Source organism: Selaginella moellendorffii, unplaced genomic scaffold, assembly GCF_000143415.4.
Source record: "Selaginella moellendorffii unplaced genomic scaffold, v1.0 SELMOscaffold_5, whole genome shotgun sequence".
NCBI classification, from domain to species: Eukaryota; Viridiplantae; Streptophyta; class Lycopodiopsida; order Selaginellales; family Selaginellaceae; genus Selaginella; species Selaginella moellendorffii.
Genome location: NW_003314266.1, coordinates 2,209,007 through 2,338,152, shown reverse-complemented (window position 1 = coordinate 2,338,152; position 129,146 = coordinate 2,209,007). Strand labels below are relative to the sequence as shown.

General features: G+C 45.8%; 25 protein-coding genes and 1 long non-coding RNA gene across 39 annotated transcripts in view; 16 read left to right on the top strand and 10 right to left on the bottom strand.

Annotated features, from left to right (window-relative positions):
* LOC9659051 (pullulanase 1, chloroplastic) overlaps window positions 1–1,825 on the top strand; it is a 4,899-nt gene extending 3,074 nt beyond the window's left edge. For all 4 annotated transcript variants that reach the window (XM_002965192.2, XM_024669620.1, XM_024669621.1 and 1 more), the window contains 12 exons: window positions 33–123; window positions 186–257; window positions 305–361; window positions 409–477; window positions 529–585; window positions 636–710; window positions 758–846; window positions 893–970; window positions 1,030–1,168; window positions 1,220–1,329; window positions 1,391–1,490; window positions 1,553–1,825. In XM_002965192.2, the coding sequence (XP_002965238.2) occupies window positions 33–123; window positions 186–257; window positions 305–361; window positions 409–477; window positions 529–585; window positions 636–710; window positions 758–846; window positions 893–970; window positions 1,030–1,168; window positions 1,220–1,329; window positions 1,391–1,490; window positions 1,553–1,657 (1,042 nt within the window). In that variant the 3' untranslated portion in view covers window positions 1,658–1,825. The remainder of the gene's footprint in view (window positions 1–32; window positions 124–185; window positions 258–304; window positions 362–408; window positions 478–528; window positions 586–635; window positions 711–757; window positions 847–892; window positions 971–1,029; window positions 1,169–1,219; window positions 1,330–1,390; window positions 1,491–1,552) is intronic.
* Window positions 1,826–2,959: 1,134 nt separating this feature from the next.
* Window positions 2,960–5,422, bottom strand: LOC9660242. The gene is made up of 8 exons (XM_002964848.2): window positions 4,817–5,422; window positions 4,632–4,771; window positions 4,480–4,579; window positions 4,321–4,419; window positions 3,921–4,268; window positions 3,769–3,861; window positions 3,505–3,711; window positions 2,960–3,428 (listed from the first exon to the last, which is right to left on the bottom strand). The coding sequence occupies exons 1-8, from the start codon at window positions 5,192–5,194 to the stop codon at window positions 3,099–3,101; spliced, it is 1,695 nt and encodes a 564-aa protein (XP_002964894.1). The 5' UTR covers window positions 5,195–5,422; the 3' UTR covers window positions 2,960–3,098.
* Window positions 5,423–5,842: 420 nt separating this feature from the next.
* On the top strand, window positions 5,843–7,288 carry LOC112344720 (pentatricopeptide repeat-containing protein At4g02750-like). The gene has a single exon (XM_024670040.1). The coding sequence runs from the start codon at window positions 5,843–5,845 to the stop codon at window positions 7,286–7,288; it is 1,446 nt and encodes a 481-aa protein (XP_024525808.1).
* A 41-nt stretch (window positions 7,289–7,329) lies between these two features.
* LOC9660240 (NADH dehydrogenase [ubiquinone] 1 alpha subcomplex subunit 13-B) lies at window positions 7,330–8,270 on the top strand. The gene is made up of 3 exons (XM_002965190.2): window positions 7,330–7,541; window positions 7,771–7,842; window positions 7,903–8,270. The coding sequence occupies exons 1-3, from the start codon at window positions 7,330–7,332 to the stop codon at window positions 8,051–8,053; spliced, it is 435 nt and encodes a 144-aa protein (XP_002965236.1). The 3' UTR covers window positions 8,054–8,270.
* Window positions 8,271–8,861: 591 nt separating this feature from the next.
* On the top strand, window positions 8,862–13,522 carry LOC9659050 (probably inactive leucine-rich repeat receptor-like protein kinase At2g25790). The gene is made up of 3 exons (XM_002965189.2): window positions 8,862–10,305; window positions 10,372–13,015; window positions 13,080–13,522. Exons 2-3 carry the CDS (start codon window positions 10,405–10,407, stop codon window positions 13,433–13,435), a joined length of 2,967 nt encoding a protein of 988 aa, XP_002965235.2. The 5' UTR covers window positions 8,862–10,305; window positions 10,372–10,404; the 3' UTR covers window positions 13,436–13,522.
* Window positions 13,523–31,223: 17,701 nt separating this feature from the next.
* On the top strand, window positions 31,224–33,824 carry LOC9660237 (transcription factor AS1). The gene is made up of 3 exons (XM_002965187.2): window positions 31,224–32,405; window positions 32,461–33,641; window positions 33,697–33,824. Exons 2-3 carry the CDS (start codon window positions 32,466–32,468, stop codon window positions 33,718–33,720), a joined length of 1,200 nt encoding a protein of 399 aa, XP_002965233.1. The 5' UTR covers window positions 31,224–32,405; window positions 32,461–32,465; the 3' UTR covers window positions 33,721–33,824.
* Window positions 33,825–33,903: 79 nt separating this feature from the next.
* Window positions 33,904–36,399, top strand: LOC112344719 (pentatricopeptide repeat-containing protein At4g02750-like). Its single transcript, XM_024670039.1, has 3 exons — window positions 33,904–34,566; window positions 34,711–35,891; window positions 36,165–36,399. Exons 1-3 carry the CDS (start codon window positions 33,904–33,906, stop codon window positions 36,397–36,399), a joined length of 2,079 nt encoding a protein of 692 aa, XP_024525807.1.
* LOC9659047 (glucan endo-1,3-beta-D-glucosidase) lies at window positions 36,154–38,301 on the top strand. Of its 2 annotated transcripts, XM_002965185.2 has the most exons (3): window positions 36,154–36,644; window positions 36,710–38,080; window positions 38,152–38,301. In XM_002965185.2, the coding sequence occupies exons 1-3, from the start codon at window positions 36,419–36,421 to the stop codon at window positions 38,184–38,186; spliced, it is 1,632 nt and encodes a 543-aa protein (XP_002965231.1). In that variant the 5' UTR covers window positions 36,154–36,418; the 3' UTR covers window positions 38,187–38,301. The 2 variants fall into 2 exon arrangements, with proteins under 2 accessions (XP_002965231.1, XP_024525186.1); XM_024669418.1 differs by having other exon boundaries at window positions 36,710–38,301.
* Window positions 38,302–40,000: 1,699 nt separating this feature from the next.
* LOC9660235 (pentatricopeptide repeat-containing protein At4g02750) lies at window positions 40,001–42,238 on the bottom strand. Its single transcript, XM_002964844.2, has one exon. It carries the CDS (start codon window positions 42,236–42,238, stop codon window positions 40,001–40,003), a length of 2,238 nt encoding a protein of 745 aa, XP_002964890.2.
* Window positions 42,239–42,315: 77 nt separating this feature from the next.
* On the top strand, window positions 42,316–44,808 carry LOC112344718 (pentatricopeptide repeat-containing protein At4g02750-like). Its single transcript, XM_024670038.1, has 3 exons — window positions 42,316–43,068; window positions 43,237–44,446; window positions 44,591–44,808. The coding sequence occupies exons 1-3, from the start codon at window positions 42,316–42,318 to the stop codon at window positions 44,806–44,808; spliced, it is 2,181 nt and encodes a 726-aa protein (XP_024525806.1).
* LOC9659046 (squamosa promoter-binding-like protein 14) lies at window positions 44,511–46,741 on the top strand. Its single transcript, XM_002965183.2, has 3 exons — window positions 44,511–45,634; window positions 45,721–45,866; window positions 45,923–46,741. Exons 1-3 carry the CDS (start codon window positions 45,339–45,341, stop codon window positions 46,546–46,548), a joined length of 1,068 nt encoding a protein of 355 aa, XP_002965229.2. The 5' UTR covers window positions 44,511–45,338; the 3' UTR covers window positions 46,549–46,741.
* A 424-nt stretch (window positions 46,742–47,165) lies between these two features.
* LOC9660233 lies at window positions 47,166–49,068 on the bottom strand. Its single transcript, XM_002964843.2, has 8 exons — window positions 48,633–49,068; window positions 48,398–48,556; window positions 48,290–48,343; window positions 48,096–48,227; window positions 47,990–48,046; window positions 47,803–47,922; window positions 47,639–47,733; window positions 47,166–47,589 (listed from the first exon to the last, which is right to left on the bottom strand). Exons 1-6 carry the CDS (start codon window positions 49,059–49,061, stop codon window positions 47,827–47,829), a joined length of 927 nt encoding a protein of 308 aa, XP_002964889.2. The 5' UTR covers window positions 49,062–49,068; the 3' UTR covers window positions 47,166–47,589; window positions 47,639–47,733; window positions 47,803–47,826.
* A 79-nt stretch (window positions 49,069–49,147) lies between these two features.
* On the top strand, window positions 49,148–50,353 carry LOC9659045 (probable protein phosphatase 2C 6). Its single transcript, XM_002965182.2, has 2 exons — window positions 49,148–50,037; window positions 50,224–50,353. Exons 1-2 carry the CDS (start codon window positions 49,148–49,150, stop codon window positions 50,351–50,353), a joined length of 1,020 nt encoding a protein of 339 aa, XP_002965228.2.
* A 5,467-nt stretch (window positions 50,354–55,820) lies between these two features.
* LOC112344717 (pentatricopeptide repeat-containing protein At2g35030, mitochondrial-like) lies at window positions 55,821–58,012 on the bottom strand. Its single transcript, XM_024670037.1, has 2 exons — window positions 57,751–58,012; window positions 55,821–57,505 (listed from the first exon to the last, which is right to left on the bottom strand). The coding sequence occupies exons 1-2, from the start codon at window positions 58,010–58,012 to the stop codon at window positions 55,821–55,823; spliced, it is 1,947 nt and encodes a 648-aa protein (XP_024525805.1).
* Window positions 58,013–63,926: 5,914 nt separating this feature from the next.
* Window positions 63,927–65,780, bottom strand: LOC9659044 (magnesium transporter MRS2-4). Its single transcript, XM_024670036.1, has 4 exons — window positions 65,492–65,780; window positions 64,996–65,438; window positions 64,667–64,933; window positions 63,927–64,613 (listed from the first exon to the last, which is right to left on the bottom strand). The coding sequence occupies exons 1-4, from the start codon at window positions 65,778–65,780 to the stop codon at window positions 64,341–64,343; spliced, it is 1,272 nt and encodes a 423-aa protein (XP_024525804.1). The 3' UTR covers window positions 63,927–64,340.
* A 256-nt stretch (window positions 65,781–66,036) lies between these two features.
* Window positions 66,037–68,141, bottom strand: LOC9660232 (COP9 signalosome complex subunit 4). Its single transcript, XM_002964841.2, has 14 exons — window positions 67,976–68,141; window positions 67,764–67,915; window positions 67,588–67,691; window positions 67,459–67,519; window positions 67,321–67,413; window positions 67,159–67,259; window positions 66,997–67,105; window positions 66,894–66,938; window positions 66,768–66,836; window positions 66,619–66,710; window positions 66,528–66,570; window positions 66,419–66,478; window positions 66,304–66,363; window positions 66,037–66,250 (listed from the first exon to the last, which is right to left on the bottom strand). Exons 1-14 carry the CDS (start codon window positions 68,112–68,114, stop codon window positions 66,176–66,178), a joined length of 1,203 nt encoding a protein of 400 aa, XP_002964887.1. The 5' UTR covers window positions 68,115–68,141; the 3' UTR covers window positions 66,037–66,175.
* Window positions 68,142–68,741: 600 nt separating this feature from the next.
* On the top strand, window positions 68,742–72,373 carry LOC9659043 (plasma membrane ATPase). 4 transcript variants are annotated; one of them, XM_024669504.1, is made up of 19 exons: window positions 68,742–68,826; window positions 68,881–69,014; window positions 69,066–69,200; window positions 69,261–69,440; window positions 69,500–69,706; window positions 69,757–69,876; window positions 69,930–70,049; window positions 70,107–70,226; window positions 70,278–70,382; window positions 70,433–70,577; window positions 70,629–70,787; window positions 70,834–71,072; window positions 71,128–71,160; window positions 71,223–71,304; window positions 71,355–71,515; window positions 71,575–71,748; window positions 71,800–71,982; window positions 72,035–72,219; window positions 72,277–72,373. In XM_024669504.1, the coding sequence occupies exons 1-19, from the start codon at window positions 68,757–68,759 to the stop codon at window positions 72,371–72,373; spliced, it is 2,649 nt and encodes an 882-aa protein (XP_024525272.1). In that variant the 5' UTR covers window positions 68,742–68,756. The 4 variants fall into 4 exon arrangements, with proteins under 4 accessions (XP_024525272.1, XP_024525273.1, XP_024525271.1 ...); XM_024669505.1 differs by having other exon boundaries at window positions 70,278–70,386; window positions 70,437–70,577; XM_024669503.1 differs by having other exon boundaries at window positions 68,742–68,828; window positions 68,877–69,014.
* A 12-nt stretch (window positions 72,374–72,385) lies between these two features.
* On the top strand, window positions 72,386–73,283 carry LOC112344565 (EG45-like domain containing protein). Its single transcript, XM_024669501.1, has 3 exons — window positions 72,386–72,648; window positions 72,702–72,987; window positions 73,043–73,283. Exons 1-3 carry the CDS (start codon window positions 72,549–72,551, stop codon window positions 73,113–73,115), a joined length of 459 nt encoding a protein of 152 aa, XP_024525269.1. The 5' UTR covers window positions 72,386–72,548; the 3' UTR covers window positions 73,116–73,283.
* LOC112344566 lies at window positions 72,646–72,919 on the bottom strand. The gene is made up of 2 exons (XR_002991740.1): window positions 72,806–72,919; window positions 72,646–72,755 (listed from the first exon to the last, which is right to left on the bottom strand). It is a non-coding gene; the product is annotated as an uncharacterized LOC112344566 (long non-coding RNA).
* On the bottom strand, window positions 73,121–73,946 carry LOC9660231 (glucosamine 6-phosphate N-acetyltransferase). Of its 2 annotated transcripts, XM_002964840.2 has the most exons (7): window positions 73,839–73,946; window positions 73,717–73,779; window positions 73,613–73,669; window positions 73,480–73,553; window positions 73,368–73,429; window positions 73,271–73,319; window positions 73,121–73,214 (listed from the first exon to the last, which is right to left on the bottom strand). In XM_002964840.2, exons 1-7 carry the CDS (start codon window positions 73,885–73,887, stop codon window positions 73,125–73,127), a joined length of 444 nt encoding a protein of 147 aa, XP_002964886.2. In that variant the 5' UTR covers window positions 73,888–73,946; the 3' UTR covers window positions 73,121–73,124. The 2 variants fall into 2 exon arrangements, with proteins under 2 accessions (XP_002964886.2, XP_024525267.1); XM_024669499.1 differs by having other exon boundaries at window positions 73,271–73,429.
* A 346-nt stretch (window positions 73,947–74,292) lies between these two features.
* LOC9660230 lies at window positions 74,293–76,507 on the top strand. The gene is made up of 3 exons (XM_002965180.2): window positions 74,293–75,335; window positions 75,451–75,590; window positions 75,649–76,507. Exons 1-3 carry the CDS (start codon window positions 74,359–74,361, stop codon window positions 76,218–76,220), a joined length of 1,689 nt encoding a protein of 562 aa, XP_002965226.2. The 5' UTR covers window positions 74,293–74,358; the 3' UTR covers window positions 76,221–76,507.
* A 15,417-nt stretch (window positions 76,508–91,924) lies between these two features.
* Window positions 91,925–93,062, top strand: LOC9660229 (CASP-like protein 5A2). The gene is made up of 3 exons (XM_002965179.2): window positions 91,925–92,340; window positions 92,435–92,567; window positions 92,653–93,062. Exons 1-3 carry the CDS (start codon window positions 92,129–92,131, stop codon window positions 92,839–92,841), a joined length of 534 nt encoding a protein of 177 aa, XP_002965225.2. The 5' UTR covers window positions 91,925–92,128; the 3' UTR covers window positions 92,842–93,062.
* A 525-nt stretch (window positions 93,063–93,587) lies between these two features.
* On the top strand, window positions 93,588–97,366 carry LOC9660228 (homeobox-leucine zipper protein HOX32). Of its 2 annotated transcripts, none has more exons than XR_002991790.1 (18): window positions 93,588–93,899; window positions 93,981–94,179; window positions 94,232–94,326; window positions 94,414–94,504; window positions 94,561–94,656; window positions 94,726–94,839; window positions 94,894–94,977; window positions 95,042–95,197; window positions 95,269–95,346; window positions 95,406–95,512; window positions 95,584–95,767; window positions 95,871–96,020; window positions 96,078–96,158; window positions 96,216–96,350; window positions 96,404–96,693; window positions 96,767–96,885; window positions 96,948–97,085; window positions 97,148–97,366. XR_002991790.1 is itself a non-coding variant. In XM_024669812.1 (18 exons), the coding sequence occupies exons 1-18, from the start codon at window positions 93,724–93,726 to the stop codon at window positions 97,286–97,288; spliced, it is 2,421 nt and encodes an 806-aa protein (XP_024525580.1). In that variant the 5' UTR covers window positions 93,588–93,723; the 3' UTR covers window positions 97,289–97,363. The 2 variants fall into 2 exon arrangements, 1 of the variants encoding a protein (XP_024525580.1); XM_024669812.1 differs by having other exon boundaries at window positions 96,780–96,885; window positions 97,148–97,363.
* A 75-nt stretch (window positions 97,367–97,441) lies between these two features.
* Window positions 97,442–98,374, top strand: LOC9659042 (mitochondrial import receptor subunit TOM34). Of its 2 annotated transcripts, none has more exons than XM_002965177.2 (3): window positions 97,442–97,660; window positions 97,738–97,926; window positions 98,013–98,374. In XM_002965177.2, exons 1-3 carry the CDS (start codon window positions 97,496–97,498, stop codon window positions 98,316–98,318), a joined length of 660 nt encoding a protein of 219 aa, XP_002965223.2. In that variant the 5' UTR covers window positions 97,442–97,495; the 3' UTR covers window positions 98,319–98,374. The 2 variants fall into 2 exon arrangements, with proteins under 2 accessions (XP_002965223.2, XP_024525581.1); XM_024669813.1 differs by having other exon boundaries at window positions 97,977–98,374.
* A 3,124-nt stretch (window positions 98,375–101,498) lies between these two features.
* Window positions 101,499–102,669, bottom strand: LOC9659040. Its single transcript, XM_024669772.1, has 3 exons — window positions 102,463–102,669; window positions 102,233–102,379; window positions 101,499–102,141 (listed from the first exon to the last, which is right to left on the bottom strand). Exons 2-3 carry the CDS (start codon window positions 102,331–102,333, stop codon window positions 101,649–101,651), a joined length of 594 nt encoding a protein of 197 aa, XP_024525540.1. The 5' UTR covers window positions 102,334–102,379; window positions 102,463–102,669; the 3' UTR covers window positions 101,499–101,648.
* Window positions 102,670–115,696: 13,027 nt separating this feature from the next.
* Window positions 115,697–117,723, bottom strand: LOC9659037 (ycf49-like protein). 4 transcript variants are annotated; one of them, XM_024669762.1, is made up of 7 exons: window positions 117,419–117,723; window positions 117,252–117,330; window positions 117,111–117,179; window positions 116,269–117,036; window positions 116,009–116,216; window positions 115,857–115,950; window positions 115,715–115,782 (listed from the first exon to the last, which is right to left on the bottom strand). In XM_024669762.1, the coding sequence occupies exons 1-4, from the start codon at window positions 117,685–117,687 to the stop codon at window positions 116,932–116,934; spliced, it is 522 nt and encodes a 173-aa protein (XP_024525530.1). In that variant the 5' UTR covers window positions 117,688–117,723; the 3' UTR covers window positions 115,715–115,782; window positions 115,857–115,950; window positions 116,009–116,216; window positions 116,269–116,931. The 4 variants fall into 4 exon arrangements, with proteins under 4 accessions (XP_024525529.1, XP_024525531.1, XP_024525528.1 ...); XM_024669761.1 differs by lacking the exons at window positions 117,111–117,179; window positions 117,252–117,330; window positions 117,419–117,723 and having other exon boundaries at window positions 115,697–115,782; window positions 116,269–116,340; window positions 116,409–116,536; window positions 116,628–116,936; XM_024669763.1 differs by lacking the exons at window positions 117,111–117,179; window positions 117,252–117,330; window positions 117,419–117,723 and having other exon boundaries at window positions 115,697–115,782; window positions 116,009–116,197; window positions 116,269–116,340; window positions 116,409–116,536; window positions 116,628–116,936.
* Window positions 117,724–129,146: the final 11,423 nt, after the last annotated feature.

Genomic DNA, 129,146 nt, shown 5'->3' with positions numbered 1-129,146 from the left:
TGAAGTGTGTTCTTACAATATCAGAGTTGCAGTTTTAACGATCGAATGCGAGATTCGGCTATTGGTGGATCTCCTTTCGGTGATCCTCTCGAGCAAGGAATATTCACAGGCCTTTCTTTGCAGGTGCCTCTTTGTGTTTTTTTTTTTTTTTTGGTTTCTTTCTGACCTGAATTTGCATTTTCTAGCCAAACAGTTTACCTCAAGGCGATGAAGAGAACATGGCCAAGAATTTGGCTCGCGGCAAAGATAGGATAATCGTAAGCTTGCTCAAAATGGACTTCAAAGAGCTCATGTTTTCTTACAGCTTGGATTGGCCGGAAATTTAAGAGACTACGTTTTCGTGGATTTTGAGGGTAGAGAGGTAACTGTTTTTGTCTCGTGGAAAAGAAACCAAGATCTCTTTCACAGGTTAAAGGGTGTGAGGTTTTGACGCACGATGGTAAACCCGTTGCCTACGCTGCATCTCCAACTGAAATAGTATGCTTGATAAATGTATTTCTGTCTGCCTACTGATTTTGCATTTTGTAGATTAACTATGTCTCTGCTCATGACAATGAAACTCTCTTTGACATCATCATGATGAAGGTTTGTGTTTGTGTAAAGGCTTCCTTTTGTACTTATCGTCTTTTTCATAGGTGGCGGAAAGTGTGAGCTTGGAGGATCGCTGTCGTGTCAATCATCTCGCTTCGAGCATAGTTGCATTGTCACAGGTAGATAGCTTTTGATTTATGTTATTTCGCTTAACCATGTAAATCAGGCAATTCCTTTCTTCCATGCTGGAGAGGATATGCTTCGCTCGAAGTCACTTGATCGCGATTCTTACAATTCGGGAGACTGGTTCAATAGGTCTGACGCAGTGAAGCAAAGTTCAGCTCTCATTTGGCATTTCCAGGCTTGATTTTTCGTATGAAACAAACAACTGGGGAGTCGGATTGCCACCGAAAAGCAAAAACGGAGAAAAATGGCTAATGTAAGCTCGCCCTCGCTGCTTTACTCGTCTCATAGGCTGACACAAGCTTTCTTTCTCAGCATGAGAAAGCTTCTAGGTAACGAGTCATTGAGACCGAGCAAGGATCACATTCTCGCGGCCGTAGCAAACTTCCAAGATCTGCTGAAGATCAGATTCTCGTCCCCACTCTTTCGACTGAAAACCGTCAACGCCATCCAGGTAAGCACGCTGCAGTTTCCAAACACTCAATTACTATCGGGGTTCTTTCAGGCTAGACTGCAGTTCCACAACACCGGCCCTGCGGCAATTCCCGGGATTATAGTCATGAGCATTCATGATGGCGATGAAGGAGAGCCTGGACTCCTCCAGATCGACTCCAAGTATACTCTCTCTCTTTCTCTCTGAGGAGCTTTGGGATCTCTCTAACTTATTCTCTGGCAGCTTTCGGATCATCGTCGTGGTAATCAATGCTCGTCCAGACGAGGGAATCCTCAAAGTTGGCCTCTTGAGAGGCTTCAAACTAGAACTCCACCCCGTCCAGGTATCGCACTGCCTATATTCTTCGTGGAAAGAAAGGAACTAACTCTGGCATCCTCCAAACAGGCCGCTTCCCAAGACGAGCTCGTCAAGGCCTCCAGTTGCGATGATGGAACCTTCGCTATTCCCAAACGAACAACCGCGGTTTTTGTCGAGAAGCGATGCTGCTGATTGACTTCGTCCTCTTTATTTTCCAGACAAGAACCACTTTCCAGGAAAAACGAAAAAAAAAAAAAAACAAAAACAAAAATAAAAACCTTCTGTGGTAAATGCTGCTATTTCGGAACTTCGAAGCCAGATTCCTTGGTCATCTCCTAATTGTTAAGACTGAAAGAAACATCCGTACCCCACATCGTACCAAAACACAAAATGCCCTTTAGAGGCAAATGTTCCGAGAGGTGTGTCATTTTTCTCGAAGGCGAAGTGCATACATATCTTTATCACCCAAGCAAATCCAAGCTTTTTATTCCATTTAGTGCCTGATCGCCATAGAGTTGAGCTCCATCTTCACTGCCAATGTTGGATCTTCACTGCCAATGCCAACAACTAAGAAGAATCACTTCCTAATCTTCTTGGTGGAATTGCTTTTTCCAAGTTAATATTGATAGTTTCAAATGTATTGATGGATGAGAAAGGCCATGCAAAGTCTACAGGTGCTAGATCCCTCTTTATAAACCCTCTTCGGCAGTGTCTCATATCAAGGACAGTTCTTCATCGTTTCTCTCATTCCATGGTGGCAACAATGTTTCCTCTTGGGGGTCCATTCGTCCAAAAGAAAGTCTTAGTTCCAAATCTCTGCTTTACCCGCGGAGCTCCAGTTGAGTAGGAAATTTAAAGTCACAACAAAGAGCTAACAATCGTCTTCCTCACTGGACGATGAGTTGTAGTCGTACGTATCGGTACCACATTGGAGGCCTGCTGCAACCGCAGAAAGAAACAAAAGTTGTGAAGGAGAACTCTGGGAAAGAGAAGCGAAAGCGAAGTGTTTTTCAAAGGACTCCGAGTCGTGGAACCTGCTCATGATTCGGCAGACGTTTGAGCCTTGGCGCTTGGGCTTGACAATCACATTACTTGCCGCTGGATCAATAGGCTTGTGGAGCCTTGGAACACCACAGCGGTAGTTCTTCCCTCCCTTCGCCTTGCTTGTGCCATGTCTTGCATCGTTATTGCATCGAGGCAAGCTTTCCTTCCTTCTCTTCTTCTCTCACGCGAGCGCCATACCCTCTCCGAAGTACTTGCGCTGTACGCCTGCTCATTCGCCTAACCTTTGAGCTCTTCGATTTTCATATTGGTAAACATCGTATTGACTTAAGTTGACTTTGTCACTAAAGCTACTCTTTGACGTTTGAGTCCTGGCACTGCTCCGGCAAAAACTATCTTGAGATGTGGGCGTTTCTGGGAACGTCTCCGTTGATGTAGGACGCAACATGCAGAGAGAAATACTATATCCTATACTTTGTCCTCAACCCAAAATACTTAAGAAATCGCAAGCTTGAGATTCCAAAATGCCTCAGGGACGCTCTCCTAAGTTTTTGGGAAGTTGTCTAATGCTCGGAACGACGATCCTTGCTTGACAAGGAGAAGGAACAAAAAAGAAGAAAGTAGAGCTCTCTTACAGTCCCTTGAAGGCCTCGGCTTGCAGCCTTTCGAGCGGATCTTCGCCGTTGACGACCCCGTCCCGCAACGGCGGCTGCTGATGCTGATGCTGATGGTTGAGATGTAAACGCAAATGGTTGCGCCCGTCCTCGATGGCGGTGGCGGAGGAAGGGACGTCCAGTGGAAGAAAATAAGGATAAGCGGTGCTTAACACGGGGGGCTGGTCCATCCCCCCAGTCCTGTTCAAGAAGCGCCGTATCAAGCCCCGCAAAAATGGAGCCATGGTGTCCGGCTCGTGTTCATGGTAGTACATGAGCCCGCCCATGCACAAACAAAACAGTGCTACCTGTTTCAAGTAGAGAGAAATACAAGTCAAGTTTGTGAGAATCCAAGGAAACACTAGAAGAGAGAGAGAGGCTTACTTCGGCGTGTTTGATGTTAGGTAGCAAGTGCCTGTTTATCAAAATATACCACAGCGAATCCGCCGCTCGGGGAAGAACATAAAGCGCTAGCTCAGAGCGCCGGCCTTTCTTCTCCAGCATTGCCGACAGAGACGCGATGGCTCCCGCGAACCAGTAGATGAATCTAAAGTCTTTGGTCACGGCTTTTCGCTGTAGACAAATGATTCCCTGGGACCAAAAGCCAGAGCTAAGTTACTATCACCTGTGATGCCAGAGACAGCATACCTGGTAGATGCCAACAAATGCGGACAAGAAGTAAGTAGATCGCACTGCGCTCTTGAGCGCGTTCCAGAATGTGTGCATCGGTGCCTGCATGAACTGCAAGAGCAAGTGGAATGAACAAACGAGATGGAAAGAGAAGCAAAGAAAAAAGTTACCTTTTGGACGTTCAAGACCACGAACGGCACGAACGTGAGAGAGAGATACAGCGGGAAAGTCTTCTTGAATGTCGCGCGCATTGCTCTCATGTTGTGCTGGAAGCAAAAAGGAGATTCCGGGTGGACGCACGAGCAAGGTATGATGGGAGCATTACGCTGCAAACCCGTGAGAGCTTGACCTGTGCGTCTTTCCACAAAGGCTGAAAGAGCCGCTATGTCGATTGGACCACCTCGGCAACTCTCGCGCACCGCTTTTAGAACTGGCCTAGCAATGGGGCCAGTCTTTATGATAAACTCGAGGTAGGATTCCGGTAAAGTTTCTGGCCTCATCACGTACGCGTACATGATCTGAAAGATTTCAAAATGAGACTGGAAACTAGCGTGAGATTGGAACTTATACCTGCGCGGTAGCCAGGGAGAACAGCAGAGTATCGCCATGCTTCCAGTGGCTTCCCCAAAAATGGAACTTGTCCTTCGCCTTTGCCGAGTTGTATGTGCACTGCAAGCGTCTTATCTCAGGAAAACTTCGAAGGAACCAAATCATGAAACCTGCTAGTACCTGTGCAACTCTTGCGAGCAAATACAGAGCAAAAGTCCGCCTTTTTGCAGGATCATCCAGCGAGAGCACAGACAGCCCAGCAAAAGCTCCAGCTATAAAACTGTGGGGAACGTAAGGCTAGATAACACAAGAGAGAAAAGGCGGACGCTTACACGTTCAGCGGAGTATCCTTGTTTCGAAATCTCCGTAGAAGGCATCGAATGCCATGGAAAGCTCCAGCGAAGCCACCGAAGAGCAAACCAGTCCGGCATGCTTCCTCCCTCACAATAAGATTTTTCTCCGACAATAGCAACTGCGTATTTCCATCAACACGGAAGAAAACGAAGACGTCACTTACTTGTAAATCGAGAAATGTGTAATGGGGTCTCCTCTTCGCAAGCTTGAAAGCCCTGAGCAGCACGCCAATCCCAACTCTCACACCATACGCCAGAAGAAAGCTCTGGCAAAGGCTCCCAATCGCATTCGCGATGCAAGAGTCTCCATGGTGACAAAGAGCATGCCTCCCATCATACAGTGACCCCTCCGGATCTTTCCCATGGCTCCTGTTCAGCGCCTTGATCGCCTCTCTTAGCCGGGCCTCCGCCTCGCGCAACCGCCTCTCGGCCTCGGCCTTCTCGATCGAAGCCCTCGCAGCTCGCTCCTTGGAGTTCAATGCCGTGACCACAATCGGCGCCAAGGGCTTCTCCAGGAAATCCCCGTGATGATGCGATGCCATGGCGCCCGATCCAAAACCCAGCGGCCAGCGGAAGAACTCATGAATTTCGCATCTCAGGAGCCAACAATCCCTCGATCCTGTCCTCCGCTCGATCCCGACACGAATCGATCGAAATGCCCGCTGCCCGGCTACATGCACCTAGAAATCCATCGCGAAGATCGCGAAGCACACCTGGATCCCTGCGAATATCACGAAATCGTGACGATCATCGCGCATTGCCCTAAAACGAGAATTTCAAAAACCCTATCCGGCCTTTGCGCCGAGTGTCGCTTTCATCTCGCCTGTTGGCACATGACACGTGGTCGGCCGGCGGCTTTTTCCAAGTGACTTGGCACGATTATAGACGTATGGTCAATCGAACGGCCAATGGCTGCTCCCTCCACAAATTCTTCCGAGAGTTTTTCTAGGGCAACATCTTGTTCTTCCAACACGCGAATCAAAGAAGAGATTGAGATCGCAACTTTGATCAAAGAATGCGGGAGGCTTAGAGATTTGTCGAGAGGGCGGGCTATTCACGCACAAGTCGCCGACTGCTGCTCCACATTCCTTTCGAATCTCTTGATCGAGATGTATGGGAAGTGTGGCAGAGTGAAAGAGGCGGTAGCGATCTTCCAAGGGATCCATAAACCCAATGTCTTCTCAGCCAACATGATGATCAAGACATATGCCGAGAATGGGCATTTGGAGCTCGCTCGAGGGGTGTTCGATTCCACTGAGGAAAAAGACCTCGTGTCGTGGAACACTATCCTTGCAGCCTATGTCAGTGCTAAAGATCTTGGGGAATCTAAGAAATTGTTTGATTTCATTCCTTGCAGAAACGTTCTCACCTGGACTGCTCTGCTCCAAGCATATGCCGATGACGGGAATCATTCCAAAGCTATAAAGCTTTTTGAGAATATGCCGGAAACGACTGTGGTATCGTGGACTGTGATGCTGGCAGCATTCACAAGCGCTGGGGATATTCTAGGTGCTTGGAGGATCTTTCAAGAAATGCCCGAAAGAAATACTGTGAGCTGGACGGTCATGATGCAGGCAAATGCTACTCTTGGGCATCTTGAGGAATCGAAGAGAATCTTTCTCAGCATGCCGGAGTGGAATGTGGTCGCATGCACGGCCATGATCCACTTACATATAGAGGCTGGGAATCTCCAGAATGCCCAAGGAATCTTTTACAACTCGATGGCTGAGTGGAACGTAGTATCGTCTAATGTCCTCATTGCTGGCTATGGAAACCAGGGGGATATCCACCAGTCAAAAAGCCTATTCGACAACGCCATGGAGCGAGATGTGATCACTTGGACAAGCCTTCTGGTTGCCCACGCCCAGAATGGGCATCTGGAAGATGCGAAATGCATATTCGACTCCATGCCAGAGTGGGACACCACTGCCTACAACGCAATGCTAGCGGCGTTTGCAAGCAACGGGAATCTACAAGATGCCAGGAATATCTTTGATTCAATGCCTCACAAAGACGTGGTGACGTGGACATCACTGTGCGTCGCATATGCCCAGGCAGGGCATCTATGGGATTCCATGGCCCTGTTTGGGAATATGCCAGACCGCAACGAGGTATCATGGAATGCGGTCCTCGCGGCATTGTCACGGGGAGGGAATCTTCGGGAGGCAAGGAATTTCTTCGAGAAGATGCCACGCTCGTGCTTCGTCCAAGCAGTGACATGGAACTCCATGCTCGCGGCATATTCCCAGTCTGGGAATCTCGTCGGCGACCTGGCCACATTCCACGCGATGCTACTCGAGGGTTCCAATCCGGACGAACTCTCCTTCATCCCATTGCTCAGCGTGCTCGCCCACACGGGGAAGATCGAGCAGAGCTGCCGCTCCTTCGCGTCCCTCACCAGCGATCACAACCTCGCCCCGACGCGCGAGCACTTCAGCTGCGCGATCGACATCCTGGGCCGATCCGGGCAGCTCCAGGAGGCCGAGAATCTCCTCAGGGGAATGCCATTCCGCCCCGATCCAGTGGCGTGGGCGACGATCCTCGGCGCGGGAGCTGTGCAGAGCGATTCCCCGGCCAGCGCGCGAGCGGCCAGAAATCTCTTTGATATCTCGCCCAAATGCCATGCCCCAATTTAGGGTTCTTCTTCGTTTAGGGTTCTTGGCGAGGTTCAAGCGCGATGGCGGAGACGGTGGTGCGCGGCCAGAAGGGCATGAGCTCCGTGAAGGAGCTGCCCGTTCTCCAGGACAGGCTCCCACACAAGCTCCCGCCCGTGAGGTATGGCGCTAGAATCCCTAACACAGGCCCCAGCGGCCTCACCGTGATGGCCGTGGTGGGATTCATGACGTTTTGGGGACTGTACAAGGTCGGGCAATTCAACAGATATCGCAGGTATGCATCCTTACCCGCATTCTTTCCTCTAGCTCCTTTTCTCCTCTTGGGTTTGATCTCTCGCTACGCAGTTTTTGCAATTTTCTCCTCTTAGTTTCTCGTTTCTTCTCTGGTTTTGACCTGAAATTGCTCTCTTGCTACGCAGTCTTTGCAATCTAGCTTGTTTTCTCCTCTTTAGTTTTTCGTTTCTTCTCTGGTTTTGATCTCAAATTCCTGTCTCGCTACGCAGTCTTTGCAAACTCGAGAAGAAAGCCTGCCGCTTCGCAATCACACCCTACATTCTCGCCGAGCAGGACATAAGGTAAGATTTGCCGAGCTACAATTATGCTTCGATTCTAATTCCAAGCTTCGGTTCTTGCAGCTATGTGAATGCTCGTAAGAAGCAGCTGGAAGAGGAAGCCCGGATCATGGCCAACGTTCCCGGCTGGGTGGTCGGAGAGAGCGTCTATCACACCAAGAGATGGATGTCCCCGATGAGCGATATCTTCCAAAACCGAGAGTGGCGACTGTAAACAAATCAATCCATCCAAGCCAAGCTTGTATGTAGACTCGGTCCTTTTATTTCGCACCACCTGTAATAAGCTCACTATAAGTAGGAGGGAGTGGATTTTGGTTCTAGTCAACGACGCTGACTAGGATTTAGTCCAGTCAATTTCGTTTACTAGGGTTCGTCAATTGCGTTGACTGGTCACTTTAATACATTTTCGCTCCGAGCGTTGTTCGTTGGTTTGTTCTTATCGCTATGCCACTCCAAAAGAGAAAAGATCTCTTGGATTGACCTTCTAGATGCCCGTGACTTTCGTCGCGATATGTATGACAAGAAAAGATAATTTGCCTCTTCTTCCGTTGCTTGACGGCATTTCTAGATTTTTGGTCTCGAGGTCAAAATGGCGGAAAGTCGCCGCTTTATAATCCGGTCCCATGTTCGAACCCTGTGCTCTGTAGCCGCCTGCCAGGTGTCGCACGCTCGATTCCTGCCAGGCCAAAAAAAAAACCACAAGTAGCGGCGACCATTATTATCATTATCAGCACGCATTTTGTTTTAACGCGCCACTAGTCGCCATCGAAATAACATGACCGATGTGAAGTTTTTACCACAGTACTGTCAGTGTAGATTCTTTACCGAGGTGACTTTTTTCCACCCCGGGACAACGCCCACCGTCGGATGCGAGCCCTATCGCCCAAGTGTGTGGTCAGTACGGCCCCGCCGCCGTGACAGCTGGGACCGTTATCTACGGCGCGCCTGGTTCGAATTCCAGCGGCCCAGATTTGCCCACCCGACGTGCGAATATTCCTGCGAATCGTTTCCCATCGGTTTTGTCAAGTGTGGTGTGCCTTTCAAACGGAGTTTTTGGATCGATCTCTTTCTCTCGATCGAGTTCTCTGGGCTGCGAAAGTTCCACTGGACCGGATCATCATGATTGGTCACACAGGATCACCCAGATGAGTGGAGCGGAGCATTTCTCCGGAATGCGGGCAATAGTTTTGGTCTCCTCTTCTTTTTTTTTTTTTTTTCTTTCCAAAAATCTCTGCAGCGGCGAGTGCGACTGCGTAGCGGCAGCAAGCGGCGCAGCCTTTGAGAAATCCATCCCCTCCACCGCATCTTCGTGTCTCAAAAGAATCATAGCTTTTTCCACTCTCTCTCGCTTGGCTCTTTTTCGAGCTCTGTGAGCGCATCGCAGAAGAGAGTCATCCCCATCATTGCTTTATCGCTTCCATTGTCTGGCTTCTCTCTTGATCTCCATCGCTCTAGCAGGTCAAAATTGTGATGATCAGAGCAAGGGGGTCCCTGCGCAATAGTGAGAGTGAGAGCGGTCGAGCTAGCCTTGCAGAGAGCAATCAATTCCATTTGCGTCCAAAGCTTTTCCTTTTCTCGCTTTCCTCTTTTTCGCTGAGCTCATACAAACAGGAATCGGTGTTTTCAAATCCAACGCATTCATGTTTCGTGGGCCACGCCGACCAGCACCACGCCCACAAAGGTCCAACGCTATAAAGCATTTGCCCCTCTGCGGCATCTGCTGCAAGCCACAAGATCCAGCGATTTCCTCCTTGTGGGCTCGATAATTTGCTGGAAACTTCTGCAACCCATTTCTCCGCTGCGCTCTCTGAGCAATCTCACGTCCTCGTTTCCTGCATCGGCAGCGGGAACCGCGAGATCCGATTCGATCTCCGCTGCCGGGCTTTTTGCTCGATCCTCTGCCAAATCCAAGCGCGATTTATAGCCTTGTCCCGTGTAGGACTTTCTCGATTGTGTTCTTGTGTTGCAGGTTTTGAGGCATCCATCCCATCCATCCCAGCACAGCACAGCGCAAAACAAATGCCCGGAAACGCGTCGAGTTGGGCACTTGTCAATTCCCCTCCTCCATCTCGGAAATAATTTGGAGAGCGCCAGCCAGCATCAAAACACCCAGTTTCCTTTCGTTTTCGCTATCGTTTGCTTCCTCTTGAATTGAACCAACATCTCGTCCTGGAATCGCTCGTCCTTTTGCTATTGCTCTCATCGATTTCTTCTTCTTTTTTCGGGTCTTTTTCCCTCATTTTTTTCCTCCATCTCTCTTGCCCTTCGTGCAACAGCCTGGATCGAGCTCCACGCAGACAGACCACCCACAAAAAGAGAGAGAACTTCGCAAAGAACTACGAAGAGCCAGGGGTTTGGAGCTTTTCTTTTATACGCTCGCTACGAAGGGAGCGTATCTTCCTCTGTCTTGGCCAGGAGAAGCAGCGCGAGATCTCGTGTTCCTCGTACAATCGCAAAGAAAAAGGAGTACGTAGAAAAAAAAGGGAAAAAAAGCGTTTTTTTCTCATGGATTGACAAGCTTCTCTTCTACAGTTGGTTCTTCTTCCCTGCATTCTCGAGGAAAGGATGGAGTTTCGAAAGAGTAGAGCGATGGTTCTTGCCGGCATTGCTCTCGTGATTCTCGTCCAATTCTCCGCGGCGGCGGCGGCGGCGAATCCAGACGTGGATACGCTGCTCCGGATCAAGAGCTACATCCTCGACCCGCTCAACAAGCTCGAGAGCTGGAAGATCGAGTCCTCCCAGGCATCCGCAGCGCCCTGCTCTTGGCTGGGGATCACTTGCGACCCGCGGAGAAAAGCCCAAGATCGCAGCAACTCTTCCTCGACGTCGCCCGGCACCAGCGTGATCATCGCCATCGACCTCAGCAGCAGCAATCTCTCGGGCACAATCTCCCCGGAGATTGGATCGCTGGGCGCTCTCCAGAGCCTCAATCTCGCCCACAACAATTTCACGGGCCCAATCCCGCCATCGCTCGCGCAATGCTCGTCGCTCAAGCACCTCAACCTCAGTGACAATGCGCTCTCGGAGAAGATCCCAGCCGTCCTCTTCACGGGGCTCACGCAGCTGGAGACCGTCGATTTCTGGATAAATTCCCTCACGGGAACGATCCCCCGGGAGGTGGGATATTCCCCGCGGCTAGAGCATCTTGATCTTGGCGGGAACTACCTCGAGGGTTCGATTCCCGCGGAGCTCTTTAATCTCTCCTCGCTGCGCTACCTTACCCTAGCGGGCAATTCCCTCGTCGGCTCCATCCCGGAGGAGATCTCCAAGCTCCAGCGCCTGGAATGGATCTATCTCGGCTACAATCAGCTCAATGGATCCATCCCGCGCGGCATTGGATCGCTGCGCGACTCGCTGCTCCACCTCGATCTCGTCTTCAACGATCTCTCGGGGCCGATTCCAGGGGATTCCATCGCCAATCTCTCCAGGCTCGAGTACCTCTTCCTCTACACGAATCGCCTCTCGGGCGAGATCCCGGCGTCGCTCGGCCGCCTCCGCCGCCTCATCTCGCTGGATCTCAGCAACAACACGCTCTCCGGCGCCATCCCGGGATCGCTGGCCGACATTCCAACGCTGGAGATCGTCAATCTCTTCCAGAACAACCTCTCGGGGCCAGTGCCGGTGAGTTTCTCCGCCATGCCCAGGCTGCGCACCCTAGCGCTGTGGAGGAATGGGCTATCCGGGACTGTTGATCCGCGGCTGGGCACCGCCTCGAATCTAACGGCTGTGGACCTGTCCACCAATGCGCTCTCGGGCTTGATCCCTCCGGCGCTCTGTGCCAATGGCGGCCTCTTCAAGCTCATCCTCTTCGACAATGCGTTTGAGGGGCCGATCCCCGACGGTATCGCGCGCTGTGCCAGCCTCAAGAGGGTCAGGATCCAGAACAACCGCCTCACTGGGAACGTTCCCGGATCGCTAGCGCTGCTAGAGGAGCTCTACTTCCTCGACATGTCCAACAATCGCTTGTCCGGGAGCATTGCCGGGCTGAATTGGAGCTGCCCATCGCTGCAAATCCTCTCGCTCCAGCAGAACTCGATCGAGGGAGAGATCCCCGCCTCGATCTTCCAGCTTCCAGCGCTGGTGGAGCTCCAGCTCGGCGCCAACGAGTTCCGTGGAGAGATCCCGGCCACGATCGGCGAAGCCCAGCTCCTCACCGAGCTGGATCTCAGCGGCAACCATCTCTCCGGCGGGATCCCATCGCAGATCGGGCATTGCTCCAGGCTTGTGTCCATCGATCTCAGCGAAAACATGTTCACTGGATTCATCCCGGCTTCGCTCGGACATATCTCCACGCTGAGCACGCTGGATCTCTCGAGAAATCTCTTGGAGGGCGGGATCCCTGCGACGCTGGCATCGATGCAATCGCTGGAGTTCCTCAACATCTCCGAGAACAGGCTCTCTGGAGCGTTTCCTTCCTCCGGAGCTCTCTCGGCCATCGTCAACTCGAGCAGCCTGGCGGGAAACGAGCTATGCAGTACGACACGTCAGCTCGGCTTGCCGACTTGTCGGTCGCTAACGAGTGCCACGTACGCGCTGAGCTGGATCCTTGGTGTTGGTCTGTGCCTGTGCGTGGCGGCCGCGCTGGCATACCTCGTCCTCCTCTTTCTCAATCGCCGGAGGCGTCACGTACGTCCCCAGCTCGAGGAAGATCTCAAGGCTTGGCATCTGGTTCTGTTCCACAAGCTGCGATTGAACGGCGAAGAGATAGTTTCGAGCTCCAGTTCTTCATCGTCTGACGTCTTCGCGGCCAGCGATCAAGGTGGCAACGTTTTCAGCGTGAAGAGGTTTCTCAGGAGCAGTGGTCTGGGCTCGGACTCCGAGCTGATGCGGCGGATGGAAGCGGTGTCGAGGCTCCGGCACGAGAATGTGGCAAAGGTTCTGGGGATTTGCACGGGGAAGGAGTCGGCTATGGTTCTCTTCCAGCATTTGCCGCAAGGTAGCCTTGCTTCGGTTCTCTTCCCCGGGGAGAAACCAGACGCTGGCGCTCTGGGATGGAACGAGAGGTATGACATTTGCCTTGGAACAGCGAGGGGGCTCGCATTTCTTCACAGCAGGCCGGAGCGGATCCTCCACGGGAGCCTCTCGCCTCACTCGGTGTTCCTCGACGTCAGCTCAAGGCCAAAGCTTCTTGTGGAATTTGCAACCTTGGAAGGCCACTGCTGCTACTTAGCTCCAGGTAACAAAGAACTGCCAGAGTTCTTTTCGTTCTCGGACTAAAATGTTTATTTCGTCACTTGCAGAACTGAGCCATAGTAAGATCTTGACCGAGAAGACGGACGTCTACGCATTTGGGATCACTGTTCTAGAGCTCCTCACTGGGAAGCAAGCCAGCAAGAACAAAAGTGGCGGCAGAATCGCGGATTGGATCGAACGCTGCATTGTCGAGAAAGGTTGGCAGGCTGGAGACCAGATTCTGGACGTGAGCACGGCGGGACACTCTCCTCTGGTGGATGCGGAGATGATGCGTGTGGTGAAGATCGCGCTGTGCTGCACAAAGCCATCGCCGGCCGAGAGACCTGCAATGGCGCAAGTTGTCAAGCTTCTGGAAAATGCCAGGCAAAGTTTGCCGAGGTTGGTGCAAATGATGGAAGTTTAGAGCAAGCTTCTTAAATAGAATAGGATTTGAGCCTATGAATCATAAAATGCTTCTGGTAATTTCTTTAGCTTTAAACTGTTTAACATATACCTGTCTTCACAAGCCACCCATACTGAAAGGGAATGGATGAACTACAACCAGATAAACTAAATTACAACATCAAACAAATTAAATAATTAAGATATTTAATAACATATTGTGAGTGCATTGAATATGGAAATAGAATATAGAAATGTGTGTATTAATTAGCTCAATAATTTTAATTTATATATAGAAGCAAATAGTTTATATTAAAACCAATCTAATGCTACTAAAATCCCATTACATTAGTATTATAGAAAATAATTAAGATTTTTGCATGAATGAGCCAGGATTTGATCTGGAAAAACAACAAGAGGAAGCATCAGTGGATTGTAGATGGTGTTAATTGTTCTTAATCCATTTGTACGAAGCATTTCAACCATTACATATGCATAATTTCTCAAAGATCTACTTGTAAACTCGTCAAGTACATCTTGTATTACTACTTCTCCTAAGTCATGAACAAACAATAAATAACTCGAAAGTGTTTTTCCATTACAATAAATCTACTTTAAAGATGTAGTGGAGAGCATAACAACTAAAGGTTGAATTTCCTCTTTAAACCATACATTTTTAATGCCACTATACTCTAACAAGATACACTTAATATTTCACTTTATCTCCGGATCCACTTTCACTAACCATGGCATCCCAAGAATGAGATCCACACGATAAATATTTACGAAATAAAAAGTCTTCACAATTGTGGTTTTGCCAACCAACACTTCCAACCCCTCTACACAAGTATCTAAATGCTGAGTAAAGGTAGTTGCACCTTCCACCATATATAAAAGAACTCCTCGTGTCACCAAACTATACTTCGCAACAAATTTTGCAAAAGTAAAGTTGTCATTGCTCCCACTATCTAATAAAATTTACATTGGACCACCACAAAACACGCCCTTCAGCATTAAAACTGATTCTCGAGCTTCATTTTGTTCCACACAAAAAGAATAGTCAATCTTTTACTGATAGTAAGTTAGAAGCTAAAAAGTTGCAAACTTTTCAGTGTGAGAAACCATTTCGGTCGGAGGAAGAAGTTTTCGATTATTGCTCATTAACTCAACTGTGCCTTACTGCTTGTTCTTCAACTGTGGATAATCAGCTTTATAATGTTTGAACTTGCTACAATGATGACAACTTTATTTCTAATTCTTCACAAAAAACTTCTGCTTCTTTGACCCCTTTGCATCTAAAGTAGCCATCACTGACTTTAACTTGTGATGCTTGTTCCCATCCTTGTGTCCACAGTGATCATCGCGATGACTCTCGACAAAAGGACTTCTCAAACACTTGCGAGATTCATTGTTAAGTTGACGAGCCACATCAAAGAGCTCTTCCAAACTCTTTGTAGGCTGAGAATGACACAAGTGTTGCCGCATACTCTCACTATGAAGGCCATCAATGAAGTAGGATTTGTTCTTATCTAAATCCTTCGTTAAAACACTTTTAATCAAGGGAGTAAACTTCTCAATATAGTCCCCGAGCATCATTTTCCTTTGTTGAAAATGTAAAAGTTCTGTATAAGCATTCTCCACATCATAGTGAGGGGCAAAACGTAAACGAAAAAGCAACTTCAAACCCATCCATGGTAGACACTAATGGTTTTTTATCCACAACACGAGACTCCTTAAGCTAATTCCACCACCAAAGACCCACAAAACCATTAAAATAGCCACTAAAGCCTTTGCATCTTAAGTTCCTTTAATAGCCAAGAACTTCTTCACATTTGCTAGCCAAGCAAACCACTCATCCACACCACCATCACCGGAAAAGGTTAATATATTGAGTCGATCTACCAAGGAAAGCTTATTTAGAGCACCACCACGTTTAGCCTTGAGTGTCTTAACACGCTCATGCATGGTATCCATCATGTCATACATCTCATTTTACATCTTTTACTAATTTTGATTAAGGGTTTACAGCTTATGAACAATATTTTGAATGGTTCAAACCTTCGTACCTCCATCGGCACTATCATTAGCAATAGAATTCTAGTGTTCAACTTGGTTAGCTATTGCAACCAACCTCTCTAATACTAATGTTATGATCTGGCACAAAAAGACAAAGATTTAGTCTTCCTAAATTATACTATGCCTTCTCTAAAGTTCCTCACCACCCAACCACCCCCGAGCTACCTCAAAAGCTCTATTACAATAGGTAGGTTAAATTCTTGACTCTATACCCTTGAGCCTCTTTTTGACTGACATTAACCACGTGGTCAAAGCTAGCACCTAACACTCAACCATGTTGTGATGCTCCATAAAGTTGGTGATCCTTAGCTGCCAACCAACTACAAATGTATTATGGTGAATAGCATATTTTCCAAGATGTATGCCAAGCAACAGCTTTTTGCATGGGTAGAGACTAGACATGGAGGAAGACTAGCTTTTGCCCACAATGTAGCTATATTGACCACCTCTTAATGAGTTGTGGCTTGCCCACTTTGGCCATTGGCAACTATTAAATTGACTATGAGAATATGGTTGATAATTGCTAAATTCTGGAAAACCTAGTTAGCAGCTCTCATATTGAAATAACACTATTCCACATATCTGTTAATGGTTTTACTCACAATTAAAGAGAATGATTCAAAAGATGATTTATGAAGGTTTAATTATAGAAAGAAAGGGTCATAAATAATAATGCAGCCCTTTTCCAATCAATTAAAAATCTTATGATGCTTATCTTTGAATTTGTTATACTTAAGACTTTAGAAAACATCATAACAATCCCCATGGAAAAAGGAAATGCAAGAACTTGACTAGAAGCTATATTCTATGATTGAGAAAAATTCTAATTTGAATTCCTTTCTATATGGAGTGAGAATTTTGCAAAGAAAGAGAAATAAAAGAGAGTGTGTGATTGAGAGGCTCAATAATTTAGAAGTTGGAAAATATTATTCTCTAGGGATGGTAGTGGATATACCTAGAATATATTTGGATATTCTAGGATATTTTACCATTTAACTGTTGTTATTCATTTAGATTAATCTTATCTTCATTCCTAAACACTTTCTAGTATAATATTTTTTATTTTTTTAAGCAAACTTATGGGGGTGGTAGTGAATATACTTAAAATATGCTTGGATATTCTAAACGGTTGTTATTCATTTAGATTAATCCTATATATACAATTTATAAATATGTTTATAATTTATAAAATATTTAAAACACTTCCTAGTATATTCTACTTTATTCTGCCATCTAATGGTTAATATTAAATAAGATTAATTTTATGTTTATAAATTATAAACATGTCTATAATTATAAACTTCTATTTGATCAACTAGAGTAGTAAATAGAAATAACACTACTATTAAAGAAACCAAGAGATGCACAGCAAATTATTTATTCTACCATCTAATGGCAATAATATTAATTTTTATTTAAATATGTTTATAATTATTGATCAATTAGATTATTCAATGACACTACAATTAAACAAACCAAGCGCTATTGCATGCAACCTGCAACAAATTATTTTAGAATATATGCTCGCCTGGACACAAGTGTAAAACTCTAAATTAGAGAAATCACAGAATATTTTACGAATCAAATTACACTTTTCACGACCTAAAAAGCAAGACCTCTAAGACCGTGCGCAATGCAAGGTTTCCCTCTTCCTCCAAATCATTTTCCTCAATATCCTTGTCCTCTTGTGGCACCTGTAAGAAAATAAAGAGTCTGTGTAAAACACTTTCAAGAGGAGAGTTTCTTACCGCCTGAGACTGATCAACTGCTGACAGTGAACGCACCTGGTTCACAGTAACCTTGGCATAAAGATTATTACTATCCTTGGCAAACAAAAACTTCTGGATGAGCTGCAGGATGTTGAGACACTCGTCGAAGCTCTGGTATGGAGCGCTGAGCTTGTCGACCACCATGCGAAACAGAAAGTTCTCACTGCGGTTGAGCCTCTCCAGGACGATCCTCTTAACAGCGGGCGAGTACGCAATGGCTAGCTCGATCCAGGGCACTGGAACTAGGAGGTGCCGAAACCAGTTCTTGGGGATCTTCCCCATCTACACAAAGACACAAGAACAAGCTCCCGACATGAAATCCAGAAACGCTTACCTTCCAGGAGGTACCCGAATTTACAACATGGCAGGCGCTGACCGAGAAAGTCCCGGAATCCAAGTCGACCATGTAGATGTACTCCGTGAAGAGATCGTGCTGCGGCGGCTCCATCACCGGATATTGATTCGACACAAACACGCCCAGCTCGAGCAAGCGAAACCAAAGTCGCTCGTAGCACTTGATGTCCCGGCACAGAAATGCCCACCCTTTTCCTCCTCCTATTTTCCCCTCCTCGTTCCGGATGAAGTCCCGGAACTGGACGGGGTCCTCGAGGATGGCAGCCATCCTCGCCATCACAGCAGCATCCACGCTATTGTAGGCATACTGCCCTCGCCCCATATCTTCCAGGTATGATCGTTTGCGCCGGTCATCAGCAAGCACGTAGTCGCGGGCTGCGTCGATGATCTCGTCCGAAGGTTGATGCTCGCTTCTCTCTTTTCCTTGGCACTGTCTACCACACACTTGAAGAGTTAGACTCGACGGCCAAGACACACACAGATTACCTGGATGAAGACGTCCTTGTTGAGCAGGCGCCACAAGTCTTCTGGGCAAGAGAGAGCGTGAGGGAGACGTGTGATCACGTGGACGAAGACGGCTTTGTCGAGCAGCCGCCTCCACTCTTCCGGATCTGGATGATCCGCGAGCAGCGCTACGAGACGCTCGCCAACGTCCTCAAGCTGGCCACGGTAGAGAAGGTAGTAGATGCCGTTGAAGCGGAAGGAGATCATGACGCACCTTTCTATAAACCTAATCGTGTCATGGATCAAAGATGGTTTTTGCAGTTGCTCTGTTTTTAGGGTTCTTTGTTTTAGGGTTATCAATCTAACGAGGGATTTGGTTGCACAGAGCTTCTTCTAGCTCAATCTCTTCTCATGCACCATTTTTATTGGAGATGGCGTGGATCTTTCGAGAGTTTTGGTACGCGGATCGAGGCAAAGCAGCGCTTGGCTCTTGGAAGTTTGGCAGTGGTCGAGTCTGTTTTCCACGCGTGTATCCATCCGTGAACTCCATGAATTCTAGATACAAAAGCTTCAGAAATCACCACAGGAACACCGGCCATTCCCAAAGACATGAGACCGGCTCACGTCACCACCCTCTTCCAGCACGACCGTGGCGCTGTGATAGTCCTTGCAAACTGGCGTGCGCATCCAATCGCCGCCACCTTTTCCTCGTCCCAGATATCGTGGCTCAGTCCACGGCCACGAACTTCTTGCTGCTCCTCGCAGCTCTGCCCGGGTTTCTTGCACGCTTTCGCCTGCCTTCTCATGGATTCCACCTTCAAACTCTCGGCCAGCATTCCTGCCGCGGAGTAAATCCCCGCCATGAGAACGCACGCCACCGCATCGTCCGGAGACTCCGGAGACTCCATGAGCTGAAAGTAAGTTCTTCCTTTCTCGGCGAGCCCCGCATGGCTGCAAGCCGTGAGAATGAAGAGGAAGGTGTGGAGGAACTCGAGCCTTGCGCATGGCGTGGAAGGTTTCCAGCACTCGACCGACCGCCCCCGGCCAAGTTACCAGATCTTTCACCGGAGCTGTATCAAACACCACTCTCGCCCATGCTTCCGGACTTGACTGGCTGATGAGAAGGCCGGCTCAAGCTCCAGCCCCGCCTTTCGGATGATCGCCCTGCCGATATCCACTGCCGCAACGCTCCCACAAGCTCTCAGCACGGAGCTGTACGTGATCAGAGCGTTTGGAGCGATGCCACTGTTCTTCATGACTTGAAAGAGCTGGAGGGCTGTCTCGCCATCGCCACCTCCGGCGTATCCGAGGATCAGCGCGGTCCAAGACACCACATTCTGTCGAAAACCTGAAACCCTGGATCAAATCATCCCTGTAGCCTGCTCTGCCGTGAAATTGTAAGCTCCCTGGAACAATGTAGGCTCCCTCGATTAAGATCGCTGTTCACACCATAGGTTGTCTTCAAATTGTGAACGATTGACTGATTGGAAACAGTAAGCCTTAGAAGGAAATTTTCTATTCTTCTTCCCACATAGCTCTCCCTCTCTCTTTTTATAGTGCCGCTTTGTAGTTTTTTTGCCCTAGCTTCGCCACAGCTGCTCGCACGAAGTTACACAGACACCTAGCTTAGAATGCCGATCCCACTGGTGAGCGTCGGCCATGCTCCCACATTTGATGTACAAGTCGATCAAGGTGTTAGAAGCGATCACGTCCAGCTGGTGATGTCCGGGCTGCTTTCGCTCGCTCGAGTGCGACGCTCCTCGCCACCTTGCCTTTGACGAGCCGGCCCTTCTCCTGGATCGCGAGAGCGATGCAAGCTTTGAAAACGGCAACGTAGGCTCGAGAACTTCTCGTCACACATCCGGAAGAAGCAGCGCAGGCCCGCCATTGCCGAGCTGCGCGTAGCCGGAGATCACACACGTCCAGGAGACCACATCTCTGTTGAGATTAGATGCTCAGGTAGATGCTTAGCTAGGCAGTTAGGATGATGTGGCATTAGGCAGTTGCCACAGCCCGTGTATATATAGCTTCATATATACAATATGAGCAGTCGTTGCCAGCAGTTGCTAGTCGCTGCCTTTTGTATCATGGTATCGGAGCACAGATCTTGAGGACCTGTGAAGGATGCTTCCAGATGCCAACGGCGGAAGCAGAGTAGCTTAGAGCGCAGCAACAAAGCAATGGCAGAGCCATACCAGCAGCGAGGAGTGGCAGATAGTGACTCAGAAGCCCTGGAGCGGCAGAAGATGCTGATATGCTCCAAGAGAGGAGCAGCAGAGCAGCCAAGAAGCCCAGGAGCAGCAGAGCAGTGACTCAGCAGGCCGAGAAGCAGAACGGCCAAGATGCTCGAAGAGATGAGCAGCAGCAGCCAAGTGAGCAGCGGCAGATAGCAGCGGCAGAGTTGGCTGAGAAGCCCAGCAGCGGCAAAAGAGCTCCAAGAGAGGAGCAGCAACAGCCAAAGCAGCGATGGCAAAGCAGCCAAGAGTGGCAGAGGCACCAAGCCCTAGAGCAACAACAAGATAGTTACTTTGAGTGGGAGTCAGTGTCAGTTATATGCATGCTGAGCATCTTATGTCCAGGCTTTGTCTCAGTTTGTAGACACGCCTGAGTGGGAGTGTTGAGATTAGATGCTCAGGTAGATGCTTAGCTAGGCAGTTAGGATGATGTGGCATTAGGCAGTTGCCACAGCCCGTGTATATATAGCTTCATATATACAATATGAGCAGTCGTTGCCAGCAGTTGCTAGTCGCTGCCTTTTGTATCAATCTCGAGTTCAAAGCTAGCGTAGATGTCCAAAAGGCTGTTTGCCACAAAGAGATCCAGCTCGACCTTGCTCCTGGAAGCCTGTTTGTGGTTCTCTTGTCCCTTTTCGAGCCAGCCGAAGGCCCGGCAAGCCTTGATCTTCATGACGAAGGTCTGAGCCACCGGTGCCACCGTCTCGTCTCGCTGCATTCTCTCGAAGAGCTCCAGAGGTTCCTCGCCATGGCCGCACTGGACATACCCCGAGATGATCGCGTTCCAGGAGATGGAGTCTCTTGTCAAAGATGGATTGAGCAGGAGCTTTTCACTGGTGGCAGAAAAGCTCTAGTCTACGTTAAACACAGGACGAAACCAAAGCCAGGCCCGGAGACTACGTAGCAGTCTTTAACAAAGCACTCCACGACGCTACAGCGGAGGTGACAAACGCTGCCAGTACGAGTGGCCTTCTTCCGACCTTGCGACTTCGCCGGAAGCTTGGTATAAGGATCAAGACACTCCTCGCGCAGGCTGGAACAGCTTTGCGACTTTGCAGCCAGTTTTCTACGTGCTGGAGCTCTCCCTTTCCTCGTCTTGAACCGCGTTTGCTCTAGCTCTCTCACCATTGTCGGCTGAGGCAATCCTCGACTGCGTGAGAGCTCAATACAAGTCTCTACTGGCTCCGCTGGAAGTGTACCTGAGCAAGCTCGGCTACGAAGAACTAACCGTGTGCAGTCCGGTCCCGGATCCTGGCGAACTGGCGTCGGGTGTTCTGGAGCATTTTCTAGGGACTACGAAAAGAGTCTCGCGTTTGCGTCTCGGCTCAAAGGTGGCGGCGTCCCTGAGTCGATCCAGGAAAAGGTTGTGAGTTTTGTGGAGAGATACAACCAACCAGCAGTACACCAAGGAGACCGAGACTGCCCGTGATACTGCAACTTCGAACAGAAAACGTTATGCTCCTGAAGGCACGAGCTCGAGTACCTGAAAAGCGGAGATGAGCTCGAGCTTTTGAGTCTACTCCCGAAGGCCAGGGAGCCAGAGGCACGCTAGTGGCAAGGCTGGACCAAAGACTGGATGAAAACAGCAGCGACTGGACTGGAAGAAATTCCTCGGCCGTGGACGGAGGACACGAAGCTGCTCGTGCTCACGCGAGAGGGGATCGGCTTGGAAGTTTTGGAAGTGACGAGCCCGAGGTCTTCCAGCTACAAGAGGTAGGTGCCACAGCGCCCAGACGCTCGTCTCTGGGAAGCTCACAAGCTACTTTGGTGTTGTTTGTAATAACTACTCGATATGCTTGCAACTTTGTAAATGTATTCATTTCTTTTCAAGGAAACCACAGGGCTTTGTGTAGATCATCTCGTTTTGCCACTGCCAAAGCGTAAACTTCCATCTAAGCTGGCCCTGGAACGTTGTTCTATGGCACCGTTGCAAAAACGAAAAAAAGTTAGAGAAACACTAAAGAGAACATAAACCTGGAAGGTTGAAGCGTGTTGTCCAGTTCGTTGAACAAACAGCTCATTGTTAAACTTCAACTTCCATTTCGTTGAACATCAAACATCCTAGTTAGACAAACAGGATATGAGTTGACTCTCAGGCGTCTTTTTTTGTAAATTCACGCTATGCACATTCCTTTGCCTTCGGAGTTTTCATGATCGTTGATTTCATTGAGGTTGCCTTCAGCTGGATTGAAGTTCTGAAGATTGCAGGTGCCAAACGTTGTTTCCCAGCTGGCAGGTCTTGCATTGAGCCCAGCAACAACATAACTCAAAGTGCTGATAATCTCTCCAAAACGTTGACACAAAATCTCTCCAATCTCGTAGCATTTTTCTTCTTGGACACAGCGTTCTTATCGTGGTTGAGCAGCACCAACACGTCACTTGTGTTTTTCAAAAAAATGACAAGAAATTAGAACAAATTGAAAGACACACAAACCTGACAACATGAAGGTAAGTATCATCAACTTTCAAAGATCGTTAGTTTTGTTATTCACAAGTTTCCCTTCACATTGAGAGTTCCTTAGACCGTTGTTTTGCACTTAGCCTGTTTGAGTTGTTTGATCGAGCATATCATTTTAGCACTCTTCTTCTTGGGGCATGCTGTGACATGGCGTTTTCAGTTCTTATCATCATTGAGCAGCACCAACATGTCACTTGGCTTCTTAATGACAAGAAATTAGAACAGACGCGAACCTGGCAACGGTATCGTTGATCGTTAGTATTCACACAGCGTTGTCCACATTGGCGACTTTCCCTCTTGAGAGTTCCTGGCCTGTTGTTTTGCACTTGCTTGTTTGAGTTGTTTCAACATATCATCTTAGCTTGACTGTGTCACTGTCTCCCTTTTGCATTGCAATCGAAAAGAAATAGCACACCTGGCGTCTTCAAACGTGAGAGTTTCAACACGAAGTCTCGATCGCCTCTAGCCTTTCTTTTATCGTTGATCATATCGTTGCAAGCAGCTTCGCTTTCTTGTCCCCAGAAAATCTGTGTCTTACTCGACGCAAGGAAAAGCCCTATCTAAACGAACTTATCTTGCGAGGGTGGAGAGAGGCGAAGCGACCTGGAGCTCATCAATGGGCAGAGTGGAAGGGTCGCGACCCCAGGCATCCATGAACCCTAAACTTGAGCTAACTATTTCTACTTTATAAAGGCAGGACATTAGTAAAAACTCTTTAAAGAAACACACCATGAAATGCATAGACGAGATGACGAGATCTTTATCTACGTACACGGCTTGCCACTCGGACGTTCAGGTTCTCGTCAGTGCCGAACAGATGCTGCAGGTCTTCCAGGAGTTGCGTGTATCCCTGAAACTTGGACAAGTCCAAAGCTCGTCCCACTGCACCGTGTTTGTGAACCTTTGAAAAGTAGAAGAGATTCAAAGTCGGGCGCTTCAAATAGAGAATGAGATCTTACTTTGGTGCACGTCCTGCTTGGTTGCTGTTGTTGCTGCTGCTGGTTCCAGTTCTGGCCAGGAAAACACTTCCTGAAGCCGGAAGCTTCCAACTCGAGATCCTTGTCGACGTTGTCTTTGGCGGTGCTGGCCAAAGCTGTCTTTGGTTTCAACGAGAAACCAAATAGTTTGCACTCGCGGGATTTCACTTACTGAGAGAGGACACATGAGAAGCTTAAGAAAAGAGTTGTCTGTTATATGTTGAGGCTGCAAGTAGACTGGGCAACTTAATGCTGCCTGCTGATAAGTGAAGCCTAAGCTGCTGCTGGTGCATATCGCCTTTATGATGAGATGGTAGCCCCTCCTTTCCGGGGCTTGGCAATCTTGGAGTTACTTCAGCCCCAGAATAGAGAGCTGTAGGAGACTTCAGGAGAAAGTTTTCCCTCTTGTCAGCCTCGTACTTGTGAGATGTCTGGAAATTACGGTTGGCCTGTAGGATCTGACGAAGATGATTGTTGTATGACTTTCGACTGACTAGACCAACCGTGAATTAAAAGTGCATGTAGAGAGTATCGAAACGTACTTATGTCTGTGAGCATTGTTGGCCTGAATCTCTTCGTTGAAACCGGGGACATTGGGAGCAATAAATGGCTCTATCTCCCATGGTAACACCCTCTCCTGTCTTTCGCTAGCCCCAACCGACCTTATATAAGAAAGGCAAAAGCTAAAAAATGCCACTTGGAAAACTTCTTACCTTTAGGAAGCGCCAGGTCATCTAATAGTTCCCATATATCTGACACTACCGAGTGAGTGTGGTGGAAACCAGCAAGTTTTTGGAATCAGTCACTGCCGGAGGAGACAAGGTCCGTGCCTGGAGCTCTCTGGAGCTGGCGCAAAACCTCAGCAAAGGGAGGTGATGGAGAGGTTGGGTGTCTCACCTATTCGGGATAGGAAATCACAAATGTACTCTGGAATGCCAGCCGCTGCTGGCGCTACACCCGGGGCCTGCCGGGCGTCTCTCTTATTGACTAATAAGAACTGAACAGACACGACGGGTCAACTTGACCTAAGAGGGAATCACGAATATTCCCTCAATACTCCGAGTTGAGATCTTTCTCGAATTAGCTTCTTGCTTTTGCTGAGGAGCAAGCAGTCGTCCACGTACAAAGTCAACAGCACCAGGAGAGCTCCCACTTGCTTAATGTACACATTAGTGTCTGCAGAGAGACTCTCGAAGCCAAAGGGCAAGAAGAAACGAGTTCATCTTTGCGTACCAGGCACGAGGCGATTGCTTCAGGCCATAGAGGGCCTTCTTGAGCTTGCACACCAAGTGCTCTCGTCCTTTGGCAATAAATCCGGCTGGTTGCTCAATGTAGACTTCCTCCTCCAAGTCGCCATTCAGGAACGCCGTCGTCACATCCATGTACTCAACGGGCATGTCTTCGTGAGCTGCTAAGTTGTAGAGAAGTCGAATTGATGCGAGCTTCACCACTGGTGAAAAGGTCTCATAGAAGTCGACTCCTTTGACTTGTGAGAATCCTCTCGCAACAAATCTGACTTTGTAGCGCTTGTCTCCATCAGGTCCTGTCTTGAGCCGCAAGAGGGACTTGGTCTTGATCACCTTCCTCCCAGGTGGCAGCTCCACAAGATCCCAGGTCTTGTTCTCCATCAATGAGCTGTACTCAGCTTGACGAGCAGTGCGCCACTGATCCGCATCAGGTCTGGCAAGAGCTTCTTCCATGGTCTTCGGAACAAGTGCATCTCGGCCATGGCTGAAGAGGAGGAGAAGCTGGTTCTCGCCTTGCTCCCCTATGCTAGAGTTGGCAAAATAAAAGACTCGATCATAAGAGGTCTCAGGAATTGGCACTGTCACTGATCGGTCTCTAGCAGCCTTGGTTTCTTGCCAAGAAGCCCGCTTAGCTGCTTGTATGTCCAGCTGCTCCCTGTATTGACGCCCAGCCTCTGTGACTGCGCGCTCGCGGCCAGAACGTCTCAAACTGCCCTCACTATTTTTAGCCCTGGTCCTGCCAACAGTGTGCTCACCACCGTGGTCTTCCTCTCCGCCGACTGGGTTTGCTGTCCTAGCACTCCCACTGGTTCCAACGCCTGCTGTGTCGAGTGGCAAGCCTTCAGCTTCAGGGAGCAAGCCCTCACCTCCATTTGGATCGCCTCCAGCACCATCCACGCTCTCTGCACCGTCCTCGTTGCCTCCTGGATCATCCTGGTCGCCGTTTCCATTCTCCTCGCCGGCTCCTTCAGCTCTGCCTCGTGTGATTGCGCGTGCAAATTCGTTGTCACTTTCTTCCGAGTCATCCCGCAGCTAGTTCCGTGAGAGAAAACTGTGGCGATTTAGCAAAAAGAGCTTTTACTGGCTGCACCACCTCGGCATTAAGTTGATAGAGACTGGCTTGTTTTCTTTCCATTCACATCTGTGATTGCACACATCCTCTTTGTGAATGTGATCTCCAGATCACCGATCAGCAATTTTTCTCATTGAGAAGAGTGTCTTGTTCACTCCATGAACATAGTAAACATTCTTCATGCTGGCAATCTGTCTTGTTGGCAGCTTGATGTCGATCGTCCCAACACCCTCCACCTTGTATGAGTAGTCAGTCGCCAAGAAAAATTCACTTATTTCCTGGAACCTTCTTCAACGTGATGAAAAATTTCCTAAGGTGTGTCATGTGTTTGTTTGCCCCAGAATCAAGGTACACCACTTCTGCTTCTATGCCAAGAGTGTTCTTTGCAACTGCTGGATACTAGTGGCCATGAACAAGCTGCCATGGTTGTCCACGTCCTCCTAGTTGTCATCCTCACTACTTTCTGCTGTCCTGGCAAAGTTGGCCGACTCGTTCCTTCTTGCTGCCACTCTTTGCCTCAGCTTTTCACGCCTCCTTAGCTTTCTTTGCCTCTTCATCTGTGCAATCTCGTGCCTAGTGCCCTGGTTTCTTGCAAATGTTACAGTGATCATTCTTCTTTTTCTTCTTGAACTTTTCTGGTTTGCTACTCTCGCCCTGATCGTTTGTTGGTCCTAGTTTGTCCCATACTGTGACAGATCGTTTCCCCTTTCCTGCGAAGAATGCCAATTCTTTCTCATTCAAGCTCGCTTGCCCTGACTTGAGAAAACCCTCCAACGCTGTGAGATTGGCTACGATCTGGCTGAAAGTGTTACTGGAACTTAAATGATGCGACCCTGCGAGTTGCATTAGTCCGCTAAGCCCCTTGAAGAAAGCTGTGATCAGCTCATCTTCATCAAACTCCTTATTTGAACTGCATCGATCTGCTTGGCGATGTCTACAAGAGCACTGGCAAAATCACTTATGGATTTTGTCTCCCCCTATTTACGGCTGTTCAGCTGTAGTTTGAGTTCCAACAATCTTGCTCTGGTTGTTGTACCAAGGATCACACACACAGCATCCCAGTTTTCCTTCACCATCTTGTCATGTCAAGGTAGCTCTGATATTTCTTTCCGAGGCCTCGTCCCAGGACCCCTAAAGCTTTGTTGTTCTTGGCGTCCCACTCCTTTTTCTCATCCGCATCGTCCTCTGGCTTGAGGCTGCTCTAGATCACGCTACAGAGATCCTTTTTCATTCAGTAAAATAGTATCTGAGGTTTCCATGACTGGAAATCTTTGCCATCGTACACTTCCAAGGTTAAGGAAGATGGGGTGCCATCTTTCTTTTTCACAGTGGGACGTGATCGCTCCGATACCATATTCGGGATAGGAAATCGCGAATGTACTCTGGAATGCCATCCGCTGTTGGTGCTACGCCCGGGCGTCTCTCTTATTGACTAATAAAAACCGAACAGACACGACACCTAAGAGGAAATCACGAATATTCCCTCAATATCACTTTGCTGCGCGTCTCATCGTAGAGTTTAAGAGCCTGTTCGATATCGTAGAGCTAGTATCAAACTCGAAACTCGATCAATAAAACTTACTTGCGGGGATGGACTTGTTTGAAGCGAGTTCTCACTCCGATCCAAGCTCGCGAGTTTCTCTTGGAGCCATTCGGGGCAGAAGTTGGAGTCAGTCCAGAGGTCTTTGCCGGTGAAAGTGTGGACTATTTTCCTGAAGAAGAAGAAATTTAGGATGTCTAAAGTTGTGCTACCTTTGTTGGATCCTTGACTAGCCTACTCCTGCTCATAAACTCTAGTCCTCAGTATGAACGGGATCGCGCGTTGAAAAGAAAAAAAAAAAAAGCGCGTGATCCCTTCACTGGCCAGAGCTGGAGCTATGGCGATGCTCGGTTACCCGCCTGACGCGATGTGCCCCACATTATCAACCACGTCATCATCCCCCTCCGAGGATAACACCGTGCTGACTCCCACCTTGAAGCGGGCGCGCTCTTAAGATAATCATCTTCGCGAGCCGTTATATATCGAAGGAAAGCACTTGAGCTTGGGCATGTGGGATAGGGCACTCTAGTTGTAGGGCACTCTGCCCAGCATATTCCAAGTGAGCTCCGGCAGAAATTCAGTTTCTACCTGGAGAATGTCAACACGACAAGGTAGGTCTACAACTCTCTGGGGCTGCACGCAAGGCACTTGCTTGCTCGGTACCGAACTGGTACACACAACTTGCATAGCACTGTCGGCAGGTGGATACGGCCACGGCCACGACGGCCATGGCAGGAATGCCAATGCCCACATCGTGCCAGCTTGGAGCCTGGATCGCGCGAGGATGGTTTTTCGATCGGAATCGCCCCCCAATTCCTTCCCTTGGAGGGCGATGATCGGCACGGATCAAACGGCCGCATGAGCCATTGCCGCTTCCGGGAGCAGGAGATGACAAAACTTGTTTCGTGCCAATCCTGGTGAAGAAACTTATGATCGCTCTTTTGTGTCATTGGAACCGTGAAATGTTGGGAGCCCCGACGCGCTGAGTCAGAGGCCCTGGCCTTCGCTGCCCGGGACCAGGCGCAGATTCCGGGTAGAACTTGTCTAATTCCCTTGTCTAAAAGTTGTCAAATGGTGAGTTTGTCTACAGGATCCTGGGAACCTTGGCACGCTCTTGCACACAACTATATAGCTTGGGTAAAGAACTCTAGAAATTGTTTTCCAGGATGGTGTGTTTTTGCTGCCCGGTCCTTTCAACGACAAGACACTGTGAACGTCACGAGCTGCCTGCCCATCGCGGCCGGAATCTGGTCACAGATCCAAGCCTTCGGCAAAGCCAACGCAATGAAATTCTACGCCGGCATCCCGGAGCAGGAACGATCAAAAGTCTGAGGATTTGGACACCATTTCCAGAGTGTTGCTCTGCGGATGCTTTCGTCCGGGGTCAGCCTCTGGAAAGAAGAAGGTAGCTTCACCACACCGATGCCATCCACTGACATGAGGCCCCCCGGCACAGTTAAGAACACTGGGAGCTGTGAGCACATAGTGAAGAAAAGAACAAGAGAGTGAGAGAAGGCATTGTCCGTCAACTTCGCTTGCTGTATAAGTTACATATGCCAGCACCTCCAAATATTTTGTAGAATATTATAACTTGTAAAAAGGTTGATTCGCATTTGGATTACTTTAAACTCTGTTTATAGTTTTTAAAGGCACCTAAGATATTTGGCAATCTAACGGCTGAGATTTTAAGCTCTTAGTTTTCTTATCATATTACAAATTGTGGTTAATTTCTTCTAGCCACCAGAAGTTCTCGAATTCTCATTCGTGGAGCAATGCAACAACAATCTTCGCTTCATGGTGGGTGCTACAAGACCGTATAAACAGTATGAATGAATGAATTCATAAGAATGTGTAGAAGGTGAGTGCGTGATCTCTCTCTCTAGAAATTGGTGCAATCAATTGATATGAGAATTCTGTCATGGTTGCATACGAAAGTATGTGCTGCGAGGTTTTCTTTCATGGCCCACTTTGTTCTTAAACAGAAGGATAAATATTATAGAATTTATATTTGAAGTTGAAAAAGGAAGGAAAGCACCATCAAACCAGTGCTTAATCACATAGAAGCTGTGCCCATGAAAGTGTCCTGGGATGACGAAATCAAGCAAGCACCCGGTTGCACACAGAAATTATAAAGCCAACTACATCCTCTCCAAGGGATCCAAGAGACAAGATGGAAACAAAGAAGGGGAAATAATCCAACAAGCAAGAAGAAATTAGAGGGGCAAAAATCAGATGGTATACTTTTTGCTTTTATGTTCTGTTCATTTACTACCAATTCAGGAAAATACCAGAAAAAGCTTAAGAATCCCAAACGTGCACAAGAGCAGGGGGTTCTCTTTTTCTTTTGTCAGCAGGCATGGAAAATGTGGTGAATGGGCCAATATTGTACACATTCATACACTGACCACTGCTATTGTGTATTGGGACTGGATGCGTGGGGGGTATCTCCAACAAGATCCAATGGAGACAAGATCTTTATGGATTTCTTTTTCCGTTTATAGAGTAATCATAAGTCAATATAACTATAAATATTAAACTGTTATTAGGTATTTAATTTTAAAATTGTTCATCCCAAAGAATCTCAATTTTAATTTTAACAGTTCTCTCTCTCTTGTTTAGAACCACAAGAACCAACCAAAACAATAAAAATTAAAGATTTAATATTTGATAAGGATAATTATAGCAAGTAATTTCTTGCAGGTTTTGAAAGCAACTACATGTGTGCTTAAATTTTTTCTCACAAATCAATGCATCTATCTATCTATATATATATATATTGGCATGCATGGTCAAAGTATGAATCCTTTTTAGTTTATTGCCATGTTAGCATCTTCTTCTTTGTCTTTTAAGTTGGCAAGAATGTGTGGCTAAATTCAGCTGAATTAGAAGCAAAGCTAACTAGGCATTAAAGATACTACCCATCAAATGTTGGCCATGAGCCTCCATGCACTGGCTATTATCAACTGCCAATTGCACTAATTTGGCAATGCCACCATTTGGAGCTTCTAATACATTAAAGATGCATTTGCAAAAGTGTCAATTTACTTTAAAACAAAAAAGAATTGCAGATGCTATACATATTGCAACAGGGTATTCAATCTCTTTACTAAAGTGTGGTATACTATTTTGCATATAAATGTTGTAATGCACATAATCATAATTGTAGTGAAATGATATATAACAATCAAAATAGGACTGTGTGAAATTGAAAACCACAAACAAATATCTGCACATGTGTAAATAAAAAATGCACCCCATATTCACTGCCATAGCTTGCAACTCTTTTACTATGATTTTTAATAACTATATATTTCAATTTTCAATCCATATTGTTATTTATTTGTGTGATTCTATTATCATTCATTTATTTCTTTTTATACTTTGTGTTTAAATATTAAATCAAACTAAACAAATTAAATTAAGATTTTGAGACTGTTAACAAATGCCTTTGTTCTTAACCAAAGGAAACCGAGTTCAAATTTTAAAAGTAACCAGATTTTCCGTAGGGATCTTGTCTTTGCTTTAGATGCCACCGCCACGCGTCCGGTCAGAATACACCAATATACAAGAGCAGTGGTCAGTGTACGAACGCGTACAATCTTGGCCCATTCGCCACATTTTCCACGGTAATTGCCCGCACTGAAAAGAAATAGAGAACCCTACCCCTCACTCACCGTGTTCTTGTGCGCGTTTGGAGGCTGTGGCGCTTCTTTTGGTGCGGCGATTCATCTTCTTCGCAGATAAGCTCTTCTTCCTGAATCTGTGTAGCGAGATGGCTCCACTGCGCTAAATCTCTCCAATTATCCGCCGCTCGCCATGTCTGTGTGTCGCTAACCCCGGATCTGCATTGCATTCTATGGCTGTGGCAATCCGCTAGAGGAAGGATTTCCTTATGGCGTCTCTCGGCCGCTAGAGCTCTCTGTGTGTGAAATCTCGCCATGCTGCGCTAGAATTGCTTAACCCTGCCCCCCGATCATGTCTATCACGCGTTAAGTCGGTGCGTTCCATGGCTGGATTTGACATTTCCATTCGTTAAGTCGGCGTGTTCCATGGCTGGGTTTCGTTAAGTCACAGCGTCTTCGCTCCATCCATGGCAGCTTGTCGCTAAGTTCTTGAGCTCAATTCTCATGGCTCGTTTCACTCGCTAAAGTCGAGAAGAAAGAACAGAAAAGATGCTTGCCTTTCGTTAAAGTTGATGTTTCTTTCCATGGTTTTTTTCCTGCCTTAAACAATCGAAAGTATGGCGTCTCTCAGTCGCTAATTTCCTCGGGTTTTTTTTACCATGGCCTGTCGTTAAATTCTGTTGTGCTTGCTTGCTCAGTCATGGCGGCTATGCGCTAAATCGCTCGCGTTTTTTGTGTAACAATGTTGCGTCGCGTTGTTGGTGTATATACTTAGAACTTGGCTTGAGTTGGAGCTATGGCAGTCCGCTAAGTTCGTGACCAGCCATGGATGTAGAAGTAAGTGCGATAGTCTTGTCCTCGGGTAGCTAAACTCGTCGTGGTTTTTTTGCGTTTTCTCCTCGTTGAGTGGTGAGCATAGTAGTATGTGATCCGCATCGAAGTTCACCTGGCCAGTATTTTCTCGTTTATGGCGTTTCTTCGTCATCTTCTTCTTAGTATCAAAGATCGCGGTAAAATGGCTGTAGACTTTGATTGTTCTTGTTCCTTAGTGTCCTGGAGTTCACGTTAGTCTCCTTGTTTCTTTTTTCCTCTTTTCTTTTTTCTGCTGGCCAGGTTTTTTTTCTCTCTTTTTTTTTCCTGTTCTTTCTTTTCTCTATTGAAGATGTAGTCAACCTTTGCAAAAAGACAGCACGAGAAGGTAACGCCTCAATGTTTTTTTCTAAACAAATGGTGGCATTTGTTTACTCTTTCAGGATTTATGAAAATGTCAATCGCAACGAAAGATAGACAACGCTGGCAGCCCGAGGAAGACGCTATTCTATGCGCTTACGTGACACAGTATGGGGCAGACGACTGGAACCTCATCTCCGAGCGGATGGGTGAACCGCTCGACCGAGATCCCAAGTCGTGCCACGAAAGGTGGAAGAACTATCTCAAACCTGGGATCAAGAAGGGGCCTCTCACAGACGAAGAACAGCAGCTTGTCATCAAGCTCCAGACCAAGTACGGCAACAAATGGAAGCGCATTGCGGCCGAAGTTCCGGGACGAACAGCTAAACGCCTAGGCAAGTGGTGGGAGGTTTACAAGGAACGCTTGATCAAGGACAAGAAGAAGTTGCTGAGCACCCATGCAGCGACGGGAAACTGTGACAGCATGGTCACGGAAACGATGCATCTTCAAGCTCTAGGTCCGGGTTTCTCGAGGCCTTTCCTTTCGAGCACGCCTGATCTCTGCGTCAACGGGGCTCCTGCGTTTTCTACGTCGACACCAGATGCGAATGACATATGCGGGCCGCCGACAGTATGCCAGGATCACTTTGGAAACAATGCGTCTGGAGTTACCACCACCGAGGCTTTGTCCGGGGATGAAACGCTGCTCACTCTGGGGCCGTCTACGACCTTTCAGAAGCAGTTCCCAATGGAGGTGGTGGCGACTTCTGGCATGACTATGCCAAAGTGGATCCCGAAAAAGCTGGAGATCCAGATCGCCTCGACGCTCACTGAATCGTCGCTGTCTCTGTCCTCTTCGCGGACAGCCGACGAGGGGCTCGACTGCCTGGATCCAGCTTCCGAATCAAGCGACAACAACGAAGGCTCGAATCTGTCAATGTTTGAGCTTTTCAAGGAGCTGAGAGAGCAGCGAGAGAACTGGATTCAGCAGAAGAAGGGGATCAGCTCGAAGCTCAAGGAACTCAAGCAGCAGCTGGAGTGTGAGAAGGCCGAGAAGCAGCGCCAGAAGATCCAGGAGGTGGACGCCAGAGTGAAAGCTCTCAAGGAGGAGAAAAAGCAGTTTTTACAGAAGGTGGAGCAGGACTATAGCGAGCTGGTGTCCAATCTCGAGAGAGACGCGGAGATGAAGGAGAAGAAGCTCACGGAAGCTTGGACGCTCAAGTATGACAAGCTAGTTCACACATACGAACGATATACCCTCTCGGTACGTATTGCCTCCGTTACGTTTTCTTCGCAGCTCACTTTGCTTGATCAAACAGGGGCCAGTCTTTCACGCCGAGTAGTATGATCTCTTACTACGTACTCTCATAGATAAGTTTCTATCTCTTCTAAGTCTTCGTTTGTAGCGTTTTTTCTAAGTTTTATTTGAAGTAGGAGTTAGTTAAAACTTGCGAGCTTCTTAACGATTTTTCCTGTGAAAGTTACAGGGGTCATGGATCCAAAGTTGGTTCCAAGTGATCAAAGCAATGGCGCTCCAGGAATTTGCGCAGCGCATAACTCGCTGCCGGGATTGCAAGGATTTGTCCGGCGGAAGAGAGGTTCACGCTCAGGTGGAGCGCAGCGATCTCGCGAACAATCTCTTGCTCAAGAACCTCCTGGTGGAAATGTACGCAAAGTGTGGGAGCTTGGAGCAAGCATTCGAGGTCTTCTCCAGCATCCAAGCTCGCAATGCCTTCTCGTGGAACATCATGATGTCCGGCTACGCGCAAAATGGAGATCTCCGCAACGCAGAGCGTGTCTTTAGAGAGATTCCTCCTCCAGTGAGAAACCTCGTCTCCTGGAACACTCTCATGGCAGCGTATATCCAAAATGGACGGCTCGCGGACGCCCGGGATCTCTTTGATCAGATGGAGGAGAGGGACGTGGTGACGTGGAACACGATGCTCGGAGCATATGCCCAGGCCGGGTATCTTGACGAGGCTAGAAGAATCTTCGATGGCATGCCGGCGTGGAACGTTGCCACGTGGAACGCGATGATTTGCGGGTGCGTAGAGAACAAGCATCTTGCAGTGGGAGATTCTCTTTTGGAAAAGATGCCGGAGCACAGCTTAGTAGCGTGGAATGCCCTCCTTGCAGCAAATGCCGATGCCGGGCATCTGGAAACCGTGTTAGGCATATTCAAGCGTATGGTTTTTCGCGACGTCGTTTCGTGGACGGCTATGATCGCGGCACACGGGCATTACGGGAATATCCTGAAAGCGCGATACGTGTTTGAGTGGATGCCGGAGAGGAATATAGTTTCCTGGAACACCATGCTTGCGGCATATGCCCAGAATGGGCATCTGGAAGATGCGAAGCGCGTGTTCTTCGAGATGCCCTATGGCGATTTGATCTCCTGGACGGCGATGCTGTCGGCGTGTGCGCAGAACGATCGAATCGGCGAGGCGATGGCGATGTTTGATCGAATGCCACGACACTGCATCGTGTCGTGCAATGCAGTGATCACTGGGCTGTGCGAGAGTGGCGATCTTTCTGGCGCCAGGGCTCTCTTCGATGCAATGGAGCAGCGCAATCTCGTCAGTTGGAACGCGATGATCTCCGGCTACGCGCGGCGCCAGGATCTCGCGAGCGCGAGGGATCTGTTCGAGAGGATGCCGCGGCGGGATCAAATCTCCTGGAACACCATCGTCGCGGGCTATGCCCAGCACGGGGAGCTGGAGGAATCGAGGAGCCTGCTGGATCGAATGCCCGAGCGCGACGCGATGGCGACCACGGCGCTCCTGGCGGCGTACGCCCAGATCGGACTCTTGGAAGAATCGATCGAGCTCTATCAGGGATTCCCTTCTCCTAGCCGAGACGTGATCCTCTCCACTGCGATGGTGGCCGCGCTGGCACAAGCAGGGAGGCTCCACGAAGCGCAAGAGCTCTTCGATCGAATGCCACACTGGGATGTGGTGTCGTGGACGTCGCTGATTGCTGGCTACGCCCATTTCGCCCACTTCGATGCCGCGATCGCGCTCTTCGCCGCCATGCCGTGCCGCGATCTCGTCTCCTGGAACGCGCTCATCGCTGGATTGGGGCAGAACAGCCGGATCGAATCGGCGAGAGCTCTCTTTGATCAAATGCCGTGGCGGGATCTCATATCGTGGAACGCGATGATCGCCGTCTACGCGCTAAATGGGCACCATGCTTCGAGCCTGGAGCTCTTCCTGGCGATGGCGATGGAGGGATTGGAACCCAGCGATGTGACCTTCAGCAGCGTCCTCACGGCCTGCGCCCACGCCGGGATGGTTGATCGCTGCTCCAGCTGCCTGGAATCGATGCGATCGGACTACGGCATCGAGGAGACCCTGGAACATCGACGAGCCCTAGTCGATATCCTGGGGCGATCTGGGCAGCTCCACAGGGCCCGGGAGATGATCCAGCAGCAATCCGGAGATGGGATTTCATGGACGACGTTGGTGGGATCCTGCAAGATCCATGGAAACCCGGATCTCGCCAAGCACGCCGCCAGGCAAGCGTTTAGCTTCGATGCCAAGAACTCCGCGCCTTACGTGCTTCTCCACAGCATTCAAATTCCCGCCACTTAGGTTGGGTGGATTTTAAATTTCCCTCCAAAAATATGTTTAAATTACCCGCCTTTGAGTTTAGGGCTCGAGCTCTTGGGCGATTTGGTAGGCGACGATTTTCATGCCCTGGGACGATGGAGTGAGCGGCAACGCAGGTACAGATAAATTCGGCGATGGATAGGTCACCGGATTTCCCAGAAATTTGGTGCGTGTCTCAGCGAACAAGCGCCAGATCTCTGCCTGCCGCTGTCGGGTCGACTTCGCGGTCGCCTTTCTTCCTCTTTTTTCTGCCAAAGCGAAGCGGAAGAGGAAGAAAAGCTTCTGGGTTTAAAGGAGGGAGAAGCTTTAGCGACATGTCGCTATCAAATTTGGACGAAAAGGAGCATAGATTTGTGCGCTGCAAGAGACGAGGAGCTTGGAACTTTAATACCGGTTACTGGAAAGAAAGAATGACGAGAAAAGAGGCTCTGGGATGTTGGCAGCGGCAGTGTCGTACGTTGTGAGCCTTTGCTACTACTTTTGCAAAGGTGGCATTTTTTTTCTCCTCGGGGGGCATTGCGAGGTGAATGCGAAGAACGAGAAGGCGAGGAGGAGGAGGAAGAAGAAGAAGATGGTGATTGGAACCATCGGGAAGAAGAACAAGGTGGCTATGCTCTTCGTTGCTCTGTGGCTGGTGTTTGCGAGTAGCATATCGTCAGGTATGTTGGTTTTTTCCTTTCTCTTGGCCGAGTCTGAGACCGTTCGTTCTTGTTCGTTCTATCAGCGGAGGCAGCCATAGGCGTCAACTATGGAAGCCTGGCTGACAACCTTTCTCCTCCAGGGGAAGTTGTCAAGCTTCTTAAGTCGTCGTCCATTGGGAAACTCAAGCTCTACGACGCAGACTCGGCCATGCTCTCTGCGCTCTCGGACACCGGCGTCGAGGTGGTGATCGGTGTGACCAACGAGGAGATCCCGAGGCTGGGAAGCCCGAGCTTCGCAAACGCCTGGGTGTCCAAGAACGTCGTCCAGCACCTCCCAAAGACGAAGATCAAGTATATCAGCGTCGGCAACGAGGTTCTCACCACGAGCGAGCAGCAGCTAGCGTCCGTGCTCCTCCCGGCAATGCAAAACCTCCACAACGCGCTCGTGGGTTTCAAAGCTGACGACCAGGTGAAAGTCACGTCGCCACAGTCGCTCGGCATCCTCTCGGTCTCGTTTCCTCCATCCAGCGGAATTTTCAAGTCCAAGATCGTCGACACCGCGCTCAAGTCCGTGCTTCAGTTCCTGTCGCTCACCAAAGCGCCGCTCATGATCAACGCGTATCCTTACTTCGCCTACAGGAACAATCCGTCCGACATCTCGCTTCCATACGCTCTCTTCCTTCCAAACGGAGGCTTTGCGGATCCACGAACAGGCCTCGTCTACACAAACCTCCTCTCGGCACAGCTGGACGCTGTCTACTTCGCCATGGAGAAGCTCGGCTTCCCAAACATGGAGCTCTCGGTGTCCGAGACGGGGTGGCCGTCGGTCGGGGACGTGAGCGAGCCGGGTGTCAGCGTCCAAAACGCCATGAACTACAACAGGAACCTCATATCCTTCGTCAACTCGGGTGTGGGAACTCCGGCCCGGCCTCGCGTCCCGCTCGAGGCCTACATCTTCTCGCTCTTCAACGAGGACCTCAAGCCGGGGCCGACGTCCGAGAGGAACTTCGGCATCTTCCGGCCGGATGGAACGCTGTCTTACGACATCGGCTTGATGAAAACCACAGCGGCAGCTCCAAGCACAGGCTCTCCCGCGACAAACTCGAGCTCAAACTCCACCACCACTCCGGCGTCGAGTCCCCCGGCTCCGGCTTCTCCAGCGGCGGATCCCGGTCCCCCGAACAACCCCGGGATTGGACCCGGAGGTCCCGGTCCGGTGTGGTGCGTCGCCAAGCCGAATGCCGATGCGAACTCGCTGCTGGTGGCGCTGAATTACGCTTGCGGCGAGGGTCTTGCGGATTGCACTGCGATCCAGTTTGGAGCGCAGTGCTTCTACCCGAATGATCTTCCATCGCATGCTTCCTACGCGTTCAACAGCTACTTCGTCAAGCACGGGGGGAACAAGTGGAACTGCTACTTTGGGAACACGGCGATGCTCACTCTCTCGGATCCAAGTGAGTTTTCCATCCTCGCTCCTTTTCTTCGTTTTGCTTGAACGAGGCTTTGGTTTCTTGTGTTCTTGCAGGCTATGGTGTGTGTACGTATCCTTCCGTCAAGTAAAAGCCACTAAATGCTTGAATAAGCTAACAGTTGTTCTTCAGTCCTTTGATGGTAAGTAAATAAATAGTGTTATTTTTTAAAAAAAATTATAAATTTTAAATCTTTTTGAACCCAAGGAGAAGAATGTAAATAATTTTATAAACTCAATCAATGATAAGATATACTAAAATACTTTTGGTTTGTGTAAGACAGTGGTAGTGAATATATCTAGAATATATTTAAATATTATTTAAATGGTTTGCTTATATATCTAGAATATGTTTGAATATTCTAGGATATTCTACCATCTAACGGTTGTTATTCATTTAGATTAATTTTGTATTTATAATTTATAAATTTTCTTAAACTCTTTCTAGTATATTCTTTTTTATTTTATCATCTTGATATGCAATAAGATTAATCTTGTGTTTATAAATTACAAACATGCTTATAATTATAAACTTTATTTGATCAATTAGATTATAAAACTACCATTAAGCAAACCAAGCCGTAACAATTTATTATATTTCCACTAATAATTAATACTAAACAAATCTACTAGAGAAAGCTGTCCCATTTCCTGTACATGGCCGTACTTGAGAATCTCGCGCCGTAGCTCCTCGTCCACGAAATCGCTGCATGGTGCTGTGGCGTTGCCATCGAATTCCTCCTGGTAGCTATCCACGGGTTTGTGGAGACAAAGAAAATTTTGATTATATCAGATGAAAAGTTTGGCACCGCCTTAGGCTGTGCTCAGATTATCTTTCGTTGTAGCTGGGTGTGATCTTACCTTGTTATCCTGAAAAAATTGGCTGGAGCAAGTAGTCGATACTAAACACTTCAAGTAATGGCTTGGTAGCAGCATCAATCGCATGAACCATTCCTGATCTCTCCTCTCACTTTCGGGTTGTTGTGCAAACTTGGGGCTTATATAGCGGGGAAATGTCGCTCCACTTTGAATGCTTGTCAATGGCACGGATTTGATTCCGGCATCTACAGTTGTTCCGCGGTCAATTATAATAATGTCTATGGTCTATGGTCAATGAATTCGGGTCTTTGGTCGGTTAGGATCCAATTACGAGACTCTGCTGATTTCTCTGTAGTTCCTTCGAGGGCCTCAATGAGATGTCACGAAAGAATTGCCGTTCGCGGTCGCAAAAGAAGTTTCGTCCGAATTAACAAAATCAGACCTCACTTTTGGCAAGTGTATAGTAGCCAGGGATTGTTTGCAACTTCACCTTGATTCTCGAGGTCAAAAACTTGTTATATTAGCTTTCGAAGTGAGAAGCATGGCCTTGGGAATTGCCCTCCAAGGACTAGATACTTTCTAGTTGTGATGTGCTGGGTTTCCTTCCTTTGTTACCGGTGGTGTTCTTCCTTCTTTCTCGTTACAATTGATTCTACTTGGTGATCCTAATGAAATGGCTGGAGATGATGCTGGTTTTGACGGCGACTGGAAGGGCCTGGCAGCAGCAGCGCCGTGGAGAAACACAAGAAGCACGGCCAAGATCACAACCACATGAACCATCCTTGCTCTCTCCATTTTCTGCAGAAAACTTTAAAGTGACTGGAGCTAGAAAACTCGGAGAAGAAAACTTCGAGTGGAGCTTCAAATTCCCTTTGAGTTTATCGATCATATCAAAGCGTGAGGTTTTTATAGATCTGTTTTTCAGCGAGACAAGACCAGGGAAGTTTCGGTTGACTTGAACCTCGCGGCCTTGGCACCGTTAGAGCTACAGCAATGTGGAATAGAATATACCTGGACTAGAACTATGCATTTGATTATATTCAGAATCTATCATGCATGAAATCCATGAGAAAATTGAAAAGTGAATTTAGTTATATGTAGAGAATATAGTATTTGAGAGTAAAACGTATGCTCCAGCCTTTCCGGCTTCTATTCTAGTTACATGCCCTGATGCGAGCTTTGCTAGAGACCTGTGATCGCCTCCTTGAGTCCTGTATGATCCCAGTAAACTCGCCCAAGCAATAGAACTCGAAACGTAAGGCATTGTTTCCACAAGCTCTTGCGATCTTCCAACTTCACCAGACCGCGCAAGGAGATCTATCATGGCGTGGTAGTGCTGCAAAGTAGGGAGAGCATCCCAGTCCTTGGAGATGCAGCGGAAAAAGTTCCTGCTAACTCCCAGCAATCCCGAGTGGCTGCACGCGAAGAGAACGCACAGCAGAGTTATGTCGTCGGCTCGGACTCCATCCAGAGTCATGGAGTGGAAGAGCTCGAGAGCGAATTTCCAGCGACCATCTGTCGAGTTTGCGGCGATTATCGAGTTCCAGGACGAGGTACTCCGCTCGGGGAGCTCGTCAAAGAGCTTCTTCGCCCGCTGGAAATGCCCGTTTTGAGCGTAGGCTGCCACCATCGCGTTCCAGGAGACGATGGTCTTCTCGGAAATTTGGTCAAAGAGCTCTTTTGCTTGAATCGATCGTCCGTGCTGAGAGAAAGCCGTGACCAGGGCCGTCCACACCACGCAATTCTCTCCAGCTTGCATGAACTGCTGGACAAAGTCGCGAGCGTCGTCGAGTCGATCGTGGTGAGCGTACGTTTCGATCAGAGCCACCAGCGAAACAGCGCCAGGACGAGGATTCCTATCAAACATCCACTTCGTTTCTTCCAGATTTCCAGCTTTGGAGTAGCCATCCAGTATAGTGTTCCACGACACCTCGTTCCTGAGAGCCATCTCCTCGAAAATCTCCCTCGCCACTTCCATAGATCCATTGGCGACACATCCGGCGAGCATCGCATTGCACGAACAGAGATTCCTCTCGGGCATCGAGTCGAAGATCGCCCGCGCGGAGCTTAAGTCGCCACGGTTGGCGTGGAGACTGAGCAAACTCGTCCACGAAACAATGTTCTTGCGGGGCATCGAGTGGAAGAACTCGACCGCGAGATCGTAGAGACTGGAATGAGCATAAGCCGCGAGCATCGCGTTCCACGAGACGAGTGTGTGGCGTTCCATTTGATCGAAGAGCTGCCTGGCTTGATCGACATGCCCGTGTTGGGCATACCCCGAGATCATTGCATTGCACGACTGGATGTTCCTTTTCGGCATCCGATCAAAGAGATTTCTCGCGCTTTCGAGCGATCCGTCTTGCGTGTAGGCTCCAATCATCGCGTTCCACGACGCAACGTTTTTAAGTGGCATTTTATCGAAGATCTCTCGAGCTTCTAGCAAGTCCCCGTTATGGGCAAATGCTGTCATCAGCGTTGTCCACGAGACAACATCTGGTCGAGGCATTCGATCGAAAAATTCTTTCGCGTCAACAGCGTTTCCTTGATCGGAGAACCCAGAGATCATTGTGTTCCAAGCGATCGGAGTCCTTTCTGGCATTCTCTCGAAGAAATTTCTAGCTTTATACATTTGCCCGTTCTGGGCAAATGCAGCGACAATAGCAGTCCAAGAGACGCTACTGGGATCTTCAATCGATTCAAAGATCTCAAGCGCTCGATCAACGCGACCAGCTCGGGTATACGCAGTGATCATGATCGTTTTATAGACAAGGTTCTCCTGTGGCAAATCCGAGAACATCTCTTCCGCTTTCAACAAATGCCCTCTCTGGCCATAAGCCGCAAGCATGATCCCCCACGATCTCTCATCCCTCTCGGGCATCTCTTCCCAGATCTCCTTCGCCCTGCTCAAATCCCCATCCTCCTCGCAGTAGGCCAAAACGAGCGAATTCCACGACGCCACAGTCCTCTCTTTCTCTGGAATGCTGTCGAAGATCTTCTTGGCCTCGTCCACGCAGCCGTTTGATCCGCAAGCGCCGATCATCGCGCTCCAGGAGAAGGAATTGGGGCGGCGAATCCCTGAGAAAACCATCCTCGCGTGATCCAGGCACCCGCATTTGCCATACATCTCCACGAGGAGATTGGCGAGGAGCTTGTCACGGCAGTGACGGCTTCGCCGGATCCGCGCGTGGATGCGCTTGCCTGCGTCGAGATCGTGGCTGGATCCACACTGCCGAACGATCTTGGCGAGGATAGAGACCTCATCGTGGCGATCTTCGTGTTCTTGGCCAAGAGGAACACAGGGCTTTTGGGCAAGAACACATACCATGGAACCATCCCTTTCTATTTCCTCTGTTATTTAGGGTTCTTGGGGTCTCGTCGCCGCGGCCATGAGAGGGCGCCAGCATGCTCCATGGATTCCTCGCCGCCCCAACCGGATCCGTGACCTCGCAGCTAGTTGAGCGCCGGCCGCGGCATCCCGGCGCCAAGAAGAAATCGCCAGGTCAGGTATCGATCGATTCCGCCTCGCAGCACGCGGAATTCGTCCGGCTCGTGAAATCTTGCAGCAGCTCCAAGGATCTCGAGGCCGGGAAGCGCGTCCACGCCCGCATTCGCGCCAGCGACCACCGCCACAACAAGCACCTCGCCAATCTCCTCATCGGCATGTATGGCAAGTGCCGGAACCTCGAGGATGCGCGCCGGGTCTTCGACGCCATCCCGGAGCCCAATCTCTTCTCCTGGAACATCCTCATCTCCGCGCACGCGCTCAACGGCGACCCTCACGGCGCCAGGAGCGTGTTCGATCGGATGCCCGAGAAGGATGCCGTGAGCTGGAACACGATGATCACGGTGTATGCCCAGATCGGACATCTCCAGGAGGCGCGGGGGATGTTCAAGGCGATGCCGGAGCCCGACACAGTCTCGTGGAACGCGCTCCTCGCGGCATATGCACAGAACGGGCATTTGCTCGAGGCGAGCGTCTTCTTCAGGATGATGCCCGAGAAGGATGTGGTGTCCTGGACGACGATGGTCACGGCCTTCGCCGAGAATGGCTTCCTGGACGAGGCAAGGAGATTTTTCGAGCTGATGCCACAGCCGGATGTGGCTGCCTGGAACGCGATGGTGGCGGGCTACGCTCAAGCCGGGTGCTTGATCCAGGCCAGGCTCATGTTTGACGAGATGCCCGCGAAGAACTCCACGTCCTGGAACTCGATGATCAATGGCTACATCCAAAACGGCGAGCTGGAGCAAGCGAGAGTCTTGTTTGACGCAATGCCGGACAAGAACTCCACGTCCTGGAACCTGATGATCTCGGCTTTCGCGCAGAGAGGCCACCTCCAGGAGGCCAGGGACGTTTTCGATCGGATGCCGCACAAGAACTGCATCTCCTGGCACACGATGATCCAGGCCTACGCAGCACACGGCCGGATCGACGAGGCCTCGGCGCTCTTCGACCGGATGCCCGAGAGGATCACCACTTCCTGGAACGTGATGATCGCGGCGAAGGGTCAGTACGGGCTGGTGGACGAGGCGTGGGAGCTCTTCCGCGCGATGCCCAACAGGGACGTGGTTTCGTGGAGCAGCATGATCGCGGTGTATGCCCAGAACGGGCATGTCGAGGAGGCCAGGAGGGTGTTCGAGCGGATGCCGAGGAGGAACATCGTCTCCTGGACGGCGCTGCTCTACGCATATGTCCAGAGCGGCGAGGTGGAGCTCGCAAAATCGGTTTTTGATCGGATGCCCGAGGCCAACTTGGTGTCGAGAACCGCAATGATCACGGCCTATGCTCAAGCCGGGCATATGGAGCAAGCTCGGAGCTTGTTTGAGAGCATGACCCATCACGACGTGGTGTCCTGGAACACGATGTTGGCGGGCTATGGACAGAACGGCGACGTCGCGCAGGCCTGGGACTACTTCTCCCGGATGCCTGTGTGGAATGTGGTGTCCTGGAACGCGATGGTGGCGGCCTACGATCAGAACGGGCACTGGGAGCAGGCAAAGCTCCTCTTTGATTCCATGCCGGAGAGGAACGCCGTGTCGTGGACGCTGCTGCTTTCGACGCTGGCCAAGAGCGGGGACGTCCCGGCGGCGCGGAAGCTCTTCGCGGAGCTCCCCGAGTGGGATACAGTGGCGTGGAACTACATGGTCGCGGCGTACGCGCTCCATGGTGGCGAGCAGCAGCAGGAGACGGTGGAGCTGTGGAAGGCGATGAGCTTGGAGGGATTCAAGCCGGACGCGGTGACGACGATCGCCATGCTCTCGGCGTGCATACATAAAGGGCTGGTGGAGAGGGGCCGGGGATTGTTCCTGGCGATGGAGGGCGATCACGGAGTGGCTCCAAAGCAGGCGCACTTCCGGTGCATGGTGAGCGTGCTGGGACGCGCGGGGCAGCTCGGGCGGGCCGAGGAGCTGAGCAAGACGATGCCGTTTGTGGCGGACTCGATCGTCTGGACGGCGCTGCTGGATTCGTGTCGGGCTCAGGGAGACGAGCGGCGAGCCATGCCGGTGGCCGAGAGCTTGGCGAAATCGGAGCCGGGCGATGCTGCTCCATATCTCCTCCTCTCCAGCATCTACAGCGGCTGATCACGGTCGAAAGCTCGGTTTTTTGGTTTCGATTGCGATCGGCCTGGTCTGGAGCGGAAGGAGAAGTTAGCGATCAAGCTTGAAACTTTGGTCACAGCTTCGGTCGATCGCTATCGGCCTGGTGTGGAGCGGAAGAAGTTAGCGATCAAGCTTGAATTGGTCACAGCTTCGGTCGATCACTATAGGCCTGGTCTGGAGCGGAAGAAGTTAGCGATCAAGCTTGGAACTTTGGTCACACTTTTGGTCGGTCTGGAGTGGAAGAAGATAGCGATCAAGCTTGAAACTTTGGTCACAGTTTTTGTAGTTAGCGATTAAGCCTGAAACTTCACAGTTTTGGTCGATCGCGATCGGGCTGGTCTGGAGTGGAAGAAGTTTGCGATCAAGCTTGAAACTTTGCTCACGGTTTTGGTGAACCAAACGCACAGAAAAAGAGAACTCGTGTGAGAACCTTCAAATTTTAAAATGAGCGGAATATTCTCGTGGCACATTCGCTGACAGGAATCGACCCCCCGACCTGTGGAAGTTTGAAAGGATGACTGGCTATATAGTAGCTGTGTAGGCGGCGGCCCTTTGTTCGAGGCGGGATAATTGAGTGTCTGTGGGAGAGAGAGAAAATGCGCGATGGTGGATGGATCGTCGCGGTCCACTGGACGCGAGGATTCTTGGAGCTCCGCCAATCGCAGAGATCCACCCCAGCGCACTCCATCGATCCAGGGTTTGATCGGCTGAAGTGACACGCGAAGAGAGAGATTTCTTCCTTGTCTCCCAGAATCTAGCGCTCTAGCGCGTGCTCTTGGCGCCTCGATCGCCGAATCGCGTCGCGTGGGGGCTGGAATCGCGATATTATGCAGCGGCAGGAGCCGAGCTTCGCGGAGAAGCGTGGATTTCCAGGCGCTGGAGCTGGAGGAGAGGTGTTCGTGGCTGATCGTGGCGGCGGCGGCGGGGCAATGGCGGGGAGGAAGAAGCAGCGCGGGCCGTCGCAGCCGCAGGTAGCGCCCGTGTGCCAGGTCGAGGGATGCGGCACCGATTTGCGGGGATCCAAGGGCTACCACCGGCGGCATCGCGTGTGCGAGGTCCACTCCAAGACGCCCAAGAGCGTGGTGGACGGGATCGAGAAGCGGTTCTGCCAGCAGTGTAGCCGGTGAGAGCAAGGTTTTAGGTCGCGTGGCTATGGCGAGAACGCTTCTTCTCATCTTTGCGTATCTCTTCTTCTTCTTCTTCTTCCAGGTTTCATGTCCTCGAGGAGTTTGACGATGGCAAGAGGAGCTGCCGGAAGAGGCTGGCGGGGCACAACGAGCGGCGGAGGAAGCCCACGCAGATCATCGAGTCGGGGCTGGCGATCGTTTCTTCCGGGAAGCTGGGCATCTTTCCAGGTACGAGAGGGAGAGTGATCGTTTTTCCATTCCACTGATTTGGGTGTTTCTCTCAGGGGATTACAAGCCCGCTGTCCAGATCCAACACGACCACCACCACCAGCGCCACGTCCTGGATGGATCGTTCCTGAGCAGCTGGCCGGATCAACACCAGCACCAGCAGCAGCATCACCAGGACTCCAAGATCCTATCGCCCTCTTCGTCCTCGTCCCAGATCTACCAGGCCCTCCACGGCGCCAGCCTCTACGACATCACCCAGCAGCACCAGCAGCTCATCCAGTTCCTCAAGAGCTCCTCCTCTTGCTCCCCCTCCTCCTCCACCTCTTCCTCCTTCCTCCTCCCTCCTCTCCCCCCTCCTCCACCGCTTTGCAACAGCAACACATCTTCGCAAGGCGGTGCTCTCTCTCTTCTGTCAGCCGGGCAGAGATCATCGAGCGCGGCATCATCTTCGTCCTTGCCAGTAGTGGCCTCTTCTTCGTCTCCTGGATTTGGAATCACCGCTACCACCACCACCAACGGTAACACCAGCAGCAGCAGCAGCAGCAGCGATCACTACGCGAGGCGCGCATCGCCCAGCTTCGATTCGCTGCTCCAGATCCCGCCCCACTTCTTCGTACAGGGGGCCTCCACTTCGCAGGGATTGGACATGCTGGTCCACTCGAGATCGTCCTCGCAACTCTAGATCCAAGGCCCGACCAACAAGAACTTTGGAACGATGGGTGGGGATCAGTTCAAGGAAGCCAGATGGGCCTAGATTTATGATGCCATCTTTTCGGCAGCGATTGCCTGTTGCGTTAGTACGCAGCAACGCAAAGCGCTGCATTCCTTGTGATTTATTGGAGGGATTGCAATGTGTACATGCTGTACTTGCTTCATGTGGTTATGGAGTGTGAGTGTACAGATCTAGTGTGGTTTTCTGGAATCTGGGGATGAGAGGACAACAACAATGGAGAGATGGAGATTGGAGAGATAGGAATTTGGAGAGAGAGAGAGAGAGAGAGTGTGATAGAAGAAACGCGCCCCCTCTCTCTCTCTCTTTCTCTATCCCTTGTAAAAGTTTTGCAAATGTGGACTGATTGAGAAAGGAGTGGAGTTAGCCTTTGATTGATCAAGGCGAAATGGAGGAAGTTTTTACGTGATTTTGGCTGGAAAAATGATTGGGGGATGGTTTCTCGGAGACATGCTTTTCGCAAAAGAGGACTCGCTGGTGCGTGGAGTGGGGTCGCCGGGGCAAACCAACACGAAACAAAATGCACGAGGCGGAATTGCGCTCCAGCAAAAAGGCTGTGCGGGTCCATCTTGATTCTTTGACAAGAAAATCCATTTCAAATTGCTTTCTAAAACCATTGAAATTAAAATTTTTTTCGCGATATTCTCTTCTTTTTTTTTATGCCCCTTCCCTTTCTGGGTGTGTGATTTTTTTGTGTGTGTCTGGGTGAGTGTCAAATTGCTTCCCCCACAGACTTTAAAGAGGCCTCTACTGTTTTCTTGCTTTCTGGGCTGGCCTGGACCTTTTTTCCCTGGTTGGTCTGAGCCCCAACAGTGACAGCTCCAAAATCCCAGGCATAATCTCGGGCTTTCTTTTTGCCATGTGTTTGTGCTGGTGATAAAATAACTCACCAAACCCTTGAAAACTGAGGTTCCATTTTTTTGTCAAACTTGGCCTGAGCGTTCCATGCTGTAAGAGATTCGGCCAGCGTTTGTGGATGGACTGAATGCCCACCTAAAAGAGAAACTTTTGTGAATCGCAATGGGCATCGTCCAGAGTTTACCTTTAGACCAACGGAAGAGAGCTTGCCTGGAAGGCTTGGACTTCTTTTGTTCGGTAATATATCTCCTTCTTGGATGTTGATGTCTTTGCTATTCTCTGATTATGACAATGGGGCTCCTTGCAAGTTAGTATGCACAAACAAAAATTGGAGTTCTCTTTACTTACTACTCCACTGTCGTCAGACAGACCTCACTTGCGAGAGAAGATCTCGAAAGCTAGCAGGATCAAAAAATTGCTTTGGCGCAGGGTTCTAACAGATGGTGACTGCGGCGGGCCGGAGTATTCCTGGATACCAGACATCCATAGCGCACGGTAAAAACATTAGTGCTCAAGAAAAAAGAACGAGATCGACCTGTTCAAGCTTCAGCTTCGCAAGGTTGTAGCCTTCGTCCACTGCACCCTTAATCACCTTGAATGGAGAGAAAGCGTTGGATGAGCTCTTGAAGAGAACAGATTACCTGCTTAACAAAAACGTTGGACGGATCGTCATCTCTCACTGTTGAGTTTGATCCCAGTCCAGTTGTTTCGTCATCTTCGGGGTCCGTTGCAGTTGATCTCGGTCCAGCTGTTTGATTTTGTCTCGCATTAACCTGTGACAAGACACAAAAAGAGAAAACACGTAAGAGGTTTTTCTTAACACAAGTACTGGTACTTCTGAGATTGTGACATAGACATATCGGATCCAGGCTGCACGAAGTCGAGCTTCCTGTAGCAACAAAGCTCGTCGGACAAGAAAAAGAAAAAGACTATTACCATTTACCTCGCTCATAAGATAGCTCGCCTTTGGATCATCGGTTTGGATCGCAAACACACCCGAGAGCGCGCCATCAGCAAGAATAAGTTGGAGTTGCAATTCCTCCATGGAGATCGAGGACTGGTGTGCTTCAATACAGGCACTCACGAATTCTTCAGCCGCAAGCTGCAAAACAAAAGCCAATGAATTAGTTTCGAGAGAAAAAAAACCAAAAAATATAAACTAAAGAAAAAAAAAATACCTCGAAAGGCTTACCAAGGCCTTCCAGTCGCATCTGCAAGAAAGATTGTTGGAGCCGGAATGCCAAGCCATGGCTAAGAGTATTGCGATCCTGTATATCTTGCGATGGCAATCGCAGTGTTGTCTCATTATCACTACCAATTCCGGGACGATTATCCCCCACATCCGAGACGTAAGATTCCACTCCCACGCCAGCATCCTCCCGGATCGCTTGCGCTAGCTGCTGTACCGCCAATGACGCCTTCGCCATGGCCTCGGACAATGCGATCAAAGAGCTGCTCACTTCTCCGAGCGATTCGAGAATGCGCAGCCGCTGGGAATCACCTGGAGGTGGTGGAGACGCTGATGCGTGGACAATCCCGCCACAGCGCCTTCTCCAGCAGCGTGGCGCTGGAATCGCGAGCGCCAAGCCATAGCCCGCTAATGCCATCGCCAAAAAACCCTAAACCTCCAAATAAAAGCCCCTTTCAGTCCTTTCAAATAAATAGTGTGGCTTTTAGGGTGTGGGGAAAAGCAATGGAATCCTTCGAAGACGTTCGCGTCAAAGTTTTGGGCTTCATGGAGAAGGGTCAGCGATGGGCAATGGAAGATACGTGTTCCATGGAGAGTATCGTTGGTAGCAGTGCGTCGCTTATTGGCGTTTACGATGGACATGGTGGCAACTCAGCTGCCATCTATGTCAAAGAGAAGATTGGCAGCCTCTTGGCTTCAAACCGAGATTTCCATCGCGGTAACTACGCAGAGAGCTTGCACCAGGTGTTCATGGAGCTCGAGCGCTTGTTAATCAGAAGGGGCACCAGTGGAACAACAGCAACAGTGGCTTTGATCACCGCCACCAAAGTTTTTGTTGCAAGCGTTGGGGATTCATTTGCTATGCTGCTGCAACAGGATGGAACGTGGATCAAACTCACGGAAGATCACAAACACTCTTACCCAGGGGAGATGGATCGGGTTCGAAGAGCCGGAGGTTCCCTCACGGCTGACAAGTCTATCGTTCAACAGGGCGTACACATGTGGCAGCTTGCCATGACAAGATCATTGGGAGATCGATGTTTCAAGTCTAACAAAAAGTTTGGAGCTGAAGAACAAGCTGTGAGCCCAGTTCCAGACATTGTGGAGTTTGAGATACCGCAAGGATGTGGGTTTCTTGTGCTTGCTTCTGATGGCGTGGATATGTTTTGCGCACAGTCGAAGATGGAAAAGCTGCTGTTGGAGGATGAGCTGATGAGCAAGAATAAAAAATATATGCAAAGGGCCGCCAAGGAATGTGGTATGTTAAGTGAGTTTAATAAGGACAACCAAACTTTAGTGGCGATACAACTCAAGACTGCTGCTTGCTCCCCAGTGGATAAGCTCACCATGAACAGGTATAGCTGGTATACTAACTTTGGGAAATTGGCCATCAAGTAAGTTTTAGTTGAGGAAAATACATTTGTACAAAATAAGTCACCGTTCTAATGCTTTTAAAAAACAGAACAGGAGAACCTCGTCTATAAAACGGTCATGATCACTGCATATACCCGAGACGATCAATCCAAGAACCCAGTAGCGTCTCTTGAACTGCGATTGACTCAAGATATCCATTTTCCCAGAAAGGGCAAATGGATAAAGGCCGAAGGATGCCAGAAGGTTATGGTCTTTGGATTTTTTGATGGAGCGGATGTTGTCTCGTCAACAACGCTATTGACAGTTGCCCATAACGGGAACTTGGAAGTAGCCTGAGAGATCTTTGACAAATGCCTCACAAAAACGTTGCGTTGTGATCTCCACCTACGCACCTACTCGCATCGAAAGCGTTTGATCTGATGCCGAGCAGGAACGTCCAGTTGTGAAATGTAATGCTCTCGAGATATGCAAGCAGCTCTTCGATCAAATGGAACACCACATGCTCGTCTTGTGGGATGCGATGCTCGCGGCTTACGCCAACACCAGTCTCCACGATCTCACAGTAGATTTTTTTCCAAACGATGCCCACCAGTCTCCACGATCTCACAGTAGATTTTTTTCCAAACGATGCCCACCAGTCTCCACGATCTCACAGTAGATTTTTTTTCCAATTGATGCCCCGCAAGAAGATCGTTTCAATGTGATGCTTGCCAGATGTGTCGCCAATGCATCTGTTGGAGAGGTGAGGGAGATTTTCGAGGAGATGGCACTCAGGAACAAAGTGTTTGTAAGTTCCTGAGTTTGGACTTCCTGGGAAGTCACCCAGCCCAGTACTATTCACACTCAAGGACGCTTAACCCCAAATATCCCAAGACCCTTAACCGATTGGAAAAGGGGGTGCATTTTTATTCATGGGCCCTTTCCCTCTGTATTTGAACCCTTATGGACCGTCTCTCGTGTCGTCCCCTTACTTACAATCCACCACGCTTCCCTGCAAGTTCACGCCCTTTTGAACGGAAGCTGAGAGCCGCAGCTCTCCCGAGAGCCCCACTCTCTTGACACCCTACCTCTCGGGTCGAGCCCAGTGGGAGCAAACTGGACTAGCCAGATGTCAATCAACATGTGGTGTGATTCCCCTAGTCAACCAATAGAGTCAGACTCGAGACCCCTCTGATACCAAATGTAAGTTCATGTGGTGTGATTCCCCTAGCCAACCAACAGAGTCGGACTCGAAACCCCTCTAATACCAAATGTAAGTTCATGTGGTGTGATTCCCCTAGCCAACCAACAGAGTCGGACTCGAAACCCCTTTAATACCAAATGTAAGTTCCTGAGTTTGGATTTCCCGGGAGGTCACCCAGCCTAGTACTATTCACACTCAAGGATGCTTAACCCCAAATATCCCAAGACCCTTAACCGATTGGAAAAGGGGGTGCATTTTTATTCATGGGCCCTTTCCCTCTGTATTTGAACCCTTATGGACCGTCTTTCGCGTCGTCCCCTTACTTACAATCCACCACGCTTCCCTGCAAGTTCACGCCCTTTTGAACGGAAGCTGAGAGCCGCAGCTCTCCCGAGAGCCCCACTCTCTTGACACCCTACCTCTCGGGTCGAGCCCAGTGGGAGCAAACTGGACTAGCCAGATGTCAATCAACATGTGGTGTGATTCCCCTAGTCAACCAACAGAGTCAGACTCGAGACCCCTCTGATACCAAATGTAAGTTCATGTGGTGTGATTCCCCTAGCCAACCAACAGAGTCGGACTCGAAACCCCTCTGATACCAAATGTAAGTTCATGTGGTGTGATTCCCCTAGCCAACCAACAGAGTCGGACTCGAGACCCCTTTAATACCAAATGTAAGTTCCTGAGTTTGGATTTCCCGGGAGGTCACCCAGCCCAATACTATTCACACTCAAGGATGCTTAACCCCAAATATCCCAAGACCCTTAACCGATTGGAAAAGGGGGTGCATTTTTATTCATGGGCCCTTTCCCTCTGTATTTGAACCCTTATGGACCGTCTCTCGCGTCGTCCCCTTACTTACAATCCACCACGCTTCCCTGCAAGTTCACGCCCTTTTGAACGGAAGCTGAGAGCCGCAGCTCTCCCGAGAGCCCCACTCTCTTGACACCCTACCTCTCGGGTCGAGCCCAGTGGGAGCAAACTGGACTAGCCAGATGTCAATCAACATGTGGTGTGATTCCCCTAGTCAACCAACAGAGTCAGACTCGAGACCCCTCTGATACCAAATGTAAGTTCATGTGGTGTGATTCCCCTAGCCAACCAACAGAGTCGGACTCGAAACCCCTCTGATACCAAATGTAAGTTCATGTGGTGTGATTCCCCTAGCCAACCAACAGAGTCGGACTCGAGACCCCTTTAATACCAAATGTAAGTTCCTGAGTTTGGATTTCCCGGGAGGTCACCCAGCCCAATACTATTCACACTCAAGGATGCTTAACCCCAAATATCCCAAGACCCTTAACCGATTGGAAAAGGGGGTGCATTTTTATTCATGGGCCCTTTCCCTCTGTATTTGAACCCTTATGGACCGTCTCTCGCGTCGTTCCCTTTGATTGCTTACAGTGTTGTGGATCAATCTTCCGTAGGGACGTCCATACCACTGCAAAGTCTGAGAAGACATCGTCTCCTTGAAAGCTATAGTGGCAGCCTACGCTCAAAATGAGTATTTCTAGCAAGCAAAGAAGCTATTTGACAAGCTTCCTGAGTGGAGTATGTCGTCTTGGAACATGATAATTGCCTCAAACTTGGCAGATGGTTGTTGGAAATTCGAGGGAAAGGGTCTATGAACAAGAGTACACCCTTTTTTCCAAACGGTTAAGGGTTTTGGGATATTTGGGGTTAAATATCTTTGGGTTTGAATAGTACTGGGTTAGGTGATCTTTCGGGAAGTCTAAATTCAGAAGCTTACACCACTATAGTCCATAAAACACCATTATAAAAAATGATACATCATATTTTTAATTATATCCATTAATAATCCTTTACGACAATCATTAACTTAGATTAATGACTATAAGTAAAACCTAATATTAACTTGGATTTGTGATTTTTGTCTTTGTCTAGCAGCACACATAGGAAGTCAAACTCACTCTATTTTTCTTCTACATCCCTTCCTCAAAAGAAAATAAAAGTTTTAAAATATTAGTTTCGTTCAAATTTGTTGTGCTTATCCTTACTCTACTATTTATATTTAACCTCACTTCACTATCACATCCCTTTGGCCTCATTACATTGGGGTAAAATGTTTCATTTAGACTCATCATATTTGTCTTCACTTCATAATCCATATTATTCGTCCTTACTCCACTATCATATTCACTTATCCTCAATCTATCATTAGGGTCAAACTCACATTTGTCCCCTCTACCCCCTTTGAAAAAGAAAAATATATTTGAAGTATCAAGACAAAGAAGAAAAAGTGAAGAATAAACATTATGGAAAAGTAAAAGTGGATAAAGAGGCATTGAAAAAAAAAATTCAATACTTATTAAAGTGAAAATGGGGAAATAAAAATAATGATATGTGCTCAAAGAGGAGACTTTCTGTCATAAAATGCTTAAAGCACCTCAATATAAACACAAAATTCACATTGCTCAACCTCCTCAATATATAACTCAACACTTGATATAGGAAAATCAATAAAAATATTCCCACTCTCAAAGGAACACATAAACTCCTTAATACTAATAGTAAATTAAAGACTCTTAGTGGTACTTACAACTGAAAATATGTACCCAATTTGAAACTATGGCAAAAGTGACTCAATTCTTGGAATAGGAGGAATATTAAACACTAGAAATGATCAAAGACTCTGCTAATAAAACAAAAATAAAATTCTCAACTTCACAGATATGCTCAATATTTAAATAAAATAAGGAGTACAAAAAATACTCAACTCAACACTGTACTAAGAATAAGAATTATAAGAGTTTTAAATGATCAATGTGTTAGAAGAAGGAAATACTGCATAGGAGAAAGAAATATTAAAAACTTAAAAAGATGGCTTAGGTAGAGAAAATTAAAAAAAGTTAGGAAAAAGTAAAAAGCAAAGAAAAAGAATTAGATTGCATATTGAAAAATTAACAATTACCTTGCAAAATCTTCAATTGATCTCTAAAGCTATTTCCATTATAATTAAGCTCTTTATCACAATCTAAAATTCACTTTAGCTCATAAACATTGTTTTCTCATAAATTTAATCTCCAAGCATTCTTCAAGAACCACACTGCATTATGCATACCTTTTCAATTGTTGTCATGATCACACTCTATATCAGTAGGAAATAGTGGGATATTGAGAATTATAAAATCTGTGTAATCACATCCCATGGAAGGTAAAGATGGGTATATCACTATGCAATCATGACCAATAATACTAAAAACTCAATTCAACAAAGTAATTTTAACATCTTTAAGTGATATACTTTTTGATTGATGATGGTGCAAAAGAAAAGAATGCAATGAAAATCAAAAAGAAGAGAAAATCTAAGCACAAAAATAATTAGAATTCTAGATCTTGGAAAAAATTAATATAAATCTAGATTTAAAAGAAAAAGAAAAGAATAAAAATAAAAGCACAATCCTAAACACTAAAGTAAAGCATTGTTAAAAAGTTTTGCCCTCTAGGGACAAATTATAATGCCCCTCACCTCCACCAATGTGAGTGTTTGGGATATAGGAATAGGTATATTAATTGAAGTTTAACCCCTGTTAATATACATGAATGGATAGTTCTAAATGAATGGTTCAAGTACTATAATTAGAATATTACCTAAGCATATAATATGTACATATATTTACAAACCTTACAATGTTTATTGAATTTAAGTTAATTAAAAATATTATTAAAAATTATTTATAATTCTATATATAAAAAATCCTCCAAGTGTTAAATTACAATCAAAACTCAACCTATATTAAGAAATATTTTACATAAAAACTCAGCATTTGATAGATAGGTGGTTAATGGATTTTGAGTATTATACTATTCACAAATACATTATTAATTAGAGAAATTTATGATAAATTTATATTATAAAATAACAAAAATATATAAAAACTTTTAAGACCTTTTAAATAGGTTAAGAATGTAATATTTGTGTAGAATATGATGATAATGAATTTTAAAGGGCAATACTTACTGTCATTTAAATATAGTACAAAACTTTCCAAACAATTATTTTTTATGAAAAACTTAATCAAATAATAAAAGGTGCAATTACATAATGTGGTTTATGGAAGGACATTGGCTTCATGGAGAGAGTTCTACGAGAGACAATGAAAGATACATGTTCTATGGAGAGTATCATTGGTAGCAGTGCTGTGACACTAACGATGGACACAGTGGTGACTCTGGTTGTCATCTTTGTCAAAGAGAACAATTTCCAGTGGGGAGCAAAGAGCTTGCAGCAGTTAGACTACAACTTCCTAATAAGCAAGGACAACTGGAATAACAGCAATGGTGGGTTCGATCACCACCACCAAGGTTGTTGCAAGCATTGGGGATTCCTGTGCTGTGCTGCTGCAAGAGGATGGAACCACATATCACACATACTCTTACCCAGGAGAGATGGATCAGGTTTGAAGAGCTGGAGGTTCTCATTCAACGGGATCATTGGCAGATTGATGTTTCAAGTCGAACGAAGAGTTTGGAGCTGAAGAGCACTCTATTGACAGGTTGACTATAGTGCTAAAATATCTAAAAATGGAACTTAGAAATAAATTAAAAATACTCAAGAAAAGGTAATATTCCTAAAAGCAATAAATAAAGCTATAAAATTCAAAGACTAGGACTTTCAATTATGTTTCCAAGCAACACATAAGGCACACTCTCTTGAGGATCACACTCAACAGCTTGTTTAGCCGCCCTAGCTCCGTGCTCCAAATTTCTTGCCGTCTTAGAAGCCCCAAGCAAGCTTGTCCAGTCAACAACACTGGCTGTAAATGGCATGTTCACAAGCAGATTCTTAGCATCTTCCAAGTATCCCGTCCTACAGAGCAAGTCAACCATGCAACAATAATGCTGCTTTGTCGCCTTCACTCCGAAATCAAAACCCATGGAGACAAAATATGATCTTCCATCATAAACTCTACCTAAATGGCTGCAAGAGCTCAACACTGATGCAAAACACACCTGATCTGGAAAATCAAACATTTGCATCAGCGAAAAAACATACAAAACTTTCTTGGGACGCCAATTCCTACAATAAGCACCAAGCATGGCAGTCCACGTTACCAGGTCGCGGCATGGGATCCGGCTGAACAGCCTCTCCGCATGTGACACGTGACCACCCTCGGCATATCCGCTCAGGAGACAGTTCCACGAGACAAGGTCCTGGACTGGCATGGCATCGAACATTAACTTGGCATTTTGCAGATGCCCAGCTAAGGAATATGCCGAAAGCACCACAGTCCAGGAAGTTATGTCCAACTGTGGCATTGTGTCAAACAGGAACTTCGCCTCTTCGAGTTGATTGTTCTCAACGCAGGCTGCTAAGGCTGTGTTCCAGGATATGAGATCTTTCTCTGGCATGTTTTGAAAAAGATTCATGGCATCTTTATAATGCCCACTATGAGCATATGCAGTTAGCATGGAGGTGAGCGTGACGAGATCCCACACGGGCATGCTATCAAAAAGAGCCTTCGCGCTGTTAACATCCTTGCTTTCGGCACACGCGTTGATAATGCAATTCCAAGAGACCAAGTTCGCTTCGGGCATGTTGTCAAACGTTTGCATTGCCTTTTGGAGATTCCCAGACCGAGCATATGCCCAAAGCATCAACGTCCACGAAACAAGGTTCCACTCGGGCATCCTCTCAAAGATTTCACCAGCCGTGTCAGCTTTTCCCGCTTGAGCATATACAGAGAGCATACAAGTCCATGCAACGAGATCTCTAGAGGGCATGCTGTCAAACATTCTCTTAGACTTTTGTAAATGCCCCTTCTCGGCATATGCCCCAAGCATGGACGTCCAGCACACGGAATCTCTCTCCGGCATCTCGTCGAAAATCCTCTCGGCGTCCTCCAGATGCCCTGTTCGGGCATATCCCTCCAGCAAAGCTGTCCAGCAGATAACATCCCAATGTGGCATCGTTTCGAACAAAATCTTAGCATCTTCAAGTTTCCCTGCCCGCGAATATGCCGTTAATACCACACTCCACGACACTAGCGTCCTCTTCGGCATCTCCTCAAACAGCATCCTCGCCTTGTAAAGATTCCCGTTTCGGGCATATGCCGAGATCATGTAGTTACACGAGAAAGAATCCTTGGGCTGGATGGTGTCAAAGACATCCTCGGCATCTTTCAGCGCCCCGAGCTTCCCGTACAATTCGACGAGCTTCCGGAGAACATAAGTGTCCGTGCGGCTGCGAGACGTGCGAATCCGATCGTGCAAGTCCCTTGCCGCGGCCAGGCTCGAGCACGACCTCACAAGCTCGACAGCATCCATGGAAATTCTTCCTGGATCTTTGCACGTTTGCACCACCGATCACATTCGACGTCGAGTTGGCAAAGCAAACACGTGAATGCAAGCATTGAAATTGATCGCGATGCCAAACAAAAACCAAGCCCGTTTTGTAAGACGCGGGGAAGCGTTACTTACACAAACGCTGACCCGGGAACGAAGATCTTTGGCCCCCTCTGTGACATCACAGACGAGAGAGTTTTATTTCATTTGCGGGGGTGTATATAAGCGGCAAGCCTCCATCCACATCCAAACCAGCAAGCCAAGCCATCATCTTCTCTTATATCTTCATCTTTGTTGCGTCCATCTTTCTCTCGAATCCCATCCATGGCTTTTGCAAAGTCTGTGCTGCTCATGCTCCTGGTGCTCGCCATGGTTGCAACGCTTGCTCGCGCGCAGTGCTCCCTACCCAATCTCCAGGACATTGTGACTTGCATCAACAACGCTTTGGGCGATCCAACCAAAATCGCCGAGTGCTGCAGTCGCTTGCCCACTTGCGCTTGCCGCATCCCCTTGGTGAAACGACTCCTCCCTCAGTGCTGCCCTTGAGCTTCAACGTTCAAAGGTTATAATCTTTGGATAAGTTTTCCATTTTTATGACTTGTTGCTGCTGTCAGGGAAAAGGAGCACAGCTGCAGTCCAAGTTTACATACTCGTGAATAAGGGACTTGAAATGAAGTGATAATTGTGCTCCTGTTACTCTCTTAATAACATATCAGAGTGTTTATGATATGTTCTTGTGATGTTCGTACTTAGCAGCGGTGCATGCAATGCAAGTGTTGGATTTGGAATCCAACGGGCGTGATTACTCGATGCCCAGCTATGGCACTTCGCATTTTCAAGTTTCTGCAACTGCATGCTGCTGCTTGGCCTCCGCAACAATGTCTGTTGTGTTCGTTCTAGAACAATGCTCTTGCAACTAGAAAGATGAGTTTAAAAAAGTTTCCAAAGTAAATCGCAGTTCCTCTGACGGTTGACCGCCGAGGGTCCTCGTCACTCTTTATTTGCTCCACTGTTGTGGGTTACAACACTGCCTGCTGATTCTCGCTTTGACGAGTCTTCTTCGATCCAAAAGACTAGAAAAAAAAACAGATAATGGAAAATGCAAAAGAAAGGAAAAAGATGGCGAATTTGTTTTCGGTTGGACGATCCAAAATTGAAGTTAAACTTCATGGAATTTATCATCTCTCACAGAAGTGATATTTGAAGCCATGCCGTGCCCAAATATCGCATTGTGGACTACAACTGATGGTCGCATTGGAGATGTTGATCATGCATTTTCAATATTCCAGTAGATAAGGGAATGACATGGCTGCAGCATTTGCCACGACTGGGCATTTGGAAGATGCCCTTGAGTGTTTTGAAAGGAAGGGCATTTCGATGCTATGATCCAAATCGTTGTTAATGACTCTGGACTGATTTCAAGTTAGGACACATGTGTTTACCTTTTGTATGCTCATCACATGGATCACAAAACTAGGGAATATTAATCAAGACCAGAAGTCTATAGCAAAGTTCCTTTGCACAAAAGGGACACGATCCTGCCATGCTAGCAGAAAATGCCCAGAAAGGGCATCTGCACCAAGAGGAGAAAGCAGCATTTAATTCTGCTCCAGAGAAAAATGTGATGTGCTGATCTGCATCACTGTTTCCAATGGCCAAGTTCATTTGCTCAGAGGGTGCCACGTGACTGCCATGATCACCACAGCTGCGAGCTGCAAATTGCTTGGCCTGTTTCAAGACATGATCTTGAAAGGCGTGAGGATCAAAAAGTACATACTGAGATAATTTTTTTTTCTCTTTTCTGGTGTTTAATCTGGTGGAGCAGTGCCTCATTGCAAGTTGTTCTTGATCTCGATCTACTGTGTACTTGCAAAATGCTCTCTTGATCTTGCAGTTGAAGTGCTCATTTCTCTCATTTTCCTGATGGTACCTGCATATCTGGCTAAATCTAAAACATCCAAGCATATTTAAGGATATTTTCAATAAAGGTTTATATATTTTAAGGTTTGTTCTCAGCCACAAGTGGCTATGGTTGTGTGCAGAAGAGAAAGCACAAGTGCTGTAGGTTTACCTTTATGTTAAGCCACAGGTACATGAATAGCAAAGACTTTATGTTTAGATCCCCACATTGTCACTCTAACATCCCCAAAGACTTACCTACTTATATACTTACTTATGTTGCAGCCCTTACACAGGAAGAGATCAAGTGGCACCATATGAAAAGAATAGTTCTTTAGACAAAACTTTAGTGGAATGTTTTTTCTCAGACTCATATTTATAGAGAAATTATATAATATAATTATATTCTCTAGAAAAAATTATATACATTAAAAACAATATTAAAGGTATGAAAACAATTTAATAGCTATAAAAATCCTATTATACTAATAATAATATATAGCATAGTTCAAACCATCAGGAGGGCATTCCTGGATTTGTAGGTGTTACAACTTGTTTTTGATCATTTTGTATAAAGTATTTTAACTACTATATATATTTCTTTTAGCCTATTGAATGTCATACTAAACTATGGTCCAACTTGTTGCAACACCCAATACAATCCTTTCCATTGAGTAAGGAGCCTTTTAGATAAATCATACACTATAGGATTGAGAAAATAAATCAACATTAAATCATCTACTTTATATTTTATAGTTGGATGGTGATAAGAATTGTGGTACTATTATTATCCCATTTGTATATGGGTTAAGTGCTCAATAAACTCTATACCTTTGTAACATATATATACTAAAAATATAACAAATAATTATCCCAATTTGAATGTTAAAAGTTCATGAACTTTGCAATCATCCCTTTGAATATCCAAATAAATTATTCTATCAAATCATCTGTTTATGGATGATAAACACTCATGAAAGTGTGATATATCCCCAACTAAGATGTCAAAACATAAAATACATCATTCTTGGATGCACTTGTGAACTTGCTAGCTAGAAAATATTTATTTTGCATAGATGTAACTATAGGAAAACAAATGTTTACTTATAAGTATTTGAGAGAATTTGCTCTTGACACCACTTGATTATCTAATAATAGTTATAAACATATTAATAAAAGCATTATAAGTCAGAGAGTTAGAAGCAATAATGATATCTTCATTGCTAACAATCTATTATGGAAAAAGTCTCATTAAATCAAATGCCACTAATTCAAATAGACAAAAAATTACAACTGAAACTAATCATCATGAGGAGTATACAAGCGTAACACTAAACACAACTATATACATATTGGATAATATCACATCACATCTTTAGTAAAAAGAAAAAGATTTATATAACTTCTTAATCACACAATAATGTTGCATATGCCCTTATAGGATAGGAGAGTCATGGTAAGTATAAAAAAAGTATGAAATAAAAATTGAAGGCACCATCTACTACAAATAATCATTAGGATTAGTCTTTATAACATAAACGAAGTTGTACTCAAAGTAATATTATGAATGTAAGTGTTAAAATAGCAAGTCATCAGTAAGTAATACAAGATTCTCAAATCAATCTTAAGATTTTCAAATCCATGATTTAACCTTTGCGTCTTTCAAACCTCATCAAGGCAATAAATCTAGCTTTGCACCTTATGGACATTACATATTTAGTACTATAATTGCTAACAACACAAAATCCTTATTTAAAAAATTTAATAACCAGAATAATAAGCTTGTTAAGAACATAAGAAGAGAGTGAAGAAAGGAGAGGAGGTTGAAAAAAAGCATCAAGATCAATCATAGAACTTATTGGGTGATGAATAATGTTCAAGTTATAAATTTAAAGCTTTGAAGCTCACCAAATAATATATTTAATTAAGTTCTTCCAGTTTAATAATGAAGTGACTATAACATGATTACCTTCTAACAATGTTTAAGAACTATGCAAGTACATATTAAACTTTTTAAACCCTACTAAACACTCCTTTATTGTAAAGTAGTTCACCTCTATTAATTATAATATATAGTTGATATATATAATGGGTTGATATTAACTAAACACACTCATACTTTCTTACATCAACACTTCTTTGATATCAATATTAAAAACATCAATGCACAAATGAAATATTAAGTATAGTTAGGATTTGCCAAAATTGGAAGAGTTATAAACACCTCTTGAGATCCATAAATGCCCATTTGTAACCTTTAGACCATATAAAAAATGATATTTAGAACTTCATCAATACTCGTAATGGTGTAGTATAATTAAAAAAACGATCAATAAAATGATTAAGGTATTACATTTTGTCAATGAAGCATTACATATTATTTACACACTTAAGAGTAATACACACTTTAACTACTTCACTTTAAAAGAACTTCTTACTGTTGATCCAACACTTTGTAAATATGGATGTGATCTTCCTATGACCTTTTTAAATGGATTATCTATGAAGTCAACAATTACCTTTAACATATTTCAACGAAGCTCATCCATCATCTGCTGAAAAGTCACTAAAATATTGTTTAAACTGAATAGCATCACAAAAACTCATAATATCCAACTTGGTAAACGAATAACTTCTTCCTAAATTATCTAGAAGATTGGTAGTGTGATGAAAAGAATATATATCCAAGATAGTCACAAATAAATGATAGTATTAAGCTTTAAATTGCATAGCCTCTAATAGAAACAGTGCAATTGTTGGAAAGCATTGTTACAATTGTTAACATCTCCAAATATGCACTTAAAAACATCTAAAACAAAGCTTTAATCCACATAAATCATTGCACTTAAATCATTGTATTATTGTAATACCATCCCTTAAAGATGTTGAAAACTTGTACAAATATCAAGCATCATATTAAGAATGATATGTGGCAATCATTTTAAAATGATTGAACCAATAATACATATCATTCCTAAAATTTTCACAAAGATTGCCGCTAAAAGTAAGAAGAGTTACACCATGACTATCAATTGAGTTTGATTATTTAATTGTAACAATATAATATCAAAAATTGCATCAATTGTTACTCCAAAGTTAAAGGAGGGTGTTTTGCCATAAAGATGAACTAAAAGAAGATAAAAACCCAAAAAAGAAGATATGAAAAAATTATAGGAACAAAAGAGATTTAAACAATACAAAAGTTAAATTTAAATAAAAAATATAACTTCAAAAACCCTAGATTGACACCAATTTTATCAAAAACACCATAGCCATACACTTAGACCTTATCAAATTGGACGAGGTATTGTAATGAATAATTATGGATTGACATTTGTATTGGCCACTTTTTTGGTAGCCTTTGAGTTTGGATCAATACAATTTTATCCAAACAATGTCAGAAGAGATCAGGTCAATTGCACCAAACCCAATAGTAGTATACAATCTCCTAATACATGAACTTGTTAATGCAAATTTATGACAGTCAAATCCAAATATAATTTAGCTTCTTTCACTGTTAATGCTCCTCATACCTTGGGGCCTGCTATAGAAAAAGTGGTTATAGGATAACCACTCACAAACTGGATGTTTAGTCTTGGATTACTTATGTCAGAAGTGCAAATAGATATGACCTTAGTATAATAAACTGGTACATTAATGTTGTCTATAATAGAACTCAAACACAAGGAGTACTGACTAGTGAAAATAGGGCAAAATAAGTGATAATATCTCAAACTATATGTAGAAGAATGCATTGTTGATGGCACCAATTTGAGAGATTACTCTTGTTATTTATAAAATATTGGAGTTGTAAAGGCATGGTTTGAGGGTATCTTGTGGTTGGATCTGGTGGCTGATTAATCAAACCCAAGAAAATGAATCTGATGTACTCATATCTAGTGAAATCGTATAATCTAACATAATTTACACCTTCTAATAAGCCTTTTTTTGGGTGATAAGCATTAAGACGAGAAGGTTTTTGAAAATTAAATAAAGCTTTTAGTTTGCCCAAACACTATTAAATATGGTAGCACAAATCCATTTGTAATTTTTGAGCATAGGGAGGGAAATTTATCTTTGCTTCAGTGTTCTGAATATAATTATTACTACGAACATCTTATCAAAGAGTCTCTAAATAAAAAAGAATGCAGTAATCTTATGAGTGAACATATTTTAGAAGAAAATACATCATCAATCCTAATTCTCTTACTTGTTTAAAATATTAGATAAATATTAGGTTATTGCACTACAAGGAAAACAAAAGGATTTTCAAAGATTACGTCAAACACAAGCAAGATCACACTTATCAATCTATTGATAATTTCATCTAATGCCTGCTGTTGCTGTGAGATTCTACTCCACTAGATCAAACCCTTGTTCTTGGTGTGCCATTAGCATTCTCGATTCTAAGGTAGACATTTAATCTAGAATTTGCTCAGTGCCCTAAGAGCCCCAATCGAGCACTCTAACACAATGGTGTTATTGAATACACAATCACCTGATATTGTCCACAACCCAACATCATACGGTAAAGTTCTCGTTTCTAGAGTACAAATACTTTCATCTTGTCTAACCCAGGAGTACGCTGCTCGTTGCTCCCCGAATTATCGGAACAACACAAACTATCCTCCATCCTTTTGCGCTTACAATCTTCCCTCTTGCTCTGATCCAAAGCACTATGCTTATTGGGATCAAATCGATCCCACTGCTAAAGTTTACAACATCCTTGCTGATTTCCTCTGGAATGGATCCACTACCAGCATCTATCCCACCAACATCCAGCAACTGGCTTCTATGTGAGATCCTTCTTCCTTTAGCTTACATCATTGAGAAAATAAGGTGGATAGTCTTGCTGGATCTTGTCCTGAAAGAACGAGGTCTCTTTTTTCGCGCAAGAAAATCCAAACGTAGCGCTGTAGTTTGGTTTCATTCTTCTTAGGCGAGCAGCTCTTTCCATCTGGCGTAGCCATAGACGAGAAAGAAGATGATGGTGCTCGCGGCGAGAGTCCCTGCGGTTGTCATGAAGAAGGCGCTCTCGTCATTGATCCCATATGGTATGTTCATCCCGAAAACTCCAGCCACTGCCGTTGCTAGGCTGATCACGAAGCCGCCAATGATCAAAACGAGCTGGAGTTGGATCATCTCGTTCCTGTGGTTGTCGAGCTGGATGTTGATATAGTCTTCAGTGTCATCGATATACTCCCGGAGCTGCAAAGAGAGGCATAAGAGAAAGAAGAAAGAAAACGATCCTTGCAACTTACAGTGACGAGTCTGTTGCGAGTTCCATCGATCTGCAAGAAGCACGTCTCGAGCAGCATCTCCAGATCTTCGACGTCGTTGCCATCCGCCAGAGTCCCCAGCGCGACGCTGGTCGCAGTCCGAGTGCTCGGGTGGGGCATGATCAAGCTGCTGGCCTCATCGTCCAGAGGCAACGCTTCCAGCTGCTGCTGCAAAGCCATCTTGCGCGAGAGATACATGTCGGCCATGTCTTCGTCGTCGTCGAGCAAGTGCTCGACTTCATCACGAACCTGTGAAACGAGCGAGTAAGCTTGTTAGTCGAAGAGAAATCTTTGTCTTTGCGATTGCTTGCCTTTTGCACTCGAGCAGTGATGTGAGTGAGAGTGCTCTTGAGGCTGCGGACGTGCTCGAGGTTACCTGTGCTGACATTTCTAGTGAGCTCGTCCAAAGCAGGATAGGCAATGTGCTCAAGATCCGTCACCTTTGCGTCCAGGTAGCTACACACAAACTCGAGGGCGCTCTCCAAAACCTGGAACTCGAACGGCAGCGCATCGCCAGACTCTTCCTCCACTCTCATCCAGAGAGGCCCTCGCGGATCGATCATCGTCCCTGCTGCTGCTCCTGCTGCTACCGTGTCGCCAGAAGATCCAGCTCCCTGATCCAGAGCCAGCTGCTGCGTGAGTTGGTCCACGAATGGAGCCACCAGAGAATTCCGGGGATCCAGAATGAAAACCTCCTCGGCTGTGATCACCGCCTTGATGAACTCCAGGTTGATCACCATGGCCTTCTCGCGAGCTGGAAAAGCGATGCATCAAAACAAAAGAGAGAAGTACTCCAGTGATGCTCACCTAGAATGTTGGAAGAATGCGAGAAAACCGGGCCGAGGATCCGAAGATCACGAGCTGGGATGTCCGCGCGGCTCATGATCGTCTGGCGATCGCATTCCAGGAGCTCGCATACGCCACGGGAGTCGAATCTCATCCATGTTCTAGCGCCGGGCTTCTTCTTCTTCCCTTGTGTGGCATCGTTGGGCAGCGAGAGAGGAGGAGGAGGAGGAGGAGGAAATGGATGGGAAGGAGGAGCCGCATACCTTCTGGCCTTGGGGGCACTATTTTGCCCTAGCGAGAAATAATCCATCGATGGAATAAGGGTAAAAGCATTCGTCCGGATGTTGTGCTCCTTTTAAGTTTTAAAACGGAAGATTGTCGTTCAAATAAATTAGTTTATTAATTTATAATTATAAGCATGTTTATAAGATTAATCTTATTGCATATCAACCATTAGATTATAGAATTAAAAAGAATATATTAGAAAGGGTTTAAGAAAATTTATAAATCATAAACATATTTATAAATTATAAATACAAATAACAACCCTTAAATGGTAGAATATCCTAAAATATTTAAGTATATTCTAGATATATTCATTACCATCCACAGGGTTTGCTTAAGCAAACCAAAAAAGAGTGGAGAAATCGACCTGATGCAGCTTAGAGAGTGCGAGGAATTTCTACTCGGTTCCGACGACTAAGATCATACAGCCACGGGTATTCCTTTCTTCATCATGCTGTCGAGAACGTCGTTGAGCGACTGGCAAACGCTCACGATCTGCAATAACAGTTCCTTGAGCTTATGCGTTTTGTAAATGGAAAGAGGCTTACCTGTTGATCCCATTGCTGCAGCTCCTCAATGTCGTTGTCGAAATGGATCACAGCCTCCACCTTTAGAATCGGACAAGAGTTAAAAAAACAAAGTAGGAGTTTGCTTGACATGAACCTGGTCAATGGATCCGCGCATACGATCTTCCGAGATCATTCTCGCCGCAATCTTTTCAGCCTGCACGAATACCTCAAACACTAGGAGCGACAAAAGAAGACCTGGTTACCTTGTCAGGGGCAATGCCTAGCAATGCTCCCAGCTCCTCGAAACTGGAAACACCTTTCAATCAGTGCCCTCAGTGAAAACAGCATGTTTACCTGATGTTTGTGTACAGCTTGCTTGCGCTTAAAAGATTATGTTCAATCATAGCGCGATCCAAAACCGTCGAACTGTCTGGAAGCAAAGCTTTCTGCAGCATAAAAAGGAAAACACTCGCACTCGTCTTTTTTTTAACACGAACACCTACCTGATGTGGCTTGAGCTCTTCCGCAAACGCGTCGACTTCGGGTTTTCTAAGAATTCTTTCCAGGTAAACCTGACACAGATATGACGTTTCCATCAGAACCACGACAAGACAAGAGTATTACGATACCTTTTGCAAAATCGGATAGATCTTTAGCTTCGAACACCTTTCATCCTAATAAACACAAATGGATTTACAGTTTCGAGAAGAAAAAGGAAAGCGCCTCGCATACCTTGTAAAGCGTTGCGAGAACTCTCGACCTCTGAGGGCCTGCAGCAGCCAAGATAGTACACGTCACCGCTGCTGTGAGAGCTTGCTGGAGTTCCTCTTCATCGACAATGCTGTCCAAAATATCAAATACACACAATGTAGAATATACAAATCAAAAACTTACCGGCCCCCAATTTCTCTCTTTTCAAGTTGCGACATTTCGTAGTATCTTAGTGCGGCCTCTAGGAACTTCCTTTTTGAATCAAGAATACGCGCATAGCACACCTAAATAATTATAAAGGACGGAGGTCAGCTCATATGCCAAGAAAACAGCGAAGGAAATAACCTTGTACTGTAGAATAACAGCTTCATCCTTGCAGCCATTCACCATGAAAGAGGCTTTCTTTATGTACACCTCGGCATTTGTCGCATCATCATCCTGGACAAACGGATGAAAACACAGTGCAAACTATAGTTCTCGTACCTCCAAGTACAGCAGAGCAATTTTCACGCATTTTGTTAGCTTGTAGCTTTCGTCCCCGGCACTGAAAGTCAATCACCTTAAACCCGATCTCCTCAAGAAAAGAAGCACAAGATCAAACAAGATACAAACCGGATTCCAGTGTCCAAGTCAATGCCGCTAAGCATTTGTGCCGATTTCGTCCATTCTTCTTCGATCTCATAGAGCTCCGCTAGCCTTTCTCGAATGAGGCACACCTAGATACAGCACAGAAAAACTTGATACATAGGACAGAAAAACTTTCAAGGGCAAAGAAGAAAGACTCCAACCTGTTCTTCGAAAGAAACAACGCGGGGTTGAATCTGCGCGAGAGCGTACTGCGCAATTTGCTTGTGCGCCTCGGCTTCCAGCTTCCCAAGATCCTGCGCGAAAGTTTGCAGCACCTGGCGCGAGATTACCAGCGGAACCTCGTCGGAGACCACTGCGGCAGCAAATGCGAGCTCAATATCTTCCCGAATTCTTCCACACAAAAAAAACTCACTGTGATTGACGAAGGCCATGGCGTGCTCCACATGATTCGTCGCGATTATCGTGGAGAGAATCGCCTTGTACTGATCGACCTTCTGCTTCTGATCGCCAATCCCCGCGGCGACCTGGAGCGCGCTCCTGATATCGCCCATTGCCCAAAGGCCAAAAACCCTAGTGCTTAGAAAACGTTCCCGCGTTTCGAAACCTCGACCTCTAGTATTTTTGCCTCTTCGAAATTTTCGTGCCAAGGAATATGCGGTTTATGGCGCGTAAACCTTGTCCTTTTCCCAGGTTCTAGGGTTTTGCGGTGAGCCGGAGCCGTGAGCGTCGCGATCTCCGTCGATCGTGAGCCAGGACAAGGTTTAGCCGCTAGGCTCCAGCTGGTAGCTCTTGATCTTCCAGTTCTTGCGAGGTTTTCTTTCATTCCAAGCTTGGCAGGCTTGCGATCGAGCGAAATCGCCAAGGAGAAATGGAAGGCGCTGGAGCCGGGAATGGCCTGGCCATCGACACCCACCATCTTGTAGGAGGTTTTGGTGCCTTTTCTCGCAGAATCTAACGCTGGATTTCCAGAAAGGGGCTCCAGTTGAGGAGGTTTTCGAGCAGCTGCGGTGCACCGAGAATGGCCTCACGGAGGAGGAGGCCGAAGAGCGGCTCAAGATTTTCGGGTATAACAAGTTAGAGGAGACGAAGGTATGATAATCATGCTCTTTTTCGACAATAAACAAAGTTGCTTGAAATGATATAGTGTGTGGTTTGGAATCCAGGAAAACAAGTTTCTCAAGTTCCTCGGGTTTATGTGGAATCCTTTGTCATGGGTGATGGAAGCTGCAGCGATCATAGCTATTGTCATGCTCAATGACGGCAGTGTAGGAAGTTTGCTCTTTGTTTCATGGGGCTGACGCGTTTGTGCGCAGGGAGATCCCCCCGATTATCCAGACTTCATTGGGATAATTATTCTTCTTTTGGTGAACTCCACAATAAGTTTCTTCGAAGAAAACAATGCCGGAAACGCTGCGGCTGCTTTGATGGCACGGTTGGCTCCTCAGTGCAAGGTCTGCTAGCGACTTGTTTTGTTCCAAGGATTGTCACTCGTGCATGCGCAGGCTCTAAGGGACGGGAAATGGAAAGAAATGGAAGCGAAGTTCTTAACTCCTGGTGACATCATAGCCATAAAGCTTGGAGACATCATCCCTGCAGATGCTCGCCTGCTCGAAGGAGACTCCTTGAAGATTGATCAGGTTTGGTCGCTTACGTGAAAGTTGCGATTATCCCCTGACGATTTGTTTCACTGTGATTAGTCTGCTTTAACTGGCGAGTCTTTGCCTGTGACGAAAAGGCCTGGAGATGAAGTACTTTCAGGATCAACTTGCAAAGTAGGAGAGATGAACGCTGTTGTCATCTCCACCGGCGTTCACAGCTTCCTGGGTAAAGCGGCTCACCTTGTTGACAGCACAAACAATGTGGGACACTTTCAAAAGGTAGGACTTGATTGATTTCGACAGCATAAACTATAAGCTATAATGTTTCGAAAACGCAGGTCCTGACGTCCATTGGAAACTTCTGCATTTGCTCTATTGCTGTGGGAATATTTGTGGAGGGAATCGTCATGTGGGCGGCTCATCACCAGACTTATCGTCAGGGCATGGAGAATTTACTGGTTCTTCTCATTGGTGGAATACCAATTGCCATGCCGACGGTTCTTTCGGTAACCATGGCTATTGGCTCGCACAGATTATCCCAGCAGGCAAGACTCTTTTGGAATGGCTTTTATCATTCAGTTTCGCATGTTTTCAGGGAGCTATAACAAAACGCATGACAGCTATAGAGGAAATGGCTGGTATGGACGTCCTTTGCAGTGATAAAACGGGCACTCTTACTTTGAACAAGCTTACTGTCGACAAGAGTCTTGTTGAGGTAGGCTACAGTATGTTTAGACAGAAGATGTCATCTCAAACATTTTATATCAGGTGTTTCCAAAGGACATGGACCAAGACACGGTTGTGAAGCTTGCAGCAAGAGCATCCAGATTAGAATGTCAAGATGCTATTGATGCTGCAATTGTAGGCATGCTCAGTGATCCGTCGGAGGTAATTGCAGAGATTAATCTCAGAAGACAACTTTTTTAATTAATATTTTTCATGCAGGCCCGAAAAGACATCGAAGAGATCCACTTCTTGCCATTCAATCCTGTTGAAAAACGAACGGCGATTACCTACATAGAGAATGGAAAATGGTATCGAGCAAGCAAAGGAGCCCCCGAGCAGGTAAACTCTTCCATTTATAATATGTGATCACTTTAACCAGTTTGTTGCCAGATCTTAGCTCTCGTACACAACAAACAAGCATTGTCCCAGAGATTCCATACCGTGGTTGAGCAACTTGCTCAGCGCGGTCTGCGATCACTTGCAGTGGCTATCCAGGTACGTCAAACAAAAAGGCTTCAGATTTGAGTCATCCAGCGGCATCGCAGGAAGTCCCTGAGGAATCCAAGGATTCTCCAGGAGGCCCATGGACACTTTGCGGCGTGCTACCACTTTTTGATCCACCTCGTCATGACAGTGCTGACACCATCCGCCGTGCGCTCAACCTCGGTGTCAATGTCAAGATGATTACTGGTACGCGCATTTCCAGCGCCGTGCATATCATCTCGTTTTCTCGTTACGCAGGCGATCAGTTGGCGATTGGTATTGAAACCGGTCGTCGATTGGGCATGGGGACCAATATGCATCCCTCTAAAACGCTGCTAGGAGAAAATAAGGGGGAGCTTGGCCCGGAAATGGATGAACTGATTGAAAACGCTGATGGATTTGCTGGGGTCTATCCAGGTAACTGAGAGTTTTTGCATTTTATCTCTGACTCATGGTTTTCCAGAGCACAAGTACATCATCGTAAAGCGACTGCAAGAGAAAAGGCACATTGTCGGGATGACGGGGGATGGAGTTAACGATGCTCCCGCTCTGAAAAAAGCCGATATCGGCATTGCTGTTGCAGATTCCACAGACGCAGCAAGGAGTGCAGCAGACATTGTTTTGACAGAACCGGGTCTTAGTGTGATCATCAGCGCTGTGTTGACAAGTCGAGCAATATTCCAAAGGATGAAAAACTATACGGTATGAATCTGTTGTAGTTCCCGATTACGTTTCTAACTGTTCAAGTACTCTGTAGATCTATGCCGTGTCAATCACTATCCGTATAGTGGTAAGTCATTCATGTTTGTATGCTAGCAAGTTCGTGAAATCTGAAGGTTGTCTTTCTTGTAGCTGGGATTCGCGCTGCTTTCGATAATCTGGAAGTTCAACTTCTCACCTTTCATGGTTTTGATCATTGCCATTCTAAACGATGGTAAAAACTCAGTGGCATTGTTATTCGCATTACTTATCCTCAACTTGCAGGCACTATCATGACTATATCCAAAGATCGTGTCAAGCCATCTCCTTCCCCAGATAGTTGGAAGCTCAAGGAAATTTTTGCAACCGGGATCACACTGGGCACATATTTGGCATTGATAACAGTTTTGTTCTTCTACCTCGTTCAGGAAACTAATTTTTTCCAAGTAATGCATCCGTTTCCGTTTGTAGAAAAGTGCCAACTGATCGCTCGCTTTTGTTTCAGCGCGTCTTTCGCGTCTCAGATATCTCGGGCAAGCCCACGGAGCTGAACTCGGCAGTTTACCTTCAAGTTAGCATTGTCAGCCAGGCGCTTATTTTTGTTACTCGCTCTCGGAGCTGGTCATACGTAGAGAGGCCCGGTTTTTTGCTCTTAGCGGCTTTCGCCGCTGCTCAGCTGGTAAATTCTTTCTCGAGTTCTGTTTATTCCCGTGCTGATATGCAATCGCAGGTTGCTACCATCATCTCTGCTCATTTACATCTCGGTTTCGCTAAAATCCACCCGATTGGCTGGAAATGGTGCGGGGTGATATGGCTATTCAGCATTGTCTTCTATATTCCACTCGATATTATCAAGTTTGCCATCCGCTACTTTCTCTTCGGTCACGTATGGGACTTGGTCCTGGAGCGCAAGGTACGTGTGAAATTGAGCTGCAATTCTTTTGCTTACCAAAGAGCCATTCCAGATTGCGTTTACGAGGCAGAAAGACTTCGGCAAAGAGGCGCGAGAGCTACAATGGGCGCAAACGCAGCGAACACGTCATGGCCTACAGAAGACGCTGGAGAGAGGAGGAAGCTTCATGGATAGAATGGGATACCGGGAGCTATCGGATATCGCGGAGCAAGCCAAGAAACGCGCGGAGATGGCCAGGTTTTATCCACGGTTTTTACGTCAACTTTCGCTAACCATGGTTTCCTTTTCTTGCAGGCTCAAGGAAGCTCACACGCTCAAAGCTCATATCGAGTCTGTGATCAAGCTCAAAGGTCTAGACCTCGATGGCGTCAACCCGCACTACACGATCTAAAAGAGATTTTTCGTGTAAGCTTTCCTCCATTTAATAATTCTTTGCGAGTCACGTCTTGCCACAATAGAAACACCATGTGAAGTCACAGTGACATAAGAGACGTGATCGTCTTCGATCCAAAGTCCTCTCAGGCTATAAGCCGTGCCTTGATCGAGGACGATAGACACAGCGAAACATGAATTCTCTCCTCTTCTCGCTCTCGACCATCGTCGCCGTGCTAGTCGCGCCAGCAGTGGCTCAAAGCGGCCAAGCAACATTCTACAGCCCATACGTTCGTAAGTGAATCTCCATTTCTTCTTCCAGAAAGTGTTCTCACAAGCCACTGCAGCCTCGTCCTGCTATGGCTTCGACACGAGCAAGTTCCCGCCGGGAAATCTCATTGCTGCAGCAAGCAAGGACCTGTTTAGAAACAAAGAGCTGTGCGGGGCTTACTTCGAGATAACTTGCAAAGGCGCTGTGTCCGGCTCCGGAGGCTGTTCGGGAACTCCCACTGTCAAGGTGAGAGTCGTCGACCTGTGCCCCGGATGCCACGCAAACTCGTTTGATCTCTCCATCGAGGCATTCTCTCGCATCGCCAAGCTCGACGTTGGCCGGATCAAGATAACGTCCCGCAGGTTTGCGCGTTTTGAGCGTTTTTGCACCTTCTCTTAGCTTGGATCACTGCCGCAGGGTGTCCGGTGTTGGCGAAGAAGAAGAAGGCGATGAGATTGAGATGGTCGTTGGTCGAGCGATGGAGCCGTGATCATCAACTTTAAAAGTACTTTGCCATCTGGATTTCCTTCTTGGAGTACCCGCACTTTTCATAAAACGCAGCGTTCTCGGGCTTACAATCGAGAATCACCTGCGCATATATATACATTCCCAGTTGATAAAAGCTCTAAGAAGATTGCAAGGTACCTTGTAACACCCAGCATCCTTTGCGAAACTGGTGAGAGCTTCGATCACTCTGCGCTGTGATTGTTGAGCAAAGATTGATAGAGCAAAATATAAGTACCTCTGGCCTAAGTGACACCCTCTCATACGTTCATCCACGACAACATCTTCTAGATGTCCCACCTGATAAAAATGAAAAGCATTTACAAGAGAAAAAAGAAGAGAAAGATCACCTTTCCACAGCTCCGAGCAAACTTGTGCTCGATAAAAATGCTGCCGGTGGCCACAACCCGGCCGGATTTCACATCTACACAACAAAAAAATCGAAAGAGGAGAAGCTGCAAAGTTTCCAGAGAGTATTTTTACCTTCGATCACAACAATCCTATGATAGTCTCCAAGCTTTTCCAGCTGCTGCATCTTGGCTAGAATCAAAACAAAGCGTTTAGACCGAAATTCTTCTCTATCATACCATCAAACATTTCCCTCGAGACATCTCCAACCACGGTCAGCTGCTGCATTAGCTGGAGGAATCCTATCGCAGCACCAGATCGGCAGATTCAAGAGCTTTTAAAATCGCAAAACTCCCCAGACCTTTGTCAAAATCGCCTCGCTCCAATCGCCTCAGCTCCAGGCCCTCCATTGTCTGCACAAACCCTGAAATCCACGTCACTTAGCCCCGCTGTACCTCTATGGCTGACGTGCGCGCACAGTTTACATTAGGGCTGACGTGGTCGCAATGTCACCAAAGCGCCACTTCATCTCCCGCGCTACAGTCAAAAATCTTTTTAAAGGCGATAAAGCTTTCTCTCCCCCTTTCTTCCCCACTGACACTGGCAAATTGATTGACTTGGGGGTCGATCAGTGAATCCACCACATGGAGTGGCAGGAAACACTGCAAGAGGATCCACCATGGATGGATGGCTCCAAATCGCGCCATTTCCTCCCAATTGGTTGGAGATTGGGGCAGCGGGGGTCGGGGGCGATTTCCCTGTCGCGTTGAAAAGAGGCACAATCACCGACCATGGCACACATTTTCATGCCCTAATCGCACACTCCCTACCCTAAGGCCATCCCATCGCCAGATTTGCGAATTTTACACAGCCCAAGTGCTATGCCATTTCTTTCAATCAGTTCCATGAGACCCACCCCAGGGGAAGAAACCAAGATCATAGATCGAGAATCGATATCAATCCTTTTAATTCGTAAAGCCACGTACCGACCAAAAGCATGGCCAAATTTTTCTTTAGGCTTTCCTTTTCCTTGGGTAGGGGATGGCGATGGTCATTTGGGGCACGTGTTCCTTATTACCACATCAATCGATCGACGTCCGGGAATAACACGCGTGGCCCCGATCGGACTGTCGAGATTGCTGCGGTCCTCGCCGCATTCGAACCCCCGGTCGCCTTTTTTTCTTGAAAGCGAATCTTTTTTGACACCTTTCTATCATGGCGACCATACGGCGTATATATACGCGCTCTTCGATGGGGTAGCGAGCGTTCAAACCTCCCACCGGGCAGTCAACCCGCCTTCTGTCGCCGCCGTCGTTTTCGTTCGTTCGTTCCCGACCAAGCTCTTGGCTATGGCCGCTTGCTGGGCACCGACATCGTCCTCTCCATCGTCCTGGGGGTGGGACAATAGCAGCACCAGCCTCTTGATGAGCGATGGGATCGTCGCGGCCACGGCGGTGGCGGCGGTGAATTCGTCCAGGCAGCAGCAGCAGCAGCAGCAGCAGCACAATGCGGGCAATTCGATGATCGTGCCGCCCAGCACGAGCTCGCCCAGCGCTATGGGCCTCAAGCTGGGCAAGAGGATCTACTTCGAGGACTCGCCAAATGGAGCTCCGACCGCGATTGCTCCGCAAGAAACCAGTGCTGCTACTGCGATCGTCGCGAGCCCGCCGACGAGGAAGAAGCAGCGGGGCGTAGCGCAACCGGCGGCGACGCCCAGATGCCAGGTCGATGGCTGCGGCGCGGATTTGAGCGGATCCAAGGGCTACCACCGGCGGCACCGCGTTTGCGAGCTCCACTCCAAGGCGCCCAAGAGCATCGTCAAGGGGCAGGAGCAGCGATTCTGCCAGCAATGTAGCAGGTCTGTGAGTGCCTCGATCTGGGCGTGTTGGGTCTGTGTGGATTCGCAGCTCGGATCGATGGATTGTGCGCCTCTCCCTCTGGCTGATCGATCTTTGTGAATCCCCTGTTCGTAGGTTCCATGGATTGGGGTATTTCGACGAGGGAAAGAGGAGCTGCCGGCGGCGCTTGGCGGGTCACAACCAGCGGCGGAGGAAGCCCCCTCCGCCCGATCCATTCGTGATCCCTTCCTCGATCTTGGGATTCTCCTCCTCCGGTGAGTGATTGTTTCTTTTCTTCTTGGCACTCATCTCGATGAGAGAATTGGCTGGCAGGGAATTTCATGAATCCTCCACAGCATTTGCTCGATGGGAGCTTCATCGTGAGCAAGAACAACTGGCCCTCGTCTTCCTCTTGCCGATACGATCAGCTCGCGGCGTACAATCACTCCAATTTCTTGCTCAAATCCAAGCAGGACATGATCGCCACCCACGGCGTGTACCAGTTCCTCAAATGCCACGCAGCGGCCTCATCGCCATCGCCGCCATCCTCCTCCCAATCTCCATCCCCGGCCGCGAAATCATCCATCGTGATGGCGTCGCCGCTGGAGCCCGGGGCGATCAATCATCCCACCACAAGCGATGCTCTCTCTCTTCTGTCAGCCTCCGAGCAGTGGGGGTCTTGCTCCTCATCGTCGCCGTCGCCGCCGGTCGCGAGCTCGATGATCGCTCACAACAAGCCCATGAAAGTGGATGAATCGTCGTTTCAGCTACAGCTCTATCACAGCGATCCGGATCATCAGCGCCACTACCAGCAGCAAAGGTTCGTGGGCGGGATCAGCGATCTCTTCCAGTTCCAAAAGCCCACGGCGCTACTGCAGGAATCTCATCAAGCATTTGATGCCTGAGAAAAAAAACAGAGTGGATCACTGTGGGATCAATCACTAGTTCGTGTCCGCCGTACTAGCGTACGGGGGAGAGACAATTCGCGTGCCATGTTTTTCTCTTTCTTTCTTTTTTCTGATTGAATGGTGTTGCTGTATGCTCTTGATCTTGTTGATTTGGTTTGTTTCATGTCCTTCTTGTAGTTTCTTGGATGGTTTTGTTGCTAATCTGGGTGGGCGGGAAAGCTTGCATTGCGTACTGGGTCTGTGGATGTCTGAAATATTTTATACAAGAAACGCCTTTGATAACTCACAGTGGACCAATCTGATTCGTTTGGAGGTCTGTGGGTCCTCTAGACTTTTGTTCGAGAATAATAAATCCATGAATCTCACCAACTTGTGGGGTATGTATGACACACTTCTGACGTGAATATTTAAAAAGTATACTCTAGGACATTTTCTTCACCAGGATTAGGATTAGAAATTAAACGGTAAGTAGGTTTAGACCTTGCTAATATATTTTGCAATTATTGAAGTTTTAAGTTTGCTAATGGTATCTATTTGTGCTATTAGCAAGTTAAATAGTAAAATCTGAACTAATAAAAACAGGATAACTATGCCAAGTTGTGAAACTTACCTGAATGATGACATTTAAAAATTAAAGAATATTTTAATATATTTTAAATATCCAAAAAACTTATTTATAATTTTAAAGGTTTTTAAAAGAAATGCTCTTATTGCAATATCAGTTTAGCCCTAATCAATAAATTAAATAATATTATTTGTATGGGTAGTAATATAAAGTTCATTGTGAATAATTTGTATATTGACAAACTCATTTATTTTCTGAGTAACTACTGTTGTACATATTATGACACTTATCAATTATTTATATCTAAATAGAATAAATATATGCTTGCACTATAAATTATTATTTAGTACTAAATATCAAACTAGAGAATTATTTAGCACTTTGGAAATATATAGTAGTTAAATTCTAATTAAATTAAAAAATGGAAAAATAAAGTTAAAACAGTTTTTAAAAAATTCACAAATTATTAGGAAATTATATAAATTAAAGAGGTCATAATATTTATATATGTTATCTCCAAATATAGGAAAAAAAACTTTATAATAAAATTTAAATAATTTTTTAATAAAGTGTATTATTCTGTTTAATTTGCATTGTGAGTATATAGAATATATATGAGTGTATAAAATATGAAAAGAGAATACAAAAATATGCATATCAATTAACCCAAAAACCCTAGCTTATTTACAGGAGTGAGTGGTCCAGATTAAAACTAATTTGACAACTACCAAAATCCCACTATAGTAATATTAATATATAGCATCATAGTTATACACTTGGACCTCACATTATCTCTACTTCCCAGAATGATGGAAGACTACCAAGGTTCTCTCGTGGATGGGTTGGGATTTGGAGGAATATTAGAAGGGGGTATTGGTGGATTTGTAAGTGGAACTATCTATTCTTAATCCCTTTGTATGAAGTGTTTTAATTGCCAATTTCTGGAGGATTAGTTTGTTAGATGTCATGTCAAACCTCATAAAATTGCAGTCCAACTTGCCACAACACTTAATATGGTCCTTTCCACTAAACAAAGAGCCCCTTAAATAAACCATGTACTGCAAGATTGGGAAAACAGATTAACACTAAATCATCCACTTTGTACTCCAAAGGTGGACGATGATGGGAGTTATAACATTATTGTTGTTCCACTTATATATAGTCCAAGTGTTCAACAGACACTACTCAGACAAGTGGAAAAATGTTTGTCAAATACTAATCCCACAATTTAGCATTAACAGCTTGTGACAATCACAAAGGTAAACTCAATTTTGTTGGTAGTATTGGATCATGACCATATAAAAGTTTATATAGTGAACCACCAATAGAACTCTACACCCCTATGACATACACATACCGAAGAGATGGCAAATAACAATCTTAATTCGAATGTTGAAAGTTTATATATTTCGTGATTATCCCTTTGAAGGTCCGAATAAATCGTTCCACCAAACTATATAAATGTGGATGATAAGCACTCGTGAAAGTGTGGTGTATCCCTAACTGAGACGTCAAAACGTAAAATGCCTCAACCATAAATACTAGACCATTATCTGAAAGAATATGCTCCAAACATATTTAAGATTTTATTGAGTTCATCAAAATTATTCTATGTTATATTTAAATATGTGAGGTCCAAGTGTACAGCTATAGTGCCATATACTCATATTAGCATAGTGGGATTTTGGTAGTTGTTAGATTGGTTTCAATCTGGTGTTTGGGCTAATTGATGTGCATATTTTTATATTTCATTTTCATATTCTACACATTCACATTGGTGGATGTGAAGGGCAAATTTGATTGTCCTTAAGGAGTGCTTGGATTTAAAATTTTATTTTAGATTTAACTTTTGCATTGTCTAAATTTCCCTTTCCTTATAGCTTTTTCAATTTCTTCTCTTTTTTTTTTTTGTCTTTTCATTCATTTTCATGGTAAAATAGCAGCTTGCTCCTCCTTTGACTTTAGAGTATTAATTGGTGGATTTACTTGATGCTATATAGTTGCAGTTGAATAATTAGACTTAGTTAATAATGGCATTCATAACATGTGTTACAACTCCTCTTGCTCTTGTTGTCAATCTTTGAGTTTAGCTAAAGTTATTCCGTGGGAATCCTAGGGATGATGTATACCATTTGTTTGATCACTTCATAATAATTGCCACATATCAATTTTGGGATGATGTTTGGCATTTATTTGAATTTCCCACATGTCTCCAAGGTACAATGCTACAATGGTATAATAGTTTGAGCGCAACCACTCATGAGGATTGGAGCATTCTCTTGAATATTTTCAAATGCACATTCGGATATGTTGACGATTGTGATGATGCCTTTCAACAATTGCATCATCTTTGTGAAAGGCCATCTAAGTTTGTAATGCAATTTAGTGTTTATTTCTGAAGCTTTTTGCTTCATGCAAAGCTTAATATGTCAAAGTAAATCAAGTTGGGAATATTGTGGCCAGCACTTCATCAAAATCTTGTAAGAATTGTGTATATATTTGCTCTAGCCACCCTTGACAATGTTCTTCACTTAACATAATGTTATAAAATGTCACATTTTCCACTTCTTGTTACATGTCCTTTAGCTCCACTTCCTATGGGAGATGGTCCTATTTCAATAGAAGTTGATGCCATTGCTACCCAAGTTCAAAGATAAGGGTAAGGACGTGGTCGTGGCCATGATGTGTATGATGAAATTAGTCACATTTATCGGTATTGTCAGCATTTTCCAGATTAGCAACCTCCATTTTCTAGGTGGAGACATTGGTGTTAACAACGTCTTATTTGTGCTACTGTAGTGGAAGGTTTAAACATAAAGATGCTTTCGAGAAACAAGAAGTTACGCAAGTAGCAAAAGGTCCTTATACAAATAAATCAATGACCCTTCCATCTTTCTTTTGGGAGTATCATTAAAGGGTTCACTTAGCATTAATTCATCAAGTATTTACTTTCCAAAGTTGTTTTTATAAGAATAGGTCTCCTATTATTCTCTCTACTTTTTGTTGGTTGGGGTGTTTTGGGCTTGTTGAAGACAACCGTCGACTATTGGTTGATACAAGTTTGAATTTATCTTGTATTGCTCGGCCTATTGCCATATGTTGCGATTTATATTTCTATTATATGGTAGAGCCAATTTTCATTCTATATAGCAATAATAGTACACACACATGTATACAGGATGAGGTGAACTTAGTTATGAGTGTGAGTGATTTTGAGCTTGAGTTGCAAATATTGTAGGTGCTGCCAAATCAAGGATTTGACCTCATTCTTAGTATGGATTGGTTGCAGCACAATCATATCAAATATGATTTTGAAACTTCTCCCCCTTATTTTATACTTCTTTATATTTTTTCCATTCTTCTCACTTTTGTTCCTTTTTAACCCTCTACTTCCATCACTTTTGTCTCTTTATTACCTCCTCTTATATTTTTATTTTATTCCTTTATTCCCTCTTCCAATCCTTTTGACAGCTTTTATATTGTAGTGGTTAATTAGTTCATGAAGCAGTATGCCAATTTTTTTGAATTTGACCTATTATTTGGGGTCAAGATTGCAATATGTCATCCTATTCCGACTAAAGATGCTCATCCAATCAAGGTTTCTATTTGTTGTCAATTACCAAAAAATTTAAAAAATTTACATACAAACATCAAAGAGATGTTGGAAAATAGTGTTATTCAAAAGTTATGGAGTCTTTGAGCATATGAACCTTATTTTGTGATGAAGTTTAATGAGAGTATTTCTTTTTACATTAACTATCGTCCGTTAAATGAAGTGATGATCTTGGATGTGTACCCTCTTCTTTACACTATTGATATCGTGGATTGTCTAGGGAGAAGTCATTAGTTCACCAAATTAAATTTTGCTTCTATGTACTGGCAAATGATAATGGCCAAGGAAAATATTCCTAAGAAAAAATTTTATATATATTTTAGTTTATACAATTTATTAGTGATGTTGTTTGGTTTGAACAATGCTCCAACAACTTTCCAACGAATGATGGTTTTTTGTAACATAGCAAAAGTGATTGCTGATTTTATTGATGATGTCTTGATCCATTTATAAAGGATATAAAAGGAACACATCCATGATGTTTGTAAGGTGTTGAATTAAAGTTAAAGCGGTTGAAGTGCGTGTTTGGGTCAAAGAACATGATTTATCTTGGGTATTGTATTTCTCGTAAGGATTTGCAAGTTAATTTTGACAAACTTATAGATATTCTAAAGTTTTCTACTTTGAAATATGTAAATGATGTGCAATGTTTTTTGGGCAAGGTGCAATATCTTGCATTTTGTTGATCATCTTTTTTATCACACTACACCATTGTAAGTGTTGCTGCAATCGTGAATGTCATCTTTCATTTGGTCTGTGGACTGTGAGCAAGCGTTTACGAATCTTAAAGAGTTATTGACGACTCTTCTAGTTTTAACATATCCTAACTACACTCAACTTTTTATTTTACATGTGGATGCTTTTGATATTAGTCTTGGAGCTGTGCTGATGCAAAAGAGCCCAAATGTGTTTAGTCAACACCATCCCATTACATATCAGTTGTACTTTACAACCAGTGGAGGTGAACTACTTCACGACAATTTGGGGTTTCAAGAAACTTCATACATATTTACATGGTTCTTGGACATTACTAAAAGATGATTATGCTATAGTTACTTCATTATTAAAGTAGAAGAACTTGGTTGATCGTACTACTCTATAGATTTTGAAGCTTTAAATATATGATTTTGATGTTGTTCATTGCTAAGGGAGTTCTATAGCTGATGCTAATGCCTTTTCTCAGGAGGATGAGAATTTTGTGCCATTAACAATGGTTATCTTTAATGTTTAGTGTCCACAAAGTGTAAAGCAAGATTTACCTTCTTTTGACGATATTCGTGAGGTTCAAAAGGTTGAGTTGTGGATTCGAAGGCTTCATGATAAGTTTGAGAATTCTACATCATTTTCACTTGGTGATGATTTGCTATTTTGGCATTTACTTTTTCAATATCGCTTTGAGGACGGTCTTCTTTATTTTGTGAGAACGAATCTTGATGATCATTTATGGCTAGTGGTGTTTTTGATTTTTATTCCACGTTTTCTCCATGCCTTCTTTATGTTGTAGGGACGGTCTTCTTTATCAGTGAACCTTTTTGCGATGGGTTAGAAAATGGATTAGAGTTGAATGAGATCCTCTAGAATATTCCATTGTTAGAATATTCTAAGGGCATGAGGAGATTCTATAGCATAAGGGTATATTCCCCTTCTTCCCCATTTTCTAAGGTAGAGAGTTCATAAAAGAAGATGTTCTGAGTAAAATTTCAGAGGATGAAAGAGTATTCTCCCCATTGTTGAGAGGCTTCCCTCTCAACATCTAGCAACTCCATTGGGGGAGATTGCTTTCTGCCCAATCCTCCCCTTGGTTCTTTGGTTTTTCTTGGGGTTTTGGAGTAAATTCTTGAAAATTCTCAGTTTTGCTAATAGCATTGGTTCTGGAGAAATTTTAAAAGCAACTTCCATTTTTCTATAATACGCACAATAACAACTTTAGAAGTTTATCACAAGGTGGACACACCACCATTTCAGTCTTTCTTGAGCTCTTCTGCTAAATTTATTCATAGGCTTTCTTTCGAATGTTTGCATGCAAGATTTGAGTCAATTTGAAGTGATTTAAAGCAATTTTTCTCCCACACTTATTTATTTCAAGCGTGAGGAAAGGTTCTTGAGCTTCTCACTATTTCTAGGATGAAATTTCCTAAATTTTTTTTACATGGAACTATAGAAAAGGTGGAAAGCTTTCTCCCAAGCCCAAAAATGTGATTTTATGAGTTTTATGTCAAGACCCCCGACAAGATCAAGACTGGAAAATGCAAAAAGACAAAGAGAAAAAGCTAGTGGAAACAAAGAAGAGGCCTTAAACTGGCGTTGATTCAGATTGTGGAGAAATGGAACAAGGCTAACCTATATATACTATAGGTTGACGAAGCTCCACCACTCTTGGATCAAGGACGGCCTAAATATAGCTGAGCTTGAGGAGGCACCACATCATCATCATCAAGAATATGGCTCGAGATTCAGGAATCGGGAAGTGTCTTGAGAGTCAGGAATAGGGAAGTGTCTCAAGAGTCAGGAATGTGGTCTGCAGGTCAAGAATCCGGCGAGAGTCAGAAATGTGGCAAGAATTAGGGGATTCTTGAAAACACCCCCTCCTCAAGAACGAGTGGAACGAGGATGTGAAAGAGAACGAAGAGGAGGATGAGATGAGCGGCGAGGGATGGGAGATGGAAAAAAAGAATGAGGATTAGGACGAGAAGGATAGCGGCGGTGGAAGTCCTGAACAAGGTCAGGAGAATGAATCAGGTTGTCCGCAGGTTCCCAAGTGCGTTCCTCAGGTCCGTAACCCTTCCAGTCCACCAGATAGTAGAGTTTAGACCGTGAAATCTTGGAATCAAGGATGTCCTGAACCTCGTACTCAGACCCATCCTCGAGCTGCACTGGTGGAGGCGGAGGAATGACTCGATTTGGAATAGGACTGGGAATATAAGGCTCAAGGAGAGAGGAGTGAAAAACGGGGTGAATTTGATATGAGGAGGGAAGTGCAAGGCGATAAGTGATGGGATTAATAATGGCAGTGATAGGAAAAGGACCGAGGCATTTGAAATCGAGTTTTGGACAGGGCCTGGTGGTGGAGATATTTCACCTGAGGAGCCAGACTTTATCCCCGATATTGTAAGGGGGACAATCTTGACGATGGACATTGGCAAATGTTTTGTGAGATTCCTGAGCACGATGGAGGTGGAAGGAGATAGAGTTGTGGATTTCCTGGAGGTTGGAGATAAATGCCTCAGAGCGGGGATTTGAACGAGAGGATTCAAATGGAGAAGGAAGTGAGAGATTGAATCGGGGATTTTGGCCAGAGTTCGCAAAGAAGGGGGAAACTCGAAGAGAGGAGTGAACAGAGTTGTTATAGGAGAACTCAGCAAGGGGAAGGATATCGAACCAGTTATCCTGATGATAGTTGATGAAGCACCTCAAGAATTGTTCCAGCGTCTGAATCGTTCGCTCGGACTGTCCATCAATTTGAGGATGATATGCCGAAGAGAAGTTGGCCTTCACTCCAAGCAGCTGCAAAAACCGTTGCTAGAAATGAGAGATGAACTGAGGCCCCCGATCCGAAACCACATCTGTAGGAATCCCATGAAGTCGGAAAATTTTCCTGAATACCAATTTTGCCATGTCCTCGCCCGAAAATTCCTTGGTACACGGCAAGAAGTATGCCATCTTTGTGAAGCGATCCACCACGACTAAAATACTGTTGAAGCTTCCAGAACTCGAAAGATCACTCAAGAAATCCATGAAGATGGATTCCTAAGGACCTGAAGGGACTAGGAGGGAATGAAGCAAACCTAAAGGAAGGTGGCGAGGTACCTTATTCCGGTAACAAAAGCTTTGATGTAGTCATCCATATGAGGCCACCAAAAGTCCCGTGCAACTAGCTCATAGGTTTTCGCAATGCCGAAATGACCAGCAGTCGGGCTATCGTGGCACGCCATCAGGACCAACCTTCGAGCATCACCTTCAGGAACGTAAAGCTGCTCCCCACGGTACAATAAGCCATCTAAGAACTCGAACTCGTCAAATCGCCGGCAGTCGGGAGTCACTCGGTGTCCAGCCTGAAGATGGGTGAAAATATCGCTGGCGAGGTCATCGGATTGGAGATTGTTTCTAATTGCATCCATCAAGGAGGAGTCCTGAGGGGCCAGGGAAATTGCCATAACTTGAAGCCGATCAGGACCGAGGATAACTTGATCCTGTTGATCGAAGGCAGGATTACCAAGCCTGAGACTGAGATAGGAGCGCCTTGAAAGAGCATCAGGAAGGCCTTGAAGCTTTCCAGGTCTGTACTTGATAACAAAGTCAAACCGACTCAGGAATTGTGCCCACCTTGCTTGACGACAGCTCAAAACTCGGGAAGTGGCAAAGTACTCGAGATTTTTGTGATCCGTCCAGACTATTGTTTGATGGTCCGCCCCCTCCAAGAAACGGCGCCACTCTCCAAAGGAATCCACAATGGCAAGGAGCTCCTTGTCGTGGATTTCGTAATTGATCTCTGCAGGCTGGAATTTTCGAGAATGGAAAGCGACCGGATGAAGTTCGTGATCCGCTCCGAGTTGAGACAGCACAACACCAATGGCAAAGTCGGAGGCGTCAGCCTCGATGAAGAAAGGTTGTGAGGAATTAGCATGGATCAAGACGAGAGCAGAACTGAAGGCCGCCTTGAGTGTGTCGAAGGCCTGCTAGGCAGCAGCAGACCAAGAGAAGGGAACATCCTTGCGAGTGAGATGCGTGAGAGGAAGGACAATGTCAGAGTAGTGATCAATGAATTTGCGGTAGAAGTTGGCGAAGCCAAGGAAAACCTAAACGTCCGACATTGATTGTGGAGGCTCCCATTCGAGAATAGTCTTGACTTTGGTAGGATCCATCGTGATACCCTCAGGAGTGACAATGTACCCAAGGAACTCCACAGACTGCTGATCAAACGAGCATTTCTCAAGCTTCGCGTATAGGCCGTGTTCTCGCAACTTCGCTAGCACCTTGCGTACATGTTCGTCGTGCTCCTCCTGAGTTTTTGAGTAGATGAGGATGTCATCGAGGTAGACGATCACCATCTGATCGAGAAACTCCCGAAAGACGTTGTTTGCCATGTGTTGGAAAACTGCTAGAGCATTTGTCAAGCCAAATGGCATGACAGTGTACTCGAAGTGGCCATAGCGGGTTCGGAACACAGTCTTCCATTCATCACCATGCCGGATCCGGATCAGGTTGTATGCTCCACGGAGGTCGATCTTGGTGAAGAAGCGGGCACCGCTGAGGCGTTCCAACAGGTCCGAGATCAGGGGCAGCGGATAACGGTTCCAAATAGTCACCTTGTTCAAACCTCGGTAGTCGATGACTAGCCGCAAGCTCCCATCCTTCTTCTTGACAAAGAAGACAGACGCTCCAGCCGGGGACTGCGAATGCTGAATGTAGCCCGAGGCAAGGTTCTCATCCACGTACTCTTTGAGGGCCTTAAGCTCGGACGGGGATAACCTGTAGATAGGTCCCCACGGAGGTGACGCTCCTTCCTGTAAATCAATGGGACAATCATAAGGCCGATGAACAGGCAGTACACTAGCTTTTTTCTTGTCAAACACATCCCCAAAATCATGATACTTCTCAGGAAGAATGACAGGAGAAACATGTAAAGCAAAAAGGAAAAAAGGTTCTTCATGAAGGAGTTCTTTCATAGTGATTGTGGAGATAGGGGGAGGCGTACGACTAAATGGAATGATGAGACGAGGATACGGTCCAGTGTAAGATGGAAGAGAGGGAAAAGAAGAGGGTGAAAACTTTGTAGAGTCAGGAACAGAACACCGATTCCTGATTCGGACTCGATGAACAGGAGGGGAAGCCGTGGGAGAGATGAGCTGTAATTCCTTCCAACAGATCTGAGGCTGATGTAGTTGGAACCAAGGAAGACCGAGCACCACAGAGGAGGACTTGCTGTTGATGATGTTGAAGGCGATATCGGTGACGGTGGACCCGATGTGTACTCGAACAGGCAATGTTTCCCTAAGTCCAGAAGATGGAGACACAAAATGCCCGCCGATGCCTTCAACCCTCAAATCCCGTATGGTAGGAGAAAGAGGAACGTGATGTCGGGCAGCAAAGTCCGTGTCCATGAAGTAGGAAGTTGCACCTGAGTCCAGTAGCGCCAGAGCCTTGAGTCCTGATTGTCCGGTGAAAGAAAAGAGACATGGGACGCGGAAGTTGCGGGAATTGGTGGTGGCTTTGATGAAAGGTGGTGAAGAGCTTGATAAAGAAGAAAAGTGATTTTTATTGGGGGAGTCCAAACAAATAGCTCCTACTCTGTTTGGACAAGGTCGTTTTCCGACTGCAATAGAGGTGGACTTTGAGGCAGAGTGAACTCGAGCAGTCGAGGAGGCTTCTTGGGACATACAGCAGCTTTGTGATTAGGATCAGCACAATAAAGGCAAAGATTATGAGATATTCGATGTTGCATCTCAGCAGGACTCAACTTCCCTCTAATGAGTCGGGGAGTACCAGAAATATCCATCGGAACCGGAGCAGTAGGTTCAGGAGTATGCCCCGAAGACTCAAGCTGGGATTCCTGAGTCTGGGACGGAAAAACAGCGGCGCAGCGTTTTTCCTGACGACGTTCAAAGAGACGATTGTCACATCGAACAGCTTTGTTGATGGCGTCCGACAAGTCCTTGGGATCCTCCATGGTGAGCAACAAATCCTTGACACCGTTGTTGAGGCCGAAACGAAATTGGTCAATCAGGGCCCGCTCATCCCACTGAGTGTCCAAAGCAAGGAGTTGGAACTCTGCAGCGTAGATCAAGGCAGGACGAGACCCCTGAGAGAGACGTCTCATCTTTGTGGTAGCAGCCCGAACCCGATCCGTCTCGCCAAAACATGCTTCGAGCTTCTCTTTGAACAATTGAAGATCCATCAGCTCCGGAACCACGACCCCTTTCATGCTCTTCTCCAGAAGAGGAGAAAACCATGACAAGGCTGCACCTTTGAGCAACGTCCCAATCGCGCCGATTTGAGACTCGGGAGTGGGGTACCGCCGATGTTGAAGTGCAAAGATCAACTCCATCTGGTTCAGGAATCTGCGAAGCTCCGAACGCTTGCCTGAAAATTTCGCCGGGAAACTCACCTTTGGTTCAGGAACTTTGTTGGATCCTTGAGCCGAAAGTGAAGCAAGTTCTTGCTGCATGCGAAGAAGGGTCGCCTTCAACTCGGTATTCTCAGACTGGATTTTTGCAAGGACTTCAGCAAAGAAATCAGGATGACTTGGAGACTCCATCGGCAAGGGGGAAAAAAAGGCAAAGGTAATCAAACAATCAAAACGAGCTAAATCAAAAAACAAAAAAACACAATCTGAATCAAACTGTCAAGACCCCCGACAAGATCAAGACTGGAAAATGCAAAAAGACAAAGAGAAAAAGCTAATGGAAACAAAGAAGAGGCCTTAGACTGGCGTTGATTTAGATTGTGGAGAAATGGAACAAGGCTAACCTATATATACTATAGGTTGACGAAGCTCCACCATTCTTGGATCGAGGACGGCCTAAATATAGCTGAGGTCAAGGAGGCGCCACATCATCATCATCAAGAATATGGCTCGAGACTCAGGAATCGGAAAGTGTCTCGAGAGTCAGGAATAGGGAAGTGTCTCAAGAGTCAGGAATAGGGAAGTGTCTCGAGAGTTAGGAATGTGGTCTGCAAGTCAGGAATCTGGCGAGAGTCAGGAATGTGGCAAGAATTGAGGGATTCCTGACATTTTATACTACGAGATTTATTGAATTTTTCTTTGTCATGATTGAGAGAAGTGAAGGAATTTCTTTGAGTTTTTTGTGAAGGTTACTTCTAGAAAAAGTTTTTACATAGTCTTAAACTTCATTTGCATCTGGTCTCATGAATTTTAATGCTCTAGATCTCAAGTTTGAGCATATTTTTTACCAAGATGTTTTCTTGTTTGGGTTGTGAGAAAGGATTTTATTTTTTCATTGATTTTGCCATGAAATTTTTTGTTATAAACTTGTTTCAGAGCTTAAAGGGGTGTTTGTGAATGAATACCTTTTGCAATTTGTCTGTTTCTTTGCTATTTGAGTAGCATTTGGTCAAGAGGAGGTCATTTCCACAACTTCTTGAGTATAGAGAAAGTGTTGAGGTATTTTTGGACATTTTCTTGTGTGTCCTAGAGCATATAGCAAGTACTTTACATTCACAAGTAGTTTATTTTTGCTTGGGGTTCCCTCTAGATTTATCCCATGATTGGACATTTGCTACACTTTGTGTATTTCATGCTTGTACACACAAAGAATATAGAAAAATGATTAGTTCTTGGTTTTTTTTTGGCTCCCCATATTTATGAAAAGTTCTTTAAACTTCGATGAGAGGTAGATTATCACACAGCTTTGTTGGACAGTGAGGATTCACCATCTGCTGTAAATACCAAGTTAGCATATTAGCATAGTGCATCCTTGCCTTGGATTTTTCCTCAAAATGCAAATCTATCACTTCCAGAGATGCTAAGAGACACTCCTAAAGATCCTAAGTACTAACTAATAGCTACAAATCAACAAAGGATAGCATAGCGACCTCCTCCACTTCCACCACCCATGCTGACAGTACATGTATTGCAACATGGTCTTGAGCTCCCCTTCTTTGAGCCAGGAATGGGGATTTTAGTGGAGGATCACCTTGTAACCTTCTATTTTTACTGTGCTAGGAATAAGATTATAGACGATGTAACCAAGCATGAGGCATTCACTCAATTGATACATAACCGTACATGATGATGGGTACTTGCACTTGAGGTAGAGGAGAAAGAAGACTTTGACACTCTCTTCTAGATATTCAGGAGCATGTTCTGTTAGGAGGTTCCTCCACAACATCTTGTTAAGACTTGTTCCAGTTTTGGCAAGATGCGAATAAGTCTATCTTCGACTTTACAATGTTAGAACAAGAAGTGTCTTTTAGAACATTTTTATCTATATAATCTGTATAGAGTTATGAAATTATTAAATTTGCCATAACTTTAATATTTTAAAATTTATAATGTTTGTATTAAATTATAATTGAAACTTGAGCTCAACTTACAAGCTCGATTCTTCAACTTGTGAACTCAAGTATAGTCTACACTTGTTTATCTGAGGGGCTCTTTACTCAACAATTAACACCACTTATAAATTCACCAATGCCTCCTCCTAATGTTCCTCTAGATCCCAACTCATCCACAAAAAAACTTTAACAGTTTTCCATCATTCCAAGAGGAGAGGATGGCATGAGGTCCAAATAACTACAATTCCATATACTAATATTAGTATAGTGGGATTTTGGTAACTGTCAAATTAGTTTTAATTTGGATCATTTGCTTTTGTATATATACTAGGGTTTTTGGATTAATTGATATGCACATTTTTGAATTATATTTCCATATTCCATGCACTCACAAATAATTTCATTCTTATAAATTATTAAAAATAATTCAAATTAATATTGGGATTCATAAACCCCATAATCTAAAAATTTCTACAAATTTCATTGATCACCAGCATAATGTCATGACTGATTTTTCTAAAATATCACTACAACTAGATAGTTCATTACTTATTTTAATGTAAAAACATTATATGAAGATAGATTTTTATTCCTTTTAGTTCACATAGTTTAGGAATATTTAAAGTTTTATTTGCAAATACATATTTTTCAAGGTTTAATATTTATGTTTATTGTTAAATTTTGAAGAGTTAATAGATAAGTGATGTCAATATAATTGTATGATAACTAAATGTGTTTATTATTTATGCAATTTAAATGTAACTGTTTTTAAAAATGTTTTGTAAATGTTATATTGACAGTATTATTGAATAAATTTAGAGTTGTTTTAAATTTAAAATATTACAATATTTAAATGGTTTTGACAGATTTATAAATAGATTACATTTCAATTTTTTTATTAGGATGCTTAATTTTTAAACTTTTTAGTTTTTTGGTCATAAAAATTTGTTTGGTGATGGAGTGTCAGTGGGGTCATAAGGGCCAGAACTTAATTAATAAAATATTTATAATGTTAAATGAAATTTATATTCATATATATATATATATATATATATATATATATATATATATATATATATATATATATGGGTATATAATAAGAACTTAATAACAATTTATAGCAGAATTTTGAGTTTTGGGTTTTGGGTTTTGGGTTTTGCTTAACTAGTCGGAAAAGTTGTTGACATAAAAATACTTATGAGCTTCTAAGAAATTATTAGTTATCTGTCTTAAATAAAAAATTAATATTATTTTATATAGTTAACAAAAATGAAGAAATAATATAATAAGAATATTAAGAATATTGTTTCACTCAATCTATGTTCAATTAGGTTAAAATCTAATTATAAATCCAAACAACTTAGTTTATTCTTATAACATGGGTTGAAAAATTTATACAGAGCATGTGTTCACATTGAATTTCTATGATAAGTTTTTTATTTTTACCTTTTAGTTTTCTGTTTTTGGTATAAATTTAATAAGAAAAGTAAGTATGATCTAGTGGGTTCATTTTGTTTGTGGGAAAGAGTTTATGAATGTTTTGGGGGAGTTCTACTGCGTGCACTCACACGATCATCAGCGTCAAGGGTCCGGATTGGAGCCACGCTGCTGGGCCTGGCCTGAGAGGCCCGTCAACCCATCTCCCCGAGAGCCAGCTCGAGATCATCGGCTGGCTGGGGTTGTGATGCCGTCGGGAGTGGCACAACATTGGCTTATTTGCAGCCAGATGGCAAATTTTGTGGTGAGGATGCAGAGTTGGAGGTACATGTTCAGCAAAGCGTTTGGCAAAAAGCTCTTCCTCCTGTTTCGCAGGTGGTGCGTATTCTAAAAGAGCAAGGTGCGAAGATGAGGCCATTCGATCTAAAGGACTTTGCATCATGTCTCTTAACGAAGGGTTACTGGTACAAGCAGTTGTTCTCTTGAAACTTTCAAGCTTTCGAAGTAGTCTTCTTTTGCCGTGACAGAAAATCCCCATTGTTAAAGCTGGCCCAACAATCATAAGTTCATTTTCGGGATAGACATGGGTTGTGGCAGCTGGTATTGCGTCTCCAGCGGCTCAAATGATGCTCATAGCTAAGCTGGGCCTGGAATGCAAGGACAAGCGGCAGGAATTCGTGACGGGAATTCGCTTCATCGACTGATTCGGTTCATGAGTTGCTCCAGCTTAATCAGTTGCGTCTCTGAGCTAGCTCTGCCCATGCATTGTCCAATAGAAGCTCAGCTTCAGGAATGTACAGGCCAAGGTATACTAGACTTTTCTTGCAAGAGTTTTATTTTCTTCTTCCAGGTGTGGATTTCAAGGGGAAACTTTGCTGGGGTCCCCCAGGAGGAAAACCCTGAGTGCGATGTGCAGCCTTTGGATTACACTGTGACCTTGGTGGCAACGAGTGCTAGAGAGGAGGAAAGATCCGGCATGGAGAAAAGGCGCTGATGTGTAAGCTCTGTCAACCGCCCAGGGAAATTTCTAGTTTTATACTAGGGCAACTAAAATTCCAAAGCTGCCCGGATTCGAACCCGTAAACGACAGGGCGTGGTGCGTTGGACTCGAGCCGTGAATCGCACTCGTCGTGAGGGGTGTCGCCACGCACAGATCGCTCCACCGGCGCTGGCGGCGCGCATTCCATTCGCTCTTCCCCGCCAGGTATTGGGCACACACTCGGGTAGCTAGCGAGTGCCAGGGGCGCGGCGCGATTGGTTCGCGCAGGCCGAGCGATGGATGCTAGCCACACCGCGGTGCATCCGTTTGGGATATATCCTGGCGGGGGTGCCAATCTTCCACAGCACCGGATGAGGATTAAGGAGCTCCAGGGCATGCCCGGCACTGTTGGAGGACTCGCATTGCGCGTCGGCCAAGTTGGATTCGCCGCCTGCGCCTTCAGCGTCATGATCCGCGTCAAGGATTTCTCCACCATCACCGCCTTCTGGTAAGCGCTCTAAAGTTCCAAGTTGGTTCTTCCCAAAGTTTGGGCTGGATGGAGTGTTTTGATCTTCGGTTGTTTGGTCTTTTCTTTTGAGCAGCTATCTCGTCGCTTCCATGGTTCTACAGTTCGTGTGGAGTTTAACGCTCGCTCTCGTGGATCTCTCCGTCCTGCTCAAGCGCACCAGCCTGCGAAACTCCGTGTTTCTCAGCCTTTGCGTGGTCGGCGACTGGGTAAAGAAAAGTTTTTAAAAGTTCACGTAGATCTTTCCTTGTTCTTGAGTTTTTGATCGTTCTTTTCTCTTTTTTTTCCTTCCAGATTACTGCGACTCTAACTTTCGCTGCTGCCTGTGCATCGTCTGGAATCGCAGTTCTCATCGATCGAGACCTCAAAGCTTGCGGGAATCAGTGCGCCAAGTACGAGACTGCCGCTGCCATGACGTTCCTCACTTGGCTCATGGTCTCGCCATCGTTCTTCTTCGCGTTTTGGCTTCTGGCTACCCGGTAAACGAGAAGAAAAAAAAGAAACGAAAAAAGAGAAAGCTCTCACTCTCTCTTGACTTTCGAGCTTCGTTTTGGCTTTTTTTTTTGGTTTTGTTCTTTGATGTACATGCTAAAATCATCCTCCGATTCGATCGGCCGCGAGTTTTTTTGCTCGGCTGGTGCAAAGAATCGAAGTTTACTTTCTCTCTTTCCATGAAACAAAAAAAATGGAGATCATGACCACCATGAAATGATAACTTTGACCATCAAGAAACAACGGAAACAGCGGTTTTTTCTTCGTGCCCGGTCGCTTGATCTTTGTACCTTGTTCTTCTTTGTCTCTCTTTTGATCGATCGGCCAAAATCATTAACCATAATTCATGGCTTCGCTTTCAAGGTAATAAGTAATCACTTGGAAGAAGGAAACGAATAGATAAAATCCAATCACTCCAAATTCCCAATCCAAGAATTTGGTGATTGCTATTACTGTTCGCCCGTCCTCTGAGTTGTAAAGCTCAAGTTTGATTGATGCCAATGCGATGGCCCAGCAGCCAATAGCCGCGTGCGCTACGTGGCGCCCTCCCGTTCGCCGCGGGCAAGACACCGCAGTCTTTTTGCCTCTGCCCGCCCGACAAGCTCCGCCGCTGGCGGCGCCGCCGATAGGGACCCACTCTCCAACAACGAGCTGCCACGCGTCCCACTAGAGCGCGCCACTGGCACAAATGCTTGTGGTCACAAATTCAAAACTCCTCTTATGATTAGGGTTTGAGAGGAGTGCTCGCTCACATTTTCGACGCGATTTGATGCGTGCTCCGCTTTTTTTTTTTCTCGCCTTTTGATCGATTGGCGATGGCAGCACTCCAATGTAGGCGCTTGAGGTAGGCTTCTAGGGACGAGAGAAGTTTGTATGGATCCGCAGAATAAGTACGCCCGGTACACTAACGAGCAGCTGGAGATCTTGGAGCTTGTTTACAATGAGTGCCCCAAGCCCAGCTCTCTGCGCCGCCAGCAGCTCATGAAAGAAGCTCCCATTCTCGCAAACATCGCCCCCAAGCAGCTCAAAGTTTGGTTCCAAAACCGGCGGTAAGGAAGATCAAAGTTCTTCTGTTCTTCTTGTACACTTGGTTTTTATTCTTCTTGGTTTCCTTCTTTGATGCTGTGCAGATGTCGAGAGAAGCAAAGGAAGGAAACCAGCCGCCTCCACGGTCTCAACTCCAAGCTCACTGCTTTGAACAAGATCCTTGTGGAGAACAATGACCACCTTGCGAAGCAATCCACGCAGCTTACACTGCAAAAGCACACGCTGAGGAAGCATCTCTATGGAGATTGCAGCAGCCAGAGGCCGCCGATGGAAGCATCGCAAGTATGCTGCAAGTATTGTTCTTGTGTTCTTTGTTGATCTTGCAAGTTTACAGGTAGGAGGCGCTCTTGCTGCGGGGAGTTCCGAGATTGCTGGAACCTCCGAACTTCCAAACATACAGCATCTTTCTCTCGACCATGGTCCTGTCGGGTTAGTTTTAGTACTTCTTTAGCTTTACACGATATCTCCTCGTTTGGCTTGTTGCTCATTGTCGCTTTCCTGGTGTTTTTTTTCCAGATTATCGGCATTGGCAGAGCAGTCGCTGGCTGACTTTCTTGCGAAAGCCACAGGTACTGCTGTTGACTGGATCCAGTTGCTCGGGATGAAGGTTGATCTTTTTAACCTTTTCTAGTTTTTTTCTAGTTCCTCATGTGGATCTTGCAGCCTGGTCCTGATTCTTTTGGCATCGTAGCAATTTCACACGGATGTGATGGTATTGCAGCAAGAGCACTGGGTTTGGTTGCACTGGAGGCTACTCGAGTAAGTGAGTGGAGTGTTTCTTTTGCTTTTCTCTGTTTAATAAGGCGCGACTTTTTCTCTGGCATCTAGATTGTGGAGGTTTTAAAAGATAAGACCTCTTGGCTCTGGGACTGCCGACGCTCGGATGTTATCCATATATGCTCTTCCGAGAATGGATCAACAATGGAGATTATGCACACGCAGGTACAGAGCAAAGTCTAACTTTGTGAGTGGTTTTACTTTTGTTTCTTTGCGAAGCTTTATGCTCCTACGACGCTTGCTCCTCCTCGTGATTTTTGCACCTTGAGATTGACCACGTCCTTGGAAGATGGAAACCTTGTGGTAATTACTACAGCCTTTTTGTCTCTTTGTATAGAAAGAAAAAGAAATTCTTTCCGCTGTACAGGTCTGTGAGCGCTCCATAAGTGATGCAGAATGTCTATCCTACGTTCCATCCACGCAGTACTTTGTACGCGCGGAGATGCTTACGAGTGGCTATCTGGTTCGTCCTTGCGAAGGTGGGAGCTGCATTGTACACATTATTGACCACTTGGATCTAAAGGTACTGGCTAATGACTCGCATTATCTAAAAGTAAAGTTTCGTCTTTTTCTCTTTTCTTTTTTTTTTCGCAGCCTTCTAGTGTCTCTGAGGTTCTTACGCGTCCTTTGTATAGGTCCTCGTCTCTCCTTGCACAGAGGATGACTGTCAAGGTAATCAAGTTTTTTTTTTTCTAACTTCGAAGTGCTAAATCCCATACACAATACTGTAGGCACTGCGGTTCTTAAAGCATCTTGCTCAAGAGGAAATTGGCGAAATTGTTGTCGGTGGCGGTCAGCAGCCTTCCGTGCTGAGATCTCTCAGCCGGCGCATGGCAAGGTCTGTCATTTTGTGTTTCTTTTCATTCTTTCTTTCTTTATGGGACTTCTTTGTTTTTCTTGTTGAGACAGAGGCTTCAATGACGCTGTAAATGGATTTCCAGACGATGGATGGTGCACTATGGGTGGCGATGGCTTGGACAATGTAGCTGTCAGCTGCAATGCCACGATAAACTTTAGCCTTTCAAAGTTTCAGTCTGATAGGCTGTCTAGTCTGGCTGGAGTATTGTGTGCCAAGGCATCCATGCTTCTTCAGGTAAATTTGACGCATAACCGTTTACTCGCGATTTCTTACTTTCTTCTTACTTCTATTTGGCTGGTTTTTGTTTTCTTTCTTCTTTTTCTTTTTCTGGTCCCAGAATGTTCATCCTTCGTATCTCATACGATTTTTAAGGGACCACCGGTCAGAGTGGGGATGCAATATGGATTTTTTCCAGCAGGATGCTGCATCCAGAAGTCATGGGAAAAGGCAAGCACACGTTCCACTTTTTCACACAGCAAAGGAAGATGTAAGCTACTTGCCCACTATTCTTTAGTACTATCAAGTTGAGTGGAAACTCTTTTAGTTTTTGGAGGCAGTGATTTTGGAAGGACATTATTCCGCAGAAGATGGAACAATACTTTCCAGGGAAATTTATCTGCTACAGGTATTTTTCAGTATGTTTGTTACCACTCCTCACACAGTTATGTTTCTCTATCCAAAGTTATGTAGTGGAATTGAAGACGAAGACATCGATGGTTGCTCGCAACTCATCTTTGCTCCAGTCGATGCCAATCTTTCCGATGATATGCCGCTTCTGTCGTCAGGATTCCGTGTCCTTCCTCTTTGCGATGACATGGTAAGTCCAAGCTCATTTAACTCATTTCTTGTTTTCACGAAAGAAGTGTGCAGGACGACATCGTCAAGCGTCAATCCGATTCCGAAGAGTTGAGAAGCGGCAAGCGAAAGAACCACAAGTTCGCCCGCTCCATCCTAACCATCGCATTCCAGTTCATGTACGAGGTTGGAACTCGTGACACCGTTGCAGAGATGGCCCGCAATTACATCCGAAACGTTATGGACTTTGTCCAACGCATCACTCTCTCGCTCGCTGCGTCGTCTCTCGGATCTTCCTCGGCTGACGCTCCCTTCGTGTCATCCAAAGGAGCTTCGCTCATCCATCAGATTCTACAAAGCTACAGGTACTATGATCGTACCTTGCTGTTTCTCGATAAGTTCTATCTTTTTCTCATAGCTGAAGAGACACCTATATAGTTTGTTGATGCAGTGTCAGTCATGGAGTCGATATCATACCTCGCAACTTCACTGACAAGGACGCTATCGTGATGCTCTTCTGGCACTACGCCGCAGCGATTATATGCTGCTCTCTAAAGGCAAGTTCTTCTTTCCCTTGGAAAAGTTTCCACTCTAAGGTTGTCCATTCTATCAATCACAGGCTACACCAGAATTTGTGATCGCCAACCAAGCTGGCTTACAAATGCTGGAAACCAAAATCGAAGAGCTTCAAACAGTATCCTGGGAGAGGACTATCGGCTATGGTCTCGACAGCGAGCTAGCAAAACTACTCCGGGAGGTAAGCTTCTACCGTTCTATCAAGCTTCTAGCTAACCATCATCAAACTTGATGTTCTTACAGGAAAATGGCGAGCTTCCAGAGGGAATCGCTCAAACGAGCAAGGGAAAAAGAGTGTGCTACGAGCGTGGACTAGTGTGGAGAGTGGACGAGCAGCACTTGGCTCTCATGTTCGTCAACTGGTCATTCCAGGCCGGAATCTGACGGCTGGACGAGCCCAGGATCGACGGCTGTGAGAGGGCCTCGTTTGTTTGTAATAATAATAGAATTATTATTTTATCCCGCCCAGGTGAAGCATTCAAATTGGGAGTGATGTTTGGCGTTCCTGTCTAGGGTTTTGGCGGATCTTCCTCTTGGGATCGATCGATCGATTAGTTGTGGCGGGTAGCTGCCGCCACTGTTGCCACAGCTATGGAAACAGTTGAGTCAGTGCATCAAAGGTATAGGGATGGACAATTTGAAAAAGCCCTTGAGCTTTACACAGCTATGCTGGAATCAACAACATCGCTTGCTCACAAGATTGCTCTCTATAGCAATAGAGCTGCATGTTATTTGAAACTCCACCGATTCAGAGAGGTAAGTTCTAATGTTTCCCTCTTTTTTCTTTTCTTTTCTCTTTTTTTCTAGTTTTTCTATGTCTTTTTGGTATACAGGCAGCTGAGGAATGTGGAGCAGTGTTGGCAATGGACTGCAACCACACAAGCGTTTTGATGCTGCGAGCTCAAACACTAATTGCTTTGAAAGAGTACCAATCAGCACTATTCGATGTAACCAGGCTTCTTGAGATCAATCCAAAAGTTCCTGCGTATAGGGAACTGGAGGCCCGCTTAAGAACACAAATGGTACGCAAGAAACAGGGGGAAAAGAGAGAGATCTTTAGCCTTTCATCCAGTTTCCTTGTGACGAGTTTATGATTTTTCACGAACAGACGCTCGCTCCCATTCCAGAATGCGAGGAGGAGTGTCCATCGTCGCCAGCGGCGGAAGCTTTGCATTCCTTCTCGCCGACCACTGTTCTTCCAAATGAACAACACAAGGAACTTGAAGAGGCCGAGAAGAAGAAAAGTGGCTGCGGAGCTGTTTCAAAGCCCAAAGCACACTCCACCATAGACTACTCCAAGTGGAACAACATTGGCGATGACGATCAGAGTGACGAGGATGAAGAAGAAGCTCCTCAGTATAGATATAGATTACGGACTATTGGGCTTAGAACTGCTGGCAGTTCTGGACCTTGAGTGTTCTCTTCTTTTCTGTAGCCTTCAATGCTAATTTTCGCAAGAATTTACACTCCTTTACATTGCACAAAACACCCGATGGCCAGAGGTCCCCGTGAAGATCTGGACCACCTCGGGGGAATTACAAGACTTTGGCATGAGAAGCTCCTCGCAAGGATCGATCTCTCCAGAATTCACGTATTCCTCGTAAGTTTCTTGCATCTTCCTCACAAACCCAGCAACATCCCAATCAATCGGACTGTCATTCACAGACGTATAACCCTCTTCGCCATCTTTCATGCTTGCTCCTTGATCAATCTCCTCCACGTCGTAACTTACAGTCCGTTCCATGCAACGACCATTGTCACCATTGTCAGCGTCGATCTCCATGCTAGTTTGTTTAAATTGGGTGTTGCTCACGCAAACAGCAGTGTCATCGATTCCGATTTGTGGCAAACTAAAGTCGTCGCCACCATTTTCCAACACCATTCCAATTTGTGGCAAACTTGTGTCAACCAGGTCTTCACCACCATTTTCCGACGTTTGAGTGGGTTTCCCATCTGGCCCATACTTCTCCCAGTAGCGATTAGTTACCTTAAACCTTTTGCCGCAGCCATTTTTACACGCGAACATTGGCGATTTTTTGTTTCCATACTTGAAGTTCCCGCCATCTCGGTTGTTATAGTGATCGAAGCGAGTCTTGTAAGATCCACACCTAGGGCATGGGTACACACCTGGTGGCAAACCTCTCGGCTCGTACTCGGTATCTAACTCGAATCTTCTTACGTGATCAGCGTCGAATGGGCACATTACTACGTCGTTTTTGCCATAGCTTTGCTTCCTCTGCTTGCTTTGCTTCGTCGGATTCTTTCTCTTTGACTTTACCATGCTTCGCTTGACCTAAGTTTTCATAGGATCGCAAAATATAGAATAAAAGGGTTGAGAAAATATAGAATAAAAGGGTTGAGAAATGCATGTGCTATTCAAGAGAACATAGAATCGCGGATAAGAAGCTCATCCACACCGATTCCACGGGCTCGAATGGCATGTTGGTCGCTAGATCCTCAGCCTCTTCCAGCTTCCCTAATCGCCCAAGGAGATCCACCACGCAAACGTAGTGATCCAGCACAGATTCCACCCAGAAATCTCCACTCATCGATGCAAAGCACTTCCAAGCGTCGTGGAGCCTCCCGGCGTGGCTGCAAGCAAATAGGAGATTGACAAAGGTGACGGAATCGCAATCCTGGCCGTCGAGCGCCATGAGACGGTGAATCTCCACCGCTAGCTCCAGATGCCCGTGCTGGGCATATGCGGCTACCATAGCCGTCCACGCCGCGGAGCCAATGTTCTTGCAATGGCAAGCTCGATCAAAGGCTATCCTCGCGCTATCAATGCCTCCGCATCGAGCAAACATTGTGACGAGCGCGACGGCTATGGAGGGTTCGCCGTCAAGGCCACGAGCGATGATCTCTTGCTCGATCACTGCTCCATCGCGCAGCACCAGCGATCCCGACGTGCAAGACTCGAGGAGCGCAATGAAAGTCACGCGATCGGGATCAAGCGCGTGAATCCTGGTCATCTGGAAGTAGAGCTCGATCGATGCTTCGCTGCGATACCCGTTCCGGGCATATGCTGTGATCATCGCGGTCCAGGAAACTTGGTTCTTCTCCGGCATTGCATCAAAGATTTTCTTTGCCTCAGCAATTTGATCCAATCGCCCATAGAGACTCACCATCGCGGTAGCCACTACCACGTCCGCGATCGATCCACTCTCAACTGCGTGCTCGTGGATGACTTTGCCCTCTTCCAGCGATCTACTGCGCCCGGCTATAAGATTGACGAAGGTGATGTTGTCCGGCAATTGCCCCTCGAGGAGCATCGATCGGTAAAGCCCCATGGAGAGATCCTCGCCGCCACACGCCGCGATCGCCAGATTCCACGAGAAAACGTTCCTCCGCTTGAGGCGCGCGAAGACGGCGAGCGCGGATGTGGCGTCGCCGCAGTCGCCATACATTTTGATCAAGTGATTGGCGAGGAAGGAGCTGGATCGCAGCCGGCGCTGCGTGATCTTGGCGTGGATTTGTCTGCCCTGCTCGAGATCCCCCGCGGACGCGCAATGGTTTAGAGCGAGCACGAGTTCGTCCCTGCTGCTCTCGGGCCCCAGCCTCTCGGCCAAATCCCTCGCTACGGCGCCACTCCTCCTTCCAAGATTCCTGGAAAGCATTCATAGCGTTTGACTAGAGTTTGGTAAATACTTTGACTAGAATAGCGTTGACTAGATTATATATTTGTACTTGGTTCTTCGCTCCATTTTTAAGCGGAGGTGATTTTTCTTGCCGGTGATTGCAATGTTTTTGCTCTTTCTTAGATCTTCTAGCTCTATCACGAGATCCTCAATAGCTTTCTAGATTTTTCATTCGATTCAGTCGAGATTACTGCCAGCTCGAGAGGTCCATAGCCGCGACGAACGCTCACATTCTTGCCCGGTTTGAGATCAATCTCGATGGGAAGCGAGTGCCAAACGCGTTTCGCAGCAAGAAGCTTGACTGGCACAATGGATGAGTTTTGGATTGTGGTGGACTCACCTTGAATCTGCAGGAGATTCCCCATGCCCAAGTTGCTCTATTACAGAGGAACAAAGAAAAACACCATTGATGTAAGAAAGCTTTCCAGCTTTGGCAAATCAGCCGTCTCTCGTCCACATTCGTCGAGAATCCAAGGAGCATATTAATAATTGAAAAATGAAAAGTATAAAAGTATAAAATGTAAAGAACTTTCAGAGACCAAACATTTTCTTTCGATTACCAAAGTATTGCGAAGCCAGCCAACTAAATGATATGATCCACTCTTTGGATTTCCTTTCAGTGTTGTACGCCACCCCACCCATAAATTTATTTTTTTAAATATCGTACACTTTATATCCAATGTAGCTGTTGCTTAACACAAATGGTTCACGCAAGCAAGAACTATAAGATATAGATATTGCTCGTATAATACTAAAAAGATGTAGATTTTTTATTTTCCTTTTAGCAAGGTGCCAGACAAAGCAGCGGAGAAAATTTCCCCCATTATGTGCTAAAACCATGTCAAACTTGCCCTTTGGAAACAATGGACTTGATGTTCCTGGCAAGCCTGATTGAATTGATTGTGCAGATGTTTACGTAAGCCAGTAGACCCAACACACCAACAAAGATCTTTAGCATCAAAGTCCGAGCTAGCCTCTTCATAGTATTATCTTTATGTAAGAACCCACAAGCTCATGCGAGCTTTTCATCTCTGATCCTAGAAACACCACCTTCGCGAAATCTTGTGGTTTTTCCTTTGTCCCCTCCTCGATCTGATAGAGGCTAGTCACACATCTGATAGAAACTTGTATCTGCGATTACAAATAGGCTTGGGAGAACCTGGCTTGGAGCTGGAAGGAGATGACTTGGAGCTGTCAAGTTTGATCCTTTCGCTCAAAAATCCCCACTTTTGTTGGGGGCGCTTGAAGCTGCTGCTGGGAGAAGAAGAGGCCGAGCTTAATTTCCTGGCACAAGTTCTCTTGCTGCTGCACGCCTGCCTCTTCATACTCGTTTCTCCATCAGACAAGGAGCTCATGTGTGCCACCTCCAGGAGATAATCGAGAGCATCCCAGCGATGGTGGTTCTCCTCCTTGGATCCTTTCTGTGCCTGGTACACCTGTTCTTCGTAGTTGGAGCTGGAGCTTCTTCTCAGCTTGATGCTGGCACTCCGCTTTGGTTTTAGTGTTGCTTTTGTCCCGAGAGCTCCAAAGCACCAGTCGCACACTGGCCACTCTCCCCAATTGCCACTCTCCATGTTGGGATAAAGTCTGCTGCAGTAGCTGGACGGGAAACACAAGGCAAGTTTGGTGTGAGTTGCGAGAAATCTTGTCACTGGAATCGAATGACCAAAGCAGAATAATGGAGGAATACCTGTGCTGCCATCTAAAGTTGCATTCCTTGCACTGGAACAGCTCCGACGAGAATCCAATATCGCCACACATACTGCATTCCCGGTCCACTTTATCTTCCATGGTAGATCTCGGAGCTTCCAAGCTTGAATTCCTCTCCCTGCCGCTCCTGGACGAAGCACAACAAGGAAAAAAGAGGAAAAACGAAGAAAGATTGTGTATGGAGTGAGAAATGAGATAATGAGTTCTTACCCTTTGAAGCTTGTGTGATCTCCCGCCTTGGCTCCAAGGACAAAAGATTTCCCGGATAGAGCAAATTAAATTCGAGCGAGGGACTGGCGCTACAAGCTTTTGGAATCACCAGGCAAGATCTTCGCCTCCCACAACTTACACCAGTTTGGTGCCATTCAAGAAGGAGAAAGGCGATGGATGGAGAATGCTTGTGTGTGTGCGTGTGCTGTGATGTGATGCCCTTTTTTAGAAAAGAAGCCAAAGTGGGGGGTGTATATGTCCCCAAGCTCAGTAAAAAAAACCAGAAAAAATCGGAAATACACATATAAATACCTCACTTGCCTGTTTGTAAGAGGTCAATGGAGCTGGGTCCCCAAAAACAGTTTTTTCCTCTCGTTTTGCTTTTTGGTATTCATTTTTTCTCCCTGTAGAGCACACGCGTGAGAGAAAGCTATAGTCAATGGAAGAAGCAAACTTAACTTACCTTTAGTTTTCTGCCATAGTTCCATCCTTTCGATTCCTCCTTCTCCTTTTTCCCATCCCAAAGTTCGTCTAGTAATTTTGCGCTGTCACTGGCCACCCGACCTTGGCAAAGAGAAGCCAATCGTATCAAATCCAACATAAAAGAGAAAGGAAGAGGAGAGGAAAGCTCACCAGTCACGGACCTCCAAAAGCAAAAACCATTGCAAGGGAAGAAGATTTGGCAACCACTTTGGAACAAGTTTAGATTTTTTCTTTTTCTATTTTCCTTTTTTTTTTCCCATCCGTGTGCCTGTCACTGTGTCTCTATCGAGCTTGCCACGGCCCACCCTGTCCAAGAAAACAAACCACAAATCGATCAACTAGGATAAGTTGACACACAGGAGAAAGAAAAACGAACTAATGGTCGGGGATATAAATGCAAATGCAAATAAAATCTCTACTCTACCTGGACAACAAAGATTCTCGCCGCACCAACATGCCAAACAAGCACCACCTTTGGCGATTTGAATCACAGCTCCAATCCGTGCCCCCTGCTGCTTCTGTAGGTAACAAGATTTTAGTGGCTTTCAGTTTGAAGGAAATAGAAAACTTTGACAGGATTGATGTGCTCTCAATCTCTACAATGGTAGATGGAACATTTTTTCTTTCCTTTTTTTTCTTGTCTGGAAACCAGGTGTGGCGAGCAATCGGCACAAAAACGTCGAGGAAGTGCAAATTCTTACGCTGAAAGACTGGAATAGAAATGACGATCAAAACGACTCTGGCAAATGAGCTAGAAAACGAAAAAACATTCCACTGCGACGCACCAGTCCAAAACAAAGGGAGCCCAGCCTGATCAAGAATCCGAGGAAACCCTAAGGAGTTTTTTGCATTTTTACTTTGCAGAAATTATCAATACTAGCATTTTTTATTTAGATACTATGGATCTGCCTACTTCCAGTAAAATAAACATTTTAAAATTTAGTAGGTGAACAAGTAAACGTATTATAGCTTGCAAACAACCATGCAATTTGAATTTAAACAACTGCCAAATAGCTTCAGGGGCTAAAACATATCAAATATTCAAAATATTTGATTATTCATCCCAATCAAGTGTTATTTAGCCATTTAAGATTGATCTGATTTTGAATAATGAATAACTATTGTTATGGCATCTTGATAATTTTGTTACATGACATTAAAACTGGAGGAAAATATAACTAATTTGCCAGGATGTGCATTTTGAGCAAAAGCCAGATTAGCAATATAATCTATCAAGCTTGCATTTAAGCCCATGGAAGATCAATTGCACAATTGTTTTGACTCGGAAGAATGAGATTTACTTTTTTGATCTCGTTTCAGCTTTTATACCAAGAAGAATGATTCTGCTGACCGCCACAACGCAGCACACCTCTCTCTCTCTCTCTCTCTCTGTGTCTGTCTGTGTGAGCAGGTTTCGATAGAAAGCGCCCCAAAGAAGGTGCAAGCCTTTGTATTATCATCACAATCAGGTCTGTGCAAGGAAAAGGAACTCAGTGTTCTTGCTTTTGGATTTGAGGTGATTCCTGAATCTCTGCCAGCACCACCATTTCTTTCGAAAATGCCCACCACCAAAGCTTGGTCGCTATTGAACACGTGCGTCGAGTGCCTTTCGCTGTTTGCAGTGAGTCATGAGCAATGTAGTCTTTGAGAGTGGATGAGAAGATGAGTGCAATTCGCTGTCCCGATATTCGCGACACGAAGAGGACTCGGAGCTCCTCCTCCGAGATCCAGCGATCAGGAGCCGACTTCTCCCTCCCAGCCAGGAGCTAGGAATCTCGCAGCGCCTCGAGCACCGGGAGCGGCGGAGCTTGGAGTGGTGTCTCGTCGCAAGAATCATCCTTGGATTCACCATGGCCGCCCCTGCCTGGGCCACCAAGAAGCCCAAGCGCTTCTTGGCGGTTCATGGCCCTATCAAGGATATGAATCGGTGAGTAGTTTCCACCCCAGAGAGGCAAGACAAGTTTTTGGGCATGCGATTCATATCGTTGATAGGGCCATGAACCGCCCGCCTGAAAACTTGTCTTGCCTCTTTGGGGTGGAAACTACTCACCGAAAGGAGCTATGTCTCACCAGTCACGGACCTTCCACCATTGCCAGGGAAGAAGATTTACGATTTTTCTTTTTACTTGTTGTTTTTTTCCTCCCCATCGGTGTACTTGTCACTTGTGGCTTTGTGGAGCTTGCGGAGCATCTACAGCCCAACCACAAATCGATCAACTAAGATAAGTTGACACACACACAAAGAAAAAAACTAATGGCTGGGGAGATAAATGCAAATGCAAATAGGATCTCTACTCTAGCTGGACAACAAAGAATCTCGCAGTACCAATATCCTGTCAAAGCTTTCAACTGTGGTGCTTGTTTAGCATTGAAGTTTTACAATGTACATGGAACAATTTTTTCGCCCTTTTTTTTTTTTCTCAAGTTCAAGGAGCGAACAGTCAGCTCAAAAACGTTGAGGAAATGCAAATTCTTACATTGAAGCCTGGAAGAGAAATGACGATCAAAACGATTTGTGTCCACATTACAAGAACACATAGTTTATCTCTTATCACTACAGAAACAAGATCAAAACGCTTGTGCAGGAATCCAAGAATAGAAGAAAAGAAAAAAGAAAAGGAGATCCATCCTCGCGTTGCCAAATGACGAAATCAGCTAAGGAGAAAAATTGGACCACATTGGTTTTGCAATTTTACCAAGCTCGAATACATGTTATAAAGATCTAGAGCGCATAAAACACTGGATTTTATATTTAGTTACTATGGATCTGCTTGTGAGGACCAACGAGAGCGATAAGACATCTGAGAGCGTTACCTATGTCCTATGGGCTTAAACATCAATGTTGTTTTATGCTCGAAGCAGGCCTCGCGCATTCACCATGAGGTAATACGAACCTTCGCGCTCGCGTTTGAAGATCCTCTTGCGATCTTCGAACTTCTTGGCGGAGGGAGTTGACTGGATTTGGCCGCTGCATCTTCGGCATGTAGTGTCTTTCCTCGCCAGTCGATCTGTGCTCGTGGATCGATCCAGCGATCTACGGCGCCCGGCTAGAAGATTGACGAACGTGACATTGTCCGGCAATTGGCCCTCGAGGAGCACCGATCGGTAAAGCCCCATGGCAAGACCGCCACAACAACCACGCCGCCACACGCCGCGATCGCCAGATTCCACGAGAAAGCGTTTCTGTTTGAGGCGCGCGAAGACGGGGACCGCCGATCTGGCAGTTGCTATACATTTTCGGCTGAGAGGTCGCCGTCGTTGTCATGGGCATTGGTTATATAGCGCAAGCATAGCCTTTGATCGAGCTCGTCATTACAAGCATGGACAGCTATGGTGGCCGCATATGCCCAGCACAGGCATCGGGATCGAGCGGTCGATCGCCAGGATTGTCAATTTCCTGTTTCACAAACGGGAGCCTCCACGATGCTTGGAAGTGTTTTACATCGACGAGCGGAGATTTCTGGGTGGAATCTGTGCTGGATCACTACGTTTGCGCAGTGGATCTCTTTAGCAACACTATCATAACATTTAGTTACTATGGATCTGCCTGCTTCCAGGCAGAAAGCAACCAGCATCATAGCATAAAGCCAAGGCCATAAGTGTTTAAACCCATGGAAGATCAATCTTCTGCTTGTTGGTTCCATCACTGATCCAAGCAGTCCCGGAATCGGTGTGGATGAGCTTCTTATCTGTCCTCTAAGCTATGGCAACTAGGATGTAGTCATCTATACTCCGCGTTTTGCAGATATCGTCCGTCGCTCGCATTCGCAGCGCTCTCGTGCTCGCCACCCACACATTCTTCCAGCAGCGTCCCGTCGGCGTAGACAGTAAGAACATAGTCATCTCTCTGAGCCAGGCGCGAGCCCTTGGTCTGAGATTTCTGATCACTCTCGTTGGTCCTCACAAGCTGACCTCGCGGATTCACCGTAAGGTAGTACGTCCCCTTGGGCTCGCCCGTTGGAGTTCCCTGGATTTGGGATTTGCCACCATCTTTGGCAAGCACCATGTAGTAGACCTCCACATTTTGTAGCCTTCGAGCAACAGCACCTTGTTATTGCCCTGTGCCGCTGCCTTTGCACAGTAGATTTGTTTCCCAGGGAGCAATTCCGCATCCTTGAGCTCCTGGATCCTCACTATCTGAGCCATTACAAGTGCAGAAATGCGGAATGAGATTTACTGATATTGATCTGAAGGCAGAGTGAGGCTTTACCTCTGCAAGTTCATACAAGGAAATCGAGTGTTCTTGCACTTGGATTTCCTGATCTGCCAGCTTTGAACTCGACCACCGTTCATTTCGTAAATGCCCACCACCAAACTGGTCACTATTACAAACCTGCCTCGAGATTGTCCGGCATGGATTCCTTTCCCCTCTATAAAAACCTGGTGTTCTATAAGAGGATATTGCAGTGTGAGAGAGCTTTCAAGATAATGTTTGAGCTGAGAGTGAATGAGAAAATGTTCCCCGATCAGTGCATTCGCTCTGCCAAGTTTCCAACTATAAACTAGTTCTTGATCACAGGGCCAATGCATGGGTTAAGCTTCAGAATGACTTCAGCTTCAAAGTCTTTGATCGTCTCGAAGAATGCTTCAAAATGTACTCGGACACTTGCATAAGATCTCCCAACAAGGATTACTACTTGGCCATCTGTAAAGACAATGGCAACCTCGTCGTCTCAGACACTCCCAAATTTGAGATCGATGGAAGTTACTACAGAAATGTGTCCAAGTACCAGCACACTGATCATGGAATAATTTCTTGAAGGGGTTAGAGAGCTATGTATCCTCCTCCCCAAAAGGTCGGAAATTATGGAAATGGGGATGACACGCAACGCAACTATCAGACTCTCTGATTCATCGTGCTTCAAGGAAAAGTAAAAGAAGGAGAAGTTGAAACAAATTACTCAAAGCACATTTGGTTACAAATGCTGGGAACAATGTATCGATCCACAAAGTTCCAAAGAAACAATAACAAACTGGAGTCTGGATGGATCGATTGAGCAGCGAGCAGCAGTCCACGCAAAGTCAATCATTGTGGGATTAAATGCTAGGGTACGAAAATCCATAACCTCTCTCTCCCTCGAGACTTGGTATCTGACTTCCTAGCGGGCATTTATTTTCCTGCCATATATCTTACCAGAAACAGAGCAATTCAAACGCCCATCCCACCGTCCGTCGGCAGCTGGCAATCAAATCACGGCCCTCTGTTTCATTTTGACTGCCAAGGACCTTCTTCTGCTTGGTGAGAATGGCTGGACCGAGTCTCTAACCGCCAAATTACGCATACGCGGACACCGTACTCCCATTATATGTACGTTCAAGCAAGTTGAACCTGAAGAGCCAAAGTGAAGTTCAACTTGTGTTCATGAAATTTTGCTCATTCACATGCAGTTTTGGTGTGATTTTTTACTCATGTCAACCAAAGCTTTTCAATTTTACTCAAACATTTTCAGATCCGAACAATTTTGGATCGTCCAACCGAAAACAACTTCGCCACCTTTTTCCTTTCTTTCGCATTTTCTTGTGATTGAGAGACAGGCGGATGATCCCCTCATAAAACGGCAAGCTTCTGAGACGAACACATGCCCCTTCTCTTTTATGCTGGACGGTCGCACAGCAATGCCCTCTCAATCAATCCCTGTCATGAGAGGCATAACTACAGAGGCTCTCAGAAGCCTGTCCGCTGCTTTTTGGGTTTCCCTGATTGAATCGATTAAACTATAGCTCCCATGGTTTCGTCTGATCTAGTCTAATTATCAATCGCTACAGTGGTTCTCGCGTATAAAAGGAGAAAGCGAAGGGAGAGGCAATCAAAAAGGGTTTCTTCTCTTTCTCGTTGTCACGTAGTCAAAGGGCTCCTCGAAGAACAAGAGAATTTCTTTTTTTCTTTTTGCTTGCTCTCTTTGGCTTCCATTTGGTGCCATTTAAGATTCGTTGTAGCGGCCTGCCTGCCTAGGAGAAAGAATCTCACCAGTGTGGTGGTCCTGGCCATGGTGGTGTGCTTGTATCATCAAATCTCGCCAAATCTTTATAGTCTCGAGCTCGTAGCGAGGGAGAAAAAGAGGAATTTTTGGTTCTTGTAAGGAGTTGCGAAGGTGGTCGGTCAATCAATCACTCGATTCTGGAGTGGTCAGAGATTTATGTTTGATGATTTCTAGCTCGAATGTCCCTGTGGATCTAAATCCTTTAAAGCTGCGACGAAGAGGAAGAGGTGAAAGAGATTGATTGGTTGATCCAAGAACAAGCAAGGGAAGCGAAGAAAGGGAGAGATTTCTCGTCCGATCGATCGAAATGGGCAGCCATAGCCAGCGCAGCACCAGAGCCGCGGCACCAGATCCCAGCAGCCCTCAGGCGCCAATGCTGCTTCTCCTTCGCGGCCTACGCGCGATCTCTCATGGACCATCTCCGCCGCTGCGGTGTCCGAGTAGAGCCCGGGCTGTCCGAGATGGAGCCCGGCCACCTTGAATCGCAGCTCGGCCTCCGACCTCCGCGCCATCCTCACCGAGGGGCTCCCCGCCGGATCGAGCTTCCCGGGGCCTGTGGCATCGCTGGGCGCAGGTCCAGCAGCCTCTCGGATCAATCGAGAAAGTGGAAATCCTGGAAGAGACATGACGATCAAATGTCCACATTTACAAGAAATCAAGAACAAAAAATTATACATCTCAGCTAAGGAGAAAAACTGGACCAGGTTTTGCAAACTCGATTACATGTTATGAAGATCTCAAGCGCATAAAACACTGGATTTTTTATTTAGTTACTATGGATCTGCCTGCTTCCAGGCAGAAAGCAACCAGCATCATAGCATAAAACCAAGGCCAGAAGTGTTTAAACCCATGGAAGATCAATCTTCTGCTTGTTGGTTCCATCACCGATCCCGGCGTAGACAGTAAGAACATAGTCATCGCTCTCGCCCTTGGTCTGAGAGTTCCCATCACTCTCGTTGGTCCTCACAAGCTGGCCTCGCGAATTCACCGTAAGGTAGTACGTCCCCTTCGCCCGTTGGAGTTCCCTGGATTTGGGTTTTGCCACCATCTTTGGCAAGCACCATGTAGTAGACCTCTGAGTCGGAGCCGATGCAAACATTAGAGTACATTTTGTAGCCTTCGGACAGCTCGTACAAGTTACAACACCTTGTCAATGTTTTTTTAACCACCCTGTGCTGCCTTCGCACAGTAGATTTCTTTCCCCGGGAGCACTTCTGCTCTTGGATCCTCACCATCTGAGCCATTACAAGTGCAGAAATGCGGAATGAGATTTGCTGATATTGATCTGGGCTGGGATGGGCACTTCTTTGATCTTGTTTATATACTAAGAATAATGATTTTGTTGGATAGAAGCCTACGTTTTCGGGGTCAAGAGAACTGCTTGCATGATATCTCTGCAAGTTCATGGGGCTCTGCAAGGAAATCAAGTGTTCTTGCACGTGGATTTGAGCAAATTCCTGAATCTGCCAGCTTTGAGCTAGACCACCGTTCATTTCGTAAATGCCACCACCAAACTGGTCACTATGATTGTCCGGCATAGATGTCTTTCCCCTCTTTAAAAATCTGCTGTTCTATAAGAGGATATTGCAGTGTGAGAGAGCGTTCAAGAGCCATGAGCAATGAATGTTTGAGCTGAGAGTGAATGAGAAGATGTTCCCCGATCAGCGCATTCGCTCTGTGAGAAGAGAGTTTTATCTGCTGCTTGACGATGAAAGTGGCGATTTCAAGGTGTTCAATCATCCTCCAGGTGCCAAGGCCTCTGGAACTGGTGCATCACATTGACATCTCTGGGGCAAGTTGTCAAGTCGTATAAGGAAAAGCCAGCAGAAACACTGGGAAAACCTTTGCCCCAAGATTCCAACTACAAACTAGTTGTCGATCACAGGGCCAATGCATGGGTTAAGCTTCAGAACGACTTCATGCAAGATATTCATATGTCAGTTTCTAGCTTTAGAATTCCAATTTGATGTTTTCGAGTCTCTCAACTTTCTTTTGTCTTAACTTGCAGCTTCCACATCATTGATCGTCTCGAAGAATACTTCAAAATGTACTCGGACACTTGCATAAGATCTCCCAACAAGGATTACTACTTGGCCACAAAGACAACGGCAATCTCGTCGTCTCAGACACTCCCAAATTTGAGATCGATGGAAGTTACTACATCGTGCTGACTCAACGTGGAAATGTGTCCAAGTTTTCCAACCCTAAACCGGTGCCAGCACACTGACCATGGAGATAATTTCTTGAGGGTATGGAAAATTGCTGAAGGAAAATGATGACTACATCCTTGAACTTGCTGATGATTCAAAGGTGTTAGTCATCCTATCAATAAACATAACGTAGCCAAATATAATACATGTTTTTGGGGCATCTCTATTGGCATTTGGACGAAGGAAGCATAGGAAGCTAGGGTTTTTACCATAGTTCTTTCTCTTCTTCTTTCTTTCTCCTTATTCTTCTCTCTTTCCTCATGATTCAATCCAGTACAGCTCATGAGATCTGTTTGGATCTCTGGGTTACCATCTGGAGGCATAAGACCACTTGGAGGATATATTAGCTACCTTCAGAACTTAAACTCAATTCCATGTTCAAGAGTTTGTGTTATCATCCAACGAAACTGAGGACAACAAAAATCCAAAGGAACTTTGAAGATAATTTGGAGTGGAGCCATTCCAACTGCTGCTACCAATGACTGCTGCCAGAGAAAAATATCCCACCACAGCAACTTTAGGTGGTATCAAGAGACACAGACGTGATGCTTGTTCCTTGATTTTTCATTTCTAGGTAAGTTTTTTCTTTTTCGGTCTAATATATTTCTTTTTTTCTCGGCAATGATAATCCAACTTCATAGGAGTTGGCACCGCAAGACTATCAAAATAGCATATATATATAAATAGATAGATAGTTTTAGAATCACAACTTGGAACTTGTTCACATTAGTTCTGCAAACTAGTGTAAATCCAAGAAGATTATTTGGAACTTGGGACCACGAAAGTGACTCAGCCTTGTGCTTTAATTTTCCTCTCCGTGCTTCTTACGTTACACGACACGAGTTTCGGTGTTATTTTCTTGGCCCAGCCATTATTTTCTTCCCAGGAAGTTGATAGACAACTGCGAAAGATTGTCCATAGAGTCTTGCTCGTTTGGTCTGAGACGGCTTCCAGAACAAAACTTTGGAGTGATTGCAGCGATGGTTCTCTCTGGATTGGAGGCTCGAGAAGTCTTTGTGACTGCGACTTTCAATGCGCCACTTGTTTTGCTCTAGCTTGATCCATCCTGGAAATTAATACTCGTTTTCCTGGCTTCATGGATTGGAAGGAAAAACAAAAAATTCCAAGCAAGAAAAAAGGAAGAACGAAACTTTGACTTCACATGGCAAGGTATGGTTGACCACATGCCAGTGTCTGATTTGCAATATTCATGAGCTTCGAAAGAAAAAATCTCTTGAAAAAGTTTTGGGGATGCCTGCCTGCCACCGTCATATGTCACCCTCGTGACTCTGAAGTGGAGAAGATTTATAGATCGCATACATTTGGATAGCTATGTATCCTCCTCCCCAAAAGGTCCTAAATTATGAAATTGGGGGATGACACGCAACGCAACTATCAGACTCTCTGATTCATCGTGCTTCAAGGCAAAGTAAAAGGAGGAGAAGTTGTAACAAATTACTAAAAGCACATTTGATATTGGTTACAAATGCTGGGAACCTTGTGAGGTTGGATGGAGTCTGAGCCAAGAGCCGCGGTCCATGCAAAGGCAATCATTGTAGGACTGAATGCTAGCGCACGAAAATCCATAACCTCTCTAGAGGTATCCATGCGTAACTCTCCCTCGAAACTTGGTATCTGACCTCCGAAAGGGCATTTATTTTCCTGCCATATATCTTACCAGAAACACAGCAATTAAAACGCCCATCCCACCGTCCGTCGGCGGCTGGCAATCAAATCGCGGCCCTCTGTTTCATTTTGACTGCCAAGGACCTGGAGACTGGGCCTGGACTGGACTGGACCGAGTCTCTAACCGCCAAATTACGCATACGCGGACACAGTACGCCCAGTATATGTACGTTCAAGCTGTACAAGCAAGTTGAACCTGAAGAGCCAAAGTGAAGTTCAACTTGTGTTCATGAAATTTTACTCATGCACATGCAGTTTTGGTGTGATTTTTTACTCATGTCAACCGAAGCTTTTCAATTCTACTCAAACATTTTCGGATCTGAACAATTTTGGATCGTCCAACCGAAAACAACTTCGCCACCTTTTTTCCTTTCTTTCGCGTTTTCTTGCGATTGAGAGAGAGGCGGATGATCCCCTCACCAAACGGCAATCTTCTGAAACGAACATATGCCCCTTCTCTTTTGTGCTGGACGGCCGCACAGCAATGCCCTCTCAATCAATCCCTGTCATGGGAGGCATAACTACAGAGGCTTTCAGAAGCTTGTCCGCTGCTTTTTGGGTTTCCCTGATTGAATCGATTAAACTATAGCTCCCATGGTTTCTTCTGATCTAGTCTAATTATCAATCACAATGTTATTGTAATGTGTCTACAGTGGTTCTCGCGTATAAAAGGCTCGCGGAAGAAAGCGAAGCGAGAGGCAAGCAAAAAGGGTTTCTTCTCTTTCTCGTTGTCACGTAGTCAAAGGGCTCCTCGAAGAACAAGAGAATTTCTTTTTTTCTTTTTGCTTGCTCTCTTTGGCTTCCATTTGGTGCCATTTAAGATTCGTTGTAGCGGCCTGCCTGCCTAGGAGAAAGAATCTCACCAGTGTGGTGGTCCTGGCCATGGTGGTGTGCTGTATCATCAAATCTCGCCAAATCTTTATAGTCTCGAGCTCGTAGCGAGAGAGAAAAAGAGGAATTTTTGGTTCTTGTAAGGAGTTGCGAAGGCGGTCGGTCAATCAATCACTCGATTCTGGAGTGGTCAGAGATTTATGTTTGATGATTTCTAGCTCGAATGTCCCTGTGGATCTAAATCCTTTAAAGCTGCGACGAAGAGGAAGAGGTGAAAGAGATTGATTGGTTGATCCAAGAACAAGCAAGGGAAGCAAAGAAAGGGAGAGATTTCTCGTCCGATCGATCGAAATGGGCAGCCATAGCCAGCAGCAGCAGCAGCAGAGCCGGCGGCGCCAGATCCCAGCAGCCCCCAGGCGCCAATGCTGCTTCTCCTTCGCGGCCTACGCGCGATCTCTCATGGACCATCTCCGCCGCTGCGGTGTCCGAGTAGAGCCCGGGCTGTCCGAGACGGAGCTCGGCCACCTGGAATCGCAGCTCGGCCTCCTCTTCCCGCCGGACCTCCGCGCCATCCTCACCGAGGGCCTCCCCGCCGGATCGAGCTTCCCGGACTGGCGGCACGAGCCCGCGGCTTCGCTGCGCGCCCGGATCCAGCAGCCCCTCGCGGATCTGTGCGCCCAGGTTCGGCGCAGTCGCTTCTGGTGTGACAAGTGGGGCGATCGGCCCAGCGGCGGCGAGCAAGCGGCGGCCATGGCGGCGGCGGCGCTGGAGAGAGTGGCGCCGCTAGTGCCCGTGTATGGCAATTGCTACATCCCATCCTCGGGCAGCGCTGGCAACCCAGTGCTACTCGTCCAATCGGGCGAGGTCTCGGTGGTCGGGAACGATGTGGCGGATTTCTTCGAGCGCGAGGTCTTCCATGGCGATCAGGAGGAAGATCCCAATTCGCGGCTGCTAGACGAGGAGGACTCGAGCTCCTCGTCCTCGTGCTTGATGGGCTCCATGAAAATGGGGAGATCCAGCGATGGAGGGGACAGGGACAAGATCTCCTCTTCCTCGCTGTGGGGGATGAGGAGCTTGGATTTCGCGTTCCGGAGGAAGAAGGGGATCTCTAGATCCATGGCTGGGACGCGCAGCGCCGAGGTCTCTCCTCGCCCGAGCGTCTCGAGCACCGGGAGCAGCAATGGCGGCGGGGGCAGCGCCGAGCCGCCGCGGCGGAGCTTGGATGTGGTGTCTCGTCGCAAGAATCATCCCAAGGGCGTGGCTCTGGAATCTCTGCTTGGATTCACCATGGCCGCCCCTGCCTGGGCCGCCAAGAAGCCCAAGCACATCGATTTCTGGAGCGATCTCTGCGGCCAAGCGCCCCAGCTCGACGATCCAAAGCCACAGAGCTCGCCCAAAGCGATCGCTCCAAATCTTGGCGCCCAAGTGGTGGTTTCTTCCCCAATTCCATCGATCGGAGCTCTACCAGATCGAGCCAAGAGCCCACAAGTCAATCCATCGATCGCAGCTATGCCACAAGTCAATCCATCGATCGCTGCGCTTCCAGATCGACCTAAGAGCCCGCAAGTCGATCGATCCATTCCAATGCAGAGCGAGCAGCAGCAATGGCTCCATGGATATCTCGACGACATGGCTGGAAGGCTGCGAATTGCGGGGTGGAAGGAGGACGAGATTTGCGAGATGATAGTTCTTCCTCCCATCGACGATCCAGTAGTCTCGCGTTCTTCCTCCAACGCCATCGTTCCCAGTAACAAGCAAAGCCGCCAAGCCGTGATCCAAGGCCTCGTTTTTAAAGTCCAGGAGCTCTCCGACTCGCTCAAGAGATCCGGGTGGAGCGTCCAAGAGGTTGCCGAGGCGTTTAACTCCACCACCTTGTCCTCGTCACCCAAGGTTCTTCCATCCATCGCTGCTCGATAGCTCGGTCTCGCGAAAAATCGTTCTTTTTCTTATCAAAGTTTCTTCCTTTTCTTTCCTCTATCGATTGGTTTTTCTTGCTGCTGCTCAAGCTGGCTGACTTTGCCCAAGCAGCAGCTTCGAAGTGGCTTTAGGTACGTTTTTTTCTTCCGCTTTTTTCTCTCTACCGTTTGTAAAATGTTTGAATGAATACACAAAAGCATGAAATCCAGTCCCTGTCGCGTGAAACGACGTTAGTTTCGATCCCACCACAGAAGAAAAGAATGCTTTTGATAGAAAACAAACTCACCTCCTCCAACGAACACTTCGATAGCAAGCACGCCCACTGCCAAGACTTGTGTCGCGTTCTCAATCTCTGAGAATGATCCAAATGCTTTTTCAGCCTGTGTCACCAGAAAACGTTAACGCTAAAGCCTGCGAGGAGTTTCATTTTCGATGTACCTTGACACCCCCACCGCCACCACGGAACGTTACCGACAACGCCAACGCTGCTACAGGCCGTCGTCCTCTACGCTTGAACTTCCAGCCTTTGCTAAAGTTTTTCTTCTCTCGCACAGTGGAGGCAAATCCTTGCCAGCAGCTTTTGGAGGAAGGAATCTATTGCCTGCTGTCCAATCCAATCCGCAGCAACTGAAGCAGCGATCAGCAACTGAAGCAGCGAAGTGTTAGTATGCGTTGAAATCAAAAGAGCACTCACACACCTGGCGAATAGAAGCTGGCTGGAGCCTCCTACAGTACAGTCGACAACTTTGTTGCATGAACGGACGAGTACGTTAGTACAAACACGGGTAAGAAAGGATGCTTTAGCCGCAGCCAGTGGCAGCAGCCTCGTGCAGCACACCTTTGCTTGCTTTCGCTCAATCGTAGGACCCCTGTGTCTCAGAACATGGCCACCGTAATGATATGCGTGTATGAAGGAAGCCGTCATGCGAGCTTTTGTGGATGACCCCACAAGCAGGAGCTTATCGGCTGGAAGGAAGACAATCCGAGTAAGTTTTAGCAGCAGAAGAGGGAAAAACTCGAGAGGACCATACCATAACTTGCTGGATCAAGTACTTACCTGGCTCAAGGGAAATGAAGAAAAGCCGAGCAGACGCACATCTCCGTCCTTCCAACGTATACGAACAATGCAAAGAGAAAAAGAGAGAAGCCGGTGCAAGAAAGGATATCACTTTCCGTGGAAACCTGTCTGCTGATGCCCGGGGCATGTTGGAGAAGTGATGGAAGGTGAGAGCTGAGCTATCCTGGTTCGAGTTGGAGAGAACAAGACTCGTCAAAGCAACACTTTCAAAGCTTGCAGCAGCAGCCACTGTCGTCATTAACAACAGCGGAGCCAAAAGAGAACGACCGCGTTAGCGTACCCACTATGACGAGGATGAAGATGAGCTATTCTGGTAGATTCTATACGCAGCGATCCAGAGAGTGATGTTGCCAACAAGCGTCAGAGCACCTTGCATCACGACCAACACCTGCAAGAGAAAAAAAACCTCTCGTAAACTTCTCTTAGCACAAGAACACAACGCTTGCGAGAGGACGAGCATACCTCCAGTGATTCGGCATTATAGAAGAAGTGCCAGGTGCAAGCGCATAAAGCTCCACCCAGCAATGGAACCTAAGAAGAAAAAAGAGGAGAAGATTGGCCAAGTTCTCAAGTGTAACTTGGTGAAGAAGAAGAAATGCTTACCATTCCCCACGAAAGGCTCTTCCAAGCTGCATTGTTCTTCGTGTCACCATATTGCCAGACCAGAATCATTGCCACCACCCTTGCAAAAAGAACGAAAACGATGACTTTTTCGCGGATTTTTGCCAAACTTTGATTCTTTTTTTCTCTCTCGAGCTCGACTTACTTACCACTCGACAACACTGGCGACGTGAATGGTCCATGTCGGGAGTGAGAGAGCATTCGCGGGTTCCTCGGACAGGAGCTCGCGAATAAACCCTAGATTGTCCTGCGCCGCGGCAAAAGCCGCGGAAGTGGGCAACAGCATCAATCCCAGCGCTGCGCCGCTGGCCGCCATACATTTGGGCAGCGGCGATGCGGGGGATGGGGTCTCCTTCCCTCGCAACTTGCTACAAACCCTAGGTGGATGGAAGGCGATCCGTGGCGCGCAAAGAGCCATTTACCCCGCTTTTTCTAAGGTTTTCCGATTTTAGGCTTTCCAAGTCTCTTATTTAAACTGTAATCTTGTTGCTGATATAGTGAAGTTAACTGAAACTAGATGTTTGTATAATTTCCAATCAAGACTCCGCATGGCTTTAGGAATTTATCAGCAGAGGAGCTAAATGCACTTCTGGCTTTCAAAATAGGTGTTACAAATCAGCAGCAGTAACCGCACATTTCTGTCATAACAACTCTCTCAAGAATTATGTAGCAACATCACTGGCCATGTTCAAGAGTTTAATTTCTTTAGATGGATGCTTGGGGGAAACCTCAACTCCCTCTTCTCCAGGCTCACACATTTCAGTAACTTCTCTGAGAATGGCATTCAAGTATTCCAATTGAAAGTGTACATGCGGAGATTGGTATATTCAGTACCCATAGTACTAATTGGGGTGGTGAGCCAGAAGCTCCAACGCATGATGAATGTCAAGCAGTAATGCCAACTACTATCAGCAGCAGTAATGTTGTCATGGACATGGAGGTTGTTGTCGCTATTGTGGTCAAGGCCACCATATGCCTTACAATGCTGTATTACCATAGATAGTTGTTGAGGAGGATTGATTTCAGCTGTGTCCTGTGAAAGATGGATCTGGTTTGGAGTGACTGTGTCATTTAGCTCCATAAGAGAGAGTTGGTCCCATGCAAGAAACAAGTCGAGAAGCCCTTTCTCTATCAAGAAACACTCTGAAAAGCTGGATATGGGAGCCTGTACTCTATAAGCCCCGCCATCAAATAAAGAGGGCTTGTCTAGAGGCTCAACCTTACTCTTAAATAAAGAGAGTGAAGTTGAGAGATGTCTCGGGCTACCTGACTCACCTCCAACCATGTCAATTGCATTGCATGAGAAAGTGTAAGTTACAAATTTTTCTTTCCCAATTTGCTAGCTTACCTTGTTTATCCGTCCAACACTGCCTTGGCTTTTGCTAAGTTCCTTTTCCAAGGTTCCCGCCTATGGTACCAGCTCCTACTTGGTCCTACTTGGTTTCAGCTACTCACTGCACGAGCAATGGAGTGTTAGCCATCCATCCACGGATTCCCAAATCTCTCCCAATCCCCCTCCCCGGGTTAAATTGGACTTAAGGTTCAGTTACACTCCCCACAAGCATAAGTAGCCAAGCACACCAAGCTTCCAAGTTCCTAACTTCCCTTGGTACCACAAGACTTGATCATGGGACCCTCTAAATCCTAAGTCTCGGGTGCAACACTTGCTTCGGGACACCGGGGCGAAACACCGTGGCCTAACGGCCCGGTATGGGTACCTCTACCCCCCCACTTCCATCTCGAAGGGAAGGTCCAAGCCCCTAGGAAGGGCGAGGACCAATGAGCTGCATGGTATTCAAGTGGGGCACCACTCCACATGAGCCGGAAGCACTGCAGTCGGTTTCCCTTTCGGGAGTGGGAGCTGCTCTTGAGCACTTCCTTGGATGGTCCCTCTGGCACCAACCAAATCCATGCTCACTCCCACCCAAGGCCCCTCGGTCTCAGTCCCAACCTCAAGTCGGGGGGGGGGGGGGGCTGTGGGGGGTTCCAAATGTATAGTAGGGATAGCGGTTAGAATGCATGTCCAACCATCTGAGACATTAGTTTGGCTCCCGCTAGGCTGTGTCACTCCTTGTTCTACATCTGGCTTGGGTCTAAGCCCAAGCTCCACGCTGCTCTAGTCGGTGGAGTACCCTCCTCCTTGCATTAGGCCACCGGTATGCCAAAATTGTGCTAGACTCCGTCTGACACTATTTTGCATGTAGGTGCTGGATACGGGGAGCTGGTGCTCGTGGGATTGTACCGGACCCTCGTTTGTGGCGCAACGGGCTTGGAGTTTGGCTCCAAATTCAGATGCGCTACACACCAGAACGACAACTTCTTTTTGACATTTACATGACAACAGGTACAGAGGCTTTTGGAGTATGCCTTTGCCAATATTCACAGCCTGGCAAGCCACCACATGCAACATACTATGCATCACATTCATTCAAGGAGACTAAGAAGAAGTACGTGGATGCAGAAAAAGAAGCAGTGGCTGTTGTTTACACCTTGGAGCGATTTCGTCACTTTCTCGTTGGAGCCCGTATCCATTTCCACGTCTATTTTAATGTGCTGACCTTTCTTTTACAGTGACTAGTTCACAGTCCTCGTACTTTATCTTGGATTCTGACCATCCAAGAGTTCTAGCCAACTTTTCACATGCGGCGCAAGCGTGCGATGGATCTGAGCGAGTTCTTGGTTGCTAAAGCTACTTCCTTTGTAGTCCCAGCAGCATTACAGGATATTGCAGTGTACCTGGATTCAAGTCAATTCCCAGCAGATTCCTCACCAGTACAACAAAAGGCATTGGAGATCCGAGCATGGGGGTTTTGCCTTCTCGATAGACACCTTTACAGGAGGACTTCTTAGGAGGTTTTGTTGCGGTGTGTGGGGGAACACGAGGTCCCTGGGCTCCTTCGCACTTTCCACTCTTGTGCGGGGCATTTCTCGGGACGAGTCACAGCATAGCTCCTCTTGCACCATGGCTACTTTTGGCCTCGGATTCACCAGGACAGCCTGGCCTATGCAAAGGCATGTGAGTAGTGCCAACGGTTCACCCCTCAGAGCCATGTTCCACGTCTTCCTTTCCAGCTCATCACTTCTCTAGGTCCTTTTTTTCAGTGGGGACTTGACTTCGTTGGCCCAATCATCCCACTGAGCTCAAAAGGACAATATTACATCATTGTGGCAATGGACTATTTTACAAAATGGGTCGAGGCCACCCCTCTACGATAGGTAGATCAATAGTCTATAGCAAAGTTTATCTACGAGTACGTCATTTGCAGATTCGGAGTTCCTGCTGTTTTGGTTTTCGATTGTGGCAGTGGCTTCCTTGGACAGGTGATGTAGCATCTTCTCCAACAGCTGTAGGTCAAACACGTGAAGAGCAGCAACTATTATCCTGAGTGCAATGGCTAGGCGGAGTCCAGCAACAAGATATTGAAGACAGTCATCTCCAAGCTTGTTGAGGATCACCCCAAGGCATTGGCACGAGCACTTGGTTATGGCGTTGTGGGCTTTTCGGACGTCCTTCAAGACATCCATCTCTGCGACCCCATTCTCCCTTGTCTATGGGATAGAGGCCGTGCTTCCAGTGGAGATCCAAGTGCCATCACTCTCACTTTCACTTCGATACGCAGCAGTGATGTAACTTAGAGATGAGGACAAGGTTCATGCATGTGACTTGGAGGTTCTTGCCTTGGAAGAACAGTGATGATCCATGACTAAACATCTCTTTCGAGGCAAGCAAAAAATCAAGTCAGTCATCGATCACCAACGGTCTGCTAAACCATTCGAGGATGGCAATCTCGTTCTACTCAAGGAGTTTACGCCACCTACAAAGTTCTCCCCTTGCTAGATTGGCCCCTACTTTGACCAGTGACACATCGAAGGTAGAGCATATGTGCTAGTTGATGCTGATGGACGTGAGCTCCCACACGCTCACAACCACTCTCATCTCAAATGCTTCATCCGGTGAGGTGTTCCTTTTCTCTTCTTTTTCTTTTTCTTTTTCTTCCTTTCTTTCACTTTACTTTCATGGCTAGTTTTCTTACTTTCAGAGGGTGTTTCTCCATTGGATTATGGCCCATGCTTTGGATTTCGTGCTCAAACTGCATTGCCGTTTGTATGGAGGTTCCTCACTTGGCCTAGTCTATGTTCCAGGTTCTTTAGCCCTTCCCTTACCATTACTACACCCTACACATTCCCCTCACTCATTCCATATCATCTACACTCACAGTTCCATCACTAATCACTTTCAGCAACATTGCCCACACTTATCTCTAGATGCCTGTCTTGCATCTTTCATTCTTTCACCATCATTCACATCTCCGTTTGAGGTCACATTTACACCATACCATAGACACACATACGTGCACCAATAGCAAAAGACACCACCTCATTTGGACATCCCGTTTTCGAGAGGTCCTTACGACCATTAGCCGACAACGCACTAGATTTTCTGGAGCGACTTTTTTCCAACCGGGTGAACCTGTTCACTCAAGGCACCTAGGTGGATCTTTAGACGAGGCCACAAAAGCCAAAGCCACTTTCTTTTGCTCCAGCACTCAGTGGACACATGCCACCTCTCTTTACCGGCAACCCAGCAACTACACCGTCCTTTTCAATTGCTGACTTCTTCAGTCCGACACATCAGACTAGCCACCTTCTCAGAGTGCCACCCCATCTCAGCACTCCATCATATCACTCCACCATATCAGTGCTGGAGCAGGCGCAGGAGTAGGAGTGAGAGTAGGTGGTTACCGGTTATAGGTCCCTAGTTATTGGTTATTAGTTACTGGTTACCGGCTACTCCGAGAAGTCAACATTTACTATATGGGCCAATAGTTATCAATGGCCACCTTTTCAGAGTGCCACCACCATCTTGGCGCTCCACCATATCACTCCATCTTTCATCAATTCCACACTTACCACCCTTGGACAACACATCCCCTCTTCTACCTCTCTTTTTTTCTCAATTTTGCCAATCCTTGGAGCATACCGAAAGTCATCAATAGGCTGGATTTAAATATTACACTTTCCTGAGCCGAAATCTGGCTACGGGTTAAGTTCTTTGGGTACTCACTTTTTTTTCTTCTATTTTCCTCCTGTTTTCACACTTTTTCTGCACATTTTCTTCAACTTTAGGGCCCAGTTTGACTACAGGGTTTCCCAACGGGTTTTCCTCCCTATCTCCAAACTTCACACCCACCTCTTTTCTTTTTTTTCCATTTTGTTTTCTAGAGTTTCTACTATTTCATGCAGCTACCAGCACTTGGCATCAGTAGTAGACGTACACTCTACACTCTTTGGAGGGTTCTTGCCTGTCTGGAGCTAGCGCAATCCACTGTGGTCGCATGTTTGGGTGTGGCCACTGAGAGAGTGAGAGAGAGAGAGGGAATATTTTGGTCCTTGGAATATTCCCCATCTTCCTTGTATAAAACCCTTGCCCCACAACGGCAGGGGGGGGGGGGGGGGGGGGGCATCTTGTATACAACATTGAAGCATTTCTTGTGTTTGAGTGAGCATTGGGGGAAGCGCCCCTCCTTCCCCCAACACAACTTGGAACAATCCTGGAGCAACCAGCATCCCAATACCAGGACTAACACGCAAAATGGAGCCAAACGGAGTCTGGTGCTATTTCGGCATACCAGTGGCCTAACGCGAGGACAGGGGTACTCCACCAACTAGCATGGAATGGAACTTGGGCTTAGACCCAAGCCAGATGTAGAACAAGAACAGGCTCACAAGTGGGAGTTAGACTATGCCTCAGGTTGGTCGGCTATGCCTGACCTACCCACTATCCCTACTATACATTTGGAACCCCGCACAGCTCCCGCTTCTCCCCCGCCCCCCCTTGAGGAACACACACTTCAGGCTTCAGGCTTTCACCCTAAGCCTCTCTTAGTATCAGAAATTAGTCTCTAGGACAAGCTCGAAACGTACTAAATATAGAATGTCCCTAGATTGCGAATTTGGACACGAGATGAACACCATTGTGTTCAGAACAATCTTTACATTCCGTAGATATGCCAAATGAGCAAAACTAGACAGTTTCCATAAATAGCATTTGGGGCCAAAATGAGACTAACACAAAGGGCATGATAGCAAGGGTGTTTAGTAGACACGGTAAGCTATCATTCAACGAATATTGAGGGACCAAGCTCAATATCGCGGGGGTTCCTAACACTAGCAAGTGCAAGTCAATGAATGAATTTCTCTAACCAGGTCAAGTATGCTTGACTAAACAGACACTTAGGAATGCCTTCCTTATGCTCATCTGGTTAAGTGCACACGCGAAGACCAATTTCTCAACTAGCTTAAGCGGAGGCTGATAACGGGCCAAATAATACTGATCTCTTGCCGTCATGGCAGTAAGGAAAGAGTGTCCGTAAGGACTAGCTGACAGGTAACTTTCGATACCTAAAGTCACATTCGCGACACTCTCCCCCCCTAGGGAAAATCGATGTCCTCGTCGATGCACACTCGAGTCTAGAATACCGCCAAGGAAACAACTCCAGAAAAAGTTCACAGTATTCACACTATATGAGAAATGCACCAACTTAAATGAGTTAGGAGACAACCTCTTTGTCTAACACGGATGCACTACTAACTCAGACACTTTCCGGTCGTCACCGACAAAGAAATGACCAATGGAGTTAGCCACCCTTGCTGCTCTAGGTGTCACCTAGCTTACAAAAGTGTGTTATGCCCCTGCTTGCAAGGACATAGAGAGAGAAGCCTCATGAGCAAAGAAACCAAACCCGTCGGTAAGGTTTAGATAGACTACTGTAAACAGGCAGTTAGAGTTGTTTACATGATCATGCCTTTTTAACAAAATAAGGAACATCGACAGAGAAGTGGCTTATGTGACCAGTCGACAATAGCTACCCCATGACTAAAGATTTCACCATGCACATGAAGTGTTGAAACTAGTCTACCTATACTGGCCCAAACTCAAAGATCAATGGATGGACAATATCAAAGTCATAGACAATGATATCTTAGAGATTTAATTATCAGTGAATAATGCTTAGATTAGAACACAAAAGTATTCCAAGTAAATTATCATCCGATAAACTAGTATTATAGTAGTATAGGAACCACCAAGATCATCATAATTCGTAAACATAGGATTCACCATCCAACAAAATTCAATAGCTAGTGTATTATCAAGGAAACTCAATAATGAAACTTAACTACTGAAGATGGCAGATAGTATGCTAAACAACTTATGAAAAATAACTCAAAGAACACAAAGTATTATTGACTAGCAAGCAAAATGATTGCGAATGTATCACCCAAAAGTAACAACATCCCAATCTAGCAAAACTAGCGCAAGCAATAATCAGCAAAACATAATGAATGCGGCAAAACCAACAAACACTCATTCTTGCCAACTATCACACCAGCTAATCTGACTAAATTTCAATCAATAATACGAAGGAACTAGAGTTGTCTAGGCAAGTGCTAGCAACATCCTACTGATGTCTGATCAAACCCAAGAGACCAATCCAAAGCAAACCACAAAGAATATATGGTATTGCGAAAAGCCATAAGCCATTAAAGAGAATAATTAACTATCATGAAAAAACATTAATCATCCCACTAATAAAGAGATGCATAATCATCGTCAAAGAAGAAATCCACCATTCTGAGGAATAACAAATCATCTTGTATCAACAACAATCAAGCAAAACTTTTTGACAATGATAATCAACTATCTTAAATGATAGTCAATTATCACCAATGATTGCTAAATGCAAAAGCTAACTTCCACATCAAAGTTAATAAGCCAAAAATGCCTTCCCCAACAACTTATAACAAATAGAACAATAAGCATGAAAACTCAAAGTTCTTATGCTTGTTATGAAGTGAGTTATGTTTTGTTATAGATGGATTTATGGAAGATGGTTTAGTGATCACTTGTTGAGTATAGTTCTATTGTGCTTAGCTTTTGGATTGATGTAGATATACTCTTCATTAGCTTTGGCATTATGAAGTTTAGCTTCTGGATGTGCTGAGGAGGTTATTGTGGGTTGTACCATAATTTCTTCTTTAGCATTGAAATTAATTCATGTGAGACTCATGATCATTGAATCATCAATAATTGATATATCTCAATTCAAATCCAACAAGGATTCAAACATTCCAATATCGATTACTAACTCTTCTGCTTGTAGAGTTAGCATAATCCACGACTGAATCACTTTTCAAGGAAAAGCTAAAGCTCAACCCCTACTAAACAATCTCATCAAAAACACAATTAACTCAAACTTGTCACTTAGTTCATTTAAACTTTATATAGTTGTTAACTAGCATATGCACGAATACTAATAATACGAAGCCATAGGCAAATCATCAACACTATCTTTATTGAGACTAATAAAACTCAATATCAATATTTTGGAAAGACATCTCATTTCATTAAAATCTCAACATCAATAATGTCAACGATAGAGCATCACTTCAATGCCATCAACACTAGGACAAAGCTAGAAGAAAGCGAGAGTGAATAATCATTCAAAACTCTTTAGCAACTAAGCTAACCAAAGTCAAAGATACTTTAGGTAGTATCTGAGATTAATTCTCCAACAATACTCAGTTACAGATGACATTTCCTCAAGGAGTGATTCATCACATCCAAGACTCAATGAAATCCAACACCACGGATTAAAACACAACCAAATGATATTGAAAGAGGTAGAGTTGACATGCCAACATGGAAAACCCATATAAGTCTAACAATACGATCCTCCACAACACCATCTGGTAAAGCAAGCCCATCATTACTAAATTATCATCGAGTGAAACAAATGTTACAATCCTTGATGAAGTCTATAAACAACCATTAATCCCAAAGCAACCAATAATCACTCTTCAATTTGCTTTCATGAGACCCAAACACTAAACTCGAGACCCAAACACTAAACTCATGTCATCGAGTCATATACTTGTCTAACATGAACATAATACCCTAGATACAAGATAAAAGTTCATGGACAAGCACGAATAAAATAACTACTTGAATCCAACTCAACTGCAATAAGCTCACTAATGCATTTAGCCAATAGCTTTGAGCATGCCTTGAAGAAGCTAGCTATGCATGATCAACACTTAGTCAAAACTAAAGTGAAGACCATAAGATGGACTCATATTGGCACACAACCTCCTCATAGACAAAGCTATAGTACGAGTACTAACATCTCAACCTCAAAAAACAAAGTTGGACATTACTATCCTCAGTCAAGGCGCAGGGCTGCCAAGACTAAGTCAAGATCAGTGAGAGCTCACTACTCTCATAGAGTCTTAATGAAATGCAAAGTGCAATCTGCTACTGAGCATAACACTATAGAAGAAAGGCACAAGGGTCACCCTTTTTAGAAAAGTGCAACAGCCACTTTTCTACATCAACTCCAGACTCTATCCAACTCAATTGTTTTAACCCCAAAAGTGAGCATCCCTTTTGGGCCGCATCATACAAACTACATACAAAGGTCTAAGCTAACTGAAGTCAACTCCAACCCCTTTATTAGTTTGTACTGGCTTACGAAAACAGAATGGTTTTCGAGCAATAGATCAGCTATTGGAAAAGCTTAAGAAAATTTGTGGAAAATTTTCCATCCCAGAGAAAGAATGACTTTCAGTCCAGGAATGCAAACTTTCAAGACTCAACCAACTTCCTCCTACCTACAACTTCACATAGGTTCACCTCAACACAAATTCTCATGATCCAACAATATGCTTAAACATCGAACATCTTTGCCCATATCTCCAAATCTAACACCGACATCCGTAAAATGCAAAATGAACATCCAAGGCTTGATCATGAAGACCATATTTTCAGATATCTACATTGCACTAACACTCTTCTTCAACCACCTTCAAGATCCAATGTGAAGCTAAAACACTTAACAAGAGAAATGACATTAAAAATCAAGCTTTAGAGAAAATTCCTCATCACTTAACATAACAATATCATCTCCACTAACACAAGTGCTAGTGATGTCAATGCCTCAACTGCACACTTTCTCCATCCAATAATCTACTCCAAGTGCTAACGGAACAACCGACAAGCCATAGCAAGTGAATGCTATAACCCTTTTCAACACCTTAATGGGCAAACTCAAGGAAACAAGGTACCAACTTAAGCTTAGCATAATGGACCACCATTGAGAATCCAATCAAAGTTACTACAATGCTACTTCGTGCAAGTAGACTAACTTCACCATTAACCACTTTGAAGTTGATTATTGTTTAACCAAGCAACTTCATAAACACATTACTTATTATCACATGGATATAATATAAAATCATAATGACTTGATCATCAATTGAGCAACACTATAAGCAACGCCCATGTCACTACTTCAAAGGTTTATGTGAATATCAAGTGCCAACTCAATTCGACAAATTGCAACATAAATGCCACACTCTACCGATAGAGATTTACAACACTTAATACCACTGACTTTTATTCACAACATAAATAAGTTCATGCCACTCTCATTCTGACCAAACTCAATACTAATCCCACACCAAGCTACTTAAGGAGCAATAACAAGGTTCCCCGAAAAAAAATTGAGCATTGCAACCTAAGTCTTTTAATAGTAAGCCTAAACAAAATGGTTTAACACTTCACTGCTATCTATTCCACAACTCACCATTTATAAAACTATCATTTCCAACATGCATCAAGATAGGGACTCTTTATTGCATAATGTGAACACAAGCAATGAGTTAACACTTTATTGTAAATCATCTCTTTAAGAAGAGGAAATGATTTAAGTGTTTGATCTTTCATCTCTGACGACTCTCTTTTCAGTCTCATCTTTAACTAAACCTCTAGTTTGCTTTCGCACTGCCTTCAGTCCAATCCAAGAAAAGTTTATAAGAGAGAGCACGACAATGAATACTTGAACCAATAGACTAATCCCTATAGTCTTGATTGATTCACTTGTAATCATGCCTAGGAAGGATCCACTAGTATCATGCTAAACAGCTACAGACCAGCTTATTTGCCACTCATAGCAAACCTAGGGAAGGTTTACTTTTACCCATGGTACATGGAATAACTCATAGAACCACTGATATGCTAACATTAATCTAGCTAACTCAAAGTGTAACCTTGAGTTGCTAATATGCCTCACTCACGAGCCCAAATTCAAATTCGTGCAAACAGAACATCTCAAATCCATCCTATGAGCCCAAACGTAAGCTCACATCATAAGGTACAACAAGGTAACCAAATCCATACCCAATGAACAATTGTGAAGCCTTTGCACTCTAACATGTACCCACTCGGATCATCGTCTTCATCTTTGTGTATGTAACAAGACTAATTGCCCAATGTAGTGCACCTGGTTTTGACCCTTTATCCTATGGTGATTTACCATAGGATAACACCACGAAATGGCATCTAAACCCTTTTTGTGCCATGTGACAGATGCCACATGTCACATGCCACGTGTCCAAAGGAACATGATGTGGAACTAGAGGTTCAGGGTCTTGGGCCATTGAACGAAGGAACGGTGTCAAACTCCCAAGCGTGGAGTCAACGAGTGATGGAATCAAACCACGGAGCAATTCCTAAGCATAAAGCCGAAGGAGCGAAGAGACAGGGGCCCGGAGTGACTTGGAACAGTCCTAGAGTAACCAACATCCCAATGTTAGGACCAGCACGCAAAACAAAGCCAAACATAGTTTGGCACTATTTCGGCATACCGGTGACCTAACGCGAGGACATGGGTGCTCCATCAGCTAGCATGGAATGGAACTTGGGCTTAAACCTAAGCCGAACGCTGAACAAAGACAGGCATGCAAGCGGGAGCTAGACTATACCTCAGATTGGTTGGCCATGCCCGATCTACCCACTATCCCTACTATACATTTGGAACC

What these genes read in the sequence shown, in the direction of transcription:
- LOC9660242 (XM_002964848.2), bottom strand. Translation starts at nt 5,194, where the DNA reads ATGGCATCGCATCATCACGGGGATTTCCTGGAGAAGCCCTTGGCGCCG. An exon ending in ACACATTTCTCGATTTACAA is followed by an intron (nt 4,772 to 4,816) that starts GTAAGTGACGTC and finishes GGAAATACGCAG; the next exon opens with TTGCTATTGTCGGAGAAAAA. An exon ending in CATTTGTTGGCATCTACCAG is followed by an intron (nt 3,712 to 3,768) that starts GTATGCTGTCTC and finishes TTTTGGTCCCAG; the next exon opens with GGAATCATTTGTCTACAGCG.
- LOC112344720 (XM_024670040.1), top strand. Translation starts at nt 5,843, where the DNA reads ATGATGATCAAGACATATGCCGAGAATGGGCATTTGGAGCTCGCTCGA.
- LOC9660240 (XM_002965190.2), top strand. Translation starts at nt 7,330, where the DNA reads ATGGCGGAGACGGTGGTGCGCGGCCAGAAGGGCATGAGCTCCGTGAAG. An exon ending in CAATTCAACAGATATCGCAG is followed by an intron (nt 7,542 to 7,770) that starts GTATGCATCCTT and finishes CTCGCTACGCAG; the next exon opens with TCTTTGCAAACTCGAGAAGA. An exon ending in CTCGCCGAGCAGGACATAAG is followed by an intron (nt 7,843 to 7,902) that starts GTAAGATTTGCC and finishes CGGTTCTTGCAG; the next exon opens with CTATGTGAATGCTCGTAAGA.
- LOC9659050 (XM_002965189.2), top strand. Translation starts at nt 10,405, where the DNA reads ATGGAGTTTCGAAAGAGTAGAGCGATGGTTCTTGCCGGCATTGCTCTC. An exon ending in CTGCTGCTACTTAGCTCCAG is followed by an intron (nt 13,016 to 13,079) that starts GTAACAAAGAAC and finishes CGTCACTTGCAG; the next exon opens with AACTGAGCCATAGTAAGATC.
- LOC9660237 (XM_002965187.2), top strand. Translation starts at nt 32,466, where the DNA reads ATGAAAATGTCAATCGCAACGAAAGATAGACAACGCTGGCAGCCCGAG. An exon ending in ACGAACGATATACCCTCTCG is followed by an intron (nt 33,642 to 33,696) that starts GTACGTATTGCC and finishes TTGATCAAACAG; the next exon opens with GGGCCAGTCTTTCACGCCGA.
- LOC112344719 (XM_024670039.1), top strand. Translation starts at nt 33,904, where the DNA reads ATGGCGCTCCAGGAATTTGCGCAGCGCATAACTCGCTGCCGGGATTGC. An exon ending in TAGGCATATTCAAGCGTATG is followed by an intron (nt 34,567 to 34,710) that starts GTTTTTCGCGAC and finishes GCATATGCCCAG; the next exon opens with AATGGGCATCTGGAAGATGC. An exon ending in CTCGCCAAGCACGCCGCCAG is followed by an intron (nt 35,892 to 36,164) that starts GCAAGCGTTTAG and finishes TGCGTGTCTCAG; the next exon opens with CGAACAAGCGCCAGATCTCT.
- LOC9659047 (XM_024669418.1), top strand. Translation starts at nt 36,419, where the DNA reads ATGTTGGCAGCGGCAGTGTCGTACGTTGTGAGCCTTTGCTACTACTTT. An exon ending in TGCGAGTAGCATATCGTCAG is followed by an intron (nt 36,645 to 36,709) that starts GTATGTTGGTTT and finishes TCGTTCTATCAG; the next exon opens with CGGAGGCAGCCATAGGCGTC.
- LOC9660235 (XM_002964844.2), bottom strand. Translation starts at nt 42,238, where the DNA reads ATGGTATGTGTTCTTGCCCAAAAGCCCTGTGTTCCTCTTGGCCAAGAA.
- LOC112344718 (XM_024670038.1), top strand. Translation starts at nt 42,316, where the DNA reads ATGCTCCATGGATTCCTCGCCGCCCCAACCGGATCCGTGACCTCGCAG. An exon ending in AAGCCGGGTGCTTGATCCAG is followed by an intron (nt 43,069 to 43,236) that starts GCCAGGCTCATG and finishes GCTTTCGCGCAG; the next exon opens with AGAGGCCACCTCCAGGAGGC. An exon ending in CTTGGCGAAATCGGAGCCGG is followed by an intron (nt 44,447 to 44,590) that starts GCGATGCTGCTC and finishes CTTTGGTCACAG; the next exon opens with CTTCGGTCGATCGCTATCGG.
- LOC9659046 (XM_002965183.2), top strand. Translation starts at nt 45,339, where the DNA reads ATGCAGCGGCAGGAGCCGAGCTTCGCGGAGAAGCGTGGATTTCCAGGC. An exon ending in TTCTGCCAGCAGTGTAGCCG is followed by an intron (nt 45,635 to 45,720) that starts GTGAGAGCAAGG and finishes TTCTTCTTCCAG; the next exon opens with GTTTCATGTCCTCGAGGAGT. An exon ending in GAAGCTGGGCATCTTTCCAG is followed by an intron (nt 45,867 to 45,922) that starts GTACGAGAGGGA and finishes TGTTTCTCTCAG; the next exon opens with GGGATTACAAGCCCGCTGTC.
- LOC9660233 (XM_002964843.2), bottom strand. Translation starts at nt 49,061, where the DNA reads ATGGCATTAGCGGGCTATGGCTTGGCGCTCGCGATTCCAGCGCCACGC. An exon ending in GCCTTGGTAAGCCTTTCGAG is followed by an intron (nt 48,557 to 48,632) that starts GTATTTTTTTTT and finishes TTTGTTTTGCAG; the next exon opens with CTTGCGGCTGAAGAATTCGT. An exon ending in CCAACGTTTTTGTTAAGCAG is followed by an intron (nt 48,047 to 48,095) that starts GTAATCTGTTCT and finishes TCTCCATTCAAG; the next exon opens with GTGATTAAGGGTGCAGTGGA.
- LOC9659045 (XM_002965182.2), top strand. Translation starts at nt 49,148, where the DNA reads ATGGAATCCTTCGAAGACGTTCGCGTCAAAGTTTTGGGCTTCATGGAG. An exon ending in TTTGGGAAATTGGCCATCAA is followed by an intron (nt 50,038 to 50,223) that starts GTAAGTTTTAGT and finishes CCATTTTCCCAG; the next exon opens with AAAGGGCAAATGGATAAAGG.
- LOC112344717 (XM_024670037.1), bottom strand. Translation starts at nt 58,012, where the DNA reads ATGCGGCAAGCGCAAGTGGGCAAGCGACTGCAGCACTCGGCGATTTTG. An exon ending in CTTGGCTTGCTGGTTTGGAT is followed by an intron (nt 57,506 to 57,750) that starts GTGGATGGAGGC and finishes AAACGTGCAAAG; the next exon opens with ATCCAGGAAGAATTTCCATG.
- LOC9659044 (XM_024670036.1), bottom strand. Translation starts at nt 65,780, where the DNA reads ATGGATTATTTCTCGCTAGGGCAAAATAGTGCCCCCAAGGCCAGAAGG. An exon ending in GCATTCTTCCAACATTCTAG is followed by an intron (nt 65,439 to 65,491) that starts GTGAGCATCACT and finishes TCGCTTTTCCAG; the next exon opens with CTCGCGAGAAGGCCATGGTG. An exon ending in CTCGCAACAGACTCGTCACT is followed by an intron (nt 64,614 to 64,666) that starts GTAAGTTGCAAG and finishes CTCTCTTTGCAG; the next exon opens with CTCCGGGAGTATATCGATGA.
- LOC9660232 (XM_002964841.2), bottom strand. Translation starts at nt 68,114, where the DNA reads ATGGGCGATATCAGGAGCGCGCTCCAGGTCGCCGCGGGGATTGGCGAT. An exon ending in CTGTTATTCTACAGTACAAG is followed by an intron (nt 67,260 to 67,320) that starts GTTATTTCCTTC and finishes ATAATTATTTAG; the next exon opens with GTGTGCTATGCGCGTATTCT. An exon ending in TTCTCGCAACGCTTTACAAG is followed by an intron (nt 66,939 to 66,996) that starts GTATGCGAGGCG and finishes TGTGTTTATTAG; the next exon opens with GATGAAAGGTGTTCGAAGCT.
- LOC9659043 (XM_024669502.1), top strand. Translation starts at nt 68,757, where the DNA reads ATGTGGAATCCTTTGTCATGGGTGATGGAAGCTGCAGCGATCATAGCT. An exon ending in ACTCCTTGAAGATTGATCAG is followed by an intron (nt 69,201 to 69,260) that starts GTTTGGTCGCTT and finishes CACTGTGATTAG; the next exon opens with TCTGCTTTAACTGGCGAGTC. An exon ending in CATTGCCATTCTAAACGATG is followed by an intron (nt 71,305 to 71,354) that starts GTAAAAACTCAG and finishes CTCAACTTGCAG; the next exon opens with GCACTATCATGACTATATCC.
- LOC112344565 (XM_024669501.1), top strand. Translation starts at nt 72,549, where the DNA reads ATGAATTCTCTCCTCTTCTCGCTCTCGACCATCGTCGCCGTGCTAGTC. An exon ending in ATTCTACAGCCCATACGTTC is followed by an intron (nt 72,649 to 72,701) that starts GTAAGTGAATCT and finishes AAGCCACTGCAG; the next exon opens with CCTCGTCCTGCTATGGCTTC. An exon ending in ATCAAGATAACGTCCCGCAG is followed by an intron (nt 72,988 to 73,042) that starts GTTTGCGCGTTT and finishes TCACTGCCGCAG; the next exon opens with GGTGTCCGGTGTTGGCGAAG.
- LOC9660231 (XM_024669499.1), bottom strand. Translation starts at nt 73,887, where the DNA reads ATGGAGGGCCTGGAGCTGAGGCGATTGGAGCGAGGCGATTTTGACAAA. An exon ending in GCGAGGCGATTTTGACAAAG is followed by an intron (nt 73,780 to 73,838) that starts GTCTGGGGAGTT and finishes GTGCTGCGATAG; the next exon opens with GATTCCTCCAGCTAATGCAG. An exon ending in TTGCTCGGAGCTGTGGAAAG is followed by an intron (nt 73,430 to 73,479) that starts GTGATCTTTCTC and finishes CATTTTTATCAG; the next exon opens with GTGGGACATCTAGAAGATGT.
- LOC9660230 (XM_002965180.2), top strand. Translation starts at nt 74,359, where the DNA reads ATGCCATTTCTTTCAATCAGTTCCATGAGACCCACCCCAGGGGAAGAA. An exon ending in TTCTGCCAGCAATGTAGCAG is followed by an intron (nt 75,336 to 75,450) that starts GTCTGTGAGTGC and finishes CCCTGTTCGTAG; the next exon opens with GTTCCATGGATTGGGGTATT. An exon ending in CTTGGGATTCTCCTCCTCCG is followed by an intron (nt 75,591 to 75,648) that starts GTGAGTGATTGT and finishes ATTGGCTGGCAG; the next exon opens with GGAATTTCATGAATCCTCCA.
- LOC9660229 (XM_002965179.2), top strand. Translation starts at nt 92,129, where the DNA reads ATGGATGCTAGCCACACCGCGGTGCATCCGTTTGGGATATATCCTGGC. An exon ending in TCCACCATCACCGCCTTCTG is followed by an intron (nt 92,341 to 92,434) that starts GTAAGCGCTCTA and finishes TCTTTTGAGCAG; the next exon opens with CTATCTCGTCGCTTCCATGG. An exon ending in TTTGCGTGGTCGGCGACTGG is followed by an intron (nt 92,568 to 92,652) that starts GTAAAGAAAAGT and finishes TTTTCCTTCCAG; the next exon opens with ATTACTGCGACTCTAACTTT.
- LOC9660228 (XM_024669812.1), top strand. Translation starts at nt 93,724, where the DNA reads ATGGATCCGCAGAATAAGTACGCCCGGTACACTAACGAGCAGCTGGAG. An exon ending in CTCGACCATGGTCCTGTCGG is followed by an intron (nt 94,327 to 94,413) that starts GTTAGTTTTAGT and finishes TTTTTTTTCCAG; the next exon opens with ATTATCGGCATTGGCAGAGC. An exon ending in AGGCATCCATGCTTCTTCAG is followed by an intron (nt 95,768 to 95,870) that starts GTAAATTTGACG and finishes TTCTGGTCCCAG; the next exon opens with AATGTTCATCCTTCGTATCT.
- LOC9659042 (XM_024669813.1), top strand. Translation starts at nt 97,496, where the DNA reads ATGGAAACAGTTGAGTCAGTGCATCAAAGGTATAGGGATGGACAATTT. An exon ending in AACTCCACCGATTCAGAGAG is followed by an intron (nt 97,661 to 97,737) that starts GTAAGTTCTAAT and finishes TTTGGTATACAG; the next exon opens with GCAGCTGAGGAATGTGGAGC. An exon ending in CCCGCTTAAGAACACAAATG is followed by an intron (nt 97,927 to 97,976) that starts GTACGCAAGAAA and finishes CCTTTCATCCAG; the next exon opens with TTTCCTTGTGACGAGTTTAT.
- LOC9659040 (XM_024669772.1), bottom strand. Translation starts at nt 102,333, where the DNA reads ATGGAAGATAAAGTGGACCGGGAATGCAGTATGTGTGGCGATATTGGA. An exon ending in AACTTTAGATGGCAGCACAG is followed by an intron (nt 102,142 to 102,232) that starts GTATTCCTCCAT and finishes TTTCCCGTCCAG; the next exon opens with CTACTGCAGCAGACTTTATC.
- LOC9659037 (XM_024669760.1), bottom strand. Translation starts at nt 116,886, where the DNA reads ATGACGACAGTGGCTGCTGCTGCAAGCTTTGAAAGTGTTGCTTTGACG. An exon ending in CTTCATTTCCCTTGAGCCAG is followed by an intron (nt 116,537 to 116,627) that starts GTAAGTACTTGA and finishes TCTTCCTTCCAG; the next exon opens with CCGATAAGCTCCTGCTTGTG. An exon ending in AGCCAGCTTCTATTCGCCAG is followed by an intron (nt 116,198 to 116,268) that starts GTGTGTGAGTGC and finishes TCGCTGCTTCAG; the next exon opens with TTGCTGCGGATTGGATTGGA.